This window comes from Dermacentor andersoni, chromosome 5, assembly GCF_023375885.2.
Source record: "Dermacentor andersoni chromosome 5, qqDerAnde1_hic_scaffold, whole genome shotgun sequence".
Taxonomy (NCBI): domain Eukaryota; kingdom Metazoa; phylum Arthropoda; class Arachnida; order Ixodida; family Ixodidae; genus Dermacentor; species Dermacentor andersoni.
Window position 1 is genome coordinate 174,845,566 of NC_092818.1, and position 144,179 is coordinate 174,989,744.

At 46.1% G+C, this 144,179-nt stretch overlaps 2 protein-coding genes across 2 annotated transcripts; one reads left to right on the forward strand and one right to left on the reverse strand.

The window, feature by feature from the left end:
- Window positions 1-5,669: 5,669 nt before the first annotated feature.
- On the reverse strand, window positions 5,670-93,831 carry LOC126531632 (aminopeptidase N-like). Its single transcript, XM_050179247.3, has 20 exons — window positions 92,562-93,831; window positions 32,488-32,643; window positions 31,928-32,030; window positions 31,515-31,635; window positions 30,535-30,689; window positions 28,914-29,027; window positions 27,033-27,167; window positions 24,180-24,245; window positions 23,994-24,059; window positions 22,896-23,053; window positions 22,115-22,206; window positions 21,469-21,602; window positions 20,449-20,504; window positions 16,855-17,002; window positions 16,097-16,176; window positions 15,131-15,244; window positions 14,444-14,611; window positions 10,094-10,237; window positions 6,276-6,357; window positions 5,670-5,880 (listed from the first exon to the last, which is right to left on the reverse strand). Exons 1-20 carry the CDS (start codon window positions 93,725-93,727, stop codon window positions 5,731-5,733), a joined length of 3,408 nt encoding a protein of 1,135 aa, XP_050035204.1. The 5' UTR covers window positions 93,728-93,831; the 3' UTR covers window positions 5,670-5,730.
- Window positions 93,787-117,498, forward strand: LOC126531640 (uncharacterized). Its single transcript, XM_055071316.1, has 5 exons — window positions 93,787-93,890; window positions 108,154-108,271; window positions 114,501-114,668; window positions 115,886-115,987; window positions 117,284-117,498. The coding sequence occupies exons 1-5, from the start codon at window positions 93,787-93,789 to the stop codon at window positions 117,356-117,358; spliced, it is 567 nt and encodes a 188-aa protein (XP_054927291.1). The 3' UTR covers window positions 117,359-117,498.
- Window positions 117,499-144,179: the final 26,681 nt, after the last annotated feature.

A 144,179-nucleotide genomic window follows, 5' to 3' on the forward strand; every position in this document is an offset into this window, starting at 1 on the left:
CATTTCACGCGGAGACCGCCGTTTACAACCCTTACGAAGCGCGGGATGGTTTAAGCTCCACTGCGATTTTAGAGCGTAGCTCTTAGGCGCCCGTTCCTGCGGAGAACGTCGGCGTAACCGAGCGAACGAGCACAGCGAAGGAGGAAAGAACAAAGGCGGAGCGCAGAAGGGGACGAAAGACGCGAGGAGCAAAGCGGAGGAGTAAAGTGCAGCGGAACTATGAGACAGAAAGCGGAGGAGGAGGGCTTAGCGAAAGCGTGAGAATAAAAGCGTAGTGCGGCGCTTTGCATTGAAATGCATTGGCGTTCCAGTCAATTTGTTAATAAAATATCGTTTTATGCATTGGAGCACACAAGAAACTGGAACGTCAATGCATTTCTCAAAATACTTTGATTTGCGGATCAACAGAATTGGAACCTGAAGAATCGCGATTATGCCTAGGGCATTCTAAAACTATTGCAAGCTTTAATTTTTATCTAAAACCGAGAGCTCCTTTCCTTTCATACAGGTTCCGCCGTTTGACTGTGTAAACATCCTTGAGAATTTATGCGTCACCGCTAAGACGTCCTGAAACGGTTTTGATTGCACAGACAGCGTTATTTTTATTGCAATAGCAATTATATGGACACTCCAGGCGCATTTCTGCCGTCGCCATAGCCGTGATATTCCTTATAAAGTCCAAGCGCGATAACATCGTCGCCGCGCGTCGTACGCTACATGTGCGAGTGAAAGCGTGCGAGGATGCGCTGACCATGGGTCAATCTCGCGCGCGCAAGGAAGGAAAAGTGAGATGGAAGCGCGCCGTCTTCCGTCGCGCGCAAGGCAACAGGGAGAGCGGAGAGGGGGGGGAGGCGTTCTACGCCGGCTGCGGCTGCTTATGGCGCGGCCGCGCGCATATATCTTGAACGCGAGCTGCGATGCACTGGACAGAGTACATCGAGCGCTGAGAAGCTTCGTGTTCGCTGTGTTCTCGCCGCTCTTGCGTTGAAGTGAGAGAAGTGAGTCTGTAGTAAGAGAAAGATTACCACTAACTGCGCAACGCAGTGCTGGTATACATTCGACCGCGACTGTAATTCTTTCTTTTGTAGCCTCTATTTTTGGTGTCAGCAACAGAAAAGCTTGCGAGAAAACTCAAAATTTTCTCACTGAACCCACTCGATTACCCCGCTACATTTCTTTTTAAATTCTGCGTTTGGTGTTGAATTTTTTCTTGCCGCAGGCTATATACGTATTATCTATAATTGGCAATATCGAAATTGGTTAATTCTTCGTTTCTTGCTCATTTCTCTTCAGAGGAAGCTTTAGCTCGGTGCTCTAATCTAAATACACGTAAAAAGAGAATCTTGACAACCACTACACCAAGTTTAGCGAGGTTTGTTGCATTTAAAAGAAAAACTAAAATCTAGTCACTGTTGATTTCGAATTCTTCATTTAGGTCGTCAACTTTTTATTAAATATTGGCAAAAATAAAAATTTTAGGAAAACGACACTATGAAGTTAAAAACATTGTAACTCAGTAATGAAAAATGATATCACAATTCTGTGAATTGCATCTAATAGTACGTTTAAACCGAACAAAATTGACATGTTACACATAAATCCTAAAGGTTTTAGTAATATAGAAATACAGCTTTTGCAGAACCCTAGTACGCAACGTAAAAAATTCACGTAAGATATAAATTCACAGATCTAATTTGTCCTCTTTGAATGATCTAATGGATGCTGTTTACAGAACTGCGATATCTGTTCTTGATGCAGAGCTATTAATTTGTAAAGATTGTGGTTCTATCATTTTCGAACTTTTGAATTTTTAAAAATTGTTTTCACAAAATTCAGGCCCTAAATCGAAATTCCGCTTTCAGCAGTTACTAGAATGTATCTTTATCTCTCAAATGGAACAAATTTCATTAAAATCGGTCCAGGGGTTACCCCAGAAAAACGTTTTCGCGTTTTACATGTATTTCAATAGGCCGTGTCGGAGTTAGGCCCGAGCTAAAGCTTCCTCTTAACCTCCCGAATCATAGACAATCCACCATTGTGGGCATGCGTCACAATCATTCAGGACAACAACCATAGCACTCACCAAAAAGAATCAAGGTGTCAACTTATGCAAAGATGCGTTGCACTGGGAAAAAATATATATATAGAAAAAGCAAAAAATAAAGGATTAAAAAGAGATAGAAACAAGGAAAGAGAGCGCTGTAGCCAGGAGTGTGTACTGCTGTCTACGCGAAGGGGACACTAAACAGTAATGTTAAGTTATACTGTTATGGTAAACTACGCTTCTGCAGTAAGACGACGGCCACTTGCGGCGGCAGACAGCTTGGTATAGAACGAAAGTCGCAAAAACGAAAGAAAGGTGGCAACGCCACCCGGAAGTTTCCGCACTGAGTCAACCTGCCGTGACGACATGGATTTTGACATCGTATACATGCGCGTAATCGACTGTTGATCTATAGGGGATCCCGGCGGCCGCGTTTCAATGGGGACGAAATGCGAAAGCGCCCCTTTACCATGCACTGGGCCCACGTTAAAGAACCCCAGGTGGTCAAAATTAATCCGGTGTCCCTCACTACGGCGTGCTTCATAACAAGATCGTGGTTTTGGCACGTAAAAGTCCACCACTTAATTGAAAAATTAATTTATATATAGTGGTGGTAACAACTTTATCGAGATTCTGCTCAGTTATCTGGCAGGCCCGAGTCCTAGAACGGCCCCTCACGAGGAGCGACCCTTTCGGCCCAGGCAACGAGGGCTTTTTGTCGTTTTTCATCCGGCGTTCTGAGCAGCTCCTCCCACGTCTGTTGTGAGGGAGCTGGCAGGAGCGACCTCCATGGGAGGGGGTAAGCCCTCGCACCCCCAAGGAATTTATATATAGTACTACATTCCAATATAATGGAACTAAGGGTTCGAAACAATTTGAAACCCGGGCCACCACTCACATCTGCATGTCTTTCGTGTCTGGCAAGAAATCTTGAGGTTCGAAATTAATCCGTAGCCCTGTAATACGCTGTAATACCCCTGTCACACGGCAAGATTTAATGTCATTCGAATCCTATGGCATTCGCATATAATGCCACTAATCGGGATTTACACGGGAAAATTTTATGTCATTCGAATGAAATGACATTTGCCATCGACTGAGTTAGGGGAACTCATTCGCATTCGATTTCGAACCGAATGTTTACTCTTGACCGTAGATAGAACAGCGACACGCAACGCGAAAACATTATGCGTATATCAGCAAAGTCAGAAGATATTTTTTAGACTTGAAAAAAGGAATAATTATTTTTGCCGCGATGAGATTTTCACCACGGGCGGTGCTCAAGCGCTATGCTCTTGCATCAGGAGTCTGTTGAGGCGGTCGGCCATATTGGACGTGTTGATCGAAGTGCTTTTAGTTGTGAATAATTGGCGTCAAAATGTTTTCGTCTGCTTGAAAAGTACTCGCAAAAGTTCTTAAACGGGTTTATTAGGCGCAAAATTTCTTTGAATTTCAAAAATTTTTTTCCAGATCGTCGTTGCTATCATTTTCGAATTCCAATATATTTTACTGTGTAGCACCGCAAGAGACCGATTGGCATTCGATGCATCGAATGCTATTCGATTCGAATGACATTAAATCTTGCCGTGTGACAGGGGTATAACTCACCCAACGGGCAACCTCAGTCCAGGCGCAAGCAGCCTCTGTAACGATCACAGATCTCACGCGCGTGGCGAACCGCGCAGATAGTGGTTCACGCTGCGGCTAATGTTCCGCATTGCACGCACCCGCGCTTTGTCACGCGAGACATTCGCAGTGCACGATGCAACTCAACATGCGTTCAAAAAGTGTGCGCTGCGCAGCGGGAAAGGCACTTGGAATCGGAAAGCCATGCACAACATGTTGTACGCTTATCGCTCTTTATTTACAGTAAGTTTACAGGACAAAATGTTGTGGGATGATACACATGACAATTAGCAACCGTGCAAGTGAGGCATACTCTCACTTTCGTTTCATCTCTCGCCCGTACACTGGCGAAAGATGCTGGCGAAAGCCACGTATCAATAGCAGGTCTTTCACAAAAGTACCTTCAAGAGCCGAGTAAATCGCGACAGCGTGCATTCAAAATTATCCTTGAGAGTGATATGTGCAGGGGTTCAAACAACGCAATATTTCGGAACTTGAGAAATTATGCACACTCGAAATAACTCCGAGTAACAAGTATATATAGGGTTTACCAGCAAGTGCGGAGTGAAACCTACATGAATGGCTTGCACGAGGTGATCATAGCCACTGAAACACTGCTAGAAGCAAAACCAGTGGCAAACAATTCTCGTTATGCAAATCAGCTTATCTCGAACGGCGCACTGAGAGCCGTCCGTGGTGCTCGGTATATATGGCTTCGGTTACATCACGTGCAAGGCATTTACAAATGAGAGGCGATGTCATTTATGCGACGGAGTATAGCACTTAGCACTGCGTGTATTTCACACTGCTCAAACAAGCGCTAGCAACAAATTACCTTACTCGCACAACTTACGCCAAAACGCGCGAACCAGCCTTGGGAGGTCTATATTACAGAACTTTTGTACAAGGTCGTCGTAAGAGGAAGCAAACTTATATTGCTGGCTTGGCAAAGCAGTTACATGCATTGCAACTTGGATATCGCGTGCGAGTTAAGAAAACATCCATGCACATCTGAGGAACATAAAAAAGAAAAGAGGAGTATCAGACGCCTTATCAATACCAAAGCTTTTAAAGAAAACATGACTACATTGAAACCCACAAATTCGAGACGCTGCGACAAAAGGCAACTAAAGCACATAGCGTGTTCGTAGCTTTGCAGTGAAAAACAAGCGTACCTCAATATTTCGGGCGCTTTTATTCGTTGTTCTAAAAAAATATATCCGCGAACAGAGTCCACTGCTAAATAAACGTCACAGAGTGCGAAAAAAGTGTACCCCAAATCTCCAAACAAAAGTCTCAAAACGTGCCTGTAAGTGACAATCATGCTACCGTCACACCTGCAGCAAGATGTGACCAACCGATACGTCACTTGTGACCGTCACCTATCAGCTGGTCACGTAACACAAAGATGCACGTGGGAGGAACTGCCCTGTAGGCAGACGCTTCACATCTCGCCAAAGAAATACAACGACCGTCGAGTTCCTTTACGGCAGCGTTTCAGCAAAGGGTACCTGACCGGGAATGATGTGGAAACAACTGACGTCACTCAGAACGCATACGACCACTCATTATCTGCACAAGTATAAAGGAACCCGGTAAGCCCTCCTAAATCACACACTGCGTGACGTTGGATAAAGTGCGATAAAAATGAGCTGAATAACAGCTTACTGCATTTAGTCAATCAAAATAAAATCGGGTAAAAATATTTGCAGTGCTCACAAAAATCCCAACGTCGCGCTCTAGGCAGCGACCAATGCTCCTTATTTACAGTCATACGCATAGAAAACAAAAACAAAGAAGAGGACAAGCAGTACATTCAAGCACAACATGCGCCAGTCACGTAACATTAATCAAACCCGCGCGATCGTCCACCGCAAACCAGAACCGAAAACACAACCAGAAGAATTTCCACCGGATAATTCAGCTGATGTACATAGGACTTCCGTTAGGTGTAGTTAATTCGGCACAAGGAATGAAGTACAGGAACAAAAGAACAAAATAGAGCGCATCTCGGTTTATCAATTTGGTATAACCTAGGATGCCTAAGTGAGGCCGGGCGGCTACTTTATTTTTTCGTTCAGCCAGTCCCGTATCCGGGCGTAGTTCTTCTCCTTCCAGCGGATGTTGGACTCGGCCTTCTCGACAGTCTGCTTGTAAGTCCGGCCCACAGCCGACACGGTCTCCTTGTGCTTCTCGTAGAACACGCTCAGCTAATGTGGGGGAAAAAAATAAACGGCAGCCGCTTTATACGAAGAAGTAAAAAGTGCATGATTTATTGTGAACATCATCTTAAGTGCCTCTCTCTATACGATCTCGCTGACGCACCAACTGACATATTCCTTGCGCAAACACCCATGTTTGCGTCGAAGACGCCATCGTGTCTCATCAACTAGGGCTAACACAAGATTGCTGCGTTCATTGCGCGATAGAGACGCGAAATAACGTCATATCATTGACATATATGGCTCGAATCGTTAAAGGTTTGAAATTTGTTATCTTACAAGGACCCACCCCATACAACAAAAGAATTGACTAAACGAAAATATCTCACTCCTATTTGTGCACGTCATGATCATCTCGCTCTGTTATGTAGGAAAGCACTCACCATCTCCATCTGGAAGTGTGAATGGATCGAGCCACTGGCTGAACCGAAGATACGAGGAAGTGAGAAGGCGCCAGCTGAGTAGCTGCAGCGAGGAAGAAAAAAAAGGAATTATATAATGCAATGCAAGCACTCGCTATGATCATCGCGCTCCATGGGCAACTCGTTAGAGTACACTGAACATTACTCGACGTCAGCTGCTGTCAACTACTGCCTCTGCGCAACCAATTAAAGCATAAAAACGTCAATCTAAGTGAGGATTTTTCAGTTGCTACACGAACCGCACGAAGAAAACTGATAGCATTCGCTAAGAGCCAAGCCTTATATGAACCTTTCAAATTGTGTTATAATAAGTTAACCCTGAACGGAAAATCATATGTGTACAACGCCAATTCTGATCAAATTGAACAACTTAAGCAACGCAGTGATAACGTAACACGTGCATGTCCTGTTCCGCCACGTCCTTTGATCTAGGAAAGCGCGAGGGGCAGTGGTTCATTTTTTTATAAATTTCCTCAAGTTTCAGTTTTATATTCTAACTTTAGAAGTACCTCCAACAAATACGATTATTTATCGTCTGCAATTGACACATGTTCTGCAAAAATAATTGCGCTTACTGAAACATGGTTGCCGGCGCATGTCGCTGACATAAAAGTGTTTCACAGTGCTGTGCAATTACGTGTTTATCGCTGCGATCGTACTGCGCGCAGAGGAGGTGGCGTCCTTTTGGCAATTTCAAATGGCATTCCGTGTTCTCTTGTCTGTACGAGCGATGATCGAGAGCCTGTCTGGGTTTCCGTAGCTCTTGGTCACAAAAACTTCATCATAAGCGTGTGCTATCGCTCACCCTCTGCAGAACCTACGTTTTTCCATGACCTGCACGACAGTATTATAGCCTTGTTCACACGCGATTTCCTTCATCTCTTATTCTACTTCTTGGCGATTTTAATCTTCCAAACATAACCTGAAACGATCAATATTCTACACTCTGTATCTTTTCGGCACAAGCTAAGGAGTCTTTAGACTTCGGCTCAGTTTTTTTGTTGTCACAGCTAGTAACTCAACCTACACGTGTAGCTTCTAACGCCGCAAGCACCCTCGACCTGGTTTTGACATCCTACCCTGATACAATTTGGAGATAACACACCTACCTGGTATAAGCGATCACTGCTTACTTGCAATTTTTATAATAATTTAGCCCCCAAACCAAATAAAATCAGAAAAGCTATACATACAGAAACGCTGGCTTTACCACCATAAATAACGAATTAACTGCATTTCTAGACACTTCCCTACTGAATTTGGAAAATCGTTCGCTTCAGCACAATTGGGGCATGTTTGCCGCTAAAGTTTAGGAAGAGAAAATCACATTTCATCCCGCTTCATTACGTCCAATTCTGATGCTCATTGGTGCAATACCCATCTGAAGCGCCTATGTAACCGCAAAAAATGCCTATATCGCTCCGCAATACACTCACTAACTGACACACCTTAGTCTTCTTATAAGTCTGCATTCGACGCGTACGTAAACGCACTAAAGAACGCTAAATATAACCTTCTATTTGACGTACTTCCATCAATGTTAAAATCTAACGCTAAAAACTTTTGGGGTCTAATCAACCCCTTGCGTGATGAGCACCTAACTTTGGAAGACCCATTGCGCATCCTTATACCTAACGAACAGTGCGCTGCCGCCCTTAATGACGCATTTGTGCAAAATCTTTCTGTCCCCTGCAATGACCGCCTACCTCATACTCGCCAATACGATTATGTAGTTGTGCGTCCAGTGATCGCTGATGCGGCTGGCGTTGCGAAACTAATTGATTCGTTGTACCAACACTTATCGCCTGGTTACGACTCTTTAGTTCTGTCATTCTAACAAAACTTTTTCAGCACTCACTGGATACATCTACTCAACCTAGCCAATGTAAAATTGGGAAGGTGAATCCATTGTATAAATCAGGTAACATTATCATTATCATTAACATTATCGCCCCATCTCACTCTCAAGTACTTGCTGTAAACTGCTTAAACATACAATTTTCGAACATTTTGTTAACTTCCTGGAATCCGATGCATTTTTGACACCAGCTCAGCATGGATTTAGAAAAAAAAAACTTTTATGTGAAATTCGGACGGCAATCTGTACGCTCAAAATGCATCGTATTCTCGATTGTCCATCATTTGCAGAATGCATTTTTATAGACTTCGCTGAAGCATTTGATAAGATCTGTCATAAACTTTTACTTTATAAACTAAGTCATCTGAACCTTGACACTAACATCCTGAAGTGGATTAAATGCTTCCTATCTAATCGCACTCAATTTGTAACCGCGAACGGCCACAACTCACCACTTCGAATTGTAACCTCCGGTGTACCACAAGGTTCAGTGCTCGGGCTTCTTGTTTCTCATTTATATTAACGACCTTCTTTCCTCACTATCATCTAACCTTCACTTATTTGCTGATGATTGTATTGTCTTTCGTGAAATGCAGAGGATCCTAACCGCCTTCAACCTAATCTAATTAGTGTGGCTAACTGGTGCAAACATTGGCTAATGGAACAAAACGTTGACAAATGTAAAGGGATGCGTGTATCCCGAATAACTAACAGCATGCATACATATTACTAAATGATGTTTCCGTGGAGTTAGATAACTCTTGTAAATAACTAGGTGTGCATATCTCTGCTAACTTATCTTGGAATGTTCATACCAACTATGTAATCCGCAATGCTCACCGCATGCTTGGCTACCTACGCCGTAACTTTTCAACCGCCCCTTCATCCATAAACCCTTATACGTACGAAACTAGAATAGGCATGCGCTGTTTGGGATCCCGTCATTGACAAACTAAATAATTCATTAGAACTCGTGTAAAATAATTCAGCTGGTTTCATTTTACGTAATTACAACAGAACTGCCAGTGTGTCTGCCATGAAAACCAACCTTGCATTTACCCACTTTCTTCTCGTCGTAAAATCGCACGTTTAGTTCTTTTTTATATACTATACCATCATTCAACACTCCTAAACGATCTCAATTCTCAGCCCCAATGCGTATCGCCTCGAATCGACCACCGTTATAAGTTTGGTGTCAACTCATGCCACACTAAAACATTTTTTGCAGTAATTTTTCCTTCGGTCATCCACGGAATGGAACCATCTTCCTGGTGAAGTTGTATCCATTTACGATAACCAAAGATTTGGAGCAGCCTTAGCTAACATTGTGTAATGGAAACATTTTTTGTTTACTGTATGATTGTAAAAAAAAGTGCACTGGTATTGATCACTTTACTATCTTAGTTTGCTACTAATTTATCATGACGTCGTAAACCCTAGCTAAAACTATATAATCAGAAGGCTTTGTTCTAACTGCTTATATTTGTTTATTTTTCTCATTTGCTGCAACCCACTTCTCTCTTTAATGCCTTTGGCCTTCAGAATAATAAATAAAAGATAAATAAATAAATAAATAAATAAATAAATAAATAAATACAGCAAAACAAACCTTATCCACTCAATGCAGACGGCCAAGCCGCACAATGAACAATCACACGAGCCTTCAATGCCACTGGCACCAGCGTTCACATCATGCACTGCACATGTGAACACACGTGATCCCCTTATTGTGTGCGTGAAACGTCCTTGCGTAAAAAAAAAGTGACATACTAGGCTTTTTTGTTGCTCATACATTGTGTTTTGCCACGAAGTGATGATGGTGACCAATATGATACGTGTTTCATAAATTGCGGTGCATTTCGTTTGGACTCTATGTCCCGCCGCGTTCACCCGAATGCGTGTAATTTCGTGCTTCACGTACGTCTTGTAGATGGCTTCCCAGTTCTCGAGCAGGAAGTTGAAGAGGAGGCTGCGGCCGAAGACAGTGGAAGCGACTGCGCTGATGACCGCCGCGCCGTCCTGCCGGCGAACGCCGGAGTCGGGCGTGATTGTCTTCATCAGGAAACTGCGACGGGAGAGAAGAGACGGGGACATTGTTAGAGCCGCCGACTGCGCACGTTATGCTGTCAAGAAAAAAAACAGAGACGCCTGCCGCAAAACTGTTGTTAATAAATATTAGACATTTCGGCTTGTTGACATGAACTTACTATACCCGACCAGACAGGATGCGGTCAAATCTCGGATCTCATCTTATGTTGCACTTTGTATTGTGGCCATTTGGTGGCATTGTGCTCGATGGATCGGTCTCCGGTATATCCCGTTCAGTGCACGTTATCGAAACATTGCCGAGTCGTTGACAGTCATACCAGTGCATGACATCACGCTCGCACAAAAATGAAAGCACCTCCAAAGTGATCCGAGAGCACACGGGTACTGCGCGAGCAGAGCTCGGATAACGTTTTAGTTAGGAAGCAGTCTATATTGCAGGGACACTACTATCCTTTTAACCTACTGCTTAATTCTATAAGGAACGCGCGACCAGCGATTGAATCCAACGTCAAGAGCACCTCGTACCCCCACCCCTACCCTTGATATATATATATATACAGCTCTGTAACTCATAAGAACCTCCTTACGCAATGATGATTTCGTTTTTATTCAACTTTTTGATTCACTTTCAACTCTGAGATGCATCCCACTGCTGCCAGTCGTTAACCTATGGATTCCCAGGTGAGGAATAAAGGTCGTGCGTGTCGCATCCCGACTTTGTTAGCCTTATCACCTGCACGTTAATTTGTGGGAAAGCGAAAATATCGTTTGCATAACATCTCCCTCTAAAATGCCCTTCGAGGTTTCGCTGCTTCTATTCTCTTCAGTGAAACAAAAGTCAGCTTTCGGTCTTGAATGCCTGTCCTGCTTAACTTTAGGACCTTCGGTGTTCCGTCCTAGTGTTGCCTATGAAACGGCCAGAAGGGGGCAGTGAAGGAGAAAACACTATACGGGCAGAGTTTCCTTAAACTTCCACTACGTGAAAGATGGGCGTGAAAGATGCGCCGAAGCGCGTTCACAGGAAAGCGCTAAGTTTTCTCAGGGGACCCTATAGCCTCCGGCAAGCCAGGGCGGCTGTTGTTTCCGACACCTCGCCGCAAATGCTGCCTGGACCTTCTGCTGACTGCATTTCGCAGCTTACTTCGTCGTGCTATTTTTAACTAAGGTTTCATCGGAAGGAAAAAATGGGGCGAGCTTTGTCTCAATAGCGAGGCGTGCCGAAGCCTGCAGATGACCCAATTTTCCACAGTCGGTACCGCGGTGCAATCGTGTCAACTGCAGACTACGGAGAATTCGTTGCGCCGCGCCGATTGCTTCGTGCTCATAAAGCTGCCTGCGGCGCGAAGACGAATGCCGATCAAAGGACGCAGAATCGTGGCCTTTGTCCTCGGGACATGTCTTTCGTTGTCGCCGCGTGATTGTGTAGAGCCTTATACTGCTTCTCTGTTGTGCGCTTTCGTAACCCGGATAGCTTTATTATCCTGGATAGCTGCAGGTGGCAGGGGATTATTTTAAAAACGGTAAACACAGCAAATTGGCAAAGTTATTATTATTATTACTATATTATTATTATTATTATTATTATTATTATTATTATTATTATTATTATTATTATTATTATTATTATTATTATTATTATTATCGTCACAGTTCTGGCCGATCCGCTTCTTTTTATCTTTAATAGAATCCTTGATACTTGCATAATACCAGATGCACTAAAGAGAGCCCGTGTGATACCGATATTTAAAGGCGGAGATGCTTCGAAGCCAGAGAACTATCGCCCCATCTCTGTTCTTCCTTTCTTAGCGCAACTGTTGGAAAGACACGTGCTTGAAACGATTGAGGGGTTTGTTTTAAAACATACCATCTTATCAACTTCCCAGTATGGCTTCGTGTCTGGTAGAAGCACGCATGCGCTTTTTGAAGAACTGTCGGATCTTCTATATCAAATATTTGAACTTAACCAGGTAGCCTGTGGGCTTTTTTTAGATATATCAAAGGCTTTCGATTCGGTAAGCCACAGTATTCTATGTGCTAAACTACATAATTACGGTTTTCGGGGGCATTTCCATGCATTTATACAAGATTACCTGTTAAATCGGTCCCAGATCGTATGTATTGGCGACCAAAAGAGTTCTTTGCGGTTTCTTAGCGCAGGGGTTCCACAGGGTTCCGTTTTGTCTCCGCTTCTTTTTAATTTGTACGTTTGTGACTTGGCACAGGTAACAACTTCATGTACGATTTTCCAGTATGCAGATGATACGTTGCTTGTACCTAAACACATGCAGTACGAAGCAGCTGTCGCTTTACTTCAAAGCGACATAAAAATGTGATGAACTGGTTTAAAAAAAAACGTATAAAAGTAAGTGCTAGGAAAACTCGATTAGTATGTTTTAGAAATCCGTTAAAGGCTCTAGTAACAAGTCAACATGTTTTCCTTCCCGGTTCTGATTGCTTAGACTGTGTTTGTGCCCCAGTACAATATGCGGATAGTGTCAAGTACCTTGGAGTATACTTTGAGACTGACTTATCATGGAATATTCAAATGGCTCAAATTTGTGCGCGATTACGTAATGTTGCATGTGTCCTTTACCGTATAAGGAGTTATGCGCCTACCAAGATTAAAAAAGTGATAGTGCATGCTTTAGGCTACTCGCATATAAGGTACGGCATTCCCTGTTTTTTTAATTGCAGCGGATTTTGGAAACATAAAATTGACAACCTATTAAAAAGCATACTAAAAAGTGTCGCGTACAACCAAACCACAGATAACTTATTTCGAGATTTAGAAATGCCCGATTTCGAGTCTCTGTTTCGTTCAACAATTGTGATGCGTTATTTCTGGAGCAATACTTTCCGAGAACCTGTCCATAAAAGTGTTGCTTTGCGTAGTCATCCCAGATATGTAGCTCCTCGGACAAGAACTCGTTATGGAAAAGGACAAAGAAGGTACTATATCCCCCACCTGTTTAATAACCTTCCCAGTGCTGTACTGGATCAGACAACTTTGTCGGGATTAAAAAAGGCCCTCAAGGCAATGATAGAATAGATTTCACATGTATAAAGTCTCTGTTGTTGTAGTGTGATCTTAACCGAAATGACTGTCAGACTGTTTCCGCTGTTTTCACTATTTGTTTTTTTTCTTTTTTCGTTCTCGATAGGTTGTAAGTTTGTTTACATATTGTGCTTTGTTTACTCAATTTTCATGGTTGTTGAGTGCTACGTGTTTTCATTTGAACATTAAGTGTTGTTTACTGGGCATGTTCACCTGAAAAACCTGTGATACGTTTTTTCTAATTTTTTTTTTGACATTTGGTTTGTCTGTAATAAGGTACATAATGCATTGCCCTGACTGCCAGGTTTCTGCCATACAAGCCCACAGAAGGCTTCGGCAGACCTAGCAAAATTATATGTACAATTTGATTATTTGCAATAAAGATTATTATTATTATTATTATTATTATTATTATTATTATTATTAATTGTGACGGTGGCCTAGCTCCATATCTCTACAAAGTACGTTGTTCTGCGTAGCTGTGCAGCCCAACAGTGTGCAACCTACTTTATTATTATTGTGGTAACCTTTATGGGCGTGCACATTTTCACGTGCATCTGTCACTGCAGTTACGTATTGCTACTGTAACTTTTCTCCCGATCGATGTTACCTATAGCCTCGAGAAAACAAACAGAACATCACAATCATCACAGCTATTACCGTTAGTTAGCATCGTGGTTGTTACCTTTAAATAATAACATGTGTGTATTATAAAGGTCACCGTGATAAGCACGAGATGATTGCACCTGCTTGTACGTTAGCGCTCAAAGAACCTAGGTACGGCATACACCCGTATACCTATATTAAAACGTGTCTGTATGCATTTCAATAATTCCATATGTTATCGGTACTATTCTCACGGTATCAATAACGATCCAATTGTTCGTTAGAGTAAAATGCAAGACTTAAATGTGGTGGTGGTAGTAATGATGCTTACGAACATGACATATCAATTCCGTACTTGTTTCCGAAATTAGCAAAGTACGGGAAACATGCGGTATTGTTGGACTGCACAAGGAATGTTTCAGCGGATAACCGTAGCTAAGCGCTACAACTACCAAGTAATTTGGGTTAGATGTCCTCAGTTGTGCTAACCCTCGCAGGGTTTCGGTGTGCAGCGCGACGTGCGGGTGTGACGGCGCCCATGTGTTGGCAGAAGGTGCCCACCTGTTGAGGACCCATGGTTCCCTGGAACAGGCCAAGCTTTGCAGCTGCTTCACTTTCTCCGAGGCCACAGAAGTCTTGTTGTACATGTCCCACATGAACAACCAGTCGTCGTAGTTACCGTTTTCGATGGCCGTGCAGTACACAAACGAACGGAAGTTGGGTTTGATGCTGCGGTGGCGGGAAATATCAACAGAGGGATTAGCAAGAGAGCAAAAAAAGAAAATGCTCCCAAAAATTGCCATGAAGTGTTACGTAATACCAACGTGTCTATGAACGTTACATTTATCTGCGTTCAAAAACGGATCACATTTATCTGCGTTCAAATACCTGTCACGTTTATCTGTCTATACTCGGACACTTATTAGAACACCGGGCAGACGATGTTCACAGCACTTACATTTTCGGTTTTGTTAAGACACCAGAAGGCTAACTGAAACTAGACATCGACAACCAGATCCTGAATAATTTATATCGTTGTATAATACTATTCGTCATGTCAGTGTTGCTTATACCCAGTCTCGACTGTAATCAGCTCGCACAAAAATGCACTCCGTAATCAAGTTGTAATTTCGGCACTCACAAATCAGTCAATTCAATCAAGCTTGATTGATCAACCCGAACGATAGCTGTGAAACCAGTTATCGCGCAGAAAAGGAATTAAGTCGGCGCAAAAACACCGCAACTCACGGGCTTTTCTCCGCCTTGCTGTCTCTCCAAGTGCGGAAGTAGTTGAGTGCTTCCTTGACACAGTCCTCGTGACCCAGTGTGCACGCCGTTGCATACATCTCAGTGCGAAGGAACCTGCGGAAGCGGAAATGACGTAGACACAAGTTGAAACCCCTGCGTTTCACTCTCAGGTACGGGTTAATAATAGAGATGGGCTGAATTGCCACCATTGAATTGCTGGGGTGATTTTTAAGCGATCATGACGGAAGTGAGCAAAGCAGTGCAGAAAGAATGCGAAAGAAAACGTTGCCTTGAAATTTCGCCTTGAATTCGAGAGGAAGCGTTAGCGTTACAAACTGGGCAAGCTGGTTCAATGTTAGCTTCATTCAGAATTTATTGAATGCATTTATTCAAGTTTAAATTCGAACCATTTTTTTTCCTGGAAAGATCTGGACGGTCTTCATGACTAAAAGCTGCTCGGGCTGCTTGACTGCGTCTTTAAATATCCTGACATTGGTGGTACATTCCTTTGTAGCAATTGCTTCGAACGGGTGGATGTCTGCTTTTCTCTTTATTCATAAGATTTACTTAAACAATACAGACAAGAAATTCAGAGATCAACTAAAGAAAAAATAAATATAAAGAATAACCAGCCCCTGGCACTTCCATGTGAGGCTGCAAGTGTAGAGTCGAGTTGTGCTTCCAACAAATACATAGGTCTCAAGAATTTGACACAAATCATAGGTGGTACAATGTGTAGTGCCATTACGCGAAGTCAAATCGCGAAATTATGTCGGGTTAGGCTGATCAAGTAAAACGGGAAAAAATCACACCTCGTGCGTACTGTGGTAATTTGCGTACGGCACTGGTGCCCGTGGTAAGGGAAAAAAACTCTAAAGTTATAAATATTCTGGCATTGATTGACGCCGCAGAGGTCCAGCGCAGGCCTCTTAGCAGATCGAGGAAATAAGCAGAAGCATGTCTCACGTCGTCAAAATGGATTCCCCTTCCTCCTCGTTCCACGTGAGGCGGTCGTAGTTCGGCTTCACTAGGCTGAGCAGGTATTTCTGAAAGAAAAAAATAACAGCACGTCATCATATTTCATGGAACCTTCCAATGTATGTTGTCTTAAGCATTGTGGCCACGAATAAGGCTTTAGTCAAGTTCTACTCATTAAAGTTTTAACATGGACAAAAACTCGGTGTCGCCGTTTTATACATTCATTGGAATTGTAAACGCACAAATATGTTCACATGGTCTTCTGGTATGCATGCTGCCGTAGCCAGAGTAGGGCGTGATAAGTTCTAAAACGCAAAAAAGAAAGAAAGAAAAATACTCCTCTCGTAAACGACGGAATTTCAGAAATATGATTTAAATTGTAGCTATGTACTAGAAAAGCAATACTGCCATTTGCTTCATTGTGTTAAGTGTTTGTACCTAACCTATAGATGAGCAACTATCTTTCTCGAGAGCTGGCTTGAGGCACCGGGTCCTTTCTGGAGGGCCGGACCACATGGCTTAAGAAAAAAATTTTATCCGCTTAAATAAATTGTGTGGCGTTTCTCTTCCGGCTTCCGGCTGAAGCGTTTTGCTAAAATGATACGAAAAAGTGAAAAAGGTTGTTTATCACGGAGGATAAGCGGCGGGGCAATGAGTCGGGATCGGTGGGCCGGAAGGGGTTGGACGGCGGGCCTTGTACACGTCTGAGCTATCATTCGTTTGCGGCTATAACATTGTGCACCGACCTTCCACTTTCCGTAGACTTCGGTGGTCTCCAGCATGCGGCTGATAAATGCGAGGTTCGCAGAGATGGGGCTCCAGGCGATGTACGACTCTTCCTTAGCCAGGTACTGCGTCGCATTCAGAGCCAGACCATAATCCAGGGTGCCAGCCCTGTGAAAGAGCAGCGCGGCATACAGTGGCGGAATGATCGGGCCAAGCTAATCGTTATACGGAATAAATTAAAGGAGCTTCAAAAAATACGCAAACACACGGACATCACAGAGCGCAATACAAGTACTAATTTATTCTGTATTGTGATTCAACTCGCCAAACTACAGATCCCGATTGTTACAGACACGGGTTTGCGAGCAGCCGTTCACAAGAAGTGTGCATGCAGACAATTAAGCGAGAAACGGCAGCAGAGGTTAGAGGAAGCGGGCGACACCTCTTTAGGACAACGGCGATTCATCATATATGACATCACATTTATGCGAAAGAGAATGCAGTGTGTACGGTTCACAACACCATTGTTGGCTCTCCTGCGTCGCCTTGTGGCTATCACAGTGAAGCAAGTCTATAGGAACTAGTGCGACCAGATCATAGAATGGCAATGAAACATCGGTAATTCGCGTGGCAAGGTCACAAAAAGACATGATGGGGGAAAAAAATGGAATAAAAAGTTCCTGCGTGAAGCGGAACTGAAATGTGACGGTTTACATAACAAACATAAAAGCCACTAAAAGCCACGATGATTTTGTAATTCAGAAATATAGGAAAAGAAAAAACTACCCACTATGAACATAAGCCTTAGCGACGCGTCCAACGTATTTCACAGTTGCTCTTGACTCCTGTCTGTCTTATCGACAAGTTTGAACAGCCGCACTGAAAAAAAAAAAAAACTATGCTCTGAACCAAGCAGCTCGGTACTATTTTGACGCTCCCAGTATAGAGTTTGTGGTTGGATAGTTCGTGCTGAACAATTTTTGAAGACGGCAAATGAGTAATGCCGAAACAGACGAAATGAAGGCACGCATCAGTAAGCAAATTTTTTTTTTTTTTCGCTGTTAATCTCGGAAGCGGTGCGGCTCACCGCCTTCTCCATCACATTCCCCTCAACACTTGCCCGTTTGCATCGCTCCTCGGTTCCAACGCGGCTCACCCAAACCCTTCCAACCTGTCGGGCGTTACGTCGGCAGGAATTTATTAACAGAATAGGAATCGTATTTAATATTCTTCATCGCGAAATTATTTCTGCGTGCACTTTCGAGGTATCACCACTCAGCGCTAACAAAGCTGAACAAAGGCTTTGTTGGCGCTTTGTTGCGGCAGCATGCGTCCGTCGAGGAGAGCCTACGCAGTTCTTAGCCCCCTCTCCAGAAGATAAGGCTGGCGCAACGCTGGTGCGAAGCGTTTATTAAACAGTTGGTCCTGAACAGATGGCAAGAGAATATTGAATGTGGCGTAATTACACCCTCTAGAGTTCCTAACGTTCTTCCGTCGCTTGAAGGAGTATTAAACGAAACTGTCAACTTAAGCTAGAGTGATCGACACAAACAGGAAATAAGCCACTTTTACCAAAGCCAGATGCTCGGCATGCCAGAAGATCGACGTAACCTGGACGACGGTTGGTGAAGCCACCTTTTTTTAAAATCGGAAACGTTGTTCCATGGCGTCACACATTAGGAACAACGTCTGGACGAAGCCAGCTAACTGTTCACAATTTATAAGATAATAAATTTAAAAGTTGTGAGGTTTTACGTGCCAAAACCACTTTCTGATTATGAGGCACGCCGTAATGGAGGACTCCGGAAATTTCGACCAGCTGGGGTTCTTTAGCGTGAACCTAAATCTAAGTACACGGGTGTTTTCGCATTTCGCCCCATCGAAATGTGGCCGCCGTGGCCGGGATTAAGATAATAAATTGCATTAAAATAAATTAAAATGCAACCCGTAGAAATTACCGCAGGCCTTTCCTGCAAGAAAAGTAGTAAAGAGCACATTAGCCACTTAATACCATTCCTCTATTCAACTTTTCTCTCGCGGTCTTCTATAGGACCATGAACTCGGACGTCACGCAATCTCATTACTTTGCCACTGCCTTCGTGCGGATCGAGTCTTCATTTGCCATTTTGTGCCTGATAGGCTGCCCCCTTATCAGTTGTACACAAGCTGAAAACATTTTAAAAAGCCAATTACTCACTGTAGAATAATGCGGTACTCGTGTTTAGCACCATTTTTAACAAACTACACACTAGAAGACAGCCTGCCGAGAAACGCCTTCATCTTCTTCCAACTCTAAGTTCGGCAACAGCTGCTGCCTCGGCCTCCACAGAAATGGCGATACTACGATACCGCACACATCCCGTTTCCTGTGTCGCCGGAATACGCGCTCCGCATGCTCAACGTTACGGAGCGAATGCAAAGGTTTGTGTGGCCCGAACGCGTGCAGGGGAAATGAGACGTCCCGTTGTGCACACGACCTTGCCTTGGCTCGCGTACCGGTCACAATGTTCGGCGCGAGCGCTGTAGTCTCAAGAAAAGAAGACATGTTTGCGTGGGTCCGTGATTTCGGATTGTTATGGAGAGTGGCATTTAAGATCTGTTCTCGTTAGAAACCATACATTTTGCCGAACTTATTTCTCTCAACACTTCTTTTTTGTTGTTTTTGGTGGGTGAAAAAAAAATGAAGGCCGTTAGAAACAGGTACAAGACTCTTACCTTTGGCTTTCCATCTATTACTCATTAGGCCTTCAATGAGCCAATAGGAAAACTAACGTTAGATATATTATATGAGTGCCTCATCAGCATGCGATGCGTGGTTTGACCAACTGAGCGCCTAGCAGCAACTATAGAGACGATCTACCGAGACCCCGGCACAAACTCTAAATTAGCACTGCAACAACGCAACGCCAGCTCCTGTCAGAATTGATGTTATGTAGGGTCTAAAAGAGAACCAAGTCGTTTCGCACGGCTCCAAACTGTGGACGCGAACTCCACGTAAAAGACGGAACAATTAATGCGGCAGCGCTTTCAGTCACCAGAATTCGTGAACCACCTGCTGCACCTATTTACGCTATTTTTAGATGTGAGAAAAAGCCGCCTACCATCGGCAATGCGCCTATATTGTTGCCGAGTCGTTCCCTACGCAATGCCAGTCTACAAGCAGCTGTTAGATTACCCAAAGGCATTTAAGTTCAATTCAGTAACAGTACCTCCGCATACACGGATATATACCACTTATTTCCCTTGTTGCAGGAATTTTTCCAGGACAACACAAAAGTGTCGCTGCTTCATTACAACAATATCTGCTACGTGCGCCCTTGTTTAAAGCTATTCCATGAGCAGCACACCATAAAAATTAGACTCCGTTCTTTTTGTCAAACAATCGAACAATGTCTAGCAAAAAAAAAAAGTACAACAACGTGGAGTTTTGGTTACGGTATGTATGCATAAGTGCACCATAAAAAATTCGCATTTGATGTCATAAGCCTGCATCCTCCGGTGATAAAATTCTGAAAGCGTGAAATTTGTTCCGGCAATATTCTGAAGGATGTATTGTCCCAAACTGACTACGTACGTAACTTGCCAGCAAAATAGAGTTGTAAGAAGCAACGAACCTTGCTAGATCCAAAATGTCGTCCAACAGTTGCGCCCTGTTAATGACGTGAATGTCCTGAAACGAAAAAGAAAAAAACAATTAGCGAGCTTCTTTTTTTTTTTTGCATTTAGTGATCTGACGTGTTCGCACTGCCTGATTTCAGATCGACGATTGCACGTGGCAAAGTTAATTATAAGCCTGGTACTTCAATTGTAGTTATTGACATTGAGACCTATTATCACACAGTGCCCGAAGTTACATTACCTAATAACGTAATGTAAAAAAAAATAAGAAAAAACGTGACATGCCCGCTATGCCCAGAAATTTGGTATTTATTTTTCGTCCATTTCACAAAACATATTATACTAACAAATATTTGAAATGAACACTTTTAATGACTGACATTCACGTGCCACACCGTGCTAACCTTAGAAAACAAAGTTTTTACCCCGGTTTGAAGAACGAATTCATAATACAGCGAAGCTGTGTATGGCTAGGTTCTGGTGGATCTCGTCTCCGTGGAAATAGACCAACAATTTTTCAAACGTGGGCCGATCCCGAAGATAGTGAAAAGCCGGACCGACCCACGGCGGAGGTGAAGGAGGCGTTAAGCACTTCCCGTACATGGGCTGGTCCCAAAGATAGTGCAATACCGGGCTGACCCGTGGCGGAGGTGAAGTTCACCATTGAGAGGCCCCCATTCGCAGCTTCGCTGGTCATCCTCTTTCACAGAGTGGAAGGGCACTAGTTCTTTTATGTTTCGAAAATGTGTCTTCCCAATACTAGCAAGGACCGAAATCATTTTCCCGTCTACGTCGTCTCCATTCAAGATGCCCCATTGCTCAAGTCGGCGCTTTGTAATAATCTGGACTAAACATGCTCGTTGTTTAATAATTACCGATTTGTTTACACCATTTAGGTTAACCAATCTTTTCAACAAAGCCTAAAGGCCAGTAAAGCAAACATTTTTTCGATACCGGGCAATGATCTTGTGAACGGCATGCTGCTGACATCATCGCAGACAAACGAGCACACCTACCGTATGCCTTTCCATGAGCTGCTTAATCAGAAGCTTCCAGTTTTGTTCATCGTAGTTGACCTTGTAGAATCCCACTTCCTGAACGTTCGCAATGAACCACTCCGACTTCGATGTTGGCAGGTCCGTGATGACGGCTGCGTAAGATATGAAGGCACGGAACAATTCGCTGGCACTCTCCAACAAAGTCCACAAGTGAACACCAAGGAAGAACGTTAGCGTGAGCTAAATTTAGCGATCACACTTCTACTATAGCAAATATGCTTCACAAAACGACCTGGCGAAGCCACCATCAACTTCTCGCATTAATTGTCATCGAGGCAGTCATTGGTTGGTATTTGTTCCATACTTTTCTGCGCTGCCATGGATCCGCACGTTTATTCAGGAGAAAGAACCCCGCGTGCTGATCCCTTTAAATTGTTCTTGGTTGTACGTAGTACCCAACAGTAGTGTGTTAAACAGTAACGCATTAATATGTAGCCATAAATTCAAGCTTTTGCTTAGCTCACTGGCGTGCTATCAGATCATTCGTGTCTTTAATTGCGTGCAGCATCGTCTTATTTCAATAAAGCGCGAACGGTGAAGAAGCCGCCAGAGCAAAAGACGTTTCGCTGATGAGGAGGTTGGGGTGGCCTTTTTCAGAACTCACCTGTTTTGTTGGTAAACCACAGTTTGGGTTCTGTAGCATTCCAATTGGGACTCCTGGCGTCAGTGTAGGTGAACGGTATTTTCCACAGCGTCCTGAGAAAAAGTGAGGAGGTATTGCTGGTGATATCGTAAGAAGGTCGAATGATATTGCTGCATTGATTCCATAAAAGTTAGGGATGCGCAAAAGGTATCACTGTTTTTTTTCTTTTAATTTACATTTTACTAGGCTACATCGCCATGTCATGGTGACATTCTGAGATGTCAGCGACATCGTGAAGACGAGGACAGTCAATAGACAGATGCACGGAAAATTCCTGCATCCTCAATATTTGATTTCGTGTTCGCACTGTCTTGTGATAATCACCAGACCAACGGGCTTGTTACGCGCATGTGCTGCAAAAGAAGGGTCTGGCTGATCAACTAAAGGCGCTTAAGTGAACTGCTACCAATTTTGACACTGCTACTAACATCGATACTAACAGATGCAATGTCCGCAACGATTTGCTGATAGGATTGCCGTTGCAACGTATGCTGTTTGTTTCATGCGCAAGTACTAAAGAGAACCTGCATTATGCAGGAATCCTAGCCTACTCAAGTCAATCTCAGACGTACCAAGGAAAGCAGTGGCAGCTACGTTAAACAACGAAACTAAAAGCAACTTTAGTATGAGAAAGTAGATTACAAAACGCTGTCACGTTCTTCGCCTGGCAAAATAAACGAAGTACTCTGATTGCACAATTTCAAAGAAAGTATAAATAAATAACGTGACGAAGTCAACTCACTGGTTGTCCGTGCTGCCGTCGACCAAGAAGCGCTGTTGCGAAATTTTTGCAGTGCCGCTCTCGTACGACCTTTCGACGGTGATGACCGGGTAGCCCGTCTGGAGAGTCCACGAATCCATTACAGCCTTCACGTCCACGCGATTGCCTTCACTTTGAGCCTGCGTTCAACCGAACAAGCTTTTAAATAAAGGGTCCCTGCGGCAGTGTTTCTAGGTGCTTTTTGTTTAACAAGTGACCATGCAGGTAACTACTAGTGATTTTGAAGCGATAGCGTTAAAGGCCCCGTGTCGAAGAAAATCCGGCGTCGGCGGCGATGTCCGTATGAGAAAAATCATCCCGAACCACGCATCCCGATCCACGCAGGCCCTCCGCGTAGCGCATAGGCGTTGCTGAACTAATTGAATTTCTCAAAGTAAAATGGGCAAAGAAATTCGTAAAGTACGACTTACACACAACCTACGGACAGGATAGCGTCGAAACGTAATTTGAATATACGAGAAAACATAATTACGTTCCGCGGTTTTTCCAGCTGACGTTTGAGGTTTGGCGCGGCTGTGCACTATATACCTCCGGGTTCAGCCTACACAAGAGGCTGAATTTCTACCAGAAAGCTCGGCTTCGTGCATAACGTTCGCCGCCATCGTTTCCAGGAAAACAGTAAGGTTACATAGGCTGCAGTCGCCGGGAAGTGTGAGAAGCAGCAAGGGATATATGTATTATCGTGTTCGATTCTTACAAGGCGAAGCTTAAGCGTCCTTCTCATTTTGTTTTATGATCCTACGCTTTTTCACATCAGATATTTGGGAAGAAAAATTAAGCATGTGGAACGCTTGAAGCCTTCTGGTTCAAACTACCATGTAACGAAGATTTGTTAACGCCACGTTCAGATGACTGCTCACAAGAGCCACGCAAGGACACTATCAAGATAGCACCCATACATGGGCTATCTTGTTTAAGTTCATCTAATCAATTGTTCTTACTTTCGTGCTTTGCAAATGTGCCGCTTATGGTTTACATTTTCCCCCACTGTTCTTCACTTAATTTAAAAGAGTATTATAGTGACACCTAGTTTTCCCGATTGCTCATAGTAAATCTCACCATGGTGAGCTCCTTCCAAAGGTCGTCCTGGCGAGCGTTGTTGAAAGACCGTTTCTTCAGGTAGGTCTAGAAAAGAAAGAGCAAACATTTAATAAACTCAAAACTATCTCCTGTACCGCGTGCTGACACGTAATATGTAGACAAGCAAGTTTCATTGTAATTTGCAAAAGTTTCATTAGATCTTACCGATACACCTTTCCTGAAGACTGGTTCCGTGAGGAAGAAATTCATCATACGAATTATAGATGCTCCCTGAAAAAAAAAAAAAAACGAAGTAGAAGTTCGAGCGTTAATTGAATTTCGATTAAGCAAGTTTCTACACAACAAGAATGTGAGGCTGGGTGAGGGAAGAAAGGGGAGTACTATCTACCTGTGAATGACATGGCTGCATTATCGTGCTAAACCACTGTCGAGTGCCTACTCGCGGTGAACGTAGGCACTTAGCTGTTCCCATCTTTTCACGAATGCAGGATCAACGTGATGGATCACGGGTGAGTATGTAGCCTTCAACGATAGACGATGTGCACTTTTTCTGCTCATTTGCTTCGGACCCTCAAGAATAACACCAAGGCGAAAACATCAGCTGAATCACGGTTGGGGTGATTTTCAACGGTACTAGAAACGACTCCGCACAAGATTATAAAACAATATGATTATTTAAGCTGAGCGCAAACAAACACCGAAGCTACCACAGTCGCAACAATACGTTCGGAATATTCAAGAGGGTGGGAAATTTACGTTTAAAATTAAAATTAATCCAAAGCGCGAGCAAATGCGGAAGCTTGCAAATTCGAAGCGTACATGTGAGCCTCGTTATACAAAGCTATTTAATATAATTAAATAAACCGGAAACAACTATCGATTGTTAATTCATAGCTACGTAAAATATACGTATGCAGACGCAGATATAGAACAGCAGATGATACATAAGTTAGTTGCCTTTCTTACTACCTTGCTTTCCTGCTGTGGAAAATTATCTCGCTTTTCGTAAGGCAGACTATTTAGGGGCGCCAGAAAAATCACCCTCTACCCAGAATACTCAAGAGACTTCATTAGCTGATATAATTACAATGAAGTGACTATGCTTCCACAGTTTCAAAACGAATTATGACGAACATATAGGGCATTTACACGTTACAACTTCTAAAGACAAACGTAATTCTGCGTCTCCAACCATTAAAGGGACACTAAAGCCAAATATTAAGCCAAGTAACGTGATAGGTTACTGCTCGAGAATTTCTAAGGCATCAATATTATCGCGAACACAACCTTAATAATCGAGATAATGAGTTAAATGAAGGCATGATTACAGACTCCCACGAGACATTCAAGTACTTGCCCAATGACGAAAGCACTTCTCAGTTAAATTATGTTGCTAGTACTCAACCACTCGTTGCAAAAACAACCTTGTATTGTATTATAAGACGAAATAAAATGCTGTTTGTCCAGTTCTATTTCATTTTTAGAAAAAGGAACTCATTGAAATGACCATGAGAACGACGCGGGCGGTCGAAAGGTTTCGTTTTCGCTCGCCTCCGCGTGGGTGGCGCGGAGGCGAGCGAAAACGAAACCGTTTAGTAGCTTTAGCGTTTTAGTAGTTTCGTTATCGCGTAGTGCTGTGCTAGCTTTGCTGGCTCGCGAAACTCGCACAAATTGCAAGTAGCAAAGCATTCAACTTCCATGTGATGTCGCGGGATGCGCGAACGGTCTACGCCACTTGACCAAAAAGCAGCTTCAGCGGGGAATCCACCGCTCTGTCTTGGCTCGGTACCGCCGTCTGTCGGGCGCCGCTTTACACACCGACGACAGAAAAGGATGGTGATCATAGAGTTTCTCACTACATTACCTTGAGGGAAATCTGGCGCTGCTGCGCTTTTGTGTGCATGGGAATACAACGGGAACGCCGGTATATACGGTGACTTCGGATTGGCATCGTTCTCGGAGAGCCAGGACGCCTTGAAGACGGGCCTGACAAGCACCGTTCCGTGTGTCATAATGATTCATTTTCTACTAAAACAGCACCTAAAATGCCATTTTAGCTTGATTATTACACAAGAACATGTTGTGTTTAATTATGAGAACTTGATATTGCATTTGCAATTATATGAAACGAAAAAAGTGTCAGCAGGCCACTGAAGTTGGAGCACAGACGACATGATTCGCACTCGCTTTGGAACAATTTGTCGTCTGTTCTTGCTTTTCTTCGCTTGGTTATGCATTGTAGGTTAGTAAACTTCACTGGAAGATGTAATATGGTTGAATGAACACCTTTTATGAGGGTTCTTTTAGGAACGCATTGTTTGTGTAGATGTATCCACGTTTTAGACGAAACATTACGACACCAGCCAATACAAGCCTCGCAGACACATATACCGTCATTCCCATGACGGCACAGCGCCCCTTAAGAACCTCCCATAGACTACTGCGCCAGATTCCCCTCTAGGTGTTATAGTGAGAAACTCTATGATGGTGATAGCATATGTAACGGCACCACTTCTCCGGTTGGGTGGCAGGAGATTTGAATTTCGAAAAAGGTACTCGGACCCCTCCGATGCACTTTTCTCGTAAACTAAATCTTGGCACAAAACAAGCGTTGCGAGATTTCCGGAATGGTATTTAAATAGTGCACGTCGACTCAGTCTTTGCCTTTAGTGTCCCTTTGGCGCCGAACATTAAAGAACTTTCCGCTCACGCAGTATGCACCTTTCTGCCTCTGCAGTAGCAGCGATGTGCCCATAACCTTACGAAAACTTCATCGTTCTTCGCCTGTCCTTCATAGTTCGCGCGCATTACGGCGTCGATATTTCCTGGTGCGTTTCATGGTGCGTTCAATTTTCATGGCGCGTTTGCCACCAAAACCTGGTGGTGGCAGCCCGATGCACAGACAGCACTTGATAGGTGAGGTATAACGGCAAACGGCAGATTTGTCACACAGATTTGCAACACTATGCCAAAGCTTTATGCTGCGCTATCCGTGAGTATCGTCGCACACGACGAAAAAGTATGTGTGCGCTAATGTGGGCGCTCGTTGAGGCCCACCTTTCCGTAGGAGATCTTGTCAAAGTTTTCAATGATTTCGTCAGGGTTGTAGACGGGAACCGAAACAGGGTGCGACGACTTGAGGGAGTCAAGCTCCATGACTGGCTGCAGTTCGTCGGCGATGAACTGTTGCGCCTGTTATAGAAGAAAAACAAAGAAAACAAACCCCCAATAAGCAATCTCGGAACCACGGAGCACAGCGGTATCAGAGACCCCCGTCTGTATTTAACTACCGTATATCCTCCTGAGACCAGAAAGCACGTCAAGGAGATAGCCGCATTTCAAGTTGGTTCTAATAGTTTGCTGGTATGTTACAAATGAGAGCAACCATTTTTCGTTTAAATATCGCGGTCAGCAACATCTCCATGCATGTGGACAAAGCAACGTCACAATGCCTATGGACAAACTGACAGTCTCCTCATGTTTGCTGCCGTAAAAACCGCTATTCTTTGCATAAACATATAGGTGAAGATGTAACAAGCTGTGGCGTGTTGATGCTGCATCCCGGATTTATAGCAAGTAATATCGCAGCATTCAGAACGGGCTGCACGAGTTTTTTCTGTCGTCTGTAATGACACAACGGTATAGATCAAATTTCAATGTTCGAAAGGTGACGGCAACAACATGACTGAACCACTTCTATACCGCACCGCGTGCACCTTACTGCGTATATCCAAGATAAAATTTACGTAATCGCTTCCGAATAAATCTTGAAAAGGATAGAAAGCAACGCGCCATATATCGTACAGGAGGTTTCAGTAAGATATACGTCCGTTTTGCCTATTTGGGCAAGAACTAGGCGTTCTAAGCATATTGAATTTATCGTGTCTACTTGTACTTGACTTCTTCCGAGCGACATTACAAAGAAAATGAAGTATGTTAGGGTCTATGTAATGGCACCCGTAATTAATATTACTGAAATTAAATAAGGCGAACCACACTCTGTACAGCGGCTGACATTCGCAGGCTCAGCACTCGTTACAGGCGCACAAAAATATTTGCGCACAAGCTGTCACGTGACGGACGCGTTTTCTAATCGAACAACGTGAAAATAAGGCACGGAGTCAACGGTGCAGCAGTTGTGTGCAGCGCAGGCGCCCTTTGACGACACTTCTTGCGTGACGAGTCTCCGTTTGTTGGCACCTGGCGTGCAAGCAGACGCAGAAATCGCAGTCCGAGCGCTCAGTGCCATAAATGTCGCTGCGCGTAAAGTCCGCGAACGTAACAGCGATGGTCTCATTAGAACTATCGCCTCCGTGTTTCAAACAGTCTGTGTTCAGTCTACACGGGAATTACTGGCGAAGAGAAGTTAAGGCTGGCTTTTTAAATACAATACGCATTTTGCCATTTCGTCGAGTTGCTGTGTTAAGCTGCGTGTCTTCTGTTTTAAGCAGCACTTGTTGTGCGAAAATTTATGTGCAGATTGTTTTGAACTACTCAGATTCATTACAACTACTTTTATCTTAGCTTGTGACGACATTTTCAAGACACGAGTTCTCAAACTGGTCATTCCGAAACCGGCACTTTGGCACCAATGAATGTTACCTACTGCTTGGATTATTTTGGCTTCCCGTCTGCCAGAATCATTCGCGAGCTTTCTGCAGTAAATCAGTTTACAGAATAAAGAAACGAAATGCCAATAGGATGTACGTTGCGATCATGTCATTCATAAGCTCCAGTTATCACAAAACAAATCTTTTATCACGCCTAATAAGGACACCAGTGGCGCTTCGCCTATAAGCTATAATCAGTATCCGACTATTGGGCACGGTGCACGAGAAAGATGCCTAGAAACGTAATTGTTGCTTTGCACAGGTATGGGAAAGTGTAATAACGTGTTTCGTAGCCCTGGCTCTGACACACAATGGGAGCAATACTCACCATCTCCCAGTCCTTGTGCACGAAATCCACGCCCAGATACTCAACGTAGGTAGCGAAGCCTTCATTGAGCCACAGGTCGTCCCACCACTCCATGGTAACCAAGTTGCCGAACCACTAAAGCAAGAATGGACAAAGTCATGGACGTGCTTAGCAAATTCTTCGAGATTTCATAGGCATGTAAACGATGCAAGTTGTACACATAATAGCTTGACAATGTTCAGTTGTGACTATGTTGGCACATGTTATGTAGCGACGTACAAAGACGACAGAAAGAATGAAATGATACAGAGACGACGCTAGCGCCGTGTCAGTATCGTTTATTTACTTGTTTTCTTTTTTTGCCGTAAAGCACTTCATCATTTGAACGAATGGCACACTAACAGTATAGCAGCCTTAGTCAAAGGCATAAGTGGATTAAGGAAGTTACTGTTAAAGATAACACATATTTTTTATAGAAGCAGCGTCTGCGTGTCTTATTGCGATAGAAATTATAGGGACACTCCAGATGGATTTTCGCCGTCGCCGTAATCTTCCGTACATTGCTTTGATATGCTAGGTAGGTGCTATAGTATTTAAACGCCAAAGTTGCTCTTACCAGGTTTCATGGTATTAGCCTAATTATTCTTCAGAATTACTGACAATAGCAGCGCGCAAAGAACAGTTTAAAATTTCATTCACAGCCCATGCCTTTTATCTTAAATATTCGAACTCAGACAATTCAAAATTACGAAAATGTATTAAGGTTCGCAATCTGACAGTGATGTAGTTTTACTGACGCCGGTACCGGTACTCTCTATGGGCAGTGCAATGGGACTGGACAGTTCTAGCACCGGTGTACTAATACTCTCAAGGGCGCCACAAATCTTGGCACTTCAACGGTTTTTGCCGACAGCAAATTCACTGAACAGGCCTGGCCAGGTTAGCCGATTGAATTTTTTAAGCGCACTAGAAATTTCACGGACACACACACGCCGTTGTCGTGCTGTCCCGCTGATGGTGTATACGCGGATCGCGCGCGAAGGGTTAGATGGTCTCAAGATACGCGATTGTGTTCGAGCGCAAAAAAAAAAAAAAAAATACAAGGCGAAGCAGAAGTACCGGCAACGCTACACTCAATCGCCTATGCGGCAGAGCAAGGACAGCGTTCTTAATTCCTTACGCTGCTGGCATGAATGTTGTGCGCACTCACAGTATAAGCACACTAGCGCTCGTGATGAGCTGCAGCGGCGCAGCCAGGGGAGGAGGGAGGAGGCGCACCACCCCCCCGACGCGCTAATACCCCCCCCCCCCCTAAAAAAAAGAAAAATCTGTGTTAGTGTGGGCGTTTTGTTTTGGCCCCACCTCGACAGGCGCAAGCACTGCAATTAGTGGCGATTATGCGTGTTCGCACATTGCCTCTAGCACTTAGAAAAGTGTAGCTTGCTTTGAAATGGAGGCCAACAAGGGCATATAAATACCAATAAACAAAGCCACAAGAACGTCTGAAGTCAAAGGCACGAAGATCACACAAATCCATGTACTCCATTATTAGTATGGTGGCTGAACGATTTCAGCGCTGTATATACTGTTCCCTCTAGTAGGATTTCGACACCACCTTTGGAAGTGTTTTGAAAGTGCGCACCTGATGTGCGAGCTCGTGCGAGACGACGACGGCGACACGCTGCTTGTTCCCGGCCGACGACTCGTTCGGGTTGAAGAGCAGCGCCGTCTCTCGGAAGGTAACCAGTCCCCAATTCTCCATGGCGCCAGCGTTGAAGTCTGGCAGTGCGACCATGTCTGTGACCGCAACATAAAAAGGGCTATCATTGTCATCGGTAAGCACGTGTGCTGCATTCAAGTCACTTAGTTTGCACGTGCACACTAACTAACTCGAAATATTCCGGCAAGAGTAAAAAGCTTCTAAGTTGGTTTCAGTGTCGAAAGAGGGTGTCGAAAGATCGTAACCATGACTGCTTGTACAACTTATGGCTGGAACTATTCGAATATCGTATACTGTATACGATGACGACGTCAGGGAGAAAGGCTACAATATGCGACTACAGTTTAGGATCAAAAACACCGCGTAATTGAACTGTCATCTCGAGAATTACCGAAGGACGGTCTTATAGTAACGAAGAACATTTTTGTGATATCTGGAAAGCACGCATCTTGCAAAGATACTCTTACAAAGTATCTCTCTCTCAGAGACCAAAGCACTAAATAACCTCAAGTACTTCATTCAGTTAGGAATTCTAAGTCTGTCTGACTATTTTAGTTGTAAGCCCGATCGTGTGCAAGCATTTCACCACAAGCGTGCAATGGTAGCCTGAACACGAGATGGCGCGGTGCCATAAATGAACGATAGTGAACCGACACAGTTGATACAACAGATTATGACACTTCTGTAGCGTACCACACGGCATCACTACAGACTTTTTAAACTGAAAGCTTAAGTTTTATTGACATTATAGTCCCTCCTCCTTAGTCAATAAGCTTCAAATGATAACTTCATTCCGTGGCTCTCGTGTTACTAAAAAATAAATATTACTTTGGATGCGGCGGGGCCAGGTTATAAAACTTCGCTCCTATGCCTCAACAGCTTTCGTATAGCCTACTACTCACCAGTCTTTGGGAGTGGATACTTTTCCGAAAAGTAGTTCTCGTAGAATTCTAGGATTTTTGGCCCAATTGATAGCGCATATTCCACGGCTGAGATGGCATTCGGCCGGGCCCACACCCTGAACTGGAAGATAAAGAAGCCTGAAGTGAGCAATGTGAATTGTGCAGAGAAAACTGACACTTCGCAGACAAATAGGAGTGGGTAGCAGCTGCACGACGTGGTTAAAGTATCACCCCAATAAGCTTCGCAGAGGCGCACCTTGGCAGTAGAAAATTGTACCTGGTTACAGGTAATTAGTTCTACATTTCATATTGATATTGCCTACTTAAATACAGAGCCATGTGTTGATGTATTGTGCGTGTCCACATCCACGCACGCACCGTATAGCACATGAATAAAGCAAACCACGACTCACCTTAGTATCACCCCGCGACTCGAAGTCGCTCACTACGAAAGCCAGCAAGTAAGTAGACATGCGTACAGTAGTCTGGAAAGCATCCGCCTGCAGTCCGCCAGGCCTGCGAGAAAAGGATGATCGTGCAAAATTAGGCAGGTCAGCGCATCCGCACAGCATAGCGCAGTTCGCGCAAGAGTTAATTATTCCCACATCGTTGTTTGTTTGTTTGTTTGTTTGCTGGTTTCTATACGTGTTTGTATTCTGAGGCTTTGAATCAATACTAAGGTCCCAAAATGACAGTTTTGGGCACGGCTAGGCACGTGTGTCCAGAGCCGCCGACAAACTCATGAACGTTCCAGCCTGGCATTTGCCAAACAAATTATAAATGTACAGTATCTATGAGACAAATCCGTGCTCCATTTTCGTGCAAAAGTGCATGATTCTAAAGGCGAACTTGTGCACGAAAACTCAAGAGCTATCACTACATATAATGTCGTCCATGTTCAGACTCGGCTCCTTAGACCACACATCATTTAAAAGGATAGCAACATACAGAGGGAGATGATAAGGTGTCTCACCTGTCCGTCGTCGAGCCGATAGGCATGTTGGAGAGCGCCTTCATGCCGGCCGGCCGCACGATGGTGACGGCGAAGGTGGCTTTCATGGCCGGCTCGTCGAAGCACGGGAACGCCCGACGGGCGTCCGTTGCCTGGAACTGCGTCGCCGCCAGCCACCTGCGCAGAATGACGTGCACTGAAATGAAGCGATGTACGTGCGGCAATGATGTGGCGATAGAGCATTGCCACAAAAAATATTAGAGTTCAACACGAGGCGAGCAATCGCCTCCAAAAGTGCGTGATTGCGGTTTTGGTTGCTGGGATTGTTGCAGCCCTGAGTGTCAACACTGACATTGTATATATGGAGGTGCATGGGTCACTAATTCTTACCCTTTCTTTTCATTGGATGTTTGTATTTGGCTGAGGAAACAAACTTACGAAATGAGAAAACAGATAAATGGCAGTTGACCACAAAATAGAAGTACAATGCTCATAAATCACGAAATAATGGGTTGGAGCTGTTTCGAAATTCATCGCGATTGAATTTAAGAGCACGGTACAGGATATTTTGCGGGCGCAGCATCTATCAAACAATTTACTTGGAACAGAAATAATACTTGATGAGAAAAGAAAGCACGGTGTAAGAAACATTTGTATGGTGACCTAAATGATAAATGAGACGACGCACTTGTACCTTGTGCCACGCCCACGCACACCCGGACACGCACGTGCGCACGGTGAGTGTCCACAAGCGTGTGTACAGGGCATTGAGTTGGCTTAGTTAGGGGCCCTCGCGTTTACAATCAGCCATATTTTAACAACATCGCGCGAGCGACGACCGCAAGCTATGTCAGCGCCTTAAAACGGCGAGAACTGGCGAGATCGGCGATAGTGCTTGCAGGCCGACACTGTACTCTTCAGTGCAAGCGTCGTCTGCTAGGCCCTTACCTTTAGGTTTTGCACACGTCCTGCCTTTGTTATCCGTGAGATCCCATTGTTCCCATCGTTCATACGAATTCCTGACAGCGGAAGCTGAAGCTTTCACATCTTGGCTTTTCTGTGGTGGCTCTGAGCCCGTTATGAAACACGTATTGACAGTGGTGCCAGATTTCTCACTAGGTTGCATTAATGCCTCGCGCGTGCTAATAAGTTTCGATTTTCCTTGCACCGCAGAAATAAGCCTATCGCTTATCAGGGACGACAGCGCTTCCTTTCCGTGTGCCGCCGTCAAAGATGCTTACGCACTGTAAAACCGATGCCTAGAGTCAGGGCCGCAAACTTCACCACGGTCCACGCGCACGGTTCTTTCTCTGGAAACACGGCTGAGAACGCTGCAATGCGATAGCGCATGAGCGCAGTCACGTGGTTTTGTTTCATATATCGCGGGTTTTCTTTAAACGCCGAAAAAATGTAACCACGCAATATTTACGTTGCCACAAAAAAAAAAGATCAGTCGTTTTTGAGTCTCCTCTACAACGTAACGAAACGCACTTGGCCCTACAGTGAATATTATAAATTGTGCATAAGTGATCTTAAACAAATAATTAAGCGGAATATAAAAAAATACTCTAAGGAGGGCCACATGACGGCAAACCATATGTCGTTGGTTCCATTCAGATGTGGTTAACCACTTCCCTTAAATCAAGTTGGTTCGAGTTACGTGAAACAGCCAGCATATATATATATATATATATATATATATATATATATATATACGCACACGCACATATACACACAGCTGACCATCGACACTTGCACTTCGCTCCTCAAGGAGCCAGGGCGTGTGTCGAGTGAGCTTCTGAACAACACTTTGTATTGTGGTGAATGCAGTTTAAATCATGAATACAGGACCTCAAAGAGGTGCGACATAATGCTAACGCATTTTCTCGATTTTACTGCTAAATCGCCACAGTGTATATTTTTTTAAATGTAGGATTGACTCTGGCGGATGTGTGTCCTTCTCTAACACACGGCGTATCAGGCGGTGGTCGTACTGCGAGTGCGTGCTTGCGCGAACTGTCACTGATCTCGAAGGTTCTCCGCCGTTATATAGGATCCTGACCAACAGAAAAGCCTGCGCAGTATAGTTAAATATATATAGCGACTGTACTAACGTGAAGGCAAATAAACTATAACAGGGGAAGCTTGCAAGATTGGCGCGATGACAGTCACCGTTGGTCTTTCTTCTTGGTTGACCATTGACCCTGGCGATAAAACACGTAAGCCGACGACGTATTCTGTAGCCCTTCCTCCCACGGACGGCAACGCGCTGTGTAAACAACTGTCACAATTGGCCGGTCTCTCTTCAGAGCTGGGCCGATATCCTGCCACTACACACGTGGCCGAAAATTCCTATGGATAGTGCTCGACCTGCACTGTATGTGGGGAAGGACTAGGACTGTGACCGCGACGTGTAATATGAATGGTGCACTGTTAAAGGAAACACCGAATTAGTTTTAACTAGAACGCATGATACACTCCTTAGGGAGAAAGTGTTCGATGTGACGCGTTAGGTAGCAAAATATCAGGAAAACAATATCCCTGATGCCGAAGTGTCAATGTAGGGCTGTAACCAGGCCCAAAATGCTAGTCTGGTGCTCCGTTTAACAATTGACCGCACTGCTCATACTCAATATACAAGTCGTGAAGAAACTAGTTTGTGTATTCCCTTTAGCAATTACGTTAGCAATTATGACGTACTTGTTCAGGGACTCTATACTTACTATACCCAGCGAAATGCCGAATTTCTCTTTACGCAACCGTTGAAGCGATTACAAATAAGATTTGTTGCATTTGCCCCAGCGAAGAGCGACGGTTCTTGCAACAGACAGTACAGTGGACCCATTCTGAGCCCGAAAACAGAGAAAATATCTCATTTTCCCTTTGCTTTGAGCAGTGTGCGCACCTTGATTAAAGCGAAGATTTCTTTTCTCCATCCCCCAACTTTGCGGGTGCTCGATGTAGCTGTGCTGCCGAGTAGGCAACTTGGGGCACTGGTTGTGACCCTGAACATGTGCCTGAATAGAGAGCTCGGTCTACGGCGCATGCGCCACTTGGTTCGAATAGACAACGTACTGCTCGCTTCTGTCTAGTCGAGAAAACATCTTAAGCCACTGGGTATGTGCAACAGCGCATGTGCTACTAGGTACGCGCTACTGTATATGTGTATATAGGCCTTTAACGAGATTCTCGCCTCGAGAAACCTCATTCATCGTCCTCGTGGTGCGGACATCTAACAGCTATACAGGCGACAATGCTGTACTCGTGTCATCCACTACTGCTGCTACCTCGCTAACTCAAACAAGCTTTGCATGATTTATATTCGGACAACGCGTTGAATCTGTGTTTTATTTTATTTTATATATATATTTTCCCCTCAAAAATGTGTTCTAGCGAGGAGTTCACGCGCCCTGTAACAACTGTGCAGCAGCGAAGCTGCTCCCATGCACGCACATTCGCTCTCATGACTCCCTTTGTCATCGCTCTGCACAACACTCTGCCCCCTCTTTTCCTATGTTTCGAGTTTCAACACGGAACTTGCAGTCGCAACACGATGTTTCACTAAATAACCTAGAATTATACTCTGAAACACGGCTTTGAGGGACACCTATAGCAGATTTGAAGCTATAACGTATCCGAATATGTCACTGCAGTAGCCTATCACCAGTGGGCTTATTAACCGCAAAGTACGATGTTGAACTTGGATTTGTTGCTTAGTGCCTATGGTTCTGGGCTGCTAAGCACGAGGTCGCGGGACCGAATGCCAGCCAAGGTGGTCGCATTTTGATGGGGGCGAAATGCGAAAACACCGGTGTGCTTTAGGTGCACGTTATAAAGAACCCCAGGGGGTCCAAATTTCGGGAGTCCCACACTGCGGCGTGCCTCATAATCAGATCGTGGTTTTGGCTCGTAGAGACCCATAATTTAATTTAATTTTGAACTTGGATTTGTACTTGTGCACTCTTCTTGTGCTTTAAGTGCAACAGCTTATGGGCATATCATGTCTTGAGTCATCGTTCGCGCACTCCAAGAGGCTTCCGAGATTTCCTATTTCATAAACAGGCTCGTGTTAACATTTTCTCTCTTTTCTTTCGGCATGTTCTTCAGGTTCAATAAGCTACACGTCACTTTCGAAGATATATTTATCCCGTTTTTAGAATGTCCATAGACATTTCTGCATTGTAGACTGCCGGAAGTCTGTCAACGGCTTTGTAATCTTACACTTGTCGATTGTTGTATTGGTATATGTAGTCACAATTCGCTTTGATATCTTCGGACTGCAAAATAAACAGAAAATAAATTTCTTCACAGCGCCGTTGCTAGTCTATTGTTTTTTTATGGATCAAAGAACCACTTTGGCGTAGTAGTTCTGCGGAAACCCGCAAGGTGGAGAGAAGTAATGAATGAAGAGATAAATCAGACATCCACCCGATCGTAGCAATTGCTACAAAGGAAGACCAACCGGTTCCTCGATAGAAAAGCCTCATAGGCTCATCCACGATCGAGTGGATGTCTGATTTTCTCTTTATTCATTACTTCTCTCCACCTTGCGGGTTTCCGCAGAACTACTACGTCAAACACTTGCCTTTGCTTCGTGTTGTCGACAAATTCGACTTCGCCCTGCCATCTGCTAGCCGCCTGGTTAGCTCAGATGGTAGAGCGGCTGCTCCGGAAAGGCGGTGGTCCCGGGTTCGAGTTCCGTACCAGGATGAATTTTTCTTCAACTATGAGGCTTTTCTTTCGAGGAACCTGTATGGTTTTCCTTTGTAGCAATTGCTGCGATCGGGTGGATGTATGATTTTCTCTTTATTCAAAGAACCACTTTGTAGGAAAGCAAAACAGCCTATAAGAACACTATATATTATCTACAGAAGATTTAAGTCCGTTTTTATAGGAAGTGATATTACGGTGCGGTGCATAGGTTCTCTTGAGTCATGAAATTACGGTACGAGACTCATTACCAACGAGCGCCGCATTCGATTCCACCCCGACGTACCGGCGTTGACAGCACCTAATATGCCCTAAATAGTGGATTCACACGAAAAGCCGAAATTACGGATCATTTATAATATAATAGTGACGAGAGATCACTCATAACGACTCCAATCCGTTTGACGGCAAAGATGCCACCTATACGGCGTGCCCTCAAACCCAAAGAATGTGCATATCGCTACAAATGATAGTACTGAGAAGCTTACCATCCTCGTTTCGCTCGCGAAACTGTTCGGCACATTCCAAGGGTAGAGTGGCCACTACCACCGAAAAACTAAGCTAAGGCCCTGCTGTAAAACTGACTCCATTTCATTCAAATCTACACCAACGCTTCAGCTCCATCGCTAATGACTGGAATGAAATGCCAGCTTTTCAATTAGTGCGCGGCCAGCAGCGGAACGCTCGAGTTAAATGGAGCGAGCACCTTTCGCGCTATGGTTACTTCATTACCTGGACACCAGGCCATGAAACTGTGACAGGGAACCAGCGTGCCGACGCCAACGCCCGAGCATACGCCAACCGGGGGGCGCACTACGACGGGGAACCGGACACAGTCACCAGACGCTATGGAGCAATTTTAGAAAACCAAACAGCCCTAAGGAGGATCTACTCCCCTTCCCACAAAGACCTTAGTAGAGAGCAGTAGGTTGCCTGCAGACAACTGCAGACTAATACACACCCCAATCTGAGCCTACTCAGCAAAATCTATCCGGCAACATACGACAATAAATGCCCGCTTTGCGGGCAACACGCAACGCTTTACCACGTTACATGGGCCTGTCAAAAGCCAAAGGTAGCGCAAGTACACAAAACACAAACACCGGAGCAGTGGGAGGCTGCGTTGTCCTGCGCGAAGCCTGAAGAACAACTCAACCTGATCGACAGAGCTAGCATGATGGCAAAGGCCACAGGGGCCCTGGACTGAGGGCTCCACCTTTGCCGGGATGCCTCCTTTGTGAAAATAAAGTTTTTCATTCATTCATTCATTACGCATCGGACCATGTCCTTATGAAGTATAGACAGTTTAAATTAGTCCTCCTGCATATACAGGTTCCACTAACTCCACGCGCGATAAAGTTGCGAATGGTTCAGATCATCTTTTAAGTCATTTCAAGATCAAGGTAGAAATTTCATTTTCCTGATTCAAAGGGATATCCGCTTTAGAACACAACTTTATGTAACGGCGAAGTCGGGCAGCGATGCAACTCTTTAGAAGAAAACGGAACAAAACAGCGAAATAAAACGAAATAAAAGCGGGAGCGCACGTTTTCGCGCTCGCTTCCGCACTGCGCGCGAGCATCAAGCATTCACGAGGCTCGACCATCATCGCACGCCTTTCGGGAGTGTTGAATGCTTCAACGCCGGAGCGCTCACGAGTGTTGGCCACGTTTGCTCATTCATTTGAGTGCGCGGATAAGGGAGATGCGGTGCTGCTACGCGCTCCCGCCGTCATCAATGCGCAAGCAAGGGGCGCGGCCGACGGTGCGGCGGGCCACAAGGGTGCGCCCGCGCCCGCGCTGCTCTCTTATTCAAGCAAGCCGAGAGCTTCGAAAAGCTTCACGGCAGCGCGGTGCGACCAGCCAGAGGGTATGGAAGTTAGAGCCGGGTATTCTAACTTAATGAATTGGTTTTACCGCATGCTAGAAATATTGTCTGCTTCCCTTTTTCCTTATTTACGTTTTATTTGTGCGTTTGAAGGTAAACTAGATGTTTCTAGCATCATTTCTCTCTTTTTTAATTGTCTATGCACCAGGTCGCTTTTTTTTGCGTATCAAACTTCTGAACTGACGTTGAAAACCAAAAAAGGTCACTATTTATAAAGGCATTTTGACCTTTGAAACTTTCCATTGTAAACGGTGGTTATATTGCAATTTAAAAGCCTTTTGCAGCTGCTGGATACTGTCACTTTGCTTATTTTTGACGTTATTTAAACCAGACTAGTGTCCAAATTTAACGCAACCCTGCCGCCGCGTCAAAGAAAAAATAAGCTCCCGAATGCGCCGCGCTCTACTGGAGTTGACAGATTGCTCTCACGAAAAGAACAGCAATGTTCTAGGCCACTTCAATATATGAAGCTGGCCAAAACCTGCCAGCATACCCCGTGATGAGTCTTTGCTATACACGTCCATGTTTGAACAAGTCACTACGTCTAGTTCTTGAGTTATTTTTTTCACGAGAGCAGACGGGGGCAAGCAGATTACTGGTTTCAGATATCGGTGTACTTGTCAAACGTCAGGCTTCTTAAATCTGGCATTCATACAGTCTTTCATCACGAAGTTGCATTATCGAGATCCGTGAGCACATCACAGATATAAGGTGGCAGTGCTCAACTCTCAGGGAATGCGAGCACGTGTCACAAGACTTGTCGCGTTCAGGGAGTGCTCCTGGCAAGGGCGAGTCGAGGAAGCTTGGCGCCTTGTTTCGACCTTGCTTTTAATTCAAGACGGCTCGAAGACACAGAACGCATATTTGTGTTTAAACTGTTAATGTCATGTAGAACTTCGAATGACATGAAGCAGCTTTGCATTCCTCGAGAAGGTCAAACTAAGAGAAGTCGATAAGAGAAGTCGATTTTCTTTTTATAACGGTGCGCGTCCGGTTCTTCCAGGTCACGAACGACATGCGCGTTGTCAGTATTACTTGTCAGCAGTTACTTACCAGTGTTGCTTATCAAAATTACTTGTCACGAATGTACCGAGCGCAGTGTTCTGATGAAAGGAAACGCAAGTAAGACTGACTGTTGTTTGAGGAAAGATACGACCTAAAGGGTACTTGCATGATTACAGCGATGTTCGAGCTCTCGAGCGATACTTGTACGAAACTATGGCGAATGCGGAAGTAGCGTCTGCAATAGTGCACAACCCTACTTGAACAGCGGCCAAAAAGCCTCTCCCCTTCAGCCAAACTTGTTCGCAAAGCGCCGTCAGCCAGAAGAATGTCGTCAGTACATTTTCCTCAACGCTTAGTCGATATTAGATTGGCCCCGATGGCAATGAGATCTCAGCAAATAGCAATTGCGCAGCAGATGCGGGAATAAAGTGGCAGATGAATTGAGGAACCGCACGCTACTGACGGTGAACGAACACACGGCAAATATTTTTTAGAAGTCTCGAAGAAATGCTGAGCCCTTAAAACCAGCACGCTCAATATTTCGCGCAGTTTCACCGCGCGCAAAAAGGGCACCGATCACATTACCTCAGGCCAGAAGAAAGCTGGGCCACTGTAATACAAGGAGGACGTGCATGTTATGCAAAAGGTGTACGTGCGGAATTTCAGGGTGTTACACTGATTAGTTTCATCTCGCTGTAGAAGCTTATCTATTGCATAGGTCCTTTAATTAGAAATGAGAAAAGAAGAAAAGGTAAAGAAATTACCGACTACACAGTTTGAACTTCTTGAGCATGACATGAATGTAAATGGCAGAGTAAATGTCGGGGGTTAGTGTGTGGCTTCGTTGTTTCATGTGTTGTTGCTCTGAGCAAGTATTCAGTGATGGATTTGGTGAAGGATATATACGCAGAGTTCTCTTGCTTAAAATAATAAGAAAAAGAACGCTGTTGAAAGTCAGCGCAGTGCACGTGTGGTCTTTGTCGCTTTGCCATCTCCTGTCGAGTGGCCAAAGTTAGTGTATGATGACGTTCTACCAACAAGACCAGCGTGCAACCCTTGTAGAAATTTTGTACATGACTGAAAAAGGAAACATTGGAGAGCCCTTCCAAACCTCTTGCTGTGAATCCCACAATAAAGAAAAAGAGTTGTTCTTTTAAGGATGGCACTCGTAAAGCGGGCAGCCGTGTCAAATAATAACAGTGAGATATTACTGACATCAAAAAGAAAGTGAACTGCGTCGGCGTTGGTGCTGGCCCGTATGCGGCGTAAGCTACCTTGCATGTGTAGAGAAGCTGCATAAGACAAAAAGCTAATTAATAAGACAAAAAGTCAATTAATACTTCTTAAACACAGTGACTCGGCGTGCATGATTAGCAGTTTGCGCAATGAGAATAAACTCCGTACATATTAAATTCAGCAGCTTTTTTCTAATCCCACTCAAGTAAATTCACCACAAAGAGAGACGGAGACAGAAATAATTGAGAAAAAATCATTCAGTTTAGGTGAACTGCCACTCATTGCATTCCGTGTAATTAAAGAAGTGCGTAAAATAAACTATTTTAAAACCAATTTGTCTTGCAGTTTTATGTCTTCTGCTTCTATATATAAAATGGTTATATTAAAAAAATATTGATTTGAATTGTAGAATTGTAGACGATCATCAGGGCTGCATCGGGGCTGCACCGGGGCCGGTGGGCTACGAGCATGCGGCGACAGTGACAATGGTCGACAAGCTGATGGCTTACGGAACTGGTGACGCCGTAATGACGACGAGGGCCTGTTCCAGGGAGCACGAGCATCATTGTTTGGCTGTTGCGGTGCCAATGGAGGCGGGTAACAACGCTCGCTCCGTTCGGGGCGATAATAACTGGTGAATGGCGGTCGCAGAGGAGAGGAGACGGTACGGTTGTTACAATGGTGAGCAACGTGACCGATACGCGTATACGTGACCGACAGATTGGCCGATTTTCTGCGGTTCGCGACTCGGCTGGATTTCGGTAACGTGCAGGATACCGCGGACCAGTCGATGCGCCTGGAGCATGAGACAGCTGTGAAGCGGCAACGGCACATACAGAATGAACTTCAAGATTAGCCAGCTCTTCGCGGACTATTGTCTGCACAAATAATGCTCAAGTTGTTCGGTTCACTGGGGCGGGAAGAAATGGCTGCACGAGCCATGGCTTCAAGGTCTCGCCGTACTATCCGTGTCAGTTCAAATGTTTATGATGGTCGCTACACTCCTAGCCTGTCGTCACAAGAGGATGTCGCAGCTGTGTTCGGCAGACGTGCGAACGGCGTTGCAACGCGGCGCCTCTTCGCCTGCTCAAAGTGTCGACACTCTTATGATGTCCTGTACTGTTTCACAATTTTTTCACATGATCAGGTTGAAAGCATCGTCAGCGATCCACTTCAGTACATGTCCAAGCTTGTCTGCCTCAGCCATATCCCTGTCGGCCTTACGGCACAGAGCCAGCACGGCCGGGATGTAAGAGACGTATGACTCTGGACGTCTGGGCGCGGGTCGCTGGTCCTTTCTCAGCGGTGCCCTTCCGTGCGGCGGAAAGACCGAACAAGTCCCTCAGCTTCTGTTTGCCCCAGTCGTTAATGCTATTCCTCGTGGTTTTCATACCACACCTTCGCCGCGCCTTGTAGATATAAGACCAAGTTAGCCAACATAATCGTCGGGTCCCATCTGTTGTGGGCACTTACATGCTCAGACGTTGCGATACAGTCTTCAACGTTGCGGTGGTCGGTGCCGCATAACGTTCCTGGATCCCGCGGCTGAGCCGACACAACCGTCGGGGTTATAGGCGTTGATGTGGGCCGAGCCATTTCGGGTCCTGTTTCGTCCGTCATGTTGTCCAGTCCGAGGTGACGACCACTGCGGAGCTCCGTTGTTGTTTCTGGTGTGTATACCCAGCACCTCTCATGAATTTATTGCGTTGTAGAAGTCCAATGTAAATATGTAATTATAATAGTTGCAGAAGAGACAATGATGCATAAACAAGATGGCTGTCGAGACCGATTCCACCTCTGCACGTCAAATTTTGTTCTGACTGGCACGATTCTTGGCGTACGCCGTAGTTACTACGTTCACCCGCCGTGGTGGCATAGCGGCTTTGGTGTTGCGCTGCTAAGCCCGATGTTGCAGGATCGAATCCCGGCCGCGGCGGCATCATTTCGATGGAGGCGAAATGCAAAAACACCTGTGTGCCGTGCATTGGGTGCCCATTAAAGAACACCAGGTAGCCAAAATTAACCCAGATTCTCCCACTACGGCGTACCTTATAATCATACCGTGGTTTTAGTTATCACGTTTGCTGTTAACTCCGACGCAGACAACAATGTGCAGAGCGCGTTATCCTCAACTATATAGTGCTTACTACAGCCCGGCTTATGCACACTTTCACTGAGTATCAGTCTGGCTCGAAAAAATATTGCTGCTATCGTTATTACAGCGTTATCGTGAGTTCTCAAGAGTTCTCATATCTATAGCCTCTGCTCTCTTTCTAACGAAGTCTCAACAATATTTATTGGCAAAACAATAATCTGTCTAGAACCTACGCCATGAGAATCAACGACAAAGTCACCAGTGTTACGCATTTGTTTCTTTTCTATATAGCTTACGAAGAGTCCGCTGACAGACTGACATACATTTCGCATTCCTAAAGCGTAATTACCAACCTATAGGTTAACTTGATATTATTATATAGTGTTTCTTTTTTTTTTTAATGTAGCGGTACCGTAGTGGATCGCTATATGGTTACCTCGCAAGAGATAATACGTGCCTTGCAGTCCCTGCTGTAGTACCTGCATATGCGCAACGGCAGCACCAACTCCGCGCTACGTCATACGCTTTCTAATCACGCAGCGCACGTGTTCTGTACCAATGCGGCAAGCCTTGCCGGTAAGCCCAAGTCTCCAACGAGCGCACGGAAGAGATGGGGAGCATTCATACACACGCCGAGGCCCCGATACAACACAAGACATCGGAAAGGCGCGGCGTGACTTTGAAATTAGAAGCGGACGCTGCCAGAGCTCAAGCTCGTGCCTCCTAAGGAGTTATAATTAGCAATCATTGATTGGTCAAGAAATGTGCTCCTGCAGAGGCAGCGGCCACAGTCCCTCTCCCCGGGAAATTCCCCAACGCCGCTTCAGCGAGCGCGAGCTTGACTGATCTGGCGGTATGGCGTTTATGCACTGTGACATTGCGAGACTCGATTGTATACGACTGTGCGACGCGGAGGATCTTGCGCGCGGCGAGACCATCTTTGCGTTCACATTGCTACGATTTGTATAGTTTGAAATGAAATTTGAAATGGATCGCTAATCGAAAATAATCCCAATCTGGCTATTCTTTCCGGCAGAAATATGTATAAAGATGAATTCACACTGGCTCACTATACTTGTAACCCTTCAATCTTTTCCTCAGCGTTTGAATTTCATTTGTAGCGCGTATCTGTGGTACTGACTGTGCTTTGAACGCATGATCGCAGAATGCGGCTAACAGCGCGGAAGTCCACCGTGCAGTCCACCGTGCAGAGCCACAGCGCCCAGCAGGTATGCGTTCAGGCGGCAAAGACACTTTACACGCAACTTCTATTATTGCCGTAGCCCGCCTTTCATGCTCAAGCTGCTACGTCCACACTTGTGCGCGCACTTTTCACCGAACATCACAATTGATCACGGTCCACACATTGTCCTTTTTATCCTTTGTCCTCGAAGACTCGCGCAACTTTCCTAATCTGAGACACAAGTCAAAATAACAATGGGACTGTGCGTCGTTCTCTAGGACTTTTCCGTTATACCCCCATATAGTTCCTAGCGCGTTTCTAAAGCATCGCAACCTTTGAATGCCTCGAAGACTCGGGAGTTAAAAAGAGAAGAAGGAAAAACGCGATCCAGATCGTGACAGCACGCAGTAAGTTTAACCACGATGCGCTCCGCTCCACGCTGCTTCGGCAGAGTATACCACACAACGGTACAGATAAAGAAATATACGCCTGCTTTTCTCTAGTTTGGTTTCAAGGGAATGGGACCTGCGACACGTTGAAAAACGCCTGACACAATAGAATAAAAATTGCTCGAGGGATGGAAGGATCTTGGGCAGTCCGCGGATAAACAAGTGTCGACCTCAAGTAAGCACCATCTATATAAAAATAAACAGGCAAAAAGAAACAAACCGTCCATCTTCATGAATCGAGTTTCGCTGAATCTCCTTTCTCTTCCAACTTTGTGTGTCTGCGTGTGTGCGTTTACCTCCATTCAGTCCCCGAGTCTGCGCTGTTCTTTCTACGCCGTCCTAATGAAACATGCCGAGGCTCAATTTATTACGCCGAGACTCTTTTTCGGCCTCCTCCACACCGTCCGGCTTACACCCCGCCCTCTTCCTCGCTTCTACAGTGAGAACAGCAGACTCCGACGAGAGAAAGTCCCAGTGTCGCACCGGCAAGCTTTCTTCGCGCCATCGTTGCGAGGGGCTATACGGCGCTTTGTTGAGGTATAGAGAGTGCGGCAATTAATTTGAATTATTCGCGCTCCCTTCGCGCCCTGCAGCTCCCACGGGTTCGGCCGAGTGCTTTGCCGCATATACCGACGGGATAATGAGCGCGGCTCAGTGAATTGTATATGGCCTCGGCGTCATCCATATTAATCAAATTCGCAGGGGACGCTATACCTTGAACGTAAGTTGCTAACAAGAGCCTGCGAAGATGCCTTTCTTGGGTCCTCTCCGTTAAGTGATTATATCTATTGTTCTCACTTTCTCCGCGCCAGCCATACTGGAGGTAAATCTGGTGCTATAGTGTCTGCGTGCGCTGCCAGTGTGGCTTTTCAAACAGCATGATCATGTATGGTCTCGCTTGCCTAAACTTTCTGGGGGCTTTGAATGACCTCGAGGATTTTTACATAAACTTTCTTGAAGCACGTTTTGTAAGAAGGAGCCGACCAAGCTAAACGCGATATAACATCATGACGGCCGGGCTCCTGGTTCCATGTTACATTCTGTGCTAAGATGATGGTTATGATCAATGAACTTTATTGTTATGATCAAGCGAAGTCTTCGCCCGAGGTGTGCGGCCTCCTCATTCCAGGAGGTCATGGGCCTTGTCCACCCTCCAAGTCCTGTCGACCAGCGCTATCTGGTTGTGAGGGTTCGAGCTCGGCAGCTGGGCCTCCCACTGCTCCTCGGTTGTGCGCGTTGGCGGTGTGTTTTCCATGCTCTTACACTATGTGGCGTAAGGTGTTGGGGATGCGGCCAAACTTGGAAGTATATGGGTGTTCCGTGGGAGAGATCCTGCCGATAAGTGCCGTGTAGTAGGAGTCGGTTTGTTGCCTCCTGAAATCTACCGCTTCTTTTTTGTTGAATCTATGGTGTGGCGAGGTATGGGTTCTTTTATATAGGCTGCAGTGCTGTAGAATATTTCGGTATTTCTTGGGAACGCCACCCTTTCTCCGTGGTCCGTTCGGCAGCTAGGGGTGCCCACGTGTATGATCTCGGGCCGCGGCGTCCGCCATCGCATTCACCGCCAGGGTGCAGACGATGTATATTTCTGGTAGTTTCTTGCTGTGTGCCAGTATGTGAATGGCTTGCATGGAGAGTCTTTTTTTTGTAGTTTCTGCAGGTGGTCTGTGAATCGGCAAGTATTATTGCTCTTTTGCCTCGGGTAGTCGCAACTAGTTGTATGACTACTTCTTCCGCTGTGTCTGCGTCCCTTGTAAGTGTTGTTGCCGCAGTTCTTTCTTTGTTCTTACCATGTACAACGCTGACCCGGTGAGCTGCACCTCCTGGCTATCCATAACACCTGGGAGCAACTCACAAAGCAAGCCAAATCGGAAGACAAACTGACGGAAGCGGGCACGGACACCCTCAGAAGGCTAGGATGCGTGGAAAGCTTGGGAAAACAGGAAGATAAAGGAAGAGCACCAACCTATATGCGAGAGAACATCTCAGTAGCCCCAATACCTAGAAGCATGCACCCAGAACACAACAGAGAAAAATGAGCTCAAGAATTGCAACAATGCAAAACCTAAGAAAATAACTTGGTCGAATAGATACACGAATCATGTGCCAACATTTAAAAAAAATATACATCAGCGATCACGCACAACAGCACGGCGTTACCATAGAGATGTTTCTACGTTCATCTTTTTTGCGTCCCAGCGTTGCCTACACCAGAGTTTGCTAATACCGTCACTTCGAAGATCAAGCACAATGCTGCGTGATATCATTCCGCTTAATATTGCGTCTTAGCTGTAAGCGGACACCATGTGTGCAACAGTTCGCTGGTCCGTGCGTGCAGGCCGTCATTTGTAAGGATGCGCAGGCCTTGCAAACACATTCAAGACACCAGCGTCACCAGCCGTTGCTTCAGGTGGTGTCTACGGGAAGCGCCTGCGGCAGTGGCGCGCTCGATGCGCTGCTGCGCGCTCGGCTGCGCCAGTGTATACTTAGAAAGCGGCGAGCCCTGGAGTACCGGAGAGGAACGTAGTAGTTTAGGCCAGTACGCTATAAAACATCATTTACACTAAATTGACACGGAGGAAAACAGAACAAGCTGGGAAGCTGGAGATCGCGAGCGAAAGTGCTTAGTCCGCACCACAGCTAACGCAGCACGTAACGCTTAAACATTCGCGTTACACAGTCGTAACTGTCCTGCGAGCTGTTCTTTTATTATTATTGTTATTATTGCGACAATAATTATATGGACACTTCAAGCTCATTTCTGCCGTCGTCATAGCCGTCGCCGTGATGTTCCGTATAACGCCCAAACACGATAACATCGCCGCCGCGCGCCGTACGCTAGCTGTATGTGCGAGTGAACGCTTGAGAGGCTCGCCCGATGATCGCGGCTCAATATCGCGCGCGCGAGGGAGGAAGCGCGCCATCTTCTGTCGCGCGAGAGGCACGGGGGGGGGGGGAGGCGCGGGAGCGGGCGTTCTACTCCCACGGATGCTACTTACGGCGCGGCCGCGCATTTTGAAAGCGATCTGCGACGTGGACAAAATGCGCGCCCGTGCTGACCTCACGTTCAAAGCGATCTGCGATGTGGACAAAGTACGCCGAGTGCTGGTAGCTTCGCATGCACTGCTTTCGACGTTTAGTTCGCATTGCAGCGAGAAACAGCACGAAGGTCAATTCGCTCGCTGCTGCTGCCGCTCTTCTTCACTCCAGCGTTTTGATAGCGAGTTCCCGCGGTAATCGAGCGAGATGTGTTCATGTTCATCTGTGCGCGCGTGACACCGTGCTTGTTAATTTAGTTATTAAGTGGATGCTTGCAAGCTTATACGGCTGATAAAACTAATATCCTTACTTCGTATAGCTGCCTACAAATTTGCTATCGCAGTTTTTCTCATCACCATCAGAATACGGCTGTGGAGACCAGAATTTGAACCCGTAACCTCTTGCTCACAGCATAACGATGTAGCCACTGAGCCACAGGGTAAAATGCTGAGGCAGGACAGTCGGTTGTTTCGCCACAAGGCTCTGATCACTCTCTTTTATAATGTGGTCGTCGTAGCGCAACCGGGTATGCGTGGCCGGGTATGCGTGGTTCAGAATCATTAATGGCTTGAATGCTATCGCGTTAAAACATTTCGACACGGAGAACAGTTCCGTTTTCTCTTCGAACTTCCGGGTGCAAGCGACGGAGCTAACCGGCGTTGTGTTTGTTGTTGCGGTGGCATTCGTGATCCGCGGGTATTCGCCGGGCCTTCCAGCCGCACACCACCACCCGAACGGGTTTTGTGGGGTTTCGGGGGCTCCTCTCGGTTCTGTTTATTACCCACTGCGCTTGCAGAAGCAGGGACTTCGGCTCAACGCTGCGCCCTCGGCAAAGCTATACGGCGGCGGCTGCACTGTCTACATGCAATTATAGCCCGGCGCGCTAGACGGTGCGGGCGTGATTGTATGCAAATGAACTCGCGGATCACCGCCGTCCCACCGCGGAAACAGTTTCTGTGCCGGGCGGCCAAGTGTTCGAATGCGGCGGAGGGCGTGACTATGTTGTTCTCGCCAGCCGACAAACAAGTACAAGAGCACATTGACCATGTGGTGTTGCGGTGTCGTGTTCCATCAGTCCTACTGCCGCCATTCGTTGTTCGGCCTGTTGTTTTGTGGTAAGGAAAGAAAGCATTCTCTATCTCGTCAAGTGTGCAACGTGCGCTGATGATAGCCGCGCAGTGGTTTGCCCATCGAGGACGATGAAAACAAATAAGTGAAGCCAACAAGAGAACGGGCAATAGAAGAGCGGGCTCGCGTTCGCTCTTGTACTCAATTGAAGCTGCAAATAGGCAGCTCAAGAAACCAAGGAGGGCCGCGGGCGTATCAGTATTCATGGTCCTGGCTCAGGTTAGATCTGATCCTATCCCGAGGGGGGCGATGCGCAACAACAAAATGGTGCAGGGCGTCGACGTCTTATCGTTTGCAATGCTCTGAGAACAGAACGAAAAGAGCAGCCCGACGAGACAAGGACCTATTGCCTTTGTCTTACAGCGTTGATCCTTTATATGCGAGTAAACAAGAAAACGCGGTCTGTATCTCATACAACATACGCGTGGGCCATAGGCGCCCGTACCAGTTTCGGTCGTGGCAAACCGACTCCATGGAACGTCGGCCTGACTGGCCTTTAGCGTAGCATTCAAGGTTGTGAGCTTGGTTCCCACCAATTCCCCTTTGAAAGAAATAGGCTAGTTTGCAGGTTTGCACGTGCAGTTGCACACGCAAGCGTTTGTTCAGCCGTTCGGGCAAATCTGCCACAACTTTAGCTTACAGCAACAGGTTATACTACCACCCCTCCATCGTTCGTTCGCACTGTCGCTTTGTTTTTCTTGTTTTTTGTTTTTTGGAATCAATGGATTTGATACGCTTCGCATCGACCGCAAGCGGGGCCGCACGCCCGAGTAACGTATCGGCGCCATACCAGCTAGCCGCCAAATCGTGAGCACAGCAGCGACTCAGCACGACTTCACGTCGTGAGGCCGAAGCCTGAAAAACAAATGTAATAATAGTAACCGTAAAATTAAGAGAAACTGATTTTCTTTCAGTAGTCAGTACGCCAGGTTCAGAGCAAGGAAGCATACAACAGGCGGGGCCAGTGGAACGTGCGTGCATTCGCAAAAAAGGCACTGCTGGTGCAGAGTTGAGCGCGTTGTCCGTAAGAAAGAATCAAGAGTGGCATGCAAACCTACTACGAATACTTAGCTGTTGTTTTGGTTGATCAACTATACCATGCTTGGAAAAGGTTGGAAGTACTGGCTTTGTATTGACATTTGTCGACTCGCGTCCTCTACTACGGCTGCATATTTCCCGGCTCTGCACGCCTGGCACTGGGGACACCGCGGCAGCCGTGCTGGAGAACCACGCACACGAATGAATGCGACAGCTCATTTAGATTATTTTACCCTCCCGGATGGGTAGCGGTGCTGTCTATTGAATACGCGAATGCCGTTCTATTGTAGCGTCCGCGACATCAGGTGCGAGCCATTTATATAGTTACCTCAGCGTGGCACCCAAGCGTGGCCAAACGAGAAATGAGCCAATAAATAAACGAAATCCACAAATCTTTAAAAAGCGGATAGCTACTGGAAGGGCACCTGCAAAGCGGAACGTGTTTATACGAAGCGTTCGCGCCGACGCATTCAGCTGCACGTTATTTCCGCAGGCGCCTCCACACTTTCTTTATAGACGGCGGCGCTACACAACGTGCAGTCCTAATGATAATTGCTGACACGCTTATGCCCGACACTCGTTGCACGACACCTCCGACGCCTACGCTTATATGTCATTCCGCAGCTTCTCAAGGTGACCGTCACCGAAACCGCTGGTTTTTCCTCCGTCGTTCAGGCGCTGCGCCATGCGATAATGTGCGCCTTTCTGCCAATTCAGGGTCGAGTATAAAAAACGTTTCGCATCTGGTGTTATAATGTTCTGGTTGTCCCGTAGGTTTATGATTTTTAAACATAGCCATATTATTTTTCTACCTTTTCATTTCTCGCTACTTATTTGCTCGCTTCATTTTCAGATGTCCAAATTTGTTCGTATTAGGTCTTTGCAAAAGCGAACTTCGAACATGTGTTTGAAGCGTTTGATGGCCCATTTTGTCAGTATACACTTACACATACTACGACCAATACTCTGAATCAGTCGGTCAATCACATTGCAGGGATTCCTTCCTTTTTTGGAGGAGTCTCATCAAGTGCGATGTCACACTGCAGAAACGTACGTACTGCCAATGGCTTAAGCAGTCGATGCGCCCTGAATGCGGCTACAACGCTATGTGGAATACAGTGCCACTGACTAGCGTCTTTTTTTTTTTTTCTGCTGAAAGGTAATTAGACCACACGTCCGGGCGGGGACATAGGTATAAAATGCATTTCTACTAGGTTGAGAGTGAGAAAGTAAAAGCTATAATAACGCAACAAAATTTAGTCTAAAAGAATGCAGTGGTGCACCTTTGAGATGAGGACACACGCAAAAACTCGCGCGCACGCACGCACGCACGCACGCACGCACGCACGGACGCACGCACGGATGCACGCACGCACGCACGCACGGATGCACACACGCACGCACGCACGCACGCACGCACGCACGCACGCACGCACGGACGCACGCACGGATGCACGCACGGACGCACGCACGCACGCACGCACGCACGCACGCACGCACGCACGCACGCACGCACGCACGGACGCACGCACGGATGCACGCACGGATGCACGCACGCACGCACGCACGCACGGATGCACGCACGCACGGATGCACGCACGCACGGATGCACGCACGCACGGATGCAGGCACGCACGGATGCAGGCACACACATATAATTGAAGCTGAGACCACGCGAAGAGAGGCAAATACACACATCCACATCCACAGCAAGAAAAGATTTGAACTGTTCCATAGCTGTCCCCGCCATAGATTTGAGACCTCTTAAACGGAAAAAATAAAGAGATTATTGGCAACGCTTGTGGACTCGCAAACCTCGAATAAACTTCACTTAATCAGGCCACACTTAGGCACCTCCCCATCTATAGTAAAATTACGAGAGACTGATGTCGCGTTCTGTTGACTAAGAATAGGGCACACATACAGTACACACAACTTCTTGCTGACTGGTGAGGAACCTCCTACATGTGGTAGATGTGGTAAAAGACTGACGGCCATCCATGTCCTCGTGGAATGTAGGGAAACAGAATGCGAGAGGAAGAAGCACTTTCCCTTGGCGTATCAACACCATATCCCATTACATCAGCACAATTTCTCGGCTCGAACCCGTTATTCGACACCACATCAGTTTTAAATTATTTAAATGACATTCGTACATTGCACGTTATCCGACCAAATGTTACGTATTACGGCTTCTTACCAGAGGCTGCTGCTGCGTTGGTTACATTAGCATAGCACGTGTCTCCAGGCCCTTGCATTCAAGGGCCCTGTTGAGACATCAGTACTGCGTTCACTACATGTTCTACTTCATCATCCGCGCGTAACATGACAGTTCCATAGTTAACATCTCTGGTCCTTGTCATTGTTTTAATACTTATATATTTTACGCAATCCAGAGCGACTGATTTTAGGCCTGTTTACAGCCATGCCACATCCAGCATTCGAAGTACATTTCTTCACTTCACGAACAATTCATTTGGTCATATCTGGCCCTTGCGCCATAAAACCCCATACATCAATCAATCAGGCAAATAGAAAATAATATATTTAAACGATGCCTCTAGGCCTATTTGGAGAAATGGGTAAGGGAACTAGCTAAACGTGGCTCACTATGGAGGCTTTACACACGAAGCTCTATCCACAGTGAATCAAGCGTTTCTGACACTTAACGTGGACTAATATAACATGCACGCGTTAGACTGTTTGGGAAATATAGAGCAGCATATGCGCAAGTTACGGAAAACTACGTCGAGCAAAAAAACATTGGAGTTCGGGTAATGCAAACATGAGGGAGTCTCGAGCCACAATATACACAATTAAAGAACAGAAATAAACGAAAATAGACAGTGAGGGCGTCGCGACGCCAAGTTCAATGACAAGAAACCAGAATATTTTATGAACAGAAGTAATCGATAGTGTGTGTTGTAAATTATGATGGATGAAAAAAAAGAAGATACTTGGAAATATAAAGACACCGCTGTTTCAGTTGTCGGTGAGCACTACTGCTGCTTTTTGACTACTTCTCCAGAAGCGATCTCACAGATAGACAACTGCAGCCGGATCGAGATGCGAAATGATCAGCGTTTTATTTTTATTTTTTATTTTTTGCCAGGTGCTAACAGTTCTGGCCCGAAACTTGTGTTCTGGGGAGGAGGCGTGGTAACCTATGACTTTATTTTCTGACGTTTTACTTGTACTAATCGTTAATATATAAACCGCATAAGAAGATACGCCCTGTGGATCCCCGATCTTGAAAGAAAGCTTTTTATTCTTGCAGTACCATTGCGAGAAATCCACGCAGGAATGTTTTCCACTGCCAGAGCGGCATCACCACATTCTGGCGGAAAAGAAACAACCACATCATTGCCATTTATTTGTTTGCAGAGCAAGTAATTCGCCAGCTTCCAACAGTAGTGCCCCTCTATGTGCATGTAGAAACTGGACATTTTTAGCCACGATAGCACACAGTGGTCATTGTTAATTTCGCTATAGCGCATACGTAAGAAAGGTGTTAGATCAGACGGTATCAGCTTGCTTTGGTACGCAATGAGCGAGAACGAATAGTATGTCATGAATGGGGAGGTTAATGATAATGTTCAGTCTAGCTAGCGAACAGTCCCCATGGAGGTCGACGTTTTTTTTTTTTTTCAACAATGCTATATCTTAACACTGGCTGGATTTTTTTTTCTGCCATAGATCTATGACGCTCGCATTGTATAGCGATTTTAGATGGTTGAGAAGCACAGCTGGTGCTGTAGCGTTGAATCCCAGTCTACTTTGATTTGCTTCTAACTTATCTAAGGCGACATGGTACGCACGATGTTCAGAGAACAAGCGTAATCCAAGAATAGGACAATGCTTTCTCTGTGAAGAAACAGAAACATGCGGCCACAGCGAAAGTCGCGGCGAATTGTCTAGTTATATGGTAAAGCTTCTTCGATGTCAATATTTCTTTTGTCATTGCCGCGCAATGACATTAGAGGTTAAACTTTTTTTTTTACAGAAAGCATAAAGAGAGAACGCGAAAGTACTGCAGCTACAAGATATTGTAACGCGAAAATCACCTGCAAGGACAGCGCTTGCAAAGACAGCGCAGAAAGCTGCTTGTTCGAGTATTCCAGTTGCCCCTGTTTTCGAGCTGTTGACCTTAACGTGGGGTCAACACCTGTTCTTTTCCACGCAGTGCATAAAAAAAAAACAAGAGGAGAGGGGGCGAGAGTAGAAATGTTATTAAGTTGCTCGTTTCAAATGGTTAAACACAGACCAAAATATTCAAACACAAGAAATATACAACCTAGCGCATGCCTATTGTTTGGTGAACTGTAGCTATATACGGCATTAGAAAAATGGAGTGAAGCTGGAGATCTCCACAAGTATGATAGTGTAGTTGGCCGCAAAATAAACGCTAATAGAACACAGTATGATTTGAACCACCACATGAATAAAAACTTATCAACGATCTTTTCTCTTGTTCCGACTAGTGTGCCCTAAACAAGCTTTCGTTCAGTTTCCACTGTATTGCCGCAAAATATACCTTCAGAGCAATCCTACATTTTCTTATTAAATATTATATTCGCTTAACGGGTTACAATGGCGATTAACACACACTGCAGTACCAACCAACGTGTGCGAAATGTAAGTGTGCGTACATGTGCGAAATGTCGAAAGCGACTAAAGAAACAAGAGAAAGAAGGAAGCTTTGAAGCGTAACCTGCCCTTGATTGATGTGCACCGCACGGCACGTCATCGCCGGCGCACGGTTTCATCCGTGTTCAGATTAGAGTCTTAATGCGGCACAAACCAATACCGTGAGTTACGCGGAAATTCGTGTTCTTCGTCGCAGATGGTCACGTACTTTAGGCACCATCTCCTTGCCGCAGTAAATCTATGCACAACACTTTATTTGCCCCATTTCATTCGGATGTTACGGTCCCTAGAAAGAAGCGAACTTCTCAAGGAAACGAGACATGCAAGGAAGTGTTTCGGGAGACGGTAAGCAAAAGGACAACTTTTTCTGCAGTCAGCACGATTACACGTCATACTGTTCGGAGTAACCGCAACGCTTGTTGCCGGCAGTGGCGTCACGGCTGCGATCTTAACCGCGGCGATGCGTCATCAAACTAACGTCCAAATGGACAAAAGGGCCTGCTTTGTGCAGCGTCTGGAGCGCCACGAAGGCCAGCCTAAACACACCTCCTCGCCCGGCGTCTGCAATGCCGTCGATCACCCCGCGAAGCTACAGTCAACTGGACGAGCCACGCGCGGTCACGCACGGCCAAACCAGTTTGGAGAAAACAAGGAAAGAGCAGTGCAATGGTCAGCACGTTCCGCACATCGTGCCGGACTGCAAGGGCGATTGAGCGCGAGTTTCTTGGCAAGCACCACCGGCCGTCACTCAGCCGCCGACTGGGGAGAAAGTTCGAAGTGGGCCCTGCGACGGCGTTAAAGCGAACGCGCATCCGAAAGACGAAAGCAAGTTGCACCGAAATTGCGCCGAGTGAACACCTGCTTCATTGTGCAAGCACGTTGCCACCTATAGACGCTTTTCACGTGGTCCTTGTAAAAGTGTATGCTGATCGCTGAAAACTGCTACCAAGGAGTCGAGCAGGCTTGCAATAGAACATATATATCAACACTCATCGTTATAGCGTTGGGTCGTAGAGCTTTCCAAATATGATGTAATCACAAAGTAGTGCCTAAGGTAACGAGTGTAAAGCACTAAATCGAGCTATTAATTGTGGATCATTTAATCGATCGCTAAATTCACTGAATGACGGGCTGAAAGGTTGCCAGATTGCAGTAATTGGTCAACACTTTAGCTAATGGGTTAATTAGTTTACCGATTGACTGAACGTTCAACATTGATTGATTGATTGATTGATTGATTGATTGATTGATTGATTGATTGATTGATTGATTGATTGATTGATTGATTGATTGATTGATTGATTGATTGATTGACTTCCACGATTGTGCTTGTGAATGTATTGCGAAACGCCGCACCCCTGCGTCGAAACTTTGTGGCACGAGATCCCGTGACGCGCCTTCTAAGAAGCTCCTTCCTTTTTCGGTATATTATCTACAGAGATTCCATAGCAACCTCAATTCTCCACAAGAAAAGTACGAAGATACTTATAAAGAAAGGGGTCAGACTAGGAGACACAATCTCTCCAATGCTATTCAGTGCGTGCTTGGAAGAAGTATTCAAGCTATTAAACTGGGAAGGCTTCAGAGTGAGCATCAGCGGCGAATATCTCAGCAACCTTCGATTTTCAAATCACATTATCCTGTTCAGCAGCACTGGGGACGAGTTACAACAGATAATTGAGGACCTTAACAAAGAGAGTGTAAGAGAGGGGTTGAATATTAATATGCTGAAGACAAAGATAATGATCGATAACCGCGCAAGGGAACAAAAGTTTATGATTGTCAGTCAGCCTCTAGAGTCTGCGAAGGGGTACGTTTACCTAGGTCAATTACTCACAGGGGACCCTGCTCATAAGAAGGAAATTCACAGAATAAAAATTTATTGGGGCGCATATGGCAGACATTGTGACATCCTGACTGGAAGCTTACCTTTATCATTGAAAAGAAAGGTGTGCAATCAATGCATTCTACCGGTGCTAACATATGGGGCACAAACTTGGAGACACAAAGAAGCTCCAAAACAAGTTAAGGACCGCGCAAAGAGGGATAGAACGGAGAATGTTCGGCGTAAAGTTAAGAGACAGGAAGAGAGCAGTGTGTATCAGAGAGCAAGCGGGGATAGCCGATATTCTAATTGACGTGAAGAGAAAGAAATAGAACTGGGCAGGACATGTAATGCGTAGTTTAGATAACCGGTGGACCATTAGGGTTACGGAATGCGTGCCGAGAGAAGGGAAGCGCAGTCGAGGACGGCAGAAGACTAGGTGGGGTGATGAAATAAAGAAATTCGCAGGCGCTAGTTGGAATCGGTTGGCGCAGGACAGGGTAATTGGAGATCGCAGGGAGAGGCCTTCGTCCTGCAGTGCCCATAAAATTGTATGATGATGATGATGATGATGATGATGATGATGATGATGATGATTCTACAGAATTGGCCTAGAAAATTTCCGCGTAACACCAGCGCTCTTCGTCGAGAAACATAGCCATGTTTCATGCTTTTAATACACAGGCAGGAGTGGCAAACGCATTTAGCGTATCGCAGCTCTTTCGTTGCTCAAGAAAGAATAGAAAATGAAGCGAAAGGGAACAAAAAAGTAAATCGAGCGATAAATTTACCGCCGGAAGTGCAACGTGTGCTTGAAGCACAGGCCTTTTCTCGCTCCCGTGTCCGCTTTCACGCTAGTCTGAGATTCCAGGAGAACGTGACATGAACGCTGATCGGTGAATATAGCAACACTTAGGACCTGAAAGGCTACGTGAAACAAAAAACAAGAAGGGAAACAAGGACGCTGAAAAACACCTTATATGGCCATCCCCAGCTTTCTATTGCACGACTCGGTGCACACCTTTCCTAAGCGACGACACGTGCATCCGGTTTTGAACACGTTAAGTCAAACTGAAGCACAGCGAATTCGATACGCACGACGCATGTGGCCAAAGGAAATAAAGGTCTAACTGCGCGGTTTCAAAGACGAGGTCATAAGTACATAAAACGTATTGGCCACCGCTCCATTAGCCACATGTTCGCGAAGTTTTCCGTCGCATGCTCTCGTCACACAGGATAATCTTGCGCGTCTCTAAGCTGTTGCAGGCTTGCTTTTGCAGGTGACTTGATGCTGATATGTCGGCTACAGAATGTTTTAACAGCCCTATAGGAGCCTAACATGCATTGTGATAGCGTCAAGTTACCTTAATTACTGTTGATGAGCAGATTCCATGCTGCGATTCGCGTTACTCCGTTTCAGACACGAAGTATTCTGAGCATTCTGTAAACTTTAGTGTCCCTGCTTCCATCAAAGCGGCTGAATCACAGTTCTACGTCTTGTTTGACATCCTAGCCAGCATTGCACGCTGCACACCATTCAGATGCCACATCTATACGAAAGTGATCGCCATATATGCCGTCACACTTAAGAAAAAAAACTATGTCTTATGAAACGACTTCCAGGTTGCGCTTTAAAAACGAATAAGACAAGTCTCGTACCAGCAGTCAACATGGAGGTGCCTGTAGCACACCCGCCATTCTGTATTCAAGAAAAGTGGGTGACAGATAAAACTACAAAAGAATTTACATTTAACCTTAACCATCTCTATACAGGAATTGCGTGTTATTCCGATAGCAATTATATGGACACTCCAGGCTAATTTTTGCCGTCGCAGTCGCCGTGATGTTTCGTATAAATTCCAAGGGCGATAACACCGTGACCGAGCGCCGCATGTCCGAGTGAAAGCGTGCCAGGGTGAGCCGACAATCGCGGCTCAATATCGCGCGCGCAAGGGAGGAAAACGGGAAGGAAGCACGTCGTCTTACGTCGGGCGCAAGGAATAGGGGGGGGGGGAGGGAGGCAGGTAGAGGGGAGGGGGGGGGGGGTTGTACTTTGGCAGCATGTGCGTATGGCACGGTGGCGACGTTCGTTCGCTCGTGCTTAATATTGAAAGATCTGCTTTGAAGACAGTGTAGGTGGGCTGACGGCTCATAGCTTTGCGTGTGCTGTGTTCTTGCCGCTCAGTTTGCGCTGAAGCGGTCGACAGCATGAAGGTCATTTCGCTCCCTGCTGTTGCTGCGCTTGGTCACGCCAGGCTTCTGACAGCGAGTGTACGTCCGCAGTCATCGAGCGTTATGTGCGCATGTTTGCCTGTGCGCGCTGACACCATGATTGTTAATTTAGTTAGTAATTGAGTGTTTAAAGTTTATACGGCCGATGAAACTACTATCCTTACTTCTTATGGCCGTCTACTCATTTGCTATCGCAATCGACGCTTCGCCTTTTTGGCGAAACAGCGGCTTCCTTTTGGTAAAGACCCACACGCTCTTCGCGAGGACAATTCATAGCAGAAGCAGCCGAACAAAAGCGTTCTGGGCACAGGTGCAGGAGTACAATGCCGCTCCACGATCGGGAGGGCCCAATTTTTCTTCGCATTTGCTTGTGAAGACGCTGTTCGCAAAGCGTGTTGTTGGGCTTTGCAGTTACTATGGAGCTTTGCGACACTCTTATATCACAGTGACTCGTGTAAAGTTGCACGCTCCACATTTCAAGATATACTGATCAACTTTAATAATAATCCAAGTAAATCTTCCAGAAGCAATATCTAGATAAGTGCACCGCAAAAAGTTTACTAATCTGCAAATAACTTCGCCGCTATAGGCTCCCATTATTGCACATGATGTACACTTATATACAACGCACACTTATAATATAACGCTTAGCGCACGAGTTACTTAAGTATGGCTCCTTAACTTGTACTCCGAACGTTATTAACCTCCATAGGCAGCCAAAATCAACGATAACCTCCAAACCGATACAATCGTTCCTTGTTGTGAAAATTCCGTAAGTTTATTAAGATTACCGTGTAGTGGCTTCAATCTCGATCATAAGAAAAACATTTGTGCATACACGTAAACAGACAATGACATAGACAATGAGATAGAAATTACCCATGAAAATGACCCATAGCAATGATAGTACAACGACCCTGGATGAAAGTTACAGAAAAAATGTACAACTGAAGCAAGAATGCAGAAAACAAAAAGGTAAGGTTCCAGCGAGTCAAAGAACATTAAAATACATTAACGTAAGAAGAGAAGTTAATCAGTTCAAGAGCATACGAACGCAATATTACAAAAAAATATGGAAGTTATTTATTTCTTAAGTTCTGTCTTAGAGAGTTTTCGAATAATATTAATGAAGAAATAGCCTTTGAAGTACACGGTGATTCATTCCACACTTTGATTGTTGCGAAGGCCGAGGTAAGTTTTTCGTAATTAGAGCATTGGGAAGTAAAACTTTCTCATTAGCATCAACGTAAGCACACAGTACCAACCCTAAATCACATAGTTCGTTAACGTAAGCCGCCACAGTTAACGTCTAAAGAGGAGACGTAAAAGGGAGACGGAAAGAGAAAGTTGGAGCGCGCCCGAGTCGCCTCTTAACAGCACTTCCGGCCTCCTCACACAAACTCCGCAAGAGCACAGCCGCGAACGCTCCTGCCGCACAGAACGCTGCCAGAGGGCGAAAATTATAGTGGCCGCACTCGAGCTGCACCCTGTCGGCAGCCTCTCCCTGAGATGCTGCCGACAGAACCACAGCTCGGAAACAGCCGCTTTTCGACAGCAACGACCATAAATCGTCCCCGTTAGCCGGTCGCACTTTATAAAATGTCAAAGCTGTCGCTGGCAAACGTGTTGTGGCTTCAAACAGCATCTATTTCCACTGCGGAAGTGAGGCCATTTCGACGCTGGGTTACGACGACAGCATCAGGGTATAAATATACACTCCGGAAACGGGCCCACGCACCAGCACTACATCTCATCTCCCATACTATGTCCAACTTGTTACAAAACCCGCACTTCGTTGACACACGTACAAAGCGTTTCTCGCTTGAACAAACAGTGAGTAAACGACAACGCAGCGGCTGTTTTACGGATAGTTGCTGAGTGATGGTGTTATTGAATGGTTTTTCAAGCGCACGTGGCTTGATAACGCTGGCAACTAATTTGGATAACCTCGGTTTCCCTGACATGCGTATAAACCTAACGCACGTGCGTTCTAGCACTCTAAAACACTCCCTCTCGTGAAATTTGGTGGCAGCAGAAAAGCCTACGACCTGTCGCTTTTTCACCCGCCGTGGTTGCTCAGTGGCTATGATGTTGGGCTGCTGAGCACGAGGTCGCGGGATCGAATCCCGGCCACGGCGGCCGCATTTCGATGGGGACGAAATGCGAAAACACCCGTGGTACTTAGATTTAGGTGCACGTTAAAGATCCCCAGGTGGTCGAAATTTCCGGAGTACTCCACTACGGCGTGCCTCATAATCAGAAAGTGGTTTTGGCACGTAAATCCACAATTATATTTATTACCTGTCGCTTTCTAAATAATGAGCTTCACTAATACTCTGCGCACTCGACGAGATTGTTCAGTGGCTATGATGTTGTTCTTCCTAACAAGAGGTTGCGAGCTCGATTCCCGGCCAAGGCGGTTGCATTTCGACGAAGTGAGAGTGTGGGAATTCTCTTGTACAGTGTGTCGTGTGCACGCACGTTAAAGAAAGGGGTCAGTTATTCCCGAGGATTCTATTACGGCGTATCTCATAGATATGTGTGTTGCATAGGGGCGTTAAACATCATAAGTGAATTCACACACTGCCCAATGGTAGCACAATGAGGGCGTAAAACTGACTTGCCGGTCGTGAAAGAATTAAATTCATTCGCATGGAACGGAAAGATGGCACCTGTGCTCCCTTGTACGCGATCGCTTGAGTGCACTGACCTCAGTCCTAGGCGACGAGCTTAGGCAGTCGTAGCTTAGTAACTTAGTGCATTAGTGCCTACCTGTGTTAAAAGTATTCGCATATACTGCACAGAAAAGAAAAGAAAAATAACGCGCCCGATGCCGCATGTGTACTTTAAAACACTTTCAGACCTTAGTTCAGGGCTGAAAACGACACAACAGAACAGGGACCGCATTCACAAAGCTCTTCGTTCTTGCCATTGTTCAAGCCGTCTTGCTTAATAATATGCGCAACGTATGATCTTGCAAACAGTTCTATCGTAAGAAGTTTTGCAGTCTTTTTAGTGCAAGAAATGCATTATACCGTAGAACCTTCCACGGAACAAACCTTAAGGACAGTAAAAGACACCACACTTACGCAAGTTGGCCTTATCGTTGTGTTTCCTTCCAGCAGGGCAAATTTGATCAAGGCCGCAGTTCTTTGTTTTTATGTGTCCCTTATAACCGCAATCGCAATTTCGAGTCGTCATTTTTAGAGCACTTCTGTAGAGCTAACAAAGCTTCTTAATGTAACAAGTAATCTTCGCTATGAGATAAGTACGGCTCCGACAGATCGATTATTCCAACAGAGCCCATTCAAGGTGTCATACAACCAATAAACTTTTCTTTATGACTTCGTGCGATCAATGAGAAAAAGTGCAAGTGTTCTCGCTCACTTCTGAGCAATACTTAGAAGTTAGTCCATGGGTGCTGTCATTTTTTCACAGATTTGCAACTGCTGTATTGCCCGGTAGAGCGAGCCTAGATTGGCGACGCGCAGCGGTACCGGCGATAATGCAGTTAAAAAAAAAGAGAGAGAGATGTTGAAGACACTCCAAGCATTGAGATCGGCCCCGCAGAGCTCCTCGTAACTTCTGCAAGTTGCATTAACATAGAATCATTCTCTATCAGATCAAATTATGGAGACTGAGTCCTCAAAGAAGCACACGGACTACATGACATTGTATACGGTACAGTAGTGGGGTGCTCCAAATTAATGTCGCCCACCTGTGGTTCCTTGACGTGCACCTATACAGTATACACGAACGTTCTTGCACGTCACCCTCAGAATCGGTCGAGAATAGTACGAGACCTGCTGCTCAGTAGCAAAACGCCTTAGCCACTGCGCCCCCACGGCGGGTAATCATTCACCATCGTCATCCAAAGCGAACGCTTAAAGTACAGCGCACTTGCTGCGCTACCAGTGCGGCTCGTCGACTCCATCCCAGACAGCCTCCTCTCCACCAAACAAGAAGGCTATAGCGTGGGAAATGGGACAGCTCCACGCAGATCTCGTCCCGACGAGTCAGAACGCTCGGGGCGTGACTACCGAGAACCTGTCGGCAACCGAACTCAGAAGCAACCATCTATTCTGACCAAATCACAGTGACGAGGCTAATTGCCGCGACAGCTTCAACTACGCGGAAGCAGGCCTCCATGGCGGGCTGAAACTCAGGCTCTACTAAAGAAGAAAATGACGTTCCGCTTCTTAATCAGCGTGCATGAGAGGGCTGACGTCGACGACGACAAAAGCTACATCACAGCGAAATCATCACTAGTAGCAGCGTGGGGATGTGTAGTAAACTGCGGAATGCGCTCGACCGGCACAAGAACGTCACAAGCAGGCAGGCCTAAACAACACACATGCTGCGCTACCAGTGTGCTACCAGAAACAAAAGGGAAAAACAAGGGCGCGCCATGAGCCCGCGCGCCTAGAAAGCACGCCGGCGCTGCCAGCTATAAAAGCCGGAGGAAAATGACAAAACACACGAGGCACAGGCGGCCTCTCAGAACAAACAAGCAAGCAAGCGCGCACATGGCTGGGTTACGTCACTCGTGAATTGAAGTGGGCGTTCGTCAGTGCCTTCGCTCAAAGAGCGCGACGCCTTTGTGAAGGGGAGGAGACGGGCAGCGACCACTCGATTCCCCCCCCCCCCCACCCCTGGTGCGTATTTGTTTACTTTCCACACCACACCCCAGCGGCGCGTGCTCAGGCCTGCGACGACGCTTGCTGTGACGCCCTATTCTCGATTCTTCATCTTCGGGGATATCAGTTTCACAGCGCGTTAATTGGCCAAGCGAGCGAAAGCTATGTGACAAAAACAATTTCACAGCTCCCATACAGCGTTATTTTCTCGTCGCACGCCTAGATCTCGAGTATATTGACGGAATACGCGCGTCGCTCCAAAGAGGCGCCGCGCTGAGCGGTTAAGTCGCGCAATAGTGAACTCATCACAGAAAGTTACCACCCCTTGCAGACTCGATTCTGTCCACTTGCTGAGACGGCTTCGATTGTGGTCGAAGCTGGTGGCGCAGAGAGACAGCGTGGTGAAAAGACAATTTCACGAGGCAAAGAGGGAGTAAAGACTACGAGCGCTGCATTGTTAGCAGATCAATTCTTACAAAGCAAAGGGTCACGGCCAACCAATGCGCATCTCCGTCAACGACACTTGAGCTCCAGCTAGCTCTGCCCGCCTTTTCTAGCGGCGCTTCTTCTACTCTACAGTTGTCGGAAGGGGCCCTCGTCCTCGCCATCCATTGCTTTATTGCTGAACGACGTAAATAGGGGCCACGTCCTATGAGCAGGCGCCGTCACACACGCGGACGCCCCGCGAGGTCTCGGAAGTTTAGAATGCCGGCAACGTCACGACAAGACGCCTCTCAAAAGTGATCGCGCTTACAATAGGGGCTACGAAAAGCAGCGCGCACATGGAACACAGATACTAGTTAAATTTCTAGGTATAAAAATTGGAGGAGGAAAGTTATCATGTGAAAATAAAAGAGGGCAGGCTAGGGAACAGTTCATATTCTGGGTGAAACTACGAGGAACGTGTGGGCAAGTGAACGACATGCTTTACGTTAAGAACCGGCACGGTCTGCGAGAAGCACCATCTTTATCAACCGACGTCCAGTGAAGGTCAAAGGCCTCTCCCAGGAATCTTAGACTGCCCTTGTCTTGCGCCAACCGACTTCATCATAAGCCTGCGAAATTCCTAATCTTCTCGTACCCTTTTACTTTTTCCTTACCACGCCCATTCGAATAGATAACCGATGGTCGATGATTTCGTTCGCCGATTTCAACATGTTCAAATAGTGGCTCATATACATATAGCGCTATCCAGTAGGTATATATGCCAGGATGTAGGCTTCACGAAAGATTGCTGATTATTTATTATGGATTTTTTTTCTGACAACTTACGTATTCGGGAATAACAGTTAGTTTTCTGGAAATAATAGTGCTGCAATGTATGCTGAAACATTTTTTTCTTGGACCCCTGAAAAATTGTCGTTTTCCCATGATAAAAAGAGAATAAGAACTCTGCCTGCCTAGACTGCGTTCTAGTGCCCTTGGCACCCTATTCTGTTGCTCGAATGAACAAGTTTCCAATGTAGCTGTGTTTTGTAATGTCGTGATGTTAATTTGAGTTGGATGTGATAACGTCCTTCTGCGTGCATCAACAGTTATTCTGTTCTTTCTCCAACAAAATTGACAAAGTATACACAACGCTATATATGCAACTGCCCCTTTGCTCAAGAGACTAGTAATATCCGGCCATTCTTGTGCGCCATCTCTTTCTATAATAATAATAATAATAATAATAATAATAATAATAATAATAATAATAATAATAATAATAATAATAATAATAGTAATAATAATAATAATAATAATAATAATAATAATAATAATAATAATAATAATAATAATAATAATAATAATAATCAAAGGTGTTTATTAAAGTGCCCAGGAACAACCTCGGGGATCTTGATGCTGGCGCACTGGTAAATCTTCTGATACCCTCTAGCAAGTCCCTATATTTCAACTACATATTCCGGACCCAGTAGTGGCTAGACAATTGATTTAATAGAGGTATCGGCTTTCGGGTAACATTGCAAAAGTAAACAGATCTGCGCACACAATCCAGTTCGTACACAATGACAGTTCATACAGTCCATAAACAATGCACAGGCAACTGAAGCATACAGGGCACAAGGAGGCAAGGATAATCAGGAAAACGAACGCATGCGGTTCGTTCTATTTCTGCCCCTTTGTGTAAGCATGTAGCGAAGAACATCCGTTTAACGCCACACTTGGCGCATCAACAAAATAACGCAGCTGTTCTAAAGAATGTTTGTCAAAACATGAAAATGCGGGAGTTGGCAATTGCCATAAACGAGACCGACCACCACAAGTTTCTCCGGCACTGCAGCCGGAATTAGATGTTTTCTAAGGCACTTGTCTACACGGAAAATTCAGAGTACTCACAGTGTTAAGTTGAATCACAGCTAAGAAGGTGCTCGAAAAAATGACTTCGTAAGACAATTCGGCGACTGAGGGCTACATTATTCGACACGGTTAGTACCTGCAGCTCACTGTGTGTGCGAAGTGATTTTTAAAGAGAAATGGAAGAGATAAGTGCAGTGCCGTAACTGTCTCTCACAGGAGGACACCTCAACAGCACTGCACGGGGAAGGGGTATGGGGAGAAAAAGATGAACAATGTAGCCTATACTGGCTACGTACTTCCTGCCCACTGTTACTGACATCACACGTCATTAAGCAGCTCCCTCTACCCCTCCTAAACCAGCCCTTTGCTTCCAAAACATATTTACGCAAGATACGAGATATCTTTTTTTGTAATTGGGTACGCAGCCTAGTAATTGCGACTATGAAAGCATGAAGTCGCAGGTGAAAACGAACGCGCTCGGTTTCTTGGTAACCTGCGAAAAGACTGCAGCTGCTATTTATTATTTCATTGCAACCGTGAACGAGTACGAATTTTCGCCGCCGGTGCACAAGCTTTTTGTGTTCTCGTGTTCGCATTAGTGCGTTCAATATGCATCGAGGTAACAACTTCGCGCTATGTCCGCAAGGCAGACGACAGAAGCGTAACAAACAGCGGCGAAGAGCCTTCCCTGACGGGTCGCTCAAATCCAAGCATGCGTTGATCCCAGTGAGAGTCACTTTTAGCAACAATTTTCACGGAAGCATCAGTTCAGGCGAACCGATTTCCATATCCAGCGTTGGCTCCGATGCACGTGTTCCTTTTTCAATAAACCCAGCTCGCCGCGGCGTGGGGCGTGCGTATATCCCTGGGTCATTCCCACGAGGCGCCGACTGCAAGGCGCGCCGACGGGAGCACAAGTTTTCCTCCTACACCGATATGATCCCTGGAAATCGACAGAGTCTGCAGCGCGCGCCGGCAGCCTCGCCAACGGCGGTGTGCCGACGAGCATCACTCTCCGCCGTCGGAACGATGCACCGTACTTGCGACGGCGCTTTGCCAAATCACACGGCGAAGTTGCGAGCGCTGGCAACAAGACGCACGACCCGCGCGCACTCCGGACACACCTGTCTATTCTTGTGTCCCCGATGTTACAGCGCTTCAAAGCAAGCGACCAGTTTCATCGAGAATCTGCGGCGATCAAATTAGAAGGCGCGAGGTAAGGCAGGAACCGTTTGCCAAGAGGGAATGCGTGTAGCCATGGTCCTTGCCGAGACCATCGGACGACACTGCGCGCTGCATCCAATTCCGGAAGGCAAGCACCGATGGAAACAGCGATGAGTCGGCGATGCAGGGCACCCCCGGAACCCCCCCCCCTTCCCCTTTGCCCTCCCATCTTCGCCCCTTGGCGGCGTGTCGACGACACCCGAGAGGCGCCATGGGAGGAGCGCCGGGTCGCGCACGGGGTCGGGAGCGCAACAAGGGGGCTACTTCTTAAGTGCGCCCCCCTCTCATCGAGTGACAGAGAGACGCCCGAGGGAACGCGCACAGGCCCGACGGCAGGAAAGCGAGCCGGCGGCTCGTTCGGTCGGGGCTGCGAACACTCAGCCCTGACTGCTCACAGAAGCCACCGAGGAGCGCGCCGCCAACCACCCGAGGAGCCTCCCCGTTGCCAGAATTGTGCAACGTCGTGCGATGAACAGATTGTGGTGGAGGAGCGAAAGTGGGGGGAGAATGCGTGCCTCAGGGCGACCAGAAAGCGCGGTTGGTGAACCGGTTGAAATGTCGATTAGGGAAATGCTATTACGAACGCTGGTACTCTCGGAAGAATAAGCATTGGTTTTCGGCGGGGAAAACCACCACCGAGTTCGAACGTTCGCGCAGCTGATAGATTCGCGAAGTACAGCGAATGCGTGCCGTTCGTTTATCGTTCTGTCTTCAGATCTAGGCACGGAGCAAGAATTTATCTCCGTGGATGTAGCAATTCACTTTGTTGTTAATAGCTGCGAGTGCCAGCACGGCGACACAGGCAGGCTAGCAATTAAATAATGAAATTCTGGGGTTTTACTTGCGAGAACCACGGTCTGATTATGAGGCACGCCGCAGATGGGGAACTCCGGATTAATTCCGACCACCTGGGGCTATTTAACCTCCACTCAATGCATGGTACGCAGGTGCAAAGGAGGTCAACGCAAAGAACGGAGATAAGATAAACGCGGCCAAGTACAGTACGAGTGCAGTCGACCGAAAACGTTCCTCCACCCACTCGTGAGTTGTGGCGATTACGTAGGATTGCTACGCAACTCCGAAAAATCTACGTTTAGTTTAAACAGTTGGCTACTTCCACAGTTGAAACTGTTCGATATCACAATAGTTCTCGCACATATTAATCGAAACATTACTTTGAAAGTGTGCTCAGATCCCGGAAACAGCCCTATTGCTTCGCCCTATCCTCCATTAATTTCGTCCGACCGAGCTACAGTCGTGAATAATATGAGGGAACAAGGTAACCGTTTCTGCACGGGGTGATAATTTTTAAGTTCTACGGAATTTTTAAAAATCGCCTGTTGCAGATTTATTCACTTTAGTTATTTCATACTGCAGATCATGTTACAGATCCAAGCAGATCAAATGCAGGAATTGATACCATAGGTTCAAAAGTAGCAAGATAGCATAATTATTTTCCTTGAGCTAGATTATTCGAAGAGGCGGCCATTATGAGCACAATAAATTGAAACATACATTCAACAAATTAAAAAAATCACTAATTGACTGCTTAATTACTTAACGGCATCTTTTGCAATTTAGGAATTGTAGCCGGTGAGTTTGCAAGGCCTATACACTTGACATGAATTTCCAGGATGACAGCAGTTTCGAGAGACTTCCCAAAGTGTGGGACGAAATACATGGGCGTTCCAGTTATTTCTTGCTTCAATTGATAAAAGAGTGTTTTGCGAGAAAGGTAGTGGATCAACAGTGCACTTTTACGGCGAGTTTTATGCCGCATATCTCTAAACTGGTTTCATTCTGGAAATTCAATTCAAGTGGATATGCCTTGCAAGCGTACTGGCTACAGCAGAACTGATAGTTGGGCGAGTTGGCACGAATTCATAGAAAAATATTTAGCGCGCACAATTTGCAACTGCGCTCGTGTGTCCCCCTTCACCCTGTCCTTGTCAATTGCGCGCGCTAAATATTTTACTATGAGTACTGGCTACAATTAATAAATTTCCATATGTACCCTAAATTGAAGAATGAATGAATGAATTCTCGTGTTTTACGTGCCAAAACCACGATTTGATCATGAGTCACGCCCTAGTGGGGGACTCTGGATTAATTTTGACCACCTGGGGATCTTTAACATGACTCCAATGTACAGGACACGGGCGTTCTTGCACTTCGCCCCACTGTAATGCGGCCGCCGCAAACGGGATTTGGTGCCGCGACCTCGTGCTTAGCAGCGCAACACTATAAGTAATTAAGAAGTTCATTAGTGAGCGTTCGTTAATTAGCTGAATATTCGTTTTGATTTTTCATACGCCGCTGAATGATCAAGATCAAGCACTAGAATGACGTTATCTGCAACAGGCGATCTTTAAATATTCCATAAAACCGAAAAATTATCACCCTGTATATTACTCGTAATGCGTGGATTCGAATATAACGTGTTAATATGTAACAAGTAGCATTCCCGTTGAACGTTTAAGTTTCATTGGACCCTTTCTTGCGAGGCATGCAGGTCTGTTTAGCAATTATTAATTCCTTCAAACAATTTGTGCGTTCCCTTGTTTACTGCGCAAGAGGTTACATTGCTTATCAATGCCACTGTTGGCGTGCTTTCCTTTCCTCAACGCACAAAATGAGGTACAGACGATGCAGCACCAAACTTCTGCTGTTAAACGCCACAAAATACGTACAGTGCAGGTTTTTCGAGAAGCTCGAATGCGAAAAAGCTCACAATATTTGCTCTACGTTCGATATATTGCCGCAACACCCCAAACTTTCCATAAAGCTTACGGAATATGCAGACGCAAGTATATATGCAGGCTTTTGTAAACTATAGCCAGGTTGACTAGCATAGCAATTAAGCGGCTAAGCTCTGATTGTACACCAGTCATGTGACGGTGACAACCGGCAGAGCTTGCAACATCAGTGACGTCGAACACACTCAGATTCCTTTCTTCTATGTTTACATTTGAAACTAACGCACACATTCGAAGACATGAGCAAGCCTCTCCTGGCGATCTCTGCACATTTCGAACTGAAGTTGCACATTCACTTACACAACCTGCTTGCCTATAGACTTAGTCAGCGTATCATTAAGCATTCGCGTATTCCGTCCACGAAATGCTTGGCCATGAAACATACTTGCAATAGACTGCGTGGTTCGAGTTTCCAGTCAATGTCGTGCTGTGCATCGCGAAGGATGAAGTTGTGAATTTACGTATGCGCCTAGTCACAGCGCTGTTCGTAGGGATCTTGGCACGATGTTCGCATGGCAACAAACATTTTCGTTTTTAAAAGTGACGTAACCCTCGATGGATTCTTAAGAGGAATCGCGTTCCGACGTTGTGAGAAGGTGCATTGTACATTATAGGGCACCTTGCGTGAAGTGCCGTCTACTGAGCCCTCCTTTGTCAAGCCTGTCACCTGACGACATACTTCAAAGGCTGGCAAATTCTGTGCGAAAGCTTTAATAACGAACGCGGAAAGCGTCTTTTAAAAAATTCAGTCATTCCACTTTGGGAAGGTGGATTACCAGCGGAGCTATATGTATGGTGATAAATAGGTTGGTAATAAACATGTTTGAAATTAATAGGCACATACCACAATGAATTTCGTTTTCTCACGATTGTTGTTTTATTAAATTGCTTACGCAATGCTTTTTTAGTTTAATCTTCTTTTGTTTGCTTTTTGGATTTATTATTTGGACACCAAGGCGACTATCGTTCTATGATCGCTATGATATACGAACAGTTGCTCTGTGGCGACACTAGAAATGTTCTTGGCTAATGTGGAGGTCTACACACGACCGTTGACGCGTCATGGGCACACTGATGTTTGTCTAACATTAAATACAGAACCTTTCCAAGAGACACGCTACAAACATCTTCCCGTCTGACCGAGACACGTCTATGTTGAAATTACCCACAATTACGACGGGAGCAGAGTTGGTATGGGTGATCTAACCAACGGTGCATACGCTTGGCGTTTGCGGCATGATCGTCGTCCGTATTACGTGCCGCCCTCCGCCGCCGCGCACATTCCCGCTTCTGTTCACGACTGTGTTCTTCGTAGGCGGCCTACCCATTGAGCGGGTGGTAGGGAACTATGATAAGGTTACGTGGTTTGCCTGTAGAGCCCATGACGTCGAACCGCAATTCATACTAAACAGTGTCTATTCCGGTTTTACTTTCATTACTACGACATTTTTTTTAATCACAGTACGTTTTGAAACTTCTCTCGATTAAACGCAGCTGAGGCATCCCGGCGACACGCTTTTGCTTTATGCTTTAGCTCTTCTAGCTCTGGGGTGGCCGCCATCTTTTTTGCCTACGCACACAAACCGCCAGAACCAAGCGTATAACAGCTCCGCCGTAATAAATAACAATGAACTGGCTTGTTCATTCCTTCATTCATTGGCAAGGCCTCGACAACGTAGATAGGAATCCGTACATGGACCAGAATGACACGATGACCCAGGATGTCAGCGGGACTACGCCCCAACGCGTACCAGTCGCGGTGGCTTAGCGGCTGTGGTGTTTCACGAGGTTGTGGCGGCCGCATTTCGATAGAGGCAAAATGCAAAAACGCCCGTGTGCAGGGCACGTTAAGAAACTCCAAGGGGGTCAAAATTATTCCGGAGTTCGCCACTACGGCGTGCGTCATAATTATATCGTGGTTTTGGCACGTAAAACCCCAGAATGTAATTTTTATTTTTAAAACCCCCAGAGTATGCGTCAGAATACTCTGTTGATATTAGCCTTCACATGTGCTTGAAAGTATACAGCTCAATATTGGACGTTTCCGCGCGCCTGTCGCTGTGAAAACACAGAGAAAAAATAAGATGGTGTAACGTTTCATTTTTTTTATTCGGAACAAACTAGGATAAATAACGGTTAAGTAACAACTTGGTCTTGCTAACCACTGTTGTGCTCTATATTTGCTGCTGCTATAAAAACATGAAGCATGAAATCGAAGTTCTGCAAACTATTTCGAACTTAGGTCTTGTTTTCAGACATCTAACACAGCAACCAGCGCACACAAGTCCAAGCAAGTTAGGCTCCTTCAAATCTACAGACTCGAATGTGCGAACCACGTGGAATGCGACATAGCTGCACGTTCTTCATTGGAACTAATTTTGAAAAACGCTCCACATTGCTGCCGCTTGACAGAACACAATTCATTCGCGACTGCCTACTGATAACACGCCGAAAATAAGGCATATAGGTGTTGCACGTTGTTCGACTTGCGAGAATGGTAACGTCATGTCCAATATCGAAGGCTGCGCTATACTTAAGATCTGTCACGCCGCCCCGAGAGTTACTACTTAAGAGTTGAAGTGAAGACTGAAGTGGAGCACCTGAAGAGTTGCGTCTCTTCAGATGGATCCGCATCGAGTCGCTGGCGGTTGCCGCGTTCTCCCAGTTGCGAACCTCGATCAGCGCGGCGACGACGTCTGGCTTCCGTCTCGTTGATGCGCACGCTCAGATCGGATTGTCGAAGGATACGCACAGCTTCTGCGTGCCGTTGCCGATACAAGGAATCGGCCTTACGGGCTCGATCGCGCTGGCGCTTACGTTTGCGTACGGCAGCCTCTTCTTCTGCCGTTAGCTGCACACGCGGCCTACCCATGGTGACAGCCGGGAATGCATTTCGTGACGCGCGTAATGCAATGTAGATATATACAGTTCGTCTGGGTAGCGTGGCGCTTTCCCATTGGTCGAGAGTATGACATTGTTCCCAATGTTCTTGTCGGTACAACTGCGAATGTTAACTGTAGTGTTCTACGCAGATGCGTAAGTTGGCTTTCCTGCAGTATGTTTTCGGCGCTCACGGATGAATCAGTGACATAGAAAGCTTCGCTTTAGGATTCAGGGAGCAATACCTCCACAATTACGAAGCAGAGGCAGGCGCACTCTGATTTTGCTCCATTATTGCAAGATCCAGATATAAGCACCTCCTTTGAAGAACGCATAGAGCGTGCGGCCGATACGGAGCGGCCAATTTTGTTTATGCGCAAGCAAACAAATGTTTCACGACTCACGCGATGCAACGTACACGGCAAGTCTTAGGAGTAGTTTGACAATGGCTACAGGAATACCTCTGGCTGGCATAAGTATCAACAATCACTCCGGGAAACGACGCACTGCTTCCGTAAGTTGGTCGGTCTCTTCGTCGGCATTTTGGGGAGCCTGCGTACCACCGTCTCTGCGTCAAACACATTGCCGTCTTTGTCTACGCTCGTCTTAGTCATGCTTTTTTGCACTGACTTGGCCTTTCAGTATATAAGCGTATGTTTTTCTTGGGTTAGAACGCCTGAGGCATCACTGTAAATTGTGTATAACAGTGCGTATAATCCTGAAACATGCACCTGGCTCTGCATTACGGAGGCTTTTATATTGAGTTGAACTGCAATAAGAGCCGCGTTTAGCGAGATTCCTTGTTTCAGTGAACGATCCAAATTTATGCGAAAATCATTCCCCTGCACATCTTTCAGGAGCCAATTTTTGCTTTGGGTAAATAAATATTACTATCACAGGCCGTCTGCTGAGTGCTCACGGTTCGCGAAAGTCACAGTATGACGTCACAATATATCTTTGCTGGTCTCCCACTGTTATTTCGCTGAAAATGCATTGTTTCATTTGCGCATCGCATGACCCAACTGTCTTCCAGCTTCGCTACCTCCCTGCCGCTGTTTTGCGACGCCAAGCTGCGTGCTGTAGCTCGCGCAATTATTCGAAATCTCCTCAAATGTGGTAACCAACCTTTTGTGAAATGTCTCGCAACTACATTGTGTAACAAGTGTTTGCGAACGTTGTGCTGGGATTTAAAATGAACGTCTACAGACGCTTAAGCCCAACAGTGGTAGCGGCACCACTGTATGAGCCTATGTTTTCTTTATATCCGATAATGGAAAGAGGAAGGAGGAGGCAGTGTACAAAGTTGTATTTTAATCTGAACTTGTACTTACAAAGAAGATCTTAGCTAGAACTGTTACTGAGCGCATATACCAATTAATCGCGATGTTGTACATAATATCAGTAAAGGTGACCATGCGAATAGAAAAAGAAAACAGCCTATATGAATTTGGCTTTTGTGGTTTCAATACTGTTCACACAAAATGTTTGAAATTGACAAAAGGAACAGTAATTTATTTTGACGCCTTCTGAATCAACGAAGTCACAAGGCTGATAATTAGTGCCGGCAAGTACAGAAAAAACAGCGGAATGCAATCAAGTTTGATGGGCTGATAATGTTCGTGACTAACGAATCAGAAGCGATCGCAATCCCCGACAGCATTCTTTTTTAATGCGAATAGCATTCGAGGTGTCAGACCAGTTTCCTTTGCGGATTTCTGACAATCCCTCCAAAATGTGGGCTGATCCCGAAGATAGTGCCGCCTAAATATGTGGGCCAGTTTCAAAGGTAGTGCAGCCAAATATGCGGGCCGTTCACGTGGGTATGTGTCACTGGGTATGTGCTACTGGGTGTGTGCCGCTCTTCAACGAATCTCTGACGCCAACTTGGGTACATGTGTCACTGGCTTAATGTGTCACCGGGTATGTGGCTCCTAGGGCACATAACCAATGTGCCTCTCTTCGGTGACTCTTCTACGCCAACTTGTGTCACTGTGTGTGTACCACGGGGGTATGGGCGGGGTTCACGGCGACGTCGCCGGAAGGCGCAGCGCGTTCAGAGGGAAGTGCGAGAGAAGAACCCGGATGCAGCACACGACCAGTTTTGGCTATTTGCATACTTGAATAATAATCATAGATGAGTTCTGCTGGAATTTCTTATTTCTTCACTTCCCTTCATTTCTTCAATTCAATTCGATCAATGCGCGTTACACAAATTAGAAATTTTACATAGTTGCACGTGCAAAGTTGTCTCGCAAGTGCGTCCTATAGTATTTCCATGACAGATTTTTAATCCGCACCTCCGAAGCCGCCTTCATGCTCGACTGGGGATTAAAAGTGAACCTCAGAATTGCGCCGAAGTTGTACAATCTCTCGAACTGGCAAGCCTAATAATTTATTGCTTCGCCCGGGCGGCGAGATAACACGGGCACCAGCGAAACACACACACACACACACACACACACACACACACACACACACACACACACACACACACACACACACACACACACACACACACACACACACACACACACACACACACACACGCGCGCGCACACACGCACACACACACACACACACGCTGCAAATGAAAATAACAAAATGGAGGATAAGATTTCCCATGCCAATGGACGCAATAACAGAGGCGCAGAGGAGAAAAAGGGTGCCGAATTTTGTGTTCGCGCTTTTCCTTCCTTGTCACGTGGTTGTCGCTTCCCTCCACTACTTTCACGACTTCTCAATTCTTCCGAGTTCTTTCTACGTCATGACTTCGCACTTTACTGCTGAGCTCGTATAAAACAGTCCCGCTCAAAAGTGTTAAAGTTCGCCGATTCTGTGGTGGCTTTTCTCGGCTTAGTGTATTATCTATAAAATCGCGAAGTTCACTATAATATGGACACATCTAATTCCACGATTCGTCTACTGAAGGTTTTGAGACTCTCTTAGGCAACTTCAAGTACTTTAAGCACACGCTCCAAAGCACTGCAGGGAAGTGGGCCGCGCCCCTCGCCTGTACACGTGACTGCGCGAGTAATTTTGAAGCGGGAAAGCTACTGCGCTGCCTCTCTGCCCCAGAGATAAGGGTCCGGGACCAGGTGCGCTCGCGAGCGCTGGAGTGGATCAATAGTGGAGCCATTAGCATATTATGCATCCCGCTGGAACGGATGCACCTTACCCTCTCGCCCGCGTGCCACTCCTTCCAACTCGAAATGAGAACGCCAAGGCATTCCGTACGCGCTCGCTTCGAGCTTAAAAACCACCGGCCGGTCCAGGCTAGTCCCGGCTAGGGCCGAATCAGATTTTGAATGCAAAGGAATACGATTAGGCGCCGCCAGCCCCGTCCCCACTGGGCCGTTACGCCTCAAATTCGCCAGAAGGAAAAGGCGATATATGGAACGCGCACACTACCATACCTTACACGGAACGTAAACGATAAGGAGCTGGGGCAACTGTAGATATCACCAGTATCGAGCGAGGCAACAACAAAAACATTCCTATACATTGGACCAGATAGGCAGCAACCAGAAAATTTCTACAAAGCCCACGCGTTTCCAAAGTCATAATCATCGGCCACTTCCTTGATGCAAGACATAGACCCAACACAAAACGGCACTCGTGGAGTCTTGGAAGGTAGGCGAAGAAGAAAGTCCCCACTTGATCTCATCGTGCATATAGGAACAGCCCTGCCAAGATAGGAGGACTATCATGGCCACCGCAGCAGAGAGTTCCACGAATCGCAGTGCTTCGCCTGAAGTTCCAGAAAATGCACTGAGATCGCAGCACGCGGAAGTTTTCTTATTCAGCGTCCCTCAGAATAAGCAGCAGAGAGGAAATCGGACGCATAACGGTGATGATAATGATGATTTGTTGACACCCCCTTGGAAACATGGCGGTGACAGTGAGTGAGTGAGTAAAGACTTTATTTGAAAACAAGGTATTGACGAGTGACCTTGTTGTTAGGCAGCCACGAGCCCCTGGGCCCGGGTGGCTGACAAATAATTACCTAGCCTGCTTGAGTTAATCAGGTATGCGATATATGCTTTCCATTCTAGGATGTTGCAATACATATCCTTAATCATTTTTCTCTATTCCCTTAAACTTTTATGTCGACCTTGCACCGCTACCTATGCCTGTAACAGAACCGGTCCTACCAATCTCTTCACCGTTTCTTTTTTTCGCCAATATTCTAAACATCTCCTGCCCACCCCGACTGCTGACCAGCTGATACGTCCATTCACTTTCCAGGAGCTTCTGGAAGGTGTGCGAAACCTATAGCGGATCTCGCTGGATGGATGTCTTCGCATTCCACTGGGTTGTTCTGATTGGGCTCAGGATTTTTGCTGGAGCCGACACATGCCTCATCTTGTTGCGAATATTTTCTCCGGTATGTTTTTGTCCTTAGGCAACCAGCTAAAGCCTCAAATAGCAAGGTACAGCCCTTCGAGTCGTCCTACAAATTTTCTAATTTTTTTCTTGCCATTCTAGTAAATCTCCGTGGTCCTCTTTGTTTTCATGTTTCGCATCCTTGCGTCAGCAAGCGCTGTCTGGCGATAAATTGCAGCTATAGGTGTTGCTCGAATGTCGCGGGCATCGAATGCAGGCATCGCAGGCTCGAATGCAGGCATCGCACGTCAATGACAATAAAAGAGTGAAATGGAAGCTAATAGGGCGGCTTGTGCGAGCACTTCTAGAGAAAAAGATGGCGCCGGAGCAGAGGCTGAAGAGCGAAGCTTCCTATTTGTTCTCACTTATTCCTTAGGGGAGAGGGGGAATCGAAATACCGCTTTTGTCTCGCAGAATGCCACACGCGGTTTCACTTTTTACCCGCAAGAAATTTGACGCAAATATTTGAACTGAAATACTCAATACTCATAGTGTAGTCATGGTGGACAGAAGAAACACGTTTTTAGGCGTCTGTCATTTTAAAGAGAGGTGATGGACGCCACTGCAGAGCAATCTGATAGCTCAATTAGGTTGCAGGTGAGGGCCAGGGAAATGAACCCGGCCTTCATGCAATGTTTCAAAGCTTGTCTATACAAGACATGTGCTGCTAGTCGTAACCTGGCTTGAAGTGGAAATAAAGAAATCAATAGTTAAGTCAACCAACAGCGTACGGCATCGCGAACTTATAATGGCGACGTCATCAAATCAGCTGTATACATATATACAAAAGCTCGTCACGAAAGCGGCTATTCTGCGTGGGAAGAATTTGTGACGTTCGAACCGCTCACGACAGTGTCCAAGAACATGCAGTAGCCTAGCATCGCAGTGCGTATTGACACTACAGAAACACAAACACGCGCGGAGCATTTAATCACGTCCTGCATGCTTGCGCGAAACGCCAGCACGCTTACAGCTGGTTCAACGATGCAACTTAGAGATGACATGAACGAACCTATATGGTCGCCTGTGTGCTATATATTGTGGCACAATGATTAAAGAAACATGTAAATGTATTTACATGCTGTGTACAAAAGACAGGCAGAGCAGGCAAGTCCTTAACGTCATCGTCTTCAGCCCCAAGCTCGTGCTCTTATTCATACACCTTGCTTTCAGCGTTGTAACAAATGTCCCACCGGCGTGGAAGCTCCTTCCCGGTGCGCCTTATGTGGACGAAAACTGGTAGCGTTCAAGCCGGCCAACATGGACGACGTCACGGGGAGGCGGGGCATAGCAAGCGGGATTCGTGACCAGAGAGATTTTTTAGGTTACATCTGTCACCTGGTGGAGGAGCCGGTAAGCACCGACTTAGCACGACATTAGGTCTTCCGATAGGACGACGCGGCGGGTCTGAGACCATAGAAGGACAGGGTCACCGGGAAGGAATTTGGCGTCAAGGTGACGACTGTCACAGATGCTCTTCTGCTTGTTCTGAGAAAAAGAAAGGCGACGATATTCAACTTCGCGTGCCTGTTGGGACCTGGCAATGACGTCTCGGGCGTAATCCGACGCAGAATCTTCAGCGATGGACAGTACGGTGTCGAAAGGCAATATGGGGCCACGGCCGTACAATATATAATATGGTGAGTAACCCGCTGTGTTGTGGCGGGATGAATCGTACGCGAATGTGACGAAGGGGAAAGCGTTGTCCCAGTCACGGTGGTCATCCGAAACGTACGTTGAAAGCATGTCTGTGATGGTGCGATTAAGGCGCACAGTAAGGCCATTCGTCTGCGGATGATAGACAGTATTGAGCTTGTGTTCGGTGGCGCAGGAATGGAGTAGGCCGTCCACAACTCTACAGAGGAAATACCAGCCTTAAATTGACAATGAACGCCGTGAAGGATGATGTCCTGCAAAAAGAACTCAGCGACTTCTGTTGCACAGCATGTGGGAAGAGCTTTCGTGATCGCATACCCAGTTGCATAGTCGGTAGCGACAGCAATCCACTCGTTACCGGAAGAAGATATAGGAAAAGGCTCAAGCAGGTCTAACCCAACGCGACAGAACGGTTCTGAAGGCACGTCGACAGGTTGAAGGCGACCAGTTGGGAGGAGAGGTGGCTTTTTCCGGCGCTGACATAACTCGTGCCTGAAACCAGATCATTGTCGTGCCTTTCAAGTTAAGATCACGTTGGCTAACATAAGCATGATTCCACCTGTTATTTTCGCTGACACGCTCGTACATCGGCAGCCATTCTACGGCCTCAAGATTGTCGGTACCCGTAAACGTGCCATGACGGTTGGCATGATGACGATTGGCATGGCGGTCACCGTCGTGGTCACCGTTGTTGCATCCTCTTCGTCAATAGGAATGGTGGTAGCGGCCAGGCTACGTCCGCTTAGGAGATCCATCTTGCATTAAATGTACCCCGCACTTCCACCAAAATGCGGCACAAAGATTAAAGAAACAGGGAAATCTATTTACAGGTTATTTACAAGACATGCAGAGCAGACAGGTCTCTAACGTCATCGTGCTCATCCCCAAGCTTGCGCTCTTCTTCTTCCACCTTGCTTTCAGCGTTGTAATTATGCTTGACGCAACAAATGCGCTTCCGGTTAATCAGACGCGCTGTATAGTAACTCAAAAATCACAAAACCAAGTCAACAAACGTAATTTATCGCATTTTAGCACACGCCACTTGACCTAGCAACGCCGTAGTCACATTATAGACCCAACAGAAACATTCGTGCCGAGTTGAGTGTACGAGATATTGCTTGCAGACTTTATGCAAAGCCTTGCCACTTTCACACTCGCCACTTGTTTTCGAAAATATAGCGTTCTGTTACTCCACACCAGTAGCTTTCCTTAGTGCCTCCAATGCTACGAGGATTATCGAGGCTTCACGAGCTGCGTTTTCCGCAACACAGTTTCGCACTGACACAAAATAATCTCTTCCGGAAAGCTACAGACAATACGTGTACGCTCACAAAAACAGCGATGGTGATAAATATGGATATTCGGACGCTGTTCAGGCCATAAGAGACAAAACTCGCCTCACTGCGTTTCGATAGGCGTTTGCTACTTTTTAAATTCTTATTAGATAAAGCTCTTCCACAGGGTTTAAGGGAAGTAAACTGCGATAGAGTTTCTTCATATAGAGTTGCTACAATGGGCACTAGTATGTGCGTGTGTGGGCGTCACTACATTGAATGCAAATTTGCGCGCGCGACTCGAGGACGCTCAGACACGTTTTCGAGTTAACCAGATGTGAGATCACATCCCAGCACTCAGCTGAACCATGCAACTCTTACAGAGTGCCTTCTTATGTATAAATCTGCATAGCGTACACTTGTACTGATTACTGGCTGTACGTTTATCCCGAAATGAGCCGCTAGAGCAAATGTATTTCCACTTGGACTGTAAGAAATCTCGTGTGACCCAAAAACGTATATACTGCCCATAATATTATCACGAAATACTAAAATCTGGAACATCCATGCTGAATCCGAATTCAAGATAACTTATAACTTAGGCCAGCTAACGCACCCCAACATGACAAAATATTCGGGAAGGTCTCTTCGTCAATCACCGCGAAGTGACATTTGCAACACTAAAGAGCAGTCTTTGCCAGCTGAATGGTCTGATCACTGATTAGTTGGCTTTGAAAACTTCTGCGACATTTATTCACCAGGCCATTTGACTGGCAATGACATTCGCCTTACGTTGACGTTGCTTACCAAGTCCTCTTTCGGTCACAATTCCTCTCTCTACATCATCTGCTGCATCGCCACATCAGAAACTCCGATTTTACAAGATTTACACGGAGCGGGCTCGACTGCGTGCGCGTGTTGCGCGCTACTTCTTTAGAAACGTAGGCGCAGACGCTACCTTTCTGTAAGTACACGCATCGCTGACGCTACAGATCCCACACAGACTGTCAAGTGTGTGCGGGATTGCGGGTTGTGCGTACCACAGCGCTTAGAAGCCCGAACCCAGCTTCACACGGCATAATGCGGCCGTGGCATAAGTTCGATTGCCGTGATTTGTAAAGTTCAGGCCTTATTATGGTTTCCGTCGGGACATGAGCTCCACGCGGCTGCTACGTCAGCGGCCTACGCCAAGCGTTCACCAGCGCCCTTTTAGCCTGCCTGCACTTGACGGCTCTACCCGATTTCTGCGCCGGCTGTTCGCAGTATAACAGTGCAAGAGCCTGCTTATATTATCAAGTATATTCTCATTTGAATCGTTTGCTCTCGCAGGTTAAAAAGGGTTCCCGTGAGCAAAAATACAAGCGTAAGCCTGCACAAAGACTGGCAGCTGTCAATGCTATATGAGATGCGGGTGACAGAAGATTGGCCCCCTGTAAGCGTGGCAGTGCAGTGACATTTGAAAGCAGACCTGGTGTTAGCAGCAATGAACGCTAGACAAGAGCAGACGACGTTGGTATGCCCTTGTGTACACCTTCACAAAAGCCTCCTATATACCCCCTCCCCCCCTCCGCCTTCCCGAAAGAAGAACAACAAGAAAGTTAATAAATTATGGGAGCGAAGAAAATAGAAAGCGTCCCGGACCGGGAAGATACACAGCGTGAACTACAGCTGACGGCGACAATGAAGACGTGTGTGTTCGGCTCTAGTCGTCAGCCATCGATCACCGGCGGCCGAAAGGGGAGAAAAAGAGAGGAGGAAAGAAAAAAAAACTCCGAGTACGCACACCGAGACCTTTCAGGTTCCTCTACCCTCCCTCCTACCCTCGCCTTGCTCTGAGACACGTGCCCCGCACTTTCAGGAGACGACGAGCAAGTATATAGAGACGCGTGCCCTTCAACAGGTGCCTGAATGGCGAAGAGCGGCTACAGCACAACCGCGGAAAGCAGCCATGCATGCGCTTGAATAACGAACTGGGTCCTCTTTCTTTCGCTTCCTTCTTGGCGCGTCCTTTCAACAGTCGGCCTCTTCGTTGACACAGCTTTCTCATCCCCTTGTGCTCGAGTGACAGGAAACGGAGATGTTTGTTTTCGGCGAACAGGGTAAGGGAACGCCCGTGCGCGTAGCGTGCTGCCGTCGACAGCTTCGTTAGCGCATTCCTATGCGAAAAGGTCGTCCAGGTGTTTTGCATGGCAGAGTTGAATGTGTGCCTTCTCTCGCGTATCAGAGAAGGTGGCAGCGAGTTCTATCGTCTCGTATTTGTTTTGTACATTTGTTTCATTTATTCAGCCATGCTTCAGCACACTGTGCGATATCGCATGCGGTGAACGGTTCTTATCTACTCACTTCATAATCACCGCTGCGGTCGACAATTCAGCTTCTTTTTCACATGACGCCACTTAGTGATAGAAAAAGCTACCTTGGTCACTGCGTCATTGTGGTTGACTGCACACTATCACATAATGCATGTCTTGTCAACGCTGTGTCTTTCCTTGTCTTAAAGTTTAGGCTCCTATGCCATTTTCAAGCATGAGGAGAACACGCTATGTTATAGAAGCGAAATACCTTCGATCCTGGTAGTCGCTTAAACTAGACAATGACTCTACACATTTATCCATAATTAGTCAGAAACCGTGGGGCGAGCCAGAAACGCTTCTATCAAGTGCAAAATAAAAAACTAAGATTGAATATAACAGCGTTGCATGCTCAACGCGTGCCGCCAAGAGTAACAGGACCAGACGATCGGTGAATTTTGTTCCGATTAAGACATCGTTTAATGCCCGTTAATTGATCGTGAGCTGGTTGAGCGACCTGAGCCACTTGATCAAACCATAGTTCGCTCGATTCTCGCTGAGCAGCGAGGTAGTTACCGAGTACCAACCGTGTTGTAACAAAACATCCGAGTCCAGTTATCTCTTCTTCCTTATAATGGTTATTTATGGAACTTAGTGGTAGACACTACAAAGTGCTGGCAAAGGGAGACACGGAAGTGGCTGTCTTGTAAACACCAGTTCTTACGCTATAGTATAACGTTGACTTCCACTCCACAACGTCATCTTCCTGGTGTGTCTTTCTTAAACATTCCTTAATTCACAGTCTCTTCTTTTCTTAGCGCAGAAACGTTTTATGACTATGCTACATATATCTTCACATTGACGGTGATGCTGTTGTTGTGGTGTACAGAGGGAAAGAATAGTTTGTAGACCACGGGTGCAGCGAACAAAAAAATAAAGAAATTGCCAACTATGTCATTGGCCTAGTAAAGCGCCCTAGAACATATAAATGTGACAGGGAACTCCGTGCGCAAGTAGCATATTGCAGCAGTAATTTTCTGTGCTGTATACCTAAGACAACACAATCCAGTTTTATCGCGTCACCTTAGCCCACCTGCTTTTACCCTCCGCATGTACCTACGTATTCTCCGTGGCATAAAGATAACTTATCTTGGAATGCACCAGCAAGCATCCTCCACGTTGGAAGCTTCGTTGAAAGTTAAGGTATGCTAAAAAAATATCGACGGCGAAAAGAAAGAAGATGATGATGCTGATGAAGTCGTGTATTGTTCTGGCGTCCTGCCAACGGGCTCTTATCGTAGGTGATAATGCAGAAATGCGGTGAGAGCACTAAAGCAGCTCAAAACAACGCCATTACGCAAATAACGACTGCCGGTATATGATAGAAATGTGAACCAACAGCCAGCCTGCTTTTTCGTCCCTACCGATTCTTGTCTCGCTTGACGATTCTACTTAAACTTGAGTCATATTATGAGCCGTAAAGGGTCAAGCATGCAAGCAAGCATGCATGCATGAAGAACTGAGCTTTATGGTATCATCCGGAGTTATTGGCTATCCCCACTACCACGAACGCCTAGAAAGAAAGTAGGTGACATATCGGTACTCAATTAAAAAAGGAAATGAAAGAAAAGAACATTGAAGAAATACCAGGGCACAACGAGTGATTGAAATGCAATTTATAAACGTTTTCGAACGGTGTCCTAGGAGATTTTCTTTATTCATCAGCCCATCAAGGCTATCGTTTCCTTTCTCGAAGAGTACAGACAGATTAATAGGCAGAAAACAAAATGCAACGTCTTGCAGCTAAACATAGCTCCAGTGCGCCCACGCGAGTATTTTGAAAGCGCGAACACAATTTAAGAGTTGACATTAAGAAATAAAGTGAGGCATGGGCGATACCTCGTGATGTTAGGCAACACTAGCACTTTCACCGAAAGTGTGGCCAAATGACATATCGCGGGTTTAAAGCAAAGCTTTTTCAGCCTCTTCTCCCCCACGTTCACGTTTCCCCACGTTGACGTTCGCATGTTCCACATCCGCCGCGAAGGCAACTGGTTAATAAACCCACGCATGTGTGAGTTTCACCCAATAATATCCCGTACACGTGACACCGTCAAGGCCGTGAGGTGTGGCGCTGGCTAACACTCCCAGGTTTAGCTCTAGTAGACAAACGTAAATAGCCCAGAAAGTGGATTGGAAGGCGGCACCGCGGTAGCTTACTTGGTAAGAGCATCACACGCGTAATGCGAAGACGCGAGTTCGTGCCCCACCAGCGGCCAGTTGCTTTTTCATCCGCTTTCATTTCCATTAATTTATCATTTCTTTCAATTCAATTAATAAGTACAGGTAATTTCCACTATGCTGTCCTTGGTCTTCTTTGGTTGGCTTCTTATTTATTTATTTCACCTACTGTCAATCCCTCATGGGATTATAACAGGAAGAGCAAGCACATATGGTAGTTTTTGCGAACAAAGAAATATAACTACATTACATAATCACGAGAGTGTTATTGCAAAAGTTTTTTTTTTTTTTTTTTTGCTTCGCTAAACAAAAGAATTAGGTACATCATCGGAGATGCAATCCATGGGTACAATTTACTATAACTATATAGAAGAATCTGATAAAATAATCAAACCAAATCAAGAAAGAAGAAAGCCTATAAACACGTGTGATACAAATTACGTGATGAACATGGTAAACAGGATGCAGTCTTGCATATAATGCATCATACAAACAGAATACTTATAGGCTAACATGTTACCGCTTGAAGATCAGTAACAAAACAGAATAAGTAAGCCAGAGCTGTAATGCGAGGAGATGTTCTTGCACTAAACTAGCAAATGTATCTAATAAGGACCTGTTACTAATGGATTCAGTCATATTATTCCACTCTCTTATCGCTAAAGGAAAGAACGAATTCTTGAAGCAGTCGGTACGAAAAGAATACCCATTGGGTTTTTGTGTGTGTTTATGTCGCGTTGGCCGTGTTTCATTTCTGGAGATGTATCTCGAGGTATCAGTATTAAGCTTGTTGTGTAGGAGCTGGTACATAAGCTTAGAACGGGCTAGTACTGTTCGGTTTTGTACTGGTAAGATTCCGGCTTTGTTAAGTAGTTCAGTGGGCGAGTTTGTTAGTTTATGTTTATTGCATATATACAGTAGTGGTTTCCTCAGTACACCTTCTAGTTTTTTAATTGGTTGTTTAGTGTATGGAAAGCAGATAACATTTGCGTATTCAAAGACTGAGCTGACGAAATTATTGTTATCCAGAAGTTTTGTATGGGGTGGTGCTAGTCAGAGGTGTCTTCCAAGAAAGAAAATGCATTTCATTGCAGTGGCTGTAACGTTTATATGGGAGTTCCATCTGAATTCATGTGTTAATGTTAATACGAGGTACTTGTGTTCATGAACGTGTATCAGTGGCACGTCGTTAACGGTATACATAAAGCTCGAGTTACTCTATTTTCTACTGACTGACAGAACAGTAGTATTGATGGTCATCTGCCAGTCGGCACACCAGTTAGATACTGCTTTCATGTCATTGATTGTGTTATGTGGCCATCATGCGAGTTAATATTTCGATAAAGAATGCAGTCGTCTGCAAATAGCCTAAATGTTCCCTGTGATTTTCGCTGGAAAGTCATTAATAAAATGAGAAAAAAAGGGGAGGCAGAACGCTGTGATATATATATATATATATATATATATATATATCATTCGGAATGAATGAGAACAAAGCGCTGAGCGCACCACCAGCCGGGCTTGCCAGACACCGCTAAAGGGTTAATGGCGTGTTGACACAGACAGCGACTAATTGGTCACACGACTAGCCGAGTTGCCGACGCAGCGCGCCGGAAGCTCTTGCGCGAGTCGCCGTCGTGTTGGTCGGTCACGCGACGCATACGCTGCACACGACTCCCGTGACGACCCAGCTTCGAAACGTGTATGCACATCTGCGGCAGGTGGGCGCAAGCCTCCACACAGGAGCTCCGAGACAGAAGCAAAGCCCACACAATGCAGTCGCAATGCCATTGTAACCCCGTTTGCGTGAGTAAACCGTCGTGAGGAAAATGACGAATGAAGGAAAGAAAGGAGAATGCGAGGACAATGTGTCGAGGTGGGATCGAAAAAAGAAAAGGGTCGCAGAGCTATATGAGAGAGAATTAGGGGCACCATCTCATCGCGAGAACAATATGATGACCTTAATAAGTTGTGCTAAACGCATTTCGCTAAGCAAAAGTAATCAGGTCGTTGAGGAGTCCGGTAGAAATTAGGCACGAGAAAGGATCCAGTGCATCTCACAAGCGCGATCACAACATCTTGCATGCTTGCAAGCGCGATCACAACATCGAAGCATTATTATCTGTAGCCATGCTCACTGAGTCTTCTTTTTGCAAAGATCATGAGAAGCCAACAAACAGACACCAAAGAAAACACGTGCGTTGAAAACGTTGCTTGGTATAGCTCGTATAATGCACCTGTGAAATGCCCGAACCAGTGAAAATAATCAACTTCACAATCACAGAACGCGTGCGCTCACAGCGTCTCCTTTTCCATTCGTTCCTTTCATTGCATCGGTGTCTTCGTTTATCTGCAATCGCTCGGCAAGGCGCTTTACACGTTATCGAGTATCATTCGCACGTGTATTTGCACCACGCTAACTTCCTCGTCGCCGTATGCCATTGCACTATAGATTACCTAATGCAGTGTACCAGGAAGTTACAACAATTTGTTACTGATACAAGCTACTCAAGTTACAATGATATCAAGCTGACCAAGCGGTCTAGTGCCAAGAAATGGTTCGTATTTAGGAGTGATTCCAACAGTCGTCGAACAAGTGATACCTCTGGCTAAAGCCAAATAACGCTTCGATAAGGGAGGGTCCCCAACATTTCGCGACAAAGCCCTTTGCCGAAACGATGGCTCCAGTATGAGGTAACCCTTGTTCAAACAGGGCTAATCACTTTAAAGATACACCTTCCTGTGAACCTGTCTTGTTTGGATTTGTACTTAGATGTGTTGCACGCTATGTTGGTTGTTGCTCTGGCAACTATACTATAAGGCGTGTAATGCAGCTTAAAAGACGCCAATCACGCCGCTGACAGTTGTCATGGCATGCAAGAATTTCTGCTAACTGGTTGACCATATATAGCTTTGATGCCGCCTGAAGTTTGGCCAGATGAAGGAGCTAAAGGCAAGCTATAAAAGCTCTCTCATGAGTCGTGTGAAGGCGGCTGCTGACACTACGAAGCAGTATAGGCGCGTGGTATCATTAATAACGCGCTGCGATAGCTGCAGGTGTATAAATGCGAGTATGTTTTAATCAGTCCGCTTGTGCTTTTAAGATTATCAGGTGATGAAGCTATCAGTAACACATACGGCGCAGGAAGCTTACACTCCGCTTCTACGTCATTGTACGGCATGATTGGGTCTGTAACTTATCTAATGGAGTTGGAAAAGTTCGTAGACACTTATTCGTGGTGCGTTGTACAATAAAGGATTCAGAGAGACACAGCCGCCGTGGTGGTGTAGTATCTTTGGCGTTAAGGCCGAGGGCGCGGGATCAAATTCCGGCCGCCGCATTTCGATGGGGGGTGAAGTGCAAAAACGCCTGTGTACGGTGCATTTGGTGCAAAAGTTAAGTATGTACCGTGCATAAGTAGCGAAAATTAATTCGGAGTTCCCCACTACGGAGCGCCTGATTACCATATTCTGGTGTTGGGACGTAAAATCCCAGCATTTAATTAAATTTAGAAACACATGGTTAATTTTAATGGGCTTACGGAATTAGGGTCGCACCTCATTGGTACACTTAAAGGAGCACAAGTGTAGTAACTTACGGCATGATATTAGCTTGCTGAGTCAGCAAACTAATATTTTACAATCCCTATTACGCAAGAATAAATTAAAGTAAAACACTAACAACAAAACAACTCTTTCAAGTTTGTTAAGACTCACGCGGCAGACAAGCCTTCACGATGGGATTTAATTCATCTTGTAATTTCATAGGGCAATTCAACAAACAGGACTTCCGTTTCCGTCCAAGTTAAAATTGTGGTAAGTGTACTGCTTGCTCAATTGGTTTTGTAATTTTTTCGTCCTTGAGTGTTCACTCTGCTTTCGCTGAGTTCTTGCACAACCTCAAACTATATACACACTCGGCGCTCCCGTTAATCCTACATAAAAGAAGCGATACGGTGCCGCGCAGGCAAAACCTACGTCATCGTGACTGCAAAGCTGGAAACACAATTTCGTCTTTTTTTAGAGCCAAAGATGAACTCAGAACACACACTCAGTTTACTCTGGGCAATTACGCGACTAGGACAGCCATCACGGCGCTGGCCGAGCGCAGTAGTAAAAGTGATTGAACAAAATTTCGGGGATTTCATGTAACTTTCCAGAAATAAAGACTCACTCGGATAAACTTTCTGTCTGTGCCTGCGGAGATTTCTAACAGCACGGTAAAGTAACGTTCAACCAGGAGGTGATTGTTGAATAACCGGCTGACTGAGTGCCTGACAAAGAACAGTTAATTGCGAGCATAACAAAGAGCAATTAATTGCAAGCATTTGGGTATATCTAACTTGCGCCGAAATCTTCCGCATGAACGTCTTCCGTACCGCCCCTGTCGAAATGTGGCCGGAAATCGAAACCGCGGTCTCATCCTTGGTAAATTTAACCGAGCTGCTGTGGTGGGGAATTTCACCCAGTTGTAACTCACTGTAGCTGGTGACATCAGCGCGGCTGCTTCCACCTGCCACTATCGCTATACAACCAAATTTCCTCTTACAGCGAAGTTGTATGTGGCTAGAGCTTCGTGTATTTTTCATGTCCGTGCGTACAACAGTAAAAAAGGTGAGCGTGGGCCTATCCCAGAAATAGTGCACTACCGGGCTGGGCCGACATTTGGTGGTGGTTAAGAAATGGGGTTTTACGTGCCAAAACCACTTTCTGATTATGAGGCACGCCGTAGTGGAGGACTCCAGAAATTTCTACCACCTGGGGTTCTTTAACGTGCACTTAAATGTAAGTACACGGGTGTTTTCGCATTTCGCCCCCATATAAATGCGGCCGCCATGGCCGGGATTCGACCCCGCGACCTCGTACTCAGCAGCCCAACACCATAGCCACTGAGCAACCGCGGCGGGTAGGAGGTGAATCAGGCTTCACGCGCTTCGCTCCTAATAATAATAAAAAGCAGCAATAATAATACTAAATATAATAATATATGAAATAAATCAATCAATATGCATTATTTCAAGTAGATCGGTTTACTGGAATCGTTTGTGAACAGCACATGGACTGACGTGCAGGAAGTGTTGCCATATATAGGCAAAGGACAAAATGTATGTATACTCGCAAGAGGACAATGCCACCGAGTGTAGGGATGTCTGTGCCGTACAAACGAAAGACGGCGTTGTAATATCCACTGTGTATATATCACCAGGCAAACCCAAGTGCGATATCAAAAAGTTCATGACCACGCACTTTGCATGGGCTAGCCGTGATGACACTAACCTTGCGATCACCGTTGGAGGCTTCAATGTGGACATTCTAAAACCAGACAAGAAATGGTTCCCTCAGATTGTGCTAGATAGCTTTGGTTTGAAGTCCCGCATCACTCCAATTAAGTCACTCAACTACTGAACAACGGTACTGCATAGAGTTAATTTTGGCCAAGATTTTGTTTAAGGTTGTAACCGAACCAATCAATGTATACCGTAGTAAACACAAAGCTATCGTCGCTATCATTACCGAATGGTGACAATAAATACATGTGCCCTTATTTAGCCCTGTGTGATGTACTGCAGAGTGGAATAGCTCCTCAGTTTTCTTTTTTCACGACACAGAAGGCTTTATTGTTCGCAAGAGTTCAATTGCGTCATTTAGCCGGTACGGTAGCGTTCAACAGAGAGCTTCTCCCAGATAACGCCTGGCACGGCTTCTCGTTCCCGAAACTTCGGCTTCATGCCGTTGCTGCCAGCGCTTGCTCGCGAAGGATTTCTCAATAGCGAAGAAGCCATAGAAAAGGAAGCCGCGGAGAAAAAGAAGCAGCACTATTACAGCTGCAAAACTGGAGATTTATTTCACGCAAATTGCAGAAACACGAGTACCGTTCCTCGAACACTACAGCTATATACAGTGCCACGGCTGCGTCATTGCACAGAGGCGCACAGTTCGCGTACGCTCTAGAAGAGATCAAAGCCTAAACTTTTCCTTTCCCTTTTACTTGCATTCAAGAGACGCTCCTTATTCTTGCGTTATATATGCTATGCAACCAAATATGAGAAAACTTCTAATACCTCCGTCGCCCTATTGCCACCTACGTACCTCCATCTCATCGCACGCAGTTATTAGGTAAATCTTAACTGAGAGAACTAATATCTCCGCGACCCTTCCCTCGCACCTACAGGTCACCAGTTTTCCCATTTCCTGTATCACAGCAAGCTTACAACTTCATTGAGCTTGCACAAAGAAATTGTGCTATTCGTCCCACCTAAAAAGCACGCCTACGTTCATTAAACCTACGCACTTTTGACACAAGTCCGAATGACGCCTGAAACACGTTTTCCAAGTGATTGGTTCTCTCCCTCCAACTTCATCCAACAATTTCAAACTGTAATTCTGCGCGTGTAGACTATGTAACAATGCTACAGCATTACCGTTTAACGGACACAATCGTAACGGGGTGACCTATATCACTCTTCACACAGCTGCTGACACCTCCGCGGCTGCCTGCAGCTGCGTCCGCTGTTTTGTAAGCGCATGAAAAACTACGCAACATGGAAGCCAACATTCTTGCTTCGTTTGCAGATAAATGTTACAATTTATTTTCCTGATACAGTAACGATCAGACAGACGCATTCGTGCATTAAGCTGAGGTTATATGGGACAGAAGTATAATGAATAGGGGAGATGACAGCACGCATTCTTAGCAGAGTGCAAGTGAACTCTGCCTAAGACAACTTCCCACATCCTTAGAGACAATTGCTTGCTGATCGACGAACTCCGATATTATTTATTTATTATTTATTTCGCTTTTTTTTGCCTAAGCTCACCAGCTTTTCACTAAGAAGTGACGGCATGAGACATTAACTGAATGCCCATAGGTACTTATGTATAATCAGCATGCTTTTCATCCAACGGGCTTGCAAGCTGAAGCAAGTTTCACACACTAAGTTTCCTTAACTCACTGTGTGGTTGTGTTTGCCTACACGGAGTACACTTATAAAGCCACTAGCAAAAGCACCGGCGAAAGTATGACATGCATCTCAGCTACGAAATGAGATAAACTATTAAAAAACCACATTCCTTAGCGCGATAGAAGCCACGAAGTCCTGGAAGAAAAAGTATCGAAAATCAAGCGGAAAATTGCGCTAACGCGCACAGCTTCAAGTGCTAAACATATCATGGGCAAATAATTTACCATTTATTATCAGCAGTGAGGAAGCGCTTGATTTCCCCCAGATTGTTTCGACTTGCGGCAATGCAACATATACGTATCTATGAGGAACGACGAATGCCGTGTATCAAAAAAAAAAAAGAAAAAGTGCAGAAGCATCCACTACCTGTGCAACGTTGTCCCTGTACGGACTGTCGGCGAAATCTATAGCCGAGCACTGCATGGAACGTCGCAGCCTGTTTCAAACGAAGCCGGCGATCGCGAACGGAAACCGGTCACCGAAATGAGCTCGCCTCGAGAATTCGGCGCACGCAAGCCATTCTCGCTGCACCCATCGTCAACGCGCAAGCCGGCCGCGCTTCGAGGTCGACCCAGCGCTTGTGACGAGCGAATGCACTCGTGGGAGAGCCTCGCCAGCGTGATTCAGACCTTTAAACTTCCCGCGCCGGCGCGTGAACCACGGCGCGTAAGTTTAACTCGAGGAAACAAAACCGTGCCTTCCACGCACTGCCACGGAAAGCTTTGAGTACCCAGCGCTCAGTGGCCTTACAAGGCTATTCCCTCAATAGATTGAAACTAGTGAGCTTGTACAGGGCGCATGCTGAACGTACGTGGTGCGCAAACGACTGACATACGTTTCCTTTGAGGACGCGGGTGTGCGCGACGTCTGGAGTATACTAGTTTGCTATATAGACGAAGAGCTTTGAGCTATGGCACATGAAGTAACTATACCGATATGACCCGCACGTCCGGGTAAGCAAGAAGTTCCCACTGGACAAATTTGCGTCTGACGAGGGGATAAACCGCGGCGCTTACCTCTTGTGTCCCGAAGCGTCCACGTACGAGCTCCGGTAGAATCCTGCGAGATCGTCATTCAGGTGGCCGACAAAGTTCATCCTGATCGTGTAGTTTGATCCCGCGTTGAGCGGTCTCTTCAGCTTGATAACGAGGAACTGGAGGCGCTTGTCCTCGTCGTACCTGTCGTGCTCCACGCGCGAGCCGCCGGCGGCGGCCGCATCGTTTACCGACACGTCCGACACGTTTAGGTCCTTGATATGCAACGTCACGTTCGAAGTCTCTGTCGCGCAGTGCACGAGGATCGCCACCGATCCATTGAACGTGAAGTTCCCATCTAGTCTAGGCGTCAGCTCGACGTCATAGTGGACCGGCACCAGCGACCGTGGAAGGCGCACGTTCTTGGGAGGGGAGGGCGCGGGCTTGATCGGCTCGGTACTCTTCGGCGGGCCCTGCTCGGCCTTTTCGGTAAGCAGTTTCGTAGAGATGCCGACGATGGCCAGTGCCGCCACGACCAGGATGACGCACACGGCGATGCATCTATGCGACACGAACAGGCCGCGGTTCTTGTGCGAGACGTCGTCGCTCTTGTCCATGTCCAGGTACTCGGTGCTGCTGGGACTCATGGACAGAGGCGGGCCCCCCGCGCGGCGCCTTCGGCTGCTGCTGCGGCTGGGCTCCTGTTGGCCGTCTCGCGTGCCGTCGTCTTCGACGCCGGTCGTTGCTGCGCCGGTAACGGGCCCGTCCCGGCTCCCGGCCGCCGATCGATGGAAGTGGCTGCTGCTGTTGCTGCCGACGGCCGCCGCTTCCCGCGCTTCGTCGTGCCCGCTGCAGCCGCGTGCCACGTGCCCCGCGCCAGAAGCCAATCCGCGCCCGCCGACCGGCTCGGGAACGTCACGCGGGAGCCGAAACAGCCGCTGCCAATGGTGCTGCTGCTCGCGGGACCTCTGCTTCTGCCTCCGCGCTCCTGGCACTCCCGGCGCCGAATAACCGAGCTCGGGAGAGTCGCCGCACTCTTCGTCGTCGCTCTCCTCCCAGCGGGCTTCCTCCTCGGTCAGCTGATCTGCCGCCGAAAGGAGCGGTTCACTCTCCACAACGTCAGAGCGCCGGTCGTCGCCGCGAGAGCGTTGCTGTTTCGTAGACCCCGTTGTTGCATCGCCACGCCGCCGTCCCGACAAGTGCGACATGAACGTTGTCCGTAGGATACAAAAGGAAAGGGTAGATATTGTAAAGTCGCCGTCGAACAATGGGAGAGAAAGATGGGCACAATAGATCGGACACGACAGCTCTTAATCCCACGCAGCCCTGGGCGAGGACGATGACGTGTTATGCCGGAATAATATCAACCCGGTACGTTCGCCTTGCCTGCTTCGTGGCGTCTTTTAGCTCGTCTCGCTGCCCTGCCTGACATCTGTTTAAACGAACTTGCCTGCCGTAAAGCGTGCGCCTTGGTATTTCTCTCTCTTACGTTTTTTTTTTTCTTATTATCATTCCTCTTCCTTCCCTTCAGCGAAGCGACGTGAATACGAGTCGTGCGCTGCGAACGAAGCTGCACCTGTCGTTGTTTGGTGCAAAGGTCTCGCGGCCTGCGAGTGTCACCTCTTGACAGAAACCGGAGGCTACGGCCATTTCGTGCTCCCGCGCTCCTTCAGACAAGCAAGAGAAAGAAATTTTCAGCTCCAGCAACGGTAAATTGCTCCCAGAAAGAACTTGACACTGAGCTTATCGGGCACAACATGCTCAGAAATGGCAGACTCGAGTCGGTATCAGAGAATCTTATTCCGGTGATTAAAAGGCACTAAACTGAACATGAGAGACATTATCACAGGACCAGAATCGTACTGGGCTTTATGCTTTTATTGCTTTTTTTGTTTTGTTTATTTTCCCCTTATGTGCGTTCGCGAAAGCACTAGAATTGAGGGAAAAGAAAATACGAAGGAAGAAAAAAGAAATGTGCACTTTTATTACCAGCATCTTCCTAATACCATCCAAATCTTGGTCAATCTCCCGCAGTGGGTATGCGCCGCCGTAGAAGGAAATCCAAATCCTTGAAGCCACTACGAACCTCATTTCGATTGCCGCAACGACTCCAATCTCACGATCGCTGTGCTACCTCGAAACAATGATGACTATCACTTTTCTTGCGAGTCTGCTTTCTTGTGCTTCTCGTTTCGCACTGTTTTCAGGCAGTTATGAAAACGAAAAGCCCTCTTTACCTGCAACGAGGAAACGAAGCGCCGTGTATATTATATTCAAGAAATCAAGCAATTTGCTACAGAATATTATCAGGATTGGGGGCTCAATCCCATCGCTCGAGATCCGTTGCCAAGATTGGAGTCCGGCATGAATTCGAAGGTAGCTGGCCCATGCCGTCGTCCAACTTAAACACGCTGAGGACGTTGATGAAGGGAAGAACTGCTTCTCATTGAGAACGAGGAAAATGGGTTTATTTACAGAAAATTAAATCAGTCTAACATGACTGCTTAAGAAAAAGAGTGTCAGTCCAACATGACTGCTCAACAGAAAGTGTGTCAGTCCAACCTGACTGCACGAGAGAAGTGTGTCGAGCCTCCACCCAACAGCCGTTTTTAAACGCTCGGTCCTTCGGCGATACAAGGCAGCGAATGTTCGTTTCGTCATCGCAAAACTAGCCGCCTCCTGCGACAAGGTGACGCACACACACACGCAAACACACAGGTGCGAAGGAGTGAAGCCGACGACAGAGGCGAGTCGTTCCGGGAAGCTCGGAGACATCCTGAGTAGCTCGTTGTCCCGCCGCGGCTTGCTCATGCGTAGCGAAATCAGGTTCGCGCCGGGAGCCTCGGGTACAATAGTTCGTCAGTCGAACCCGTTTCGTCACAACGGAGATGGGGCTCGTGGATGGGGGCGGTTTTCAGCACAAAGCCCGCTTCTTCGAACGCAGTCTTGCTGCAGCGACGGAGAGTGGGGGATGCGCACCTTGTCAGGACAGGCAACTGCAAAATGAACCCCACAACACGGCTCTGCGCCGAGATGACGTGCATTGGCTCTCACTTTAGACTCGCTAGGCTTCAAAAAAAAAAAAACAGAAGTGTAGAAACAAAAAAATGCTGCACTTCGCTATGTCAATTTCTGAAGCAAATTCCTGCTGACGAATTCAGCAATCATGGAGGGAATCCTGCTAAATGAGAGGGGATCTTCTTCGCTCAATAAAATTAGCACTAGTAATCCTAAAATTTAGGCGGGACCCTCAAACGCAGAATTCAAATTAGCCTGCTCAAACCATCCGCATTGCTATGCAACTTTCCCTTCTTATATCTAACGGAGAAGTTGTACTCTTGGAGAGTGAGGCTCCATCGGAGCAAGCGGCCATTTTTGTGTGACATTTGATTGAGCCACGTCAGAGGACAGTGGTCGGTCTCGAAGATGAACTTCGCTCCGTACAAGTAACACGACAACTTCTGTGCGGCCCAAACTAAACAAGCACATTCCTTCTCTGAAGCGCTGTAGGCTTCCTCTCTTACATTTAGTTTACGGCTGGCATAGAGGATAGGATGCTCCTCGTTATCGTCGCCGACCTGACTAAGTACCACGCCCATACCTCTGTCGCTTGCGTCGCATTGAACTATGAATTCCTTTGTGTAGTCCGGCGCGCGAAGCACAGGGCGAGAAACCAATAGCGTTTTCAAACTTTGGAAAGCGTTCTCTTTGTCCTTATCCCAGTGTACGTTACTCGGTGCTCCCTTTCGGAGGGCGTCTGTTAATGGACTTGCCATTTGCGAGTAATTCGGAATGTACCGTTGATAGTACCCCACAAGTCCCAAAAATGAACGAAGGTCCGTTTTCGTGCGCGGCTGAGAAAATCCTCCAATCGTAGCTATTTTCAGCTCCGCCGGCCGTCTCATGCCCTGACCGACAACATGGCCCAGATAAGTAACCTGCGAACAACCAAACCTACACTTTTCCGCTTTCATCGTCAAGCCGGCTCCCCTCAACCGTGAGAACACCTGTTTGAGGTGCGATACGTGTTGTTCCCAGCTGTCCGAAAAAATTGCCACATCATCAAGATAGGGCAAGGCGAACTCCTGTAAGTCTTTTAGGACAATATCCATTAACTTAGAGAAGCTAAACGGCGCGTTCTTCAGCCCGAAGCTGAGTGCGAGAGGGCGAAAAGTGCCTACAGGCGAGATGAATGCGGCATAGCGGCTGGCACTTTCTGAAAGGGGAACTTGCCAGTACCCCCGCACGAGATCTATAGTTGAAATGTATTTAGCAGCGCTAACTCTTTCAATTCGTTCCTCAATGTTGGGTATCGGGTACAGCTGATCCCTAGTGATGGCATTTAATTTTCTGTAGTCAACACACGGACGAGGGTCCTTGTTAGGGGTTTCTACCAGTATTAGCGGTGACGTGTAGTCACTCTCAGCGGGCTCAATAACTCCCAACTCTAGCATGCGCTGTATCTCTGCCTCCATAATCTCTCTCTGTCTTGGAGACACCCTGTAAGGCTTTGATCTTACTGGTTCAGTTGATGTCAGCTCAATTTCATGCGTTATCAGTTCGGTTCTACCCGGCCGATCGCTGAATCTGTCGAGATATTCCCCTAACACCTCTTTTAGCTCATCTAGCTGCTCGGGTCTTAGAGCGTGCGAGCTTACCGAGTGCTCGACTACTTCTTCTAGGCCGATTTCAGAGTTGGAGGTCGCCCTATACTCCTTAAACTTGGTACTAATGCCATCCGGCTCTTTGATGGTATAGTTAACGACTCCGCTCCGCTCCACATACGGCTTCATCAAATTACAGTGATATATCCTCACTTCCTTCCTGCGACCAGGCACTCTCAAAGCATAGTTAGTGTCTGACAGTTTGTGCAACACTTTAACGGGCCCGTCCCAGTGAACTTCAAGCTTGTTCTTTCTTGAAGGATTGAGGATCATTACCTGGTCTCCGGCGTTAAACGTACGAAGCCTCGCATTCTTGTCGTAATAGAATTTGGCGTTCTTTTGAGCTACTCCCATGTTCTTTCCGATTAGTTCTTGGGTTGCGCTTAGCCGTTCCAGTAAATTTAGCACGTATTCAACCACTGTTGGACTCTCACCTCTTTCCTCCCACATCTCTCTTAACATTCTCAGTGGAGAACGGAGTGTCCTCCCATACACTAGTTCTGCTGGTGAGAACCCTGTCGCTTCATGTGGAACCATTCGCAAAGCAAACAAAGTTGCCGGCAGACAGTTCTCCCAGTCCTCCTTATGCTCGTAACAGAGCGCACGCAAAACTCGCTTAAGCGCCAAATGCCACCTCTCTACACTGTTTGACTGAGGGTGATAGACAGAACTGTGTATTACCTTTACCCCGCACTTTTGCAAGAATGTGGAAGTCAGTGCGCTCGTGAATACTGACCCTTGATCTGCCTGAATTTCGGCTGGAAACCCAACTCGTGCAAACACTGTTAAAAGCGCGTCTACTACTTCGGTGGAACTTAGCTCTTTCAAAGGGATTGCTTCTGGAAACTTGGTAGCCGGACACAGCATGGTAAACAAGTACCTGTAGCCCGATTTTGTTTTTGGAAGAGGCCCTACCGTGTCTATTACAAGTCGCCTGAAAGCCTCTGTTATTAAGGGCACTACCTTCAGTGGAGCTTTCCATGTCTCTCCTGGTTTACCCGAACGCTGGAAGGCGTCGCATGATCTTACAAAGTTTTCTACGTCTTTGAAACAGCCAGGCCAGTAGTATTCCATAAGCAATCTTTCCTTTGATTTGTTTATGCCTAGGTGGCCGGACCACCCATTTCCATGACAGAGACTCAAAAGGTCCTCCCTATACTTAGTAGGTACGACTAACTGATCTAAAATCCTACCCTTTCGATCTCTGTAGTGCCGATACAACAAACCTCCTCTCTCATGTATCGTCACATTTCGCCTAGCAATGCCTTCTTTAGCTGTGTCATGTAATTTAGCTAAGCTCTCATCATTCTTTTGCTCAGCTGCCAGTGACTCTTTATCCACACGTAAGAGCTGATCAAAGTTCTTTGAGGCCGGTGATAATAACGACCCTGTCTCGCTTGTGAGTGCGTCAGCTTGCTCTTCCTGCAGGCTACAACTTTGACACTCAAGTGCTACGCTCTCATTGAGCTGGTCAGCAGGCAGGCTCTCCTCAACTGTTCTTTTGTCCCTCGGGCCTAGCTCGGATTCGAGTATTGAAGTTATCCCCTTTTCTGCTTCCGCTGGAGGAGCGTGTGCATTTTCCACGGAAAGCGCCGCGATCTTACGAGCTTGGCCTCGGGTCAATGCCTGTACTATGCCCTCTCCCAGTTTGAGCCCTTTGTCACACAGTAACCGATTCGAACGATTCGAAAAGATGTAAGGATACTGCAGTGACAAAAATTTGGAAACTGCAGCCTCAGTCTCTAGCTCCCCGAATGGTCCATTGATTTTGACTTTGGCCATGGGCAGACACACGCTGTGTTCTTCTACAACCTGTTTTATCCAAGCTACTTCTCCGGTGAAGTCATCTACCGTCACGTAAGACGGATGGACAATGTCCATCGTGGCGGCACTGCCTCTTAGCACTCGGCATGGTTTTCCATTAACTTGCAGGTCGTGAAGATATGGACTTAAAAGTTCCATATTCTCATCCTTTTCCTCCACATAGGAGAAAACTACGCTAGACTTCTCGCAGTTTACAGCTATATGTCCCAGTTTGTGGCATTTGTAACAGCGCATTGGTCTAAAAGATTCGAATTTTCTTTTCTGTTCTTTTTGTGCGGTTTCTCCGTTAAGTTTCTCCTCACTCTTTTCTGCGGGCTTTTCCGCCATGTCTACAGGCACCGATCGTCTAGTCTGCGCACCCTTTTTGAACGGAAATGGTTTCCGCAGTCCATTTCGACCGTCCCAGTTTCCCTCCTCGGCGTTCAACTTTCTACGGGTTGCGTACTCTTCGGCTAATTCAGCCGCCCTTTCCACAGTGTTTACATTACCTCTGTCTTGCACCCACAGTTTCACAGCTTGGGGGATGGTTTTGTAAAACTGTTCTAGACACATGCATTCAATGATCATGTCTCTGCTGTCGTACGCTTCTGCGCTTTTAAGCCACTCGACTAGGTTGGCCTTTAAGCTATATGCAAACTCCGGATATCCCTCGCTATCTTTCTTGCCTGTGCTCCTAAACCTTTGCCGAAAAGCTTCGGCTGAAAGGCGGTATTTCTTCAGGAGACTAGCCTTAACTTTTGCATAATCATATGCATCCTGTGCACTCAGTCTGGCGATTACTTCCGCCGCCTCACACGGCAACATAGACAGCAACCGCTGTGGCCATGTATTCGGGCCGAAGTTCATCTTTTCGCAAGTCCTTTCAAAATTGCTTAGGAACAAGCCTATGTCGGTCCCGACCTCAAATGGCTTTAATAGCCTGTCCATGCGGTACGATTCTGCCTCACTTGATCGTCCCAGAGCGCCTTCACTTCCTTGAGACAACTCCAAACGTTTGCTTTCAAGTTCAAGTTGCATTTTTCTTAACTCGCGTTCTTCTCTTTCTTTTTCCCGTTCTTCTCTTTCTCTTTCCCGTTCTTCGCTTTCTCTTTCTCTTTCCCGTTCTGCTCTTTCTCTTTCCCGTTTCTCTCTCTTTTTGAGAAGTTCCAATCCCATTTCAATATCTTCCTCACTGGCCTGTTCGGAAATGATATGCAATAATTCTGATCTTAGCATTTCCTTGCGTACATCTAGGCCCAGTTCCTCACCAACAATCAACAACTCGTCTCTCAGCAGTGTCCTTAACCCCATGACTGCTGCCTTACTGCCTTGATTCGGCTCTCTAAATCTAGCTAGGAAAACACAACCTAGCTAACACACAACAATCTAGCTTCCCTACAGTTCTAAACAGAACAACCACAAAATGAAGCCTAGAGAGTCAAAGCAAGAATCAAGCACTCACCGCAGATACAGCACCATGTCGCAAAGTCCATCCCACCGCTGCCACCAGTTGTCAGGATTGGGGGCTCAATCCCATCGCTCGAGATCCGTTGCCAAGATTGGAGTCCGGCATGAATTCGAAGGTAGCCGGCCCATGCCGTCGTCCAACTTAAACACGCTGAGGACGTTGATGAAGGGAAGAACTGCTTCTCATCGAGAACGAGGAAAATGGGTTTATTTACAGAAAATTAAATCAGTCTAACATGACTGCTTAAGAAAAAGAGTGTCAGTCCAACATGACTGCACGAGAGAAGTGTGTCGAGCCTCCGCCCAACAGCCGTTTTTAAACGCTCGGTCCTTCGGCGATACAAGGCAGCGAATGTTCGTTTCGTCATCGCAAAACTAGCCGCCTCCTGCGACAAGGTGACGCACACACACACGCAAACACACAGGTGCGAAGGAGTGAAGTCGACGACAGAGGCGAGTCGTTCCGGGAAGCTCGGAGACATCCTGAGTAGCTCGTTGTCCCGCCGCGGCTTGCTCATGCGTAGCGAAATCAGGTTCGCGCCGGGAGCCTCGGGTACAATAGTTCGTCAGTCGAACCCGTTTCGTCACAACGGAGATGGGGCTCGTGGATGGGGGCGGTTTTCAGCACAAAGCCCGCTTCTTCGAACGCAGTCTTGCTGCAGCGACGGAGAGTGGGGGATGCGCACCTTGTCCCCCAGTCGTAATTGGGCGGCAATTTTTCCTTGCAGCTCGCCATTCTTAACAATATCCGAGAAAATCTTTTCACCACACCTCGAATTAGCGTGCGCGCAGGAAAATTATCTTTCACACTGTTGCGCAACTCCATTAGTTGCCCGAAGATCGTCGATGGTAGTTGCAAGATACTCGTATATGTGAACTAATTACGCAAACGGTGGTTATTTATCGCCGTGTTGTTCGCGATGACATGTTAGCAAATGGCATTGCATTGTATCTAGCTGCATTACACTGAAGCTAAGTACAATGGTTAGTCTCATTCAGGACTGCCGTTACTGATTGTATCTCAATTTTTTTTTTTCATGAATACAACTGCGCAATTGCTAAATATGTGTATTTCTGGTCCGTGTACCCACCCCCTGTGTAATGCTCCTTGGTCCATGAAGCTACTGACATAATTAATTAATTAATTAATTAATTAGTACAGCTTGCAGTCGGCAAACTACATTTTGTACCAGTTGATCGTGAGAACATGCCCGGAGTTTTAAAAAAATACTTGTAGGCCAAATTACGAAAGGTGCTGAAGGTGACTGATTTCGAAGGCCAGTGTTATTGCACTGCAGGATTCACGAGCAGGCACTATGTCGGGAATACGTGCAGATGACCTGTGTACTGAAGCCTGCTGTTTAAGCTGTTAACGTTATCTGAGGACGAAGGCACGATCACCTTCGGCGATACTGTCCCTTTCGCGTGACGTAGTGCAAGGCGCGTCGTATGATTCGACCGGGTTTCCTCAACCAAGAAATCAGCTCAAGAAGGCGACATAATCCGAGTTCGTAACCTGACGTATTACATGGCAGTTCGATGGCCGAACTGCAGAAAGGTTGTCTTGTTTTTCTAATCTCAAGGCAGAAAAAAAAACATTCCCTTGCACAGAAGGATCGCTTCGAACCAGTACTCTCCAGTTACGAGTTCTGGAAATTGACCTTTTGCGTGGGCTGAATGGTCCACATGAATAAGTGCAACGTGAAGCTGCAAGCAGAGGCAAACCTCACTCATGACCTGTACATGGACAAAATGTGTTCAGGACAAAACTGCGTTGTTCTTTTTCGTTGTTTCTTTTTGAGAACCGGGTGTCACGTCGAAACTGGAAGCATTTAACCTGCTGTTCAAAGCTGAGTTCGAAGACGAATACGGCATTTCCTCCCCTATTTGCGACAAGAATCCTCCACGATCTGCATAGACAATTTTGCAAACGATTCTTTGGCCTTGACGCAAGCAAGGAGGAATATAAATGTTTCAAAATTCATTTAACTGAGATTTGACGCACTGCCAGATTTCTTTAAATTAGAAGTAATTAAATGTCAGTCAAATGACATTTTGAAGGAGAAGTACAAAGAAGAAAATCTAATAAAATTGTATATGTTACCCAGGCTCCAGAACGTTTCCCAACCTTATTAGGCCGCAGTAACATGTAAATTTTTGGCACTGGCCACCTTTGTGTGCAAACTGTGTGCGTGTGTGTGTGTTTGTGCGTGTGCGCGTGTGTGTCTGTGCCTGCGCGTGTGCGTACGTGTGCGTGCGCGTGTGTTCTAGTGCGTGCGCGTGTGCGTGTGTGTGCGCATGTGTGTGAGCGCGTGTGTGTTTGTGCATGTGCGCGCCTGTGTTTTAGTGCGTGCGCGCGCGTCTGTGGTGTGTGCGCGCGCGTGTGTGTGTGTGTGCGTGTGTGTGTGCGTGTGTGCGTGTGTGTGTGTGTGTGTGTGTGTGTGTGTGTGTGTGTGTGTGTGTGTGTGTGTGTGTGTGTGTGTGTGTGTGTGTGTGTGTGTGTGTGTGTGTGTGTGCACTTTTGAAGTCATTATTTTCGATGTTTTCAGTGCCATAACCGTACAATGTGGTTATTATGCAAATATAGAATTCCCAAATAAATGAGCTGCAACCACCTGCCAGAGAATGTTTTTTTTTTTTTTATGTAGCACTTCGAAACCTTTGAAGGCTTGCTTTTTATGACTTTAATATTGTATCTGTCGGGATTAATTTTTTAACCGACGTACTCAGCTCAACCATGCAGAAAATGCTTATGAGCACCTGTAGCGATCCCTTGATATATATATATATATATGTATATATATATATGTATATATATATATATATATATATATATATATATATATATATATATATATACCAATCAAGGCTGCGTGTTTGCTACCACAGAGAATATATAGAGACAGAAATGGGATGGGGGGGACGACTTTTCGAATGCGAAGTCGCATAATAATTTACGTCTCATTTCATTAAAATAAGCCTGCATAGCAGCTTACACGAGTTATCTTTTCTGGCATTTCTTAAAACGCAAACATTGTGAAGGAGAAAATAGCGGAATACAGAGGACAGAGAGCAGGATGAAACAATACGAGCGCTCTCTGTCCCTTGTATTGCGGTATATTATTCTTGAAAATGCTACACCAACTGGCCTACACTTCTATTATATATTGACATGTAAACACGATGCTAAAAAGGGAACGCGGCTTCGTAGAAATGCCGGAGTTGCGGTAACGGCACATCTGTTCGGTATGGATAGAATGAGTGTGATGAAGTTGAAAAGAAAAAAGAGAAAGAAAGAGGGGAAGAAAGGAAAAAAAGCCTGCGCGCTAATGAGAAATGTGAACAAGCTTATTTGTCACCACTAAATTTTAACGCTATTTCATATTGATATACCCACGGATACTTGGCGGTGAAAGCAAAATTCTAATCCTAAACTATTTATTTTGGTCCTTATCTGAACCAGAAAGTCCACGGCAGAAGGTCCATGTAACTAATTAAAATAAGAAATTATTCAAATATAGCATGACAATAAGTTAAAATAATTTTTCTGTCTACGTCCAGTGTCATTATACTTGCGTTTACTAATTTTTATTCGTTATTTTTTATTTAGTTATTTATTGTCCCACCCTCGACACCGCCACTGGTAGCCATTCTGTCCCTATGGCCTAAATAGATTACTCTGCCTTATAGCCAGTGCGTCGCCATACCTGTGTATCGCAGGAAGGTTGGCGAGTTGTGTGCAAGCTTTTGGGCAAGTTTCCTTGTTTTCCTTTTGTCTGTTTTGTGCCTGCACTCTCAAGGTTGTAGTGACATGTGCAACGCACCCGTTTAGGATATAAGTACTGCAATTTCGAAATAAAATTGAGTTGAAAGTGATTGCTTTGTTTCTGTCGTTCTTCTTCGTGCTCATACATCCCCCGTGTTTCTCTACACCACATTCAAATTCAATATGAATGACCAACAAGGCCACATTTCTGCCTTTATGCACGGCTCAAGTCGATCCGGCGTTAATAAGCGAGTTAACGCATCCAGAGCAATCGCTGCTGCTCACGTTGATTCGAAATTGTACGAAACGATTCGCGCCGCATGTGCAATCCGACAAAACGCGCTCGTCTCACTATCGAATGGGCGACAACGTTCACGAAGTTGTATACACATCAGGCACGTTTTGCCCCGTGTCATACCTTTGTAACATTTAGAACCGGGTGAAAGTGGTCACCGGCAAGGAAGTAAGATAACGTCCAAGTGGCAATATGCGGAAAATGCCAAGCGAAGGGAAAATATCAATGTACTGGGCGCTGGCCTTTCATCCATTTCCACAAGACGGACGAAGCGATTTCACAGCTGTTGCGAAATCGCTTCGCCGCATTGCACCCTTGGTGTAAGATGTTTCCAAGATATCTCGGTTGCATCTCACGTTCCACCGTTGCTCGAGTAGAGTTCGAGTGCCACTTCCTTCCATGTAGGATGAAATCCCATGGCGCCCTATACGTAGAGTGCCGGCAAATCATAAAACGCCATCATACAGCTGATAAAAAAAAAAATTGGGGTTTTACGTTCCAAAACCACTTTCTGATTAAGAGGCACGCCGTAGTAGTGGACTCCGGAAATTTCGACCTCCTGGGGTTCTTTAACGTGCACCTAAATCTAAATACACGGGTGTTTTCGCATTTCGCCCCCATCGAAATGCGGCATACAGCTGATAAAGAAGGGAAGAAGAAAACGCGATGGGCCGGCAAAAATTTTGTCGCTGCATTTCGAGGCCAAGCTATCGGCTTGCCACGAATGAAGAACCATATAGCCCAATGCATTGCTGAGCTCTCGTGTGGTGAGCATTATTATTATTATTATTCACTGATTGCTGTTGACAATTCACTGAGTTGTGCATGTTAGGCGCGACCGCATAGAGCGTATACAGGAGTCGGTTTGGCTTGAAGTCAGCCTATAGCGCGCTGTGGAAAATCGTTAATCAGAACTTTTTCTCTTGTCTTGTTTGATGAAGTCATCTCTTCTATTGAAAGTGTCTTATCTTCCCATAGCAAGTACATAGTAATGCTTCTTGGTGATTATTAATACGCCTTAAATTGATTGGAACATGCTTAGATATTATCATTACGTAGAGAACAAAGGAGCCTGTTGGACTTTCTTTCCTTCTGTTCACTTCAGTAACATAACTTGATCGCTAATTCCTGTGGCAACATCTTAGAGATTTGCCTCTCCAATGCTCAAGTTATAGATGTCTCTCGTTCTGACATTTCCCTTGTGCCATAGCCACTAAGCAACCGCATTGGGTCCTCCGATGGATATCTTAGTTGTCTGAATCTTTTTTTAAAATTTTCTTGCCATTTTGCATAAAAAATCAAGATTTTCCAATGACATCAATACGTCATTCTCCAATTTCTACGCATCCTCTGTGCGGTAGACCTATACTGGCAATACATTTTGCAATAGTGGATAAGGTTCGCGTATCAACACACATTTATTCCTAAGCACGGTGCTTAACAGGCTAACATTTAATAGTTATGTCTCATCGGCGTGAGCGGCTTCTGAAAGACCGCTTACCTTTTTTTCATCAGTGCCCTTATAATCGCCCTTACACTTTTGGTATCTTCTTTCGTTGTCACTTGATGCTGTTACCAAAGTCTGATACCATATTCGTTTGGTTCGTTTGTTTGTTACAAATGCAATGATGACCCACCCACTACGGACATTATAGGCCAATTAAATCGGGCAATGGCTACGTTAATCGCTTGGTTCACTTATCCGGCCTCTTATTGCTCTACTACACCCCATCCTCAACCACACTTTCGAGCGATGGAAGACAATTCTTCGCAGCGACGACCCTGACCGCCAGCAATGTTTCGTCAGTCGGGCCCTGGCAGTGGAGGAAACCAGGCGGCGGCCGGACCGCGCTACCCTTCCATTCGTGTCGTAGCACATTCACGCCGAATAAAAAGATTTTGTTAATCAATAGCGCCCGCTTCTTCGCCAATCTCCCGTCGCGCATGTGTGCATATGTCTAGGATCATCATCATCATTATTACCCACGCGCGTGCCTTGCAAACCCTTCCTGATAGGTATCGCTGTGCATGCTTAGAGAACGAAGAAGAAGCAGCTACGCCTTCCATATTGGATTGCGAACTAGGCGAAATGAACGCGATAAGGTAGGATTTACATGCATGTCTTCCATCTTTCCTGTCTGTTCTTGTTTTCAGTAGATTAGCAGATAATTTGTATTGCTATTGAAGGTTATTACAGTACTGCATTACGCGCAGTGGTGTTCTCAATCCTATCATTAGCACTATCGTGTGTCGCGATTTCCTTGCCCTTTCTTTCTTTCTTTCAAACCCTCATCCCATCTTATTCTCCCGTGCAGGATACCCAACGGGACATTTGTCTGGTTTACTTCCCTGTCTTGGATTGTTTTCTTCTCTCTCCCCTCTGAACTGCAAGCTGAGCAGCTCTGTACTCCTATGTCGTTATACCACATGATGACCCTCAGAGTGCGATATCATTTGCGTGCAATTATGAAACCGAAAACACGAAACAATATCGGGAAGTGTGTGTACAGTGCTTTTATTTAATATCCATTTACTGACAGCGTTCAAGTTTTGCTGTATCTTGATGAACTCCTACAACCATTTTACAAGTGAGCATGGCTCAGCCGTTGAGAAGTTTTTCTGCTAAATGCGTAGCCGTTAGCTAAGTTCCTCGTAACGGTGGGCGCTTTCTAATGTGGCTAGAATGCGCAGAACGCTCGTGAAAACTGGTTTTGGTTCTTATTAAAGAACGGAAACAACACGGCAGTGCTTCCTGCTGCAGAGTGGCTCGTTCCAGAGCGGTTTGCAGAAAACTTACCGATTATTCAAGACAATTCGATTGTACAATGTCGCCGATCAGAGCTGGAGGATTGGGTCTTAAGGAACAAACGAGCGCGAGAAACGAATCAATGTAAGAATCATATGAGTGCAGAGGGCTGGGCTTTAGTTACAGTTGCGAGACAATATTTTGGCCTATCCCGTTCTCTGCTGCTTGCGTTGGGTCTTTATTATTGTACTCCGAGTTACTCATTTATCTCTTTGAAGCATGGTTGTTAGCAGCGTTAACTATCAGTTCATAACTTCTTTGCTTTGCCCAAAAGTAGTTTTTATTCCTTGTCATTATTACGCACTATTTATTGACATTATGACTCTTAATTCAAGGTATCTAAATGCGTAACACTGTCGTTGCGCATGCGGTAAGCATATTTCTTGCAAACGCGAACACAAAGGTACCGGCTCTCGTTCACCCGAATGAGAAGGCGGTGTGGAAAACCCTGAAAAAAAATATCAGGAGCAGCATGGGTGTACGAAGATTACAATGACACTTCCTGTTCAAAGAAACGGTAACTCATTATAAGTATCGTGGGGAGCTCAGTTCAGAAAAGCGTCGCAGCATTGTGGTCGTATACATGTATTGAACAGCTCAAATCACCTTGTGCCGGTGAAAAATTATTATTTTTTAACTTTTCAACGTCATTTTCTCAGTATATCTTACCATCTTTTGAAGACATCTTTCTGATAAGTTCCGGCGCATGAAAGGGTTTTGTACCACAGACTGAACATTGAGATAAACAGTTCACACGCTTATCATTCTTCGCCGTTTAATTAACAAACGCCCGCGTCGTTACAAACTGTCAGTACTTGTCTTGCTGCGCGCAGCCTCACGGATGAGTTTCTCGTGGGCCGGCAGTCAGCCGTGGACGAGACCATCGGTCAGCTGCACCTCAACACCCACTACGTGCTCTCGGTCAACGGCTTCCTCAACGCACTGCAGGTGGTACGTGCCTACGCACACAAGCGTCATCTTGCACGCTCAGAGTCATTCCTCCTACGGACCCCACTGTATTTTTATTTTTGCTGTAGACCTTTGTCGAGTGGCGACCTAGGTCACATGGAAAGGAAGTGCACGTTTATTGACGAACGCTCATAGACGTTACCAGTTTAGTAGCGGTTGAAAGGGTGACAACTCCAGCAGGGCACTAAAGCGAGCTCTCCAGGCCCGCAGTATATAACTCCTTATCTTGAGCTCCAGTGTATAGGGCATTGTAACATAGGACGAAATAAGCTTTTCTTTTTTTTCACATCATACTCCAAGAACAATGGCCTGCTTTGTTTGTGCGAGCAAATTGCTCGTCTCTTAACACCATCACCGAAAGTACTTGTAATACTGATGGCGTGCGTTTAGTGTGTCTGTGCCTCAATCAGCGTGAAGCACTCCTTAAGTCATTCTATAGCCTGTTTGATTTTGCGACATGCCAAATTTGAGCACCTTAATATGAACGGGACCGTCAACTTAGAGAAAGCCTCGTTTTCTTGTCATGCGTAGTCGTCCGACGAAAACATGTAGGCTTGTCACTCCCTCTGAACAAGAAAAGAATGCTTCACACGCTTAGTTTCTAACCACAGTGAACACTTCGATCCTGAAATACTGATTTCTTTACAGGCTGCCATAAGATGTGAGATGGTTAGTCTGCCAATTCAGAGTTTGTGCAGTGCGAAAATCTTCGGACATAACAGCATCGTTTCGCGCTAGACCCCCATTGCAGTTTCTTTCTAACGAGCCACAGAGGTAGCGACCCATATGTATCGAATTGTATGAAACTAAATATGGATATTCTAACCTTACATAAATGTATTTCTAAGTGCAATTCAGATGTTTCCATAGCAAAAAAAATTGGCTAACATTCTGGAAAAAAGAAATTCAGACCCTCATAGGGTTCAGAAACAGGAAGGAATAGAAGGCGGGAAGTTCGGGAAAAGAGGGGAGAAACTTTTCAAGAATGAAGTTAAATATGAGATATATCCATATACAAGGTGTCCCAGCTAACTTTAGCGAAGCTGTTCAAAGAAAAGAAAGATTGAGCAAAAGAAAAACGTGCAAAACACGATTATAGGACCTATATGGTGTTCAGTTGTCAGAGGTTTGACGATCGAACAACGTAGGTCTCATAACTGTATCTTGCACCGTTTTCCTTTTTCTTTTCCTTTTCGTTGAACAGCTTGGCTAAAGTTACTTGGGACACCCTGTATACGGGTATATGGATATGCCACACAATGGAGTTGCCAGTATACCCGTTATTCTTAGAGCGAATGCAGGACCACGGCATGTGGTAAAAGTTAAATGAAGGGCGCGAATTAGGGGTTCTTGCCGCATGTCTATAGAGCCCAACAGTTCCGTAAGATGAGATAATTTGTCCTCACGATCGAGAGCATCGGAGTGCCAGTGCCGCTAAAGCGGCGACGTGGCTCCTCCTGGCCGCGCGTGCATTGCGTGCCCTGTATATCTGCACCCGAAACCGCGCGCAATAGACGTGGTGACTACAGGGCGCTTTATGCGCCAGTAGTACGCTGGCAAAACAAAAATTGACGACTCTGGCTCAGTTGCGGCGACAAATGCAGGAAGCAAATGATGACGCAGAGAGGCGATAAGTTCCAAGTTGTGAGTAATTTATTTCTCGAATCACTGTGTGCAGGGTACTGTTGACGTGGCAAAAAAAAAGTGAAACGTCATGATTGCACTAAATTTATACGGATGAGCAAAGCGCGCATTAAAAATAATAAGAGAAGAGAAACAGCTGCGCTGAGTTTTCCTGTTCTCTCTGCACCGGTCTTTCCTTGTTTGTTTTTTCATACCTCCTGCAGCACAGTTAACCAATCAATGTCCTTCTGTTCCGCGTTCGGTCAATCTTGTCACTAGACAAAGCGGTCCACCCTATTGTCTAGCTCAGCTTCCCTGTTTTCTGACGTTTTCTTAACTCGAGGACAAACTATTGTCTTGAATTGCGATCGTGTTCGCAGGCTTTGTTTGCAAACGTTCCAATTCTTATTAAGGCACACTTTGGTACAGCTCCAGCCGAAATACCGAACGAGCGCCTGGCATTAATGATCTGCTTTATGCCAGTAATAGGCATGGATAATTAAAAAAGATAGAGGGAGGTGGTAGAAGAACGGTGGTGCGTAATGCGACGTACTAATGGAAGACACGCATATTGCAGACAAGCGACATTTACCCATTTTTGCCCGTCGCCGGCAGTTCTAACCGTTCACCCGTTGTTGACTCTGAAAAGCTCAAGTCAAGGTAGCGAGCGCTTAACACTCGCATTGTTCCGACCTAAAGAGGGCGGTTCTATTTTTTGATGAATGTTCCATCAAGCTTTTTTCATTTTGTGCTGGAAGCGGCGGGTGGAGCATAATGAGTGCCCTTTCGCTTCCGACACCCATCGGCAGTGCTGCGAGAAAGCTGAACAAGTTTCACCCTGGAGACCACGATGCACTGTCTGTCCCAGTGAAAGAAAGAAAGAAAGAAAGAAAGAAAGAAAGAAAGAAAGAAAGAAAGAAAGAAAGAAAGAAAGAAAGAAAGAAAGAAACAAAGAAAGAACCTCTGACTTCCGTTTTGCACACGCATAGCGCTATTTGTAAACGTCGCATCTTGCTGTAATAGCGCCTGATGTTGAAATATAAGAATAACAATGTCACAATCTTTGTTGCGTTGCATCTGAATTACAGGCCCAGCTGTAAAGTCGCTTTACGAATTTTTATTGACCACACCTCCCCTCTCCTCTTTTGACTTCCTCGTTCTGGGCGCACCCCATCGCCCCTCTTTCAGAAAGATAGCTAAATGAAATGTACTGAGATAAAATGAAGAAAATAGTCAGGAAGAAGCAATACCGCACAGCAGGTAGGCTTTGTTAAAGCTACAAAATGGGCACGGTTTTGCTTCCGCGGAGTATCCTTGGCATTTTGCTGATGCCCACTCCGCTGCAAACCGCAAATCCTCACACGCGGAAGCAAAAGCTAGAGTGCTGATGCGAAAGCACGTCATAAAACGACGTAGTTGTGTGTGTGATCGCGCCGACGGCGTAGCGAGAACACTTCAGATATAAAGGGATTCTCGAGGACTTCGACTGACAGCAGCATCCATGGCTATGACATAGTTCTGCTGCGTTGCGGCGAGATTCAAGGCTGCACTGCTTTTTTTTATGCAACGTTACCCTGTAAGCATAGGTACACACACACTCGCGCGCACGCACCAGAATTGTACGCGTTGCTCCTTTTGCATCGTGATCTCCATGCGCGAGTTGCTTTCTATCAGCTCAAAGTACATCACGAAAAGTTTAGGCCCTGCATGTATAGTTTCCCTCGCTCATTTTCCAACTAGAGAGAGGTTAACTTAATTCTAGAAACGACTTGTTGTCCGAGCTGTCGTCGATGGTAACGCATGTCATGTGTTACTTCGAGGTCGGGGACGCCCCTGGATGTGTTGAATGTGCTGCACGAGGAGTCGCCAGAGCACTGGCCGGAGGTGTTCAGGTGGAGCAGAGGTCTTATAGCGCTTCAGATGTAAGCCAATAAGTAAGTGGATCAAAGAAAAGCTCTAAGTCAATCAAATAAATGGAAAGGTTGCAGTAGTTTTCATCCAGTACAGCTCCTTTCTTTCTTCTAAGCAGCTAGTGGCATTGCAGTGCCTTTTTTCTTCTTTCTGGTAGATAAAACAAGGTGTCCTTGGCGCGAACCATCACGCAGTGGTTATTCGTTGGAAGCGTCATGAAGAAGAAACGGAAGCCGTCCTTGAGGCACGTGCGCATGGATGGAAAGCAGACGGCAAACATTGCGAAACGCTGCTGTGACTTTGACTCTGCAAGTTCACCTCGCAATTCAGCTGCTTTTAAAAATGCAACCTTGCCTTGTGATGCCCTTCTCAAAAGCCAAAGCAAACATCGCGAAGGATACAACGAGAAATTTTGCAATGTAATGCCGCTGCAGCGGCAAGACTGACTGCACTGCTTTTGCAGTTAAGTGCGCAAAGTCGCCTAAACTGGCTTCTAGCAAATATTCGTTTGTTCCCTTGCAGTGTGACAAAGTGGGATTCACACCACTTTAACGTGCACCACCGACGACCGCAGCACGAAGTACAGATCAGGCTCATGTAAATGCGCAGAAATTCATGCGTGAGCATCTTTCGCAGAATATATAACAAAAGGCCACACGCTGTGCTTCGGTGGGTGAAAATCGCGGGCCATGTTTCCTGACATGAGTCAAATTTGGAGGCCGCATAAGCTTCCCCTTTAAGAGTGGAACGCGGTAGCATTCGAAGATCCCTGACTGCTTCTTCCGCTTCCTGGCAACTGCAGCGTATGTAACCGTCATGTTTACTGGGAAACGCTGGCGGCGAATGCTATGCACGAAGGCCAGTTTTCTGGTAGAAGCGCGGCCTCTTCCGTGGGCCGATCCTGGAGGTAATGAACAGCCTCGCCAAAATAAAAAAATACTTCATTTGGAAGTTCCTGCTATCATTTCGAACTTTTAATATTTAAGTCTGAGATGATTTACCATAAAAGCATGCGCTGTCGGTATTTCTTTATGGCATTTGTTTGTGGGCTGTCATTCTTAAAATTCCGACGAATAACTTTGTCAAGAATGTAATGCAAGATATGAGCCACTTTGGTGATAGAATGGTGTGGCAATGTAACCCGCATATACCACATGTCATATAGCAAGGCGTGGCATATACGTATACCTAAGTAATACGGAAATTTTTGCTCACGGACAACTCCGCTGACACCGGATTTTCTGCGACACGGGGCCCTTAACGCTTTCGCGTTAATATTCAGCTCGAAATGTGCGATTCACGGTGAATCGCGTGCCACGCTTTACTTGAATGCCATCGTATATGAATATGAGACGCGAAGGAACAGCATACGAAACTCAATTGCTGGTTTATGTTTCCTTCAATCTGCGAATTCAGTTTTGATGATGCACGAATAACTTTGTGCGTTGCATGAAGCAAGCCTCCTTCATTTTCTCTCCTCCTCAGAACAAGTCTCGTCGCCTACACCCTCGTTTGTCCAAGTTTTTATGGCTGCAAATACGTAATCAAGGAGTAAAGACCGCTTACGTAAATATCTTGGAAAATATCTACAGAGATTCCACAGCTACCCTAATTCCTCACAAGAAAACTAGGAAGATACTTATAAAGAAAGGGGTCAGACAAGGAGACAATCTCTCCAACGCTATTCACTATCTGCTTGGAAGAAGCATTCAAGCTACTAAACTGGGAAGGCTTAAGAGTAAGGATGGACGGCGAATAACTCAGCAACCTTCGGTTTGCCGATGACATTGTTCTACTCAGCAACACTGCAGAAGAATAACAACAAATGATTGAGGACCTAAACAGAGAGAGTGTAAGAGTGGGGTTGAAGATTATTATGCAGAAGACAAAGATAATGATGAATAACCAGGCAAGGGAACAAGAGTTCAGGTTCGCCACCCAGCCTATACAGTCTGTGAAGGAGTACGTTTACCTAGGTCAATTAATCACAGGCAACCCTGACCATGAGAAGGAAATCCATAGAAGAATAAAAACAGGTTGGATCGCATACGGCAGACATTGTCAGCTCCTGACCGGAAGCTTACCATTATCATTGAAAAGGAAAGTATACAACCAGTGCATTTTACCGGTGCTGAAATATGGGGCAGAGACTTGGAGACTGACAAAGAAGCTTGAGAACAAGTTAAGGACCGCGCAAATAGCGATGGAACGAAGAATGCTAGGCGTAACTGTAAGAGACAAAGCGGTTTGGATCAGAGAGCAAACTGGTATAGATGATATTCTAATAGACATCAAGAGAAAAAAATGGCGCTGGGCAGGTAATGTATTGCGGAGGTTACATAACTGTTGGACCATTAGGGTTACAGAATGGGTGCCAAGAGAAGGGAAGCGCAGTTGATGACGGCAGAAGACTATAGGTGGGGCGATGAAATTAGGAAATTCGCGGACACTAGTTGGAATAGGTTGGCGCAGGACAGCGGCAATTGGAGATCGCAGGAAGAGGCCTTCGTCCTGCAGTAAACATATGTTTAAGGTATACTAAATAGTAAGTAGGGGTAGTCTAAAGCATTCGTAAAACAATGGGTTATCCAGGAAGTATCGCATAGAGCCATGGCGAAAGAAAAAATCCCATGCCTCAGGTTCCATTGTGAACATCTCACGTTCCCTTGCCATTCAGTTGGCAGGCCTGGGCAACTTCTTCACGTACATGATCTTCGGCGTGGGCTCCAAGTCGCAGCACTTCCTGTACGCCTGCTGTTTCGGCTACTCGATCAACGGGCTCCACTTCCTGGTGACGGGGCTCAGCTCGCAGCACGTCGCCGAAGTGCTGCCCATCACAATCTACGTGAGTGGTCTCGCCGTCTGAACTGGAGCACTGTCTTCCTCCATTCAAAAAACGTGTATTAAAAAACACGCGAAAAATTATAATCTAGGGTTTCATGTGCCAAAACCACGATCTTATTATAAGGCATGCCGTAACGGGGGACCCCGGATTCATTCTGACCACCTAAGGTTATTTAACGAGCACCTATATCTAAGTATAAGACGTTCTTGCATTCCGCTCCCATCGAAATGCGGTAGCCGCGGCCGGAATTGAGCCCGCGATCAAGCGCTTGGCAACGCAACGTCGTAGCCACTCAGCTACCATGCACGTGCGACGGGCGACACTGTGACAGAGGTGGGATGTAGGCAAAAAGTGCAAGTGCCTGCTGACTTCTGATTATCTTAAATAATATTTGCTAAATGTATACGATACCTCTCACTTCTGCTAGAAAACTTGAAGAGCGCCTCATTAGAAAAGCAATAAATCTTTTTTTTAAATGTTAACGTAAGCGTTAAAGCACAACAAAGTGACGCGGGCGCGCACGCACGATAACTTCAACAAATGGACTTAATCGAAAAGGGGCATAAGAATACAGAGAAGGAGACAATGTTGATGATTTCTTCTGCGGTGGAAGTTAAGGTCACAGAGCATAGGGGCTATTTAAGGACGTTGTAGCGGAGCACTCCTAATTAATTTTGACCACCGGGGTTTCCTTAACGTGCGCCAAATGCTCGGCATTTGATTGTTCTAGCATTCTGCCGCCGTCGCAATGCTACAGCCACGGAGGGTAATCGACCCCGCGGGACCTCATGCATCAGGCCTTGGCCACCGACCCACAGAAGAAGCAAATGTGTCGCAGGCGCACTCTCGTTCACGCTTATTGGCGAATGTCACCTGCATAGGCATATATTTGTGAGCATTTTAAATAAGACCGTGTGTTGTATAGAACTCATTGGATCTCCAAGCTCTCCGTCCATGATTTGTGTTATGGCTCCTTGAGTGTTTAAACTTCTCTTACAAGACCGAAATTCAAGAATTGTTAAAAACTTTGAAGTTTCAAACCTGCGCCGTATAGATGGCGAAGTTGCAGCGGTCCTGAGGTACTTCGCATTGCTTCCATTTTCCCTAGGTCACAGCCTTAAGTGTTACTTACGCGGCAGCAGCGGCGTCTGATACCGGAGGCCATAACACGATCTTGAATTGAGGCCTTACTAATAGGTGCAACTGTTCTGGCGCAGTACAAGGTGTTCCAGGCGAGCGCGATGAGCATGTACTTCCTGGGGTCGGTGGCCGTGATGACGTACGACCTTCCCAACATGCCTGACTCCTTTTGTGGCATGGTAAGTCCTCAGTAGGCTCAATGTTTACCCCTAGTACGCACACAGACTCAGATAAACGCGGCGGATACTAATGTGCACAGCCTTTAGAATGGCAGTATCCTTTTTTTGAATACACTCTAACATGATATATGTGCATAACCCACCATTCGTTTTACAAAGTAATTGAAAGTGCGCTACTACGTCTATAGTGGAACTCTGTTGATCCCATAGCTACTCCTTATTTGCCTTTTCCAGTGGATTTTGCTCAGTATTACTATAGTTTGCGTTTGAGCATACGAGACATTCTAAGCTGTGAACGCTTAAATTATGGGGTTTTACGTACGTGCTAGAACCACGATTTGATTAAAGGCACGCCATAGTGGGGAACTCCCGAATAACTGTACCACCTGAGGCTCTTTATCGCGCACCTAAATCTAAACACAGGAGTGTTTTCGCAATTCGCCCCCATCGAAATGCGGCCACCGTGGCCGGGATTTGATCCGTGACCTCGTGCTTAGCAGCACAACACCATCGCCGCTAAACAACCATGGCGGTTATTCTGTCAACGCTCTAGAAGACTTTCCCTGAATCATAAATAATGGAAAGTTTAATTTTCGGTAATGTCTGCATATCAAAGCGACATGAATCGAAAGTTAAGTATAGGATGGCGAAGAACTGCACTTAATATACCTTATTAAAAAAAAACGCATACCTCCTTTCATGTTCTTTGAAATTTTGCACCTTTGTGTAACAAACGCCTGCCCGGTAAAAGTTATACGAATTTTGAAGCGGTTGCAGGACAATGTGGACTGACTGTTCGGATTGCCATCACCTGAGTATTTATTTTCTTTCGATCGTAGTGATCGTCAAGATTTTGTTTTGACGTGGTGCGTAGGTTTGCCGCATGCCACTGCACGTCCCACATACCCTCAAAGATTCTCATTTTGCGAACAGCTTGAAACTCATAGATCGGAATACTCAGCGACGAAGGGGGTGAGTGGACGTGAGTATGAACAGGAGTATAGTATGTGAATTAGTGCAGGCGAGAGAAAGTGGAGGCGACTTTGAACGAGAGCAAGTTATGGTGAGTACGAATGGGCGCTTGCAGGAACGCTAATATTCACGAGTGTGCGTGCACGTGAGTGCGAGTATATAGACGGAAAAAAAAAATATTGGTGAGCGAGTGCCCACTTATCTTGCCGTCTATGAGTTTGATCCTTCTACGTATAGCTATTAATACTAACGATCACTATGATGGCTTCTGCAACTTGCGTGTCAAATTCATCCTAAGCCTGTCCGTCCCCGACTTCTTTCCAGGCCACAGGAATGTTCACCGGCCTCCTTCACCTGGTGCACCTCGTCTACGTTTTGATCTACGTACCATCACCATGATATCGCTTGCTTGGCCGACAAAAGCAATGTTTTCTCTCGCGTTTTTTTTATTATTATTCTACCTATATGTATATTTCAGGCGCGTAATCTCGCTTCGTTTCTTTTAGTACTGAACGCCATTAAACTACGACCCTTTTGTACTTTATAGCAAATCGTTATTCTCCATTAAGCCGCAACGACATGAAAACCCCTTCCGACGTATTTTCGGGACAACGTGGCCTGGCATCAGTGCGTTCATATGACAGCGCGCGATAACCACAGTGCGTGTGATGAGGCATAGATAGCTACATGCGAGCAGATTTCGAGTGAAGTTACAGTGCTGTCATCGCGTACGCGTCGAAGAAGTGGATGCGCTAACGTCTGGCGAAGACAATATATCTGGTTGCCGCTTTTGCTCGGCGTAAACAAGGCTGCTGGTAGCGCTCAGTGAGCTCTTCAGGGCAATACTGCTTCAAGTAATTTAACCCTGACAAATCACTGTATACGCTTGCGTATTTTCTTCGGCGCCCCATCCCAGAAATCCCAGTCCTGCGCCCATATGTGAGTTGAACAGTGCTAGAAGCCTGCCGGTATATAGGACCGCGCTTTTCACCTATGTTGCTATATTCTAGCATGTTGCTACGTTCGCAACTTGCGAGGTCGTCCCACCGTGTCAAGCCCTGGGCACACTGCCTTAAATAGAGCATAGGTGCCTCCCGTCGCTGTGTGAACATCTGGGGTAAAAAGGCTGCAGAAAGCTAGCCTATTTGAACAGCTGCCGCACGCGAACAGTGCACCCATTGTCGCGATCGCCACTTGCAGACTACTGCGACCGTATTTTCCAGTGTGAAGTCGACTTGCTATGACCAAAACTGCAACGTACGACGATACGTCGCGTAATCTAGAATGCACGTTCTTCGTTTAGAAATAAGAAGTCGTGCATTAGGTATTACAGTATTACCTGAAGTAAAGTCTGAAGTAAAGTTCGTAGCTTTATGGCCAGTATAAATTGCAGTAAACATTCACTTACCAACTCCGGCGGCTGCTGCGTATGGCGTGGCCGCGCGGACGCTATTTTGAAAGCGATCTGCGATGGGAACAAAGCACGTCAAGTGCTGATTGCTTCATGTGCGCGTTCTTCTCGTCTTTTAGTTCGCCTTGAAGCGAGAGGCAGCGCAAAGGTCGATTCGCTCACTGCTGCTCCCACGCTTTCTCACTTCAGCGTTCTTACAGCTTGTTTCCACGGTCATCAAATGAGATGTGTTCATCATTGCTTGTGCACGTGTGACACCACGCTCGTTAATTTAGTTAGTAAGCGAATGTTTACAAGTTTATAAGGCTGATAACACTACTACCCTTACTTCCTGTAGGTGTCTACTAATTTCTTATTGCAATCGATGCATCGCCTTTCGGGCGAAACTGCGACTTTTTTTTTTCTCTGCCACATCTTAGACAAAGACGGCATCGTCGCTAATCCCGGCAAAACAGAATTGATACAAAAAATGAGACCTCTTGGAGATGTCGGCTATAGCTAAGATCACTATACTGGGCGTGGTAAATCATCTGGCCGAGTAGCTGCCAATATTAGCCAAGAAAACCAAGCCTTTGAAAGACCTATTACTGAGCGAGGGCAGTTACTGGTGCTCGAATGAGACATAACTACGGGCGTTTGACGATATCAAAGGAGCTTTAGTAACGAAACCCCTTATGTGCTGCTACAATTCTCAGAAACTTAGGGCGATACCGGCAGACGCGTCATTTGGATTGGGCGCAGCCCAGGCCTCAACATCAATGTCACAAACGGAATAGAGACATTCACAAGTTGTGAAGGGAGGCCTTGACGTGACGTCGGCCGGTGATCGCTTTCGGGTATATGTGCTCGGCCTACAATTTCACACATAGACCAGCCATAATGAAATAGGCTTTGGTGCCGATTCCATCAACAAAGCGCACTGACTGACACCAAGACTACAACGGTTTCGCACGCGTCTATGTGAGTACGGCTTCACAATCTCAGATGTGCCCGGAGAGCATGTACACCGCAGATGTCGTGGGAACCTCTATCGCTTGAAAGTGAAAACCTCGACTCAGTGGTACCTAAGTATACGAACTTTTGATTGTTGAACAGTTTATGTACTCTGCAGACATGCTGAATAGGTCAAGGGCTGAACTCAAGAACAATTCAACCACATCACTTGTCGTGCGCTATTCAGCAATTAAATAGTCAAAGCCTTACTCTATCACTCCGGAAATACGCAAATATGGCAGTGTTGCTGAGGAGCTGTCCGTCGTACAAGTACTTTTGTTCAGAGGCTCAAGGCTAGCACGCCCTCCAAATCTACGCCAGGAAGTGGTTGACACAACAACGATGCGTAAAGACTGCTCACTCACTGAAATTTCATCCGTCAAATGTTCCAGCTTTATTTTTTAGAAGCGGTATGTGTTTTAAGCTACGAAGACAAAACTAAGAGAGACAAAATACAAAGCTTAATGAGGCGCAAAATGGTGGAAGTGTGGACTCGGTGACACTTCTGGAGCATTGCTCTGTCCTTGACTCTTTCTACGTGGAACGTTACGTCATTAACTACATGGAAAACGGTTTGCAGAAACAAAGAAATGGCAAATCAGTACTGCGGAAGTTCGCAAGGTGGAGGAAAGTACACGAAAGAAAAAATTAGCATCCACCCGAATTGTAGCACGAAGCTACAAAGGCTTCGTGCTTTGTAGCTTCGTGCTACAATTCGGGTCATCATCATCATCAGCAGCAGCAGCAGCAGCAGCATCAGCCTGGTTACGCTCACTGCAGGGCAAAGGCCTCTCCCATACTTCTCCAACTACCCCGGTCATGTACTAAGTGTGACTATGTTGTCCCTGCAAACTTCTTAATCTCATCCGCCCACCTAACTTTCTGCCGCCCCCTGCTACGCTTCCCTTCCCTTGGAATCCAGTCCGTAACCCTTAATGACAATCGGTTATCTTCCCTCCTCATTACATGTCCTGCCTATGCCCATTTTTTTTTTCTTGATTTCAACTAAGATGTCAATTACTCGCGTTTGTTCCCTCACCCAATCTGCTCTTTTCTTATCCCTTAACGTTACACCCATCATTCTTTCCATAGCTCGTTGCGTCGTCCTCAATTTAAGTAGAACCATTTTCGTAAGCCTCCAGGTTTCTGCCCCTTACGTGAGTACTGGTAAGACACAGCTGTTATATAGTTTTTTCTTGAGGGATAAATTTCGGGTAAATACCCCCAATTTCTCCCTTTCATGTACTTTCCTCCACCTTGCGGGCTTCCATAGTACCGATTTGCCCTATTCAGCGTCCCAGTGCCTTAAGTTGTCGATTAATTCGCCCTCGCCCTGCGATCGACAGACCTCCTGGTTAGCTCAGATGGCAGAGCGACCACCCCGGCAAAGGTGTTAGTCCCGGGTTTGAGTCCCGGACCGGGACGTATATTTCTTCAACTGCGAGGCTTTCTTTTTTCTTAGAAACCCGTATGGGTTTCATTAAGTAGCTTCGTGCTACAATTCGGGTGGATGCCAATTATCCCCTTTCGCATAAAGAAATATGTCTCACTGTCGCGCCTAGCGCTCTATGTTTTCGCAATGCCAAACTATAGTCCTCGGTTAAGCAAGCGCAAAGCCGCGCAAAGCCGCGCAAAGCCGCGCATCACCAGATTTGCCTTTTCAGTGTAACGCATGGCATTCCAATGCTTCTAGTGCTGGTATAATTGGATGTGAAGCGCGTGCAAAGTGATTCCGCGAACTGCCGCGCCGTACGAGTTCGAGTTGCATAACGTACTCCTACTATTCCGCCACTTCAATGCAACTGCCGTGGTGCAATTCTGAGAACAGCTGGCTTGGGTGGATGGATACAACTTTATTGAACTTCGTGCAAGGTTTCACGCGACCCGGGCTTAGGTCTCCCACGGGGAAACGCCAAGGCCCTGCTTCAACGCCGCCTCACGGGCTTGCTGGACTGCCCACGTTCGAATATAGAGGCCCGAGCTGCGCAGAGCGGCGGCCCACTTCGACGACAGGGTCTCCGGAGTAACACCTGTCTTGTGACCGAAAAATCAGAGTTCAAAGCCTGCCTCGGAGATAGAATTAAGGAATAATTTTTTTTCACGGGGCATTTTGTGATGACTGGAATAGTGGGAAAGACCTGTTTGTGATCTGCATAATGGCTGTGACCATAAATAAGGGTGAGAAACATTGAAATCTTTATGTACCATTCCAGCTTAATTCAGCGCTTGCGTTTAGCTTAAGCTTAATTGTAAGGGACCGTTTCGCGTTAGGTGTTTTAGAGAAGACTCAAAGCTACTTTATTGCATGCCACTACTTTAGGGAAGCCACGGGCCAATTCAAATGCGAATCGCACTTTCCAGCGTTACCTTTGTAGCCCTTCCGCTAGTTCTACAATTTTGTGGTGGGCATATCGTGCCAGACAGCATCTACGGCCTTTACAACACGCTGCTGGAGTGGAAGGTTCTCATGAAATATCAGTGCTACTACAAACGTGAAAGTAACCGCCAGATGTTGCAAATACTCGCGCGCACTGTCCGTTCACTGGCCTCAACCATGCGTCGAGCAGCGTGCAACATAATTAAGCTCCACCGAACCTGCAAACAGGTGAAATGTTGAAATAGCGTTAAGTGCACCCTCTGCACACTAGATGGCGGTTTCATTCTTCATGGCTACGGTAGAGGACTTTCTTGCCACAGCACTCTTATACCTATTTGCTCATCTATACAGCTGCAGACCGAGCGTGGCCACCCAAATAAGAACATCTGTATAACATAAAAGCTGCAAGCTCTCACTGCGAGTTAACCATATGTGAGGGCGCCAAAACAAACGTCGGAAACCACGCACTAAAAATAATAATAAAAATAATAATAAACTGAGCACGCAATATATGGCCTGCGTCATTGATTGAAATATATGGGCCCATAGGCCTGTCTACGTGACGTCATCGCTCAAAGCACGCAGGCCTTATTGGAGGCCTCATTCAAGACGCTAGTGCAAGCTTGTATGCATAAGGTTCCCACGCAGGGTCTTTTATATAAGAAATAATCAACGCTTTTCGTTTGCGATTAACGTCAAGCAGAAACACCAGGTTACCCAGAGCACAACGGTATACCAACGTTATGGTAAAGAGTTAACTCCAACACGAATTTTACTCTTTCAGTCATTACACAATGGTACGGCATGTGTGTGCGTGCGCCACCAACACGCACAGGTTCTCGTGCCTGCGTACCTCCTGGTGCACCGTTGTGGCCCGGACTCCAGAGCACAGAGTCCGGGCCACAACGTATAGGTCAGCATTTGCATCTACTTAGAGCTGTCGTATTGGCGGCGAGGAGTTACGGAGTCGCCATCTATCGGAAGCGCCTCGCTGGCGTATTATGAGGGATCACGTGGCGCGCTCCTCATAGGTTTTGCTGTCAGCGCTCACTGAAAACACCATGCGCGAGCTCTTCCGAACATTTCTGTAAGTACTTTCGAAACGAGAGAAGTTTATTACTGTCTAAATAATAATCTTGCACAAACTGAAAGCACACAATCGTTTACAGACGCTATTTCTTTACCAAATACGTACAGTGAACGCCACTGCGCGCGGTCGCCGCGATGGAGTCTCCCGAACCGGCTTCTTGCGTGAAGGTAGGTAAACGCTGAGAGCAAACTATGTGAAATATGTTCTTATAGTGTTTGTATAACTAAATGGAGTGTAATAGAACGAAGCCTCAATGCAGCGATCGCGCACAGATTCGCAGCGACCGACTGCGCGTCTGCATGCTTGTCCGCGCACTGTTTCGTTTTCACCGCGCGCGCGTTTTCGCACCGTGCCATGAGATTTAGGCAGCAGAATATGAGCACTTGACAGTATACAAGCAACCATTGTTGCGTGGGCGCTATCACAGCTGTTCAAAAATAATTTCATTGTAGAGACTTCGACGCCTACGGGGACTGTGATGTGCCGTCGCGACGATTCAATCTTTCTTTCTTCTAAATTCTTTGACCTTTCAATAGTATTTCTCGAGTTGCGTCGCACTGTATGTTTATCGGTGTTCTCAGCGTGCAATTTCCCGCTGCTCCTTTTTTGTAATTTAGCGCATTAATTCATAACACAAACATGACCATATGCCATGCTTTCCTTAAATGTGCTTCTTACCGCTGCCTTTCCACTCCACTGAACTTGCCAGTATCTATAGCATCGACAAGTTCATAGACCAAACCGTCACAACATTAGTCGAGCAGCGGACTCGGGCGAGCGTCTCAGTGCGCGTTTTCAGAACATCGCAGACCGGGCGCCGTAGCAGAAATCTTCCTCGCGTCTGTGCTTGCTGCATACCCGAGTTGTAGCCGATGACTGTTTGCCGGTTTTATGTTTCGCCAGCCAAGCTTCACGCAGCTTCTTGTCCTGCGGCTACGTGCGAATAAGGCTGACACCGGCCTCCGTTACGTGCGTCCGGCCCTGCAGCACCGAGCAGTAGCCTACCATGTTGCGCGCCTTCAAAGGCAGCCACTACCCATTGTAGTGCTTTCAAGCGTTGTAAAGGAGACACTCGAAGCGGGAAAATTTCGCCACTAAATGAGGACCGCAGCGTACGAGGGAATTTAAACTCGTTTTCAGCTCGCTTCGGCGCGCCCGAAGCAGCCGACGCGGCCGCTATGTCCACGTGATCCCTCCTAGCACGTCACGCCGACAGTGGCGCCAGCCTTTCCAGTGGTGGAGCTCGAGGCCAATACTAAAGCAGGGCATAAAATATGGCACAACGATAGTGGGGGAGCCGATGGAGCGGTGAATTCGCCACATTAACGGTTAAACGTTCTTCGGAGCCGTGTAGCGCATCTAATGACAGAGCCCAGCGGATACGTTGTGACTGAAATGTGCCGTTCTACGGGTCAGTGAGCAGGGGGAATCCAAGCGATGCAAAAGCGCGCAATCGGTGCGTTGCAGATCTCTCGACATGAACGTCGAGCATGTATGGAGAGCAGTCGCGACATCACGCTCGAGCAGCCCTGTTGGAGCGTTACGTCATACTGTCACTTGTAAGGCCCCGCGGGAATATGAATGAAACAGAATGTGATGGCCTCGTTACGGATCTCGCGCAATCTAGCAAAAAAAGAATATCTTTCAGCTCGCTGGGCCAACGCCGATTCTCATATCCAGATACTGGATTGAAACGCAGTGGTGCTCTCGTTGAAGAGACCGCTGAACCATGAGATCTCAGCGAAATCGTTTTAACTTAAACGAGAAAGTGTAAGCGTCGGTGATGGACGGCCAACCAAATTTGATTTACGCGTTCAAATCATAAAATAAATTTTATTAATAATGCAAGATTTTTAAACAACACTGAACACAAGGTTTACATATCCAAGATTACAACCAACAATTTGCAATGCCTACACCGCCTACTTGCTTAAGACTACGGATACACTACGGATACAAAAATTACCGCCTAAGCACCCGGTACAGCTGGTAAACCAGCGAATCTGAAATGTGCGGCCCCGGTGTTTGTCGCTGGGTTAATTCCGACGGTTTATTAAGCTCGCAATTATTGGTTATGTGTTGATGTTCCTTAACGATGTTACGCACACATTTGGCTTGGGTTGGTTACATTGTTTATTTGAAATGCCGCACATTGGGCTTCGCAGCATCATGGAGGGGTGCAATGAGCCGTTCATTGTCTTAATCAAGCGGGTTCATCAAAGTGTTTCTGAATTATGTTACGCATTTGTGTTTCGTAATGCGTTAATCATAGCGTTTATGACTTGGTTTTGCACTGTAGTTACCAAATGACACACCGGGGCCGCATATTTGATTTAAATAAAGACAGGGTCACATTTTTTAACCTATTGCGAAGTCGGAGAGAAACTGCTGCGAGCGCGAGCCCACTGCTGGTAGAGAAAAACGACGTTACTATCGGTGTAGCCAATGGCGCGCTACACCTTCCGTCCGAGGGCTTCTATGGTCGGACCGCGACCGTATCGCCAAGGCGTATACAGCTTCGCTGTAGAAGTTTTAAATGCATACGCATTTCTATGTCTATCCAACGAGTAATTTGTCCTTCCGTCAGGTAAGGCGAATGCAATGGCTCATACCCCCGTAAACAATCGCTCATACCCCCGCAGTAGGTTTTCTGTGGTAGGACCACGAGCGTTTCGCCTAGGCATATACAGCTGCGCTGTAAAAGTTTTGAATGAGGAAGCCTTTCTATGCCTACCCAACGAGAGACTTGTCCGCCCGTCATGTAAGGCGAATGTAATGGCTCATATCCCCGTAAACAACGGCTCATACCCCCTCAGTAAGGTTTCTGTGGTCGGACAACGAGCGTTTCGCCTAGGCATATACAGCTTCGCTGTAAAGGTTTTAAATGCGCAAGCATTGCTACGCCTACACAGCGAGAAATTTGTCCTTCCATCACGTAAGGTGAATGCAATGGCTCATATCCCCGTAAACAACGGCTCATACCCCCTCAGTAAGGTTTCTGTGGTCGGACAACGAGCGTTTCGCCTAGGCATATACAGCTTCGCTGTAAAGGTTTTAAATGCGCAAGCATTGCTACGCCTACACAGCGAGAAATTTGTCCTTCCATCACGTAAGGTGAATGCAATGGCTCATATCCCCGTAAACAACGGCTCATACCCCCTCAGTAAGGTTTCTGTGGTCGGACAACGAGCGTTTCGCCTAGGCATATACAGCTTCGCTGTAAAGGTTTTAAATGCGCAAGCATTGCTACGCCTACACAGCGAGAAATTTGTCCTTCCATCACGTAAGGTGAATGCAATGGCTCATATCCCCGTAAACAACGGCTCATACCCCCTCAGTAAGGTTTCTGTGGTCGGACAACGAGCGTTTCGCCTAGGCATATACAGCTTCGCTGTAAAGCGCAAGCATTGCTACGCCTACAGAGCGAGAAATTTGTCCTTCCATCACGTAAGGTGAATGCAATGGCTCATATCCCCGTAAACAACGGCTCATACCCCCGCAGTAGGGTTTCTGTGGTCGGACCACGAGCGTTTCGCCCAGGCATGTACAGCTTCGCTGTAGAAGAGCAAGCAGTTAATTCCATGCTGAATGCGAAACACGTAAAGGTTGTCATTATGGGTGCTCGAATAATGAAATTTTTGAAATATTCGGATATATCCTAAAGCACGAAATATATGGAGGACTATCCGATTCCTGTTCGAAATTTCGCACACCCTTGGTTGTCATATATACAGCCAGAACCCCATAATTCAACAACAGAGTTAAATTGAATTGAATGATGGGGTTTTACATGCCAAAACCACGATGTGATTATAAGGCACGCCGTAGTGGGGAACTCCGGAATAATATGGGCCACCTGGGTTTCTTTAACGTGCACCGAAATCTAAGCACACAAGTGTTTTCGCATTTCGCCCCATCTAAATGCGGCCGCCATGGCAGGGATTCGATACCGCGACCTCGTGGTTAGCAGCCCAACACCATAGCCACTAAGCGACCATGGCGGGTCAAAAGCAGAGTTGCTATAGTGGTTAGCAGTACAATAACACTTCGATGAAAAAGCCAAGGCAAACGAGTAATAGGGAAAAATTAGCTTGGTTTAATTTAGTAATAAGTGTATTCTTGTGCTAACAATTCACATAATATTAAAGAGCAGACGATAAATCACTTTCAGTTCACAAAAAGCCAACAAACTTATTTTAAAATGCATGAATAGTCCACAATTTAATTTGTATGCTCAAAAACGAAACAAGGAACAGAATCAGCTTTGATGCTCTAAATATAACTGAGAGGCCACATTAATACAAGAAAATTTTTGACTCTTCTTAAAACGCTCAATCTACTAAACATTTTCTTGCGGAGCATTCTTTACCTCATTCTTGGCACTTTGCGGTAGGTATGTTGGTAGGTTCTCGTCTTGGGTCGTTTCAATAAAAAGGAAATCATTTGTAATCGATGGTGGAATAGAACCTCTGCCGGGCAGTACTGCGAACCGGCATTCTGATCACCAGGCCACGATCGCTCTCTGATTTTTTTTTTTTTTTCGTCGTCGTGCTGCTGTCGTTACGCACACGTTCGCTTGCAGCCCCCCCACACACAGCTGCTCAATTTATACAAACACGTTGGTTCATCTGATAAGAGTTTGCGGAACCCCAAACAACGCTGAATAACCATGATATAACTGCAAAATTATTCGCATAACAATGATTCCCACAATGCATGAGATGTGCACAATTTTATTTACTTCAAAAATGGACCTACCTGTATTCGGAAGGAGAGCAGATATTAGGCGGGTTGCCAACCTAACCGGACACCAATCCTGTTAGTTTTAGTGCCCGTTAATAATTGATCAGTCCCTTAACAATAATCACATTACATACCTTATACAACAGTGTCCATACCGAAGAGTTAGGTAACCCTCGGCAGACACAATGCACGGCGATCTTAGCACAACAGCATTGCAATCTAATTTGCTAAATACACAATGCTTCATCCAGTTTACGAGCATTCGCTGTCCTTCTTCGGCAAAATACGCGCAGCTCCACTCGTGTTCTCCCCTACGCAGTATATATACTCGTTTCTCGTCTCTGCGCTCTCGCCCTGTGGCCCTCATTATCCGCCGACGCGGGCAACCCTACGGGAACATCGTCCTTGGCGCTAGAAGTCGTTGCTCGGCCTGTTGCACACTGGGTACGTGCCACGTTGTGCGGGGCCATTCGGGGCTGAATCTCGAAGCAAAAGGGCGCATTCTCTGCTGATTGTGTTTGCACATGGCCCACGCCGCGGCAGTGCTTCGGCGTCAATAGACTGCGCCGGCTTCCTCCGGAGGGGAAGATGCGCACACACAACAGCGACTAGGGCGATCGAGAGGCCGGTGAAACAGGCTGTTGTATGCGGGCAATGGCGGTTGTGACAATAGAAGGCTCATAGAGAGCCGCCGCCGCGGAAAAAGAGATCGAGCTGGGGCAGCGGAGCGAGCTTGTGTGCGCCCGATCGTGCCTTTATCTGCGCGGTGTTTGATCGGACGCGAGAGCAACACCGTACTGAGAGGATAGATTCGCAGGTCGTGCCTCGCACAGCCCTGCACACCCCCAACTGCCTCCTATATACTACTTCACCGCCAGCCGTCTGTCCGCTTTACTCCGCGATTGCCCTTTGCGAGGCTGGCCATAAGGCACCGAGAGGACACAGGAGTCGTGTCCACTCGGCCGGGCTTTGACAATATCGTCGCGATGCCGGGGTCATTCGGCCGCGCATACAGATATACGGAACGTCAGATGCGGGCAGTGAGTCGTGCTGGAAAAACTGCGCAGCAGGAGCCCTTGACGATTTATGAGGCCGCCCGCTCCTCTATAGTTCTATATTACAGGGTGATTGTGCTACTTGAAAAACCGAGATGAAACCCGATGTTTTCGCTATATCCCCTTCAAGGAACCAGCGTTTACAGGAGCACCAACGTCGCAGACAACGCCTGATGACAGCTAGTCAGGATACATGGCGCTACGACGGAAATGAAAGCAAGGCTTTATTAACATTTCTAGCTCGAAGCGTCCTGCCAGAGAGTTCATAAGCTGGACCGTATACTTTCAGTGAACAAGCGTCATGCGCAGAGCACTTGGGAGTTGTGATAACCGTTCAGCTCGACCGACATGGCATACCTGTGACCAACCAAACATCTTCAGCTTTCATTCAAGTCATCATTTTTCATATCCGATGGTCAATCCTTACTAATAGGCCGAGTACTCCTTAGCCCCTTGTGCAAACATTTCTCTCTTTTTCTTCAACTATATATAGGGCCGGACAGCTTTCACACAAGTTTTCACAGTTTGCAACGCTCTCTGGGGATAGGGAAATAAGGACTGGGCGATGTCAGATGCGGCTTGCTCGTTAAAGGGACGTGGAAAACAAACCTCAGGTTCAGCTGGATTAGTAAATTTTAAGATTAGTACATTTGTTTAAGAGTGTACACTGTAAAAACGTTTACACCCTCTGGGGCATACACTCTTTGACAAATGTACACCCCTTGGGGTGTACATTTGCCACACAACAATAATCGTCCTCTGCCTTGCTTGCGTTTCCTTCGTTGAAAACGCTGCACTCGCTACTTTCCTGTCGATAATGCTCTGTCAAGCCGATAACGCGCATGTCGTTCGCGACTTAGAAGTACCTGGCTCGCAGCATCAAAGAAAAGAAAAGCGTGCAAGACATGACGATTATTGTTGTGTGGCAAGATACGACCCAAAGGGTCGTATCTTTAAGAGTGTATTTCATGCCCAAAACAATAATGGTCATCTGTCTTGCGTTTCCTTTTTTTGAAAACTCTGCGCTCGCTACTCTCCGGTCAATAATGCTATGTCACTCTTATAGCGCGCATGCCGTTCATGGCCTAAGTGTAGCGGGCGCGCAGCGTTAAAGGAAAGGATGCCACGCAAGGTACTGTGACGATTACTGTTTGGGGAAGAGGCCGAAAGGGAGAAACGCTTCTTCCAGTGTATATTGTCACGTAGCAGTGACAGTGAAGGCGGGAAAAATGTGATTGTTTCCTTATTTTTTCTACCTTCATTGTTATCCTCTAACCCTGTCCTTTTATTACTCTTCTCGCGCCCATTTCATTGCTGACCGCTGTTCAGATGTCACCATAATGTGCTAGACTGTCACAGTGCGGTCAGCAGTAATTTCCTTTCCTTCCTTTTCCTTTATTTATTTATTTGAATAAACCACTTACATCTACTTCGTTGCGTTCACGCCGGTGTCGGAGGCCATATGGTCGCACCATATCATTTGTTAGAGCCCCTTTACATACAGCGCCCGCGTCGGGCGACCGATTTCACCGCCCCTGCTTTACTTGACGGTAGACAGCTACCCCTTGCAGCTCCCGCATCTCACACAAGCTTCCGTCGATATCACTTACGGTGCTGTTCTTGACAGCGCTTCTGTCATGTCTAGATATACCGATAAACAAATATGGTTGGTCCAGATTCAGGGGCATCGGTCAAGATCAAGCCCGCGGCAATCTACTAGACCATGCACAGCCGTCGCACGATACCCGCAATGAGAGTTGCATTCAACGTCAAGTACGATGTACCTTACGGTTTCTGTCTCTCCTAACAATGCCAGCACGCTCGCACAAGTTGTCACATTCTACTCGGAGCGGCGCTGTCGGTCGCGCGCCCGCCCGGGCCGCTGTGTATTGAAAGCCATCTGTGACGTGTACAGGGTCCGCCGCACGCTGTGTTTTCGCTTAGTTCACCTTAATGCGGGCGGCAACACGAAGGTTAATTCGCTCGCTGCTGCTGCCGCGCTTACTCATTCCAGCGTTTTGACAGGGAGTTTCCGCTGTCATCGAGTGAGATGTGTTCATGTTCGCGCGTGCGCGCGTGACACCATGCTTGTTAATTTAGTTAGTATGCCTATGTTTAAACTTTATACTGCCGATAACACTGCTATCCTTACTTAGTATGGCTGTCCACTAGCTTGCTATCGCCATCGATGGTTCGCATTTCGGGCGAAACTGCGACTACTTTTTTTCTTCTTTTTTAAGGAGGTATACTGACGGTTGCTGACAGGCCGGAAATTGATTCCACTCTCGTGACGAGAGAAACAATCTTCCATTTCCTAAACGAATCTCATCAGAGGAGCCAGCCTTATCAGTTACGTTGAGGAGTCCTCCGACTGAGGCAGTTACTGCGCTCCTCCACGCATCATCAAATAAAAACGTTGGAACGTCGTGAAAACCTAAAGAACGACGATTGCGCTTCATAAGAAGACAGAGAAGACGGCAGTAAAAAAAGAGAAAGAAAGAAAGAAATAGAAAGAAAGAAAGGAAGAAAGAAAGAAAGAAAGAAAGAAAGAAAGAAAGAAAGGAAGAAAGAAAGAAAGAAAGAAAGAAAGAAAGAAAGAAAAGCTCTACGTAGTGGTCGGAAATCAGAACGAATGTCAGTCTAAGTTACCGCATCGTATTATGTCCGTCCTCAGTCACAAGGAAGGTCCTTAAAGAAGCATGGTTGACACTACATTCGGGGCGTCACGGGGTTCATCTGTGATCAAGGGACTAAAGTAGGACTGAAGCACGCAGATAATTCTCAAATGTAGCACATGAGAAGGGTGCAAGAATAAGAAGAGACGTCTTAAGGATCGCCCTCTTCGGAACTTTGTCACTCACACGTACTAAAACGGAAATTATATCCCCTTGCGACGAAGACTGCGCGCTTCACACTCCTTGAGGAGTGCGTCACTTCGGAGGCATTTCAGCCGTCCATCTCTGAATCAGATAGTTATACGCCGAGGTGATATCGATCCTGAAACCATTATCCAGCCTTTGAGAGACGCCAGGAAAGCTCTACTATACCTGACAGCCGCCCTTGATGTCGAAGTAGAATCAACTTAGTATTTTTTTTAATAGCCGTAAAAGTGGAAACTGGCGAAACACTTCACTGTGTTATGTTTTCCGTCGGGAGTACATGCGGCTAATACTTTCCGATATTAGAACTAGAACTGCCACACTGGCTGGGAATACTACTCTATTTGGGTCTTTGGGAGACAGTAAAGGAAAATACGACAGTTAGGGCTGATAGTCTTCGAAACAATATTTTCGTTAATTTCGCGGTAATTGGTTGAATTACAAAAAGATATATATACAACTTCCTTTGTTTTTTATTTCACGCCTAAATCCCAATGCTGGTACGTCAGTAACAGATTACTTTTCTGTATTTGGGCTATTATGGCTCAGTAAATGTTTCTTTAACTACTTGTTGAGTTCATTGTTTGTTCCTTTTAGAATACAGTCTAGTTTACCTTTACCGACAAAAAAAGTGCGCAGCTTGCATAGGTGGTGCAAGGCTGGAGTCATCAGCGGAGCTTGTGATCACCTAGCTTTTACGTGGCTTGCCCAAGTTGTTTGTAGGTTCTGAGAGGTTATGCTAGGTTTTGCTTAGTTGTTGGTAGGCTTGGCTAAGTCGTTTCTAGGTTTTGCGACGTTATGGTAAGCTTGGCAAAGTTGTTTCTAGGTTTTGCGAGGCTATGCTAGGTTTTGCTAAGTTGTTGTCTCGGCGGGCTTGACGCTGGAAGTTTTCGAGCAGTCGCAGGCCGGGATCGCTTTCTTGGCGACGTCGAGCGCTCAGGCGCCGACACTCGCGTTCCCTGGACTGAAACTCGGGATCCTAGACTCGGTGTCGCCTCGTCTCAGTCGCAGCTTCGGCGCGGTGTTCCGGATCAGCTCGGCGGCGACTCAGTGCTTCTCTCTTGGCAGTACGGCGCTCTTCCTGGTAAGCCGCTTCTTCTCAAGAGGAAGCTCGGGCCCAACTCCAACGCGGCCTATTCAAATAGATGTAAAACGCAAAAAAGTTTTTTTTGTGAGATAGCCCCTGCACCGATTTTAATGACATTTATTGCATTTGAGAGAGAAAGTTAAATTCTAGTGACTGTTGGAAGCGGGATTTCCGTTTAGGGCCTGAATTTGGTTAAATGGATTTTCAAAATTCGCAAGTTTGAAAACATAGAAGCACGAAGTTTATAAATCAATAGCTCTGCATCAAGAACAGATATCGCGGTTCTGTAAGCGGCATATGTCATTGAAAGTGGACAAATTTCATATGTCATTGTATATCTTACGTGAATTTGTTACGTTGTGTACAAGGGTTCTCTGCAAAAGCTGTATTTTCATCTTACTGAATTTTTTTTTAGATTCATTTGTATCATATCAGTTTTGCCCGCTTTAGATATACTATTAGATGCGATTTACAGAATTGATGAGTTGTAAACCTGATAGTCTCGTTTGATGATAATTTGCGATTTTTGCCAATTTTTAGTAAAACATTGACGACCTAAATGAAAAATTTGAAACAAACAGTCCCTAGATTTTAAGTTCTTCTAAATGCAACAAACCTCGCCAAATTTGGTGCAGTGGTTGACAAGAAATACGAACTCTCCTTTTAGATGTATTTAGATAGAAGCACCCGAGCTAAAGCCTGATCTTAAAGGGACCCTGAAACGCTTTTGACGATTTTCTACAAACGTACTGAGTCGTTAGAGTAGGTCCTTCTGATCATTAATTGACACATCTAAGTGCTCCGCGTAAAGCGTGTAATTTATTATAAGGTTTTAAATATGCACATCGCTGTCGATCACAGCACACTGCTCGGCGAAATTTTAAGCCGCCCCTACCCATATGACGGAAATCACCCATATGACGTCAGTGGGGCGAGCTATCCGATTGGCTGACCAGGGCGCGTGATCGATAATTTTTCCAAATTTATGGTAAACAAATGATGTTTGTAATAGTTGGAATGTTAGTTAATTTGTTTTTATAAAAAGAAAGTAACATAAAGAGAATGCACAAGAACAATTTTTCAGTACGCTTAAGCACTTCCGGCGCACAGCAAGTGTCGTCTGCTTGTGTTACAACGTGCTCCGTCTTTGACGAGAGCTCCGCCGTCAGTGTCGGTCTGTCTTTTCGCGAGCGCTATGATTCGACTTTGTTGCGTTGTGGACTGCAAATGTAGCGACTTGCACTATGTCAAGCTGCGACGTCGTGTCCCTCTGCAAGCCAGTAGACGAGCGGACTGGCTGCAGCGCTTTGGACTGCCGCTATCCGATGGGCGCCAGGATTTGCGCGATTGCGGCCGCCACTTTACACAGGAAGATTACAATAGCGTTTCGCGAGTCCGGTATTAGGGTAACCGCAAGCGCAAGGGGACAGGGCCTGGCCGTGTCCCCTTGCGTGTCGTTTCAGGGGATGAACAGAAGCGCAAATGTGAATGGTCTGCACGGTGCAGCCACCTGGTGGCATAGAGCTCAACTCTGAACATCTCCTGTGGCGTGGAAACGCCTGCCCTGAGTCAAAAGGGATCAGGACCACTTACTCACTGAACCACACACAGTAGCAGTTGCAAAATGTATTCTTCTTTGCTGCTGGTGTAAATTTTTCGCAGGAGTGTAATCGTTAACACGTTTTTGTAAATGTTTAAAATGTTTTACACTTGGTTAGAGTAATATTAGCTCTTTCTTTGGCTGGTTAAGCTCTGCGCCAACGGGTGGCTGGACCGTGGAAACCGATCAGGCAGCTCGCGTACGTCTACGCTTAAGTTCCTTCATCAGCTTGAGTTTATGCCTCCACCGTTCTGTCGAAACGTTCTGCTAGCTTGTGATTACCGGAATACCAGACACGTTCGGCGCTACGACAGAATGCTCGCAACGCACGCTGCTTCGATAGCTCTCGTTTGGGGCATGACGGCCAAGCCGCAAGCGGAGACGTTTCGCGCGGGCGGGGGCGGGCTCCAAAACAACCGGAAGTGGACGATGTGACGTCGCATCGTGACGCAGAACCAGTGAGGGCGGAGCTTAGCCCCGATCGCTAGGCGAACAAGTTGAGGAGGAAAAGCATGGCTAGGGAGGAGGGGAACTTGTAATCTCTTGTAGCTCCATTAATACTTAGCGCTTCACTTAAATTATGGTGCGAATGTTCTACTTAAGCTGTACCCTACGCGTCTACAAAATTTGTCCGAACCGTTTCAGGGGCCCTTTAAGTCTTCCCACTGCGACAGCACGTACGCACGGAGTAGAGGAGGCGAAAGGTGTGTCGCCGCGCCGGCTGTTCCGAGGTTTTACTCGCCTGTGACGTCACGACTCCGCCCTACGCGTGTGGGATGGGAGGAGGTTATGTAGCTTGGTGCTCTCGAAGATGGTTGCTAGGCAACGCGAGGCGGCGCACAGCTGGGCTGAGTTTTCTGGTAACGCTTCACGGCGGAACTAAAAGCTTAAACAGCTCCGCTATTATAGATTAACTAGGCCCGAGCACACGATGTCGAAATCCGTGACGTCATGGCGGGTAGCTGCGGGAGCTTCAGGGAGACGTCGCCACCACTATTTTGTTCTTACGTCTTTTCTGACTTACGAAGCTTCTTCTCACGCTAAGTGTGGCTTTGTTGCTACTGTAGAAAGGTAATTTACTAATGCAGCTCAAATTATTTTCCCTTTTAACCATCGCACTTTGCCGCGCGTACATTTCTTGTCTTCTCTTACCCAGAAGTAAACAAAATGTTTTTCGTACCCAGTCGCAGCTTACATGCGCATATATATATATACAGGGTGTTTCAGCGAACACTTTCAAAAAAACTTTAAAGGTTGCCTGTGGCAGATATCACAACTCTAGTTCATGAGCTGGTCTACTCGAAGCAGCGGACAATACTTGCACAAAGAATTGAGATCCAAAATCGACTAATTAATAAAAATCAACTAATTCAGTTTTTAACTAATTACATTATGGCCCATACAGCAATTTACAAATTCTAGCCGTGGAGTTCGCAAGGCGGATCCCCTTGGAACGAATTTTCAAGATGACATCAGTTTCGAGATATAAATTCCCGATGTTTGCGGAGAAATGCATTGGCGTTCCAGTTAATTTGTTAAGAAAATGTCGTTTCATGCACTGAAGTACACAAGTAACTGGAACGCCAATGCATTTCTCCGCAAAGTTCGGGAATTTATATCTTGAAACTGGTGTCCGAGAATTTGTTCCAAGTGGATTCACCTTGCGAAATCCACTGCTAGAATTTATAAATTTCAATATGGGTCACGAGATAATTATCTGAAATGTTAATTAGTGAATTCTCGTTAATTAGTCGATTTCGCATTTAAATTTTTGTGCAAGTACTGTCCGCCGTTTCAAGTAGACCGTCTCATAAACTAGAATTGAGCTATCCTGCCACAGACAACCTCTAAAATATTTTGAAAGCGTTCTCTGAAACATCCTGTATATATATATATATCTATATATATATATATATATAAATATACATACATATATTGAAGAAGGTCGATCAACACCGAAAACCCAAAGCTAAGCACGAACTTATTGGTCATATCTTTTACTCTCTCTCTCCCTCCCTCCCTCTCTCTCTCTCTCTCTCTCTATATATATATATATATATATATATATATATATATATATATATATATATATATATATATATATATTGTGTGTGTCTGCTGACTGCGCTACTTCATTTTTCTTCTTCAACCTATACGAAGCTCAGTCTCCTTGCGAATATTCTAGTTAGTACACTGCTTTCGAAAAAATACAGGCCCTCAAAAATACAAAACGCTTACGGGTCACCGTTGAATTTTCCCGAGCTGGTCTCGGCATATCCCCCAAACCACAGTATAAAAACCATATCCAAACAAATTTCTGCTGATTCCCTTAGCCTTCCCCAGAGCAGGCCGCTTCTCCAGGGCTTACTTTATTGGCTTTGCTCGTTACAGGGTCTCAATACAAGTGGCGAGTCGTACAAATGAACGAGGCCAATAAGGCGTAATCGGATACGACGCCAACGGACGCAACAGTGGTCGCCCGAAGCGAAACAACGAGTTAAAGAAAGCAAGCGCTAGAGGCCGGGCCCTTGTATAGCCATGTGTAGGAGAGGATGGACCCCGGCAATCAGCGACAGGTATACGTGCGCAACTGAGGGAAGACCGGAGAAAAGAAGCTTGATCCAATTACAAGGACGTTGGAGGAAATCCACCCGAGCAGGCTGCAGAACGGCGCGCGTCCTGGAGAGCGGCGGCTCGGTGCAGCTGCTACAATGCGAGTTGATGCTCTCGGAGGAATAACATTGTAATTAACTCACCATGGATTAAGGTGCGACCTGCCAGCCTGCACAGACGCTGGTCCACCGCGCGTGGTTTCGGGTGCCTATTAATGAATTGAAACGCCGCCCGCTCAACCTTGTTTCGAGAATCCCCCGTGGGCTTATATAGTATATGGCGAGCGAGTGCGAGGAAGATGAGGCGCGAACCCTAGCGTGAGGGGGAAAAGGGAGACGGATAGGGGGAAGTTGACTTTGTTAAAAGGCCGCTGAACGCTAACTACTCGAAGCCCTCACTATACACAGGGAAGTAAGAGCTGGCATTGAAGAGCGACGGACCTCTTCGATTTCTATCACCCGCTGCAGATAACAATATCGCAAGTTTGTGTCCCGAAGGCGGCGGTAGAGTTCACAGAGCAACGGAATGACGAGAGGTGAGCGGGGATTAGAAGGGCGACGTGGTTATGATTAGAGAGGGAGATAAATTAATGAAAGGCAGGGAAGTCAGCCAGGACTGAGCCGGTTGACTACACTGTACTGGGGAAGGTGAAGATTCAAAGGCAATAAAGTGTACATGTCGCCAACGTAGTGAAAACTTTGAATGCTGTATCACAGATAGTCGCTCAGTCCTGCTGCCTTCATTATTCGCATCAGCGCTCTCGTGGCCTTCTGCTGTGATATGCAAGACGAAGGCCCCAAGATCTTGTTCAACGAGAAAGGTAAACGTAAAGGATAACCAGCCTGCCGAGAAAGAAGTATGTCGTAAAAAGCTGAAATCATGCGACCAAAATACGCAGCTATATACAGGATGTTCAAAATTAAGCTTTATGATTTTCTTAAAATTAGGCACTGGGAGGCACGCGAAGACCACCTGTGCAAACAAGTTATGTGGCCAAGGAAACACAAAGTGAGATGATAATTATCGCTGTCAGCAGCCCAATTAAATAAAATTGAATAATTCTTTTTTTTCTTGACTGCAGTAAGTGGGTATGTTTTATTGAAAAGGTAGAGGCAGTCGTCTTTCTACACAGTACCAGTTGGAAGAATTCTTCTAGCATGTCTGTGCTCCGAGATATCCGACTCCATATTTTAATTGTCGTTCGCATGATTACGCATGCTAGAGAGTTAGGATTGGCGCAAAGCTCCTCCTTGATGTCACGCGGTTGTTGCGTGCGGCGTTCAGTATGACAATGGGGCGGAGGCATAGGCAAAGATGATAACTGTCCACCTTCCCCTCTCGGCTGGCTAAATAAAAAATCGAAGAACCCGGAACCGCTGTCGTAACACGCGACCGCGCAGCCTGTACCGATGGCGGCAGCTGCCATGCCGAGATAATGGCGCGTGCGGAGAAGCCGGAGGGCAGTGCGCGTGCGTAATGGTGAATAGACGAGCGCGCATGGTCCTTGTTTGGGCTACGCAAATGAAGTCTGTGCTGATTTCCAAGTATTGCAAGTTTTATTGAAATCAAGAGCAACAGCTGCACGGCATACCGCGCTGTCATATCTTGATTTCGCCACCCGAGAGGGGAAGGGGAACAGTTATCATCTTTTCCTATGTATCCGCCCCGTTGTCAGTCTAAACGTCGCATGCAAAAGACGCGTCACATCAGGGAGGAGCTTTGCGCCGATCCTCAATCTTTCGCATACGTAATCATGCGAACGACAATTAAAATTTGGAGTCGGATATCTCAGAGCACAGGCACGATAGAATTCTTCCAACTGATACTGCTTAGAAATACGACTGCCTTGAATTTTCCGATACGAATATACTCACTAACTGCAGTCAACAAAAAGTTCATTATTTAATTTTAGTTAATTGGGCTGCTGACAGCGATAATTACCATCTCACTTTGTGTCTCTCTGGCCACATAACTTATTTGCAGAGGTAGTGTTCGCGTGCCTCCCAGTGCCTAATTAAAAAAAAAACCATAAAGCTTAATTTTGAACACCCGGTATATACGCTCATACGCCGCCTTCCATACCATCATAGTCAGTTTTTTCTTTCTTTTTGTTATTACTGAGATCAAAATGACTACGAATACTACGCAGCTTTATTCACGGTACTTCTCCGTTGCATAATAATCTGGCACAATGCTCTAGCGCTCGACACGTGCTCGAGACTGAGCAGCCGATGCCCTGACGTACATAGAATCGCCCTCTTGAATAGCTGACGTCAACTGTCACTTCCGCACTAGTACCACGACATTGTGAGACAGAGACTATATCTAAGTGATGTCGCCAACAAAACTGACGAAATAGACACCCAAGAAGAGAATGAAGACAAACCTAACCCGGAACAAGCAAGCCGGGCCCCGAGCAACAACTATATAAGTATACGGCTCTGCGGCTCAGACAGGAAAGCCGCAGGCTTTACGTAATATAGGCGAAGTGGGAGAAGATGCAATCGAATTGGAACCATGGGATGTCCTTCCGGCCACAGTCTTTATAGCTCGTAATGAGAGAGCGCTGCCGTTCCCCCGGACGAAGCCATCACTGGCGTCCTCTTGTCACGCATAGAGCTTGGATGGCTCAACAAGTCACACATGTCCCGTAAGTATTGCGTCTTTACTTTCTTTAACCTTTAATTTCGTTCTTCTTTCTGACATCGTCGCTGTCTCTAAGGCTCGTGAGCGTGATCTGCCACTGCACCATAGCAAGTTCTAGCGAAGGTGCCTTACGAAAGAGTAATAATGCACAGCTTCGCATCCAGTTCCTCAGCCCCTTGAGGAACGACGTAACTCTAGGCACGTACAGTTTGCGAGTAAAAGTGTACGGAACTTAACGCGAAAAAAAAAAGGAATTTGTTACTACAGCAAGTGTGCTGTGTAAAATAGAGAACTGCACAGTGCGAACTTACATCAAGTCGAGTCTGCATTATTATACTGAAGAGAAAATTACCCGACTCTATCCCGAAGTTACAAAGGAAATCCATACGGGTTTCTCAGACAAGATGTTCCGCATATGAAATAAAATTATGCAGATCCATCGCACATATTCGAAACTATTTGATGCGAAGCTTTCGTGAAGGACTTAATTCAGTGCTATAAAACTCTTGTCTTCTGCAAAGCGTTTTGAATCATAGCGATTGCGTGACTGCCCGACAAGACGGCAATACGCGGAGATCCTCACTACGCAAACCACGGATTACACCGTCTGCATGGCCGGGCGCCCCACTTTGCCATGATATTGTCTCTAGGGTCGACACCTTAACTATATCACACTATTTCCAGTATCGGCTCACCTTATTCGGCGAGAAACCCGGAAAAGAAAACATGTAAAGCTTCGTTTTATTGAAGTACGACCTTGAAGGCGTGAGAAAGGTTCTTTACAGCACGTTCCAGAAGGTCCCGCTCTGCGAATGCTCCGCCAAGCTAATTGCCGCCTAGCAACGGATGCCAACCTCTTCCGCATATCGGTACTTCATTTTTCCCTTTGGCTTCCGCAGTACTTTTTTCCTTCCTATTCTTCGATCACCACAAGGAACGGGTGGTTCGTGCCAAGGAAAGCAGAGTGAGCCGGACGGGCGGTTAGGTAGATGCCGCTTGAGCCACCGGATGGTTTCTTTTCTAATGTCACAGAGTATCACATTATCACTGCACCGAAAGGACGCATCAATAGCCTTATTAGATTTGCGCATGAAAGTGGTCTAGGGCATGACGGCAAAACCACTTCCTTGTCAGAAATGAGTAAAGATAGGGGGTTGCTTCGCAAAAAGGCTACTGTGCAAGCCAGACGAGTGGCAGGTAGCAAAAAGCACTTTATTCAGAAACGCAGCCGAGTATATAAGGAGCATTGCGATAAGCAGTGGGCGTGTTGCACATGCGCACTGGTTGACTTCCAGGCATGATATTGCGCTCCAGTGCATCCTCCCTTCTTTGGGAAAAAAAGAAAGAAAAACATTGATGAACATTTTCATTTGCAAAGAAGGATTGCTTTGCTATTTACGTTCTGGTAGTGGATAACGTTGCGGCTCTTGGAGTACCCGTTCACTTCTTCGCAGTGGGGCTTGAATTGCGTCTGCTGGGGTACTTGGCGCATCCTGTCTTGGGGTTTCTGCTTGTGACTTATCAGGCTGAGCAGCATCTGTGGCCCTGAGATGCTCTTTCGCACGGCGTAACTGCTGTCCACTGTCTGTAGCCACTACATAGGATCGCGGTGGCCCTGCAGGACCAACTACCATGGCCGGGGCCCACGTTTTGCAGTGTGTGTCCTATAAGGATACTGTTTCCGCTATGAAGGTCAGGCAAAGACCGTGTCGTTCTGTTGTAGTAGGAACGCTGTTTATGTCTTATTTCTTGTAGTCGCTGACGAACTGCTTCCGTAAGTATCGTATTGGGCTCCAGGTGACAGTTAAGAACCGGAAGTTGCCTTCTGGTGTAATGCCCTATGAACCCTTGAGCTGGCGACTGTAACTGTTCGTCCTTTGGAGTGTTCCTCCATTCCGACAACGCACTGTAAAATTCAACGGTGGAAAACTGGCATTTGTTTAGCAGATGTTTAGCTTCCTGAACGGCACGTTCTGCCAAGCAGTTGGCGCGCGGGTCGTACGGGCTAGAAGTGGTGTGGCTGATATTAAATGGACTTGTGAATGCTTGGAAAGTTGCACTGTTGAAAGGAGGGCCGTTGATTACAGCAGCAGCGGTTGTCCGATTAAGCTTGCGAACCTCGAATAAAACGAGTAAGAATCTACCACTATGAGATAATTGAATTATCTAATTGAATTACCTCACCACAAATTTGAGGCCTTGGCTAACACTTTTATTTATTTATTTTATTTATACATACTGCAACCCTAAGAGTGTTATCGCAGGAGTGGAGTACCAAATGTAGGGTGCCACACACACAGCAAAAGGGGGCACACAAGTCAAAGGTACAAGGCACACAGCAAACCACTAGTGAACGAAATATGAAAAAGAAAGAAAAATGGTCTCAATACATACATATATGCATATAAACATGGTATATAATACATGGTCTTAGGAATCGTGGCAATGAACCAGTGATTGCTTTAACAAAATTAACAGGTGTCAGTTTTCACATGTTAGGGGGAATTCAATGGATCGGGGAAAAAAACTATATTTGAATTTGTCAGTGCAGGCGTACAGGGGTGTTATATTTAGTGGGTGAAAATTCCTTGTGTTAGACGCTTTAGCAAACTTAATGTATTCCAAGGATGAGCAACGTTCAGAGTTAACAGGGGTGTAAAACAGTTTAAGACTTTCTACTACATTATGCCGCTCTACTAGCGAAGAGAGGTTAAAGCAGGGAAGGTTAGAAGAGGGGGAGAAGTCCTTGTTGTAACGCCGGTATATAAATCGAATAGCTTTTTTGGACGGATTCAAGCTTTTTTTATGTCGGATTTCAGATATGGATTCCAAATAGCACACCCGTAATCCAAGATGAGCCGCACTAAGGTTTTATAAGTGAGCAATTCGTTCCTGTACGGGAAGGTTCACACATTTACACAATTCAGCGTGTGCAATATGGGCGCGCTGCTCACTCTTTTTGGGCAGGTAAGCACAAAAACACATTAGCGTTGGCTGCCACAGATGATCGGTGTGCTGGTCCATGGCTCTGGAGGTCTGTCGCCAGCGTGCCACATTTCTATAGGCATTAGCGGGACTCTCCACACGCAGGACAAGGAGCTCGCGGTACAACCTTGCACAACCTAGTTCCATGGTTAAGGGAATGCAGGAGCCCGCGAAGAGGGCCAACGTCAGGGGGCAGTTGCTTGTGGCGGATGCAGAATCCTAAAGTCCGAGCACGGCACACTGAAGATGCGACGAAAGTGGCAATCAGACTAAGGTCTGACGTGAAGAGAAAGGAGCCCGATGTATTAGAACTGTGATTCCCAAGAGTACATTTCTAGTACATCGTGCTGCTTTCTTGTTCCATAATCTCAGGAGAGTCGGTCGGCATGCTGGTGTTGATATCGTACTTTCGGCGCCAGATAAGCTGTCGCACTTATGCAGACAGGTTAACTGCGATCTAAAAAAAAACATCGCGTGACTGCTACATTTATACGGGGAGGGATTACCAGCGAAGCTGTTTATAGGCTGCACACATTATGAAATAACTTTTTTTTTTCATACGGCACCACACTACACCGACACAAGCCCCGCCGCGGTCACCGCCCCTCCCATGCATCTGCCGCAACCGCTGCTGCAGCCGCGCCGGAACCTCCGACGGCTGTGACGTTATAACCACAGAAGCACAGGCTACGTGCACCGGTGCCGTCGTCACACTCTTTCCCCCTCTCATTATTCGCCAAACAGGATTTCCAACAAATAGAGCACATGAACTTTAATACAAAAGTGGGGGAAAAGCAGGCTGGTGAACAAGCAAATGGCAACTACTGCGTCGATTCTATGAACACTCGAGGAGAGATGTTGGTAGAATTTGCGGAAAGGAATAAGCTGCGAATAATGAACACCTTCTTCAGGAAGCGTAGCAAAAGAAAGTGGACTTGGAAAAGCTCTAATGGTGAAACAAGAAATGAAATCGATTCCATACTTTCTGCTGATCCCAGCAGGGTGTAGAAGTGTTGGGTACGGTAAAGTACCATGATCATATATGTTTGTAAGGTCTAGGATTCACCTCAATTTGAAGAGAGAAAGAGTGAAATTGGTCAAGAAGAAACAGGCTAACCTAGACGCAGTAAGGGTAAAAGCAGACCAGTTCAGGCTGGTACTTGCAAACAAGTATGCAGCCTTAGAACCGAGAGATGGAGATGACATAGAGGTAATGAATGAAACCATAACTAGGCTGGCTTCAGAAGCAGCAACTCAAGTGGGAGGTAAATTACCAAGGCAACCAGTAGGTCAGTTGTCCTAAGTAACAAAGGACATAATAAAGAAGCGACAAAGAATGAAAGTGCCCAACTCAAGAAATCAAATAGAATTCGCGGAACTGTCAAAACTGATCAACAGGGAGAAAATAAGGGATATTCGAAACTATAACGTGAGAAAGACTGAGGAAGCAGTAAAAGATGGACGCAGCATGAACTCAGTGAGAAAAAAACTTGGCATAGAACAAACCAAGATATACGCACTGAAACATATTCAGAGAAATATCATCAGCAATCTCGAAGATACAGTAAAAGCAGCGGAAGAATTATATACTGACCTGTACAGTACTCGGAACAGCCCCGATACCTCCAGTCGAAGCAGTAATGAACAGGTTACAGAGGCTCCTTCTATAGCAATGAAGTTAGAAGGGCCTTGCAAGACGGGGAAACAAGAAACGGGGAAAAGCGGCAGGGGAAGGTGGAAT

What these genes read in the sequence shown, in the direction of transcription:
- LOC126531632 (XM_050179247.3), bottom strand. Translation starts at nt 93,727, where the DNA reads ATGTCGCACTTGTCGGGACGGCGGCGTGGCGATGCAACAACGGGGTCT. An exon ending in GTATCCACTCCCAAAGACTG is followed by an intron (nt 30,690 to 31,514) that starts GTGAGTAGTAGG and finishes TTGCGGTCACAG; the next exon opens with ACATGGTCGCACTGCCAGAC. An exon ending in CGCACGAGCTCGCACATCAG is followed by an intron (nt 29,028 to 30,534) that starts GTGCGCACTTTC and finishes TTCTTGCTTTAG; the next exon opens with TGGTTCGGCAACTTGGTTAC.
- LOC126531640 (XM_055071316.1), top strand. Translation starts at nt 93,787, where the DNA reads ATGGGAGAGAAAGATGGGCACAATAGATCGGACACGACAGCTCTTAAT. An exon ending in GCCGGAATAATATCAACCCG is followed by an intron (nt 93,891 to 108,153) that starts GTACGTTCGCCT and finishes TGCTGCGCGCAG; the next exon opens with CCTCACGGATGAGTTTCTCG. An exon ending in TCCTCAACGCACTGCAGGTG is followed by an intron (nt 108,272 to 114,500) that starts GTACGTGCCTAC and finishes CTTGCCATTCAG; the next exon opens with TTGGCAGGCCTGGGCAACTT.